Below are 144179 nucleotides of genomic sequence, written 5' to 3' on the forward strand. Positions count from 1 at the left end.
TAGGCTTGTATCATAGGCCATAAAATAAATCGCTGTGTACTCAAATTGAGATATATTTGGAAGGTTCTTTTACATATGCCACTGTTCCTGTCATTGTAGGTACCCTTAAATTCCAGATTTATTCCTATTTTTCCTCAACAGGCAGGAAATGATGGGGTCATAGAACGCCGGTCAGCAGAGGTTGAAGACCGAGTAGATGATGGATATTACTACCATCCCCATGAGACCTCCCTTTTGTAGCCCAACAACTATTCTTTCAGAGAAAATTACTCATCGGCAGCAATTTTGAATCAGGTCCGGTGGGGTAAACAAGGCCGCCTTCTGTCCCCGGGTCCATCATGGCTTGGACCCAAAAGCCGCTATGTGCCACCTTCTTTGTCATCGAGCGAGGACGTAGGGTATCAGTCCTCTTGTCTTTGCAGCTGAGGGAGACTATATGGGATGCAGCTCTATTCGTTCTCCAACATCAGAATGGTACTTGTTCTGCCAGCAGCCAGCATGAAAGGCTCTAGGCCAGATCCCGGCACTCACTGAGCCAGCTGGCCAGCATGCAAAGGTTGCTCTTTCTTTTATGCCTTTGCTAAGGGAACCAATAAGGACAGGTACAGAGTGAGCTTTACGGGCTCATGCTCATCCCAGAGAGCGGAGGGAATCTGTTGCGGTAGCAAGGAGAGGCCAGTGGGATACAAACAGCTTCTCTCTTGGCACAAATGGGAAGCCTAGAGTCTCCGTGGCTCTTGCCCCATCAAAGGTCCTTCTGGAATTAGGCCAGCAATTCAGGTTCATTCTACGATAGTTGCTGAGCAAGAGGTTGAAATTTAATGATAATATGCCCCCACTATCCCTCTGCCCCACTTCGGTGGAAAGTACTGTAAGAGTTCGCTGTTCAGGGTATGAGGATGGTTAGACCCACACACATAGCTTTCTAGAATGCCACAGTGGGAGAGCACCCTGCTTACCCTCTCCTGATAGACAGCTGACATAGAACGTTCTACACTTGCTCACCTACTGTAAATATCAATAACAAATACCATTTCGAGATTGTTAACTATATTCAGGCATTGTTCCAAGCTGCTTGTATATAATATCCCGTTAATCCTTTCTACAACCTTATAAGATCAATTCATGAAAACCTCAGACCCAGAATGTTTAAGTAACCATCCAATAGCTAGTAAGTTCCAGGCCTCTGGTTCAACATCTTATGTTCGTATAACATTTTCATGTTGCCCTGTGAAATTCAATCTCTGGCTTTACCTGTAAATCTATACCCTGCTTTTGACCACATAATTTGGAGGCAGGTGGTCTACAGCAATTCCTTGGAAATCTTTCGGGTGCTGGGAGCAGCAGAAGCTTGGGGACAAAATCAGGCAGCGGGCCATTTGTGAACGCAGTGTCAGTTGCTTCGGCCCTGCAGCTGCGTGGTGAGCTCCCTCGTTGGTAGTGTTACCTGTATACTGAGATTCAGGTTTTGGACCGGGCTGGTTGTATAAAGTACTAGGAAGAGGACATTTACCAGCCATGATACTAAGGCTAGGGAGAATTCTTTTTTTTGTTTCTTAAGAGAGGAGTGAGTTGTTTTTTTTTTAAGATTTAATTTATTTATTTTTAGAGAGAGGGGAAGGGAGGGAGAAAGAGAGAGAGGGAGAGAAACATCCATGTGTGGTTGCCTCTCGTGCGCCCCATCCTTGGGACCTGGCCCACAACCCAGGCATGGGCCCTGACTGGGAATCGAACCAGTGGCCCTTTGGTTTGCAGGCTGGTGCTCAGTCCACTGAGCCACACCAGCCAGGGTGAGAATTCTAAACAGAGTGAATGTAGATGAATAAAGTGGGGAAAGAATGATATTGTTGGGTAGTAGAGAAAAGAGAACCTATGAAAAATATGACTAGAACATACAAGTTTACTTTGTTTAATAAATTTGTGTGCCATCAAGTAGATTAAGTTTTTTTTCTTACTTACTCAGAAGAAATGATCTAACAAAATACTTAGGAAACAGAAGATCAAGAGCTTTTTTTTCCTCACTGTTTTGGTTGAACGTTTCCAAAGAACTGTCTTAATAAACTCTCAATGCCAAACTCAAGTGTTTGAATAGCAATGGAGAAATAAGTAGATCAATTTTGAGGACAGATTTAAAAAGGAGAAACTATCTAAATGGCACATCATGTGTAGCATTAATAACATGCTGTTATTTTATTTTTAAACTTGTCTTATCCTCAATTCATGTCTAGCAGTTCTTTTTAAGTTTTTAAAAAGATTTTATTTAATTATTTTTAGAGAGGGCGGAGGGGAAGGAGAAAGAGAGAGAGAGAAACATCCATGTGTGGTTGGCTTTCGAGTGCCCCCTTCTGGGGACCTGGCCTGGAACCCAGGCCTGTGCTCTGACTGGGAATCGAACCGGTGACCCTTTGGTTCGCAGGCTGGCACTCAATCCACTGAGCCACACCAGCCAGGGCTCATATCTAACAGTTCTTATGGTGAGCCTCGACAAAAGGTGATGTCTTTTCTAAAGACCGTCATGATCAAAGAATCTTTGGTCATAAAGTGTCTGGGTATGAGAGACATTTTGTGTCTTCGTTTTTCGGGCTTGGGTTATTTATACTCTTCAACAGGCAAGAAAACACAGACTTCCTTATTGCAGACTGAACACAAGAGTTGTAAGGGCAAGATTTTCTGAACATGAAAACATTTGTTCAAAACCACAATGCCAGCTGTCAGAAGGGAGGGGGGCTGTGGAGCTGAGTGAAGGAGGTTAGGGGATTAACTGAGAGAGAGAGAGAGAGAGAGAGAGAGAGAGAGAGAGAGAGAGGACTCAGAGAGAGTGCAGTATGCCAATTGCAAGAAGCAAAGGGGGTGAGGGATGTAGAAGAGGGTAAAGGGGAGATAAATGAGACCTATATAATTCTATTAACCAATGCCGCTGCAATAAATTCAATAAAAGTGAAAAAACACAATAAGGTACCACCTCACACCTATTACAATGGCCATTATCCACATGACAAGTAACAAGTAGAGAAAAGGGAACCCTCATGCACTGCTGGTGGGGATGCAGACTGGTTCTAAATAAAACAACATAGTGGTTCCTCAAAAAGTTAAGGATACAGTTACCATATGACCCAGCAGTCCCTCTTCTGGGTGTCTCCCCCCTCCCAAATTGAAAACATTTATTCATAAAACACTATGTACCTCTGTGTTTATTGTAGCGTTATTCAAGGTAGCCGAGACATGGAAATAACCTAAATGTCCTTCAACAGATGGTTGGATAAAGAAGTGGTACATCCCATAGACAATGAAATACTTCTCAGCCACAAAAATGATGAAATATTGCCATTTGTGCTCACATGTATGGATATTAAGAGAATGATGTTAAGTGAAATCATTCAGGTGGGAAAACAGAAAGGAGCAAATGAACGAACAAAAAAACTCATGCACGCGGACAACAGAATGGTAGCGACCAGAGGGGAGGAGAGAGAAGGAGTACGAAAGGGTAAAGGGGTTCAAATAAAGGATGATGGAGGGAGACTAGACTTCAGGTGGTGAGCATGCAGTGCAATATACAGACGCTATATTATCGAATTGCACACTTGAGAGTTACACAATATCACTAACCATGCCACCCCAATACATCTAATTTAACAAATTAAAAAAGGCAGACATCAGTGAGGCAGGAAAAAGAAGAAAACATTTGAATGATGCTGCAGATGACAGGTATATATTCATTAACGGTATTTCAATAACATCCTTTAAAAAGATACCAAGGAAATACAGGAGTTTACGGACGTGCTGATGCTTTTATATAAATAAATATTCATCGTTAAGCTTTGATGTTATCTATGGGTTTGATTTTTCTCAGATTAAACAGCAAACAACAAACAGTAGAAGAAATCTTTAGTTCTAATTAGATTACCTATTTACCTTTCAATAGTGCCCTGTCTTTTGTCTTGTGATCACAACACTAGACGGGGAATAGGCTCACCCTGATTATGCTGACTCTCCTATTTGGTCCGCTTGTAACCCGTGGCTGGCATTCACCGTTCATAACCACGGGGAACTATTTATTATTCTATCAGTATTGTGTAGTTTCAAATCACCATGCTAGATACTCTTGCCTTCAGAGGTCTCTTTTTAGGGAGCGGATCATCCACGTAAGACACACATGAGATAATATGATAGTTTATACGTGGGGGAGTCATCAGTCTCTCAGTCCTGCTTTCGTTCACGTACTCAAACACTCAGCTTGCTTGCATAGGCAATGTTGACAATAGAATGAAAAGGAACAGATTCACAAATGATCCTCTGCCTACATCTCTAAGAGAGATAACTTCTTTCCTTTATGTAATGTTGCTTGATTAAAGACTGCTTCTACTTTAACTGCATTTGCACTCACAAATAAAAACTTTGAAACGGAAGGGAAAACAGAAGGATAGGTAATTCATGGCTTTGCTAATTGGCCTTTGCTACATGCTTTTCATCACTGCAAAGGATTGCTGTGAATCATCTTTGAAACCAATTAAACTAATATTTAGTACAAATGAAGTATTCCCACCATTGATTTGGAAAAAAATAAAGATAAAATACTGCATAATAATACTTAGTTTTTAATTACTTAGATTGCTTCACCGTTTCTAGCCAACTCAATATGTTTTTGTCCTAAGCAAAGCATGGGACTTCCAAAAAAAAAAATTAATCGCAATAGAAGATGTTATTTCTACTTTGGTGATTTCCAGTTCACTTTACATAACTGGTTGTCTTAAAGAAATTAATTTCATAAATTGGAGAAAACTATGGCTAATAATGTCCTGATAAGATAGAGTTAATAATGTACATATTGAGCGAGAACGCATACTGAAAATGCAGCCACGGTCTGGACATCATTGCAGTTTGCTTGATAACGTGTGGCTATTCAAAGATGATATAAACAACTTCCAAAGACGTATTCTTTCAATTATGACAATGTTCTCCGGTATGTGATGAGTGGATATTATTTTCATGTGTTAACTAGGAAGAATAATTTCTTGGATTTAGTAAATGGAAATTTTAAACTTCATCATCTTCCACTTTCACTTTATTCTATTTGAAAATGCAAGAAATCCAGCAATTTGCTTTGTAAATTTAGAAAATCTTACTGTTAGTCAAAGGACTCTTCGTTCTCAGCGAGCATTTCTCAGTAATTGTTGCCCCTACTTGTCTGGTTTATTATATGCTTTTAAAGCCGTATCAGTATTTACTTCTAGGCCAATTTCTGGGCCTCTATGTAACAAATGTAGCCTCCCCTTGCCCCCGGACATTGTTGGTATATATTTTCACCAGGTGAAAGTAATTCAAACATGATCTAGCCTGTGGAAATGGTTGAACCATGGCATCTAAGCTTGGTTTAAAAGCAGATAAACTTCAAAAACATGTTTAGGATCAGAACAACAGCCAAAACTAACAAAGGCAATGGTGAATTCTTCTCACAGGACTAAACTGCAGTACACCTTCCTGCAAGAGAGTCACAGAGTAATAACTCTGAAAGTCACAAGCTACATTGTGCTAAATGTGAAAGTGGGGGATGGGGTGGGGAAAGAAAAGGTAGCAAATATGTAGTCTTATCTCCACCCACTCAAATATAATTGCTAAGTCAATTAGAAAAGATTAGTGGTGACAATTCAAGAATGAATTCAGGCTGTGCCTATTAATTTGTGGTTCTGTGTGTGTGGGCTAGCGGAGTAAAGAAAATGGTGACAAATTAGCATGAAAAAGCATTAATCAATTCTATGGAAACCTGAACTGGGCCTTAGCTTCTGGGAAGTCATCACATGCCAAAGTCAATATTTTAAATGTACATTTAGAGCACAGTGCATCCGGACACCTTTCTAAACAGTTTAACTTAATTGGAAGGTTTCCTAGCTCTCTATTAAATTGTTAGCCCTAATCCCCCAGACTTGGCGAAACAATCAGGAAGAGAAGAATAGGGTAGATTGAGAAAAGGCCTGGTAGTTCACTTGTGGTATCCTCAGTTAAGGGAAGTTTAGGAAACGGTCACAGCACTGAAGAAAACAAGGAACAGATTGACAGGGGCCAGAGGGGAGAGGATTAAGGGAGGAAAGAAGGGGAAGGGCCCAGTTAAAGAACAAATATAAATGACCTGTGGGCACAGACAACAGGGTGGGGGCTGACTGTGGGAGAGGGGCTGGGTGGTGGGTGGGAGGCAGGGAGGGATGGCGGTGGGGGGAGGGGAATTGGGACAATTGTAAGAAGACAACAATAAAAAATATCTACAGTGGAAGTATTCAGATAGATGTAACAGAAGTAAAGCAGTCTTTCCTTCTGAATTTTATCCACAATGAAAACTTGTGTAGCATTTTTTTTCAAGGTTTTATTTGTTTATTTTTTAGAGAAAGGGAGGGAGAAAGCGAGAGAACCATCCGTGTGTGGTTGCCTTTCGCGCACCCCCTACTGGGGACCTGGCCTGCAACCCAGGCGGGTGCCCTGACCGGAAATGGAGCTGGCGACCATTTGGTTCACGCACCGGCGTTCAGTTCACTGAGCCACACCAGCCGGGGCAAGCTTGCATAGCATTAAGTAAAAAAAGGATGATGAGAGAACATTGAGGAGGTCAACTAGGTTTGAAATTTTGGTTGGGTGGTAGAAGTGGCTAAGGAGGCTAAGAGTAAGTGAATTCTTAGCAAAGGAGGAGCACCTCCTACCTGCAACATTCTCTAAATCTTGGGAGCCACCTACAAACCAGTTGGTCAGTTCAAGAGCAAATTTTGACAACTAAGGCCACTTGACAACCTTAGAGTAAGCCTTTTGTAGACATCGAGATTATTTACCGTGGTATATTCACCCAGAGGCTCTTAATCTATTTACAAAATGTTATGTATAGCGCTCACTCACACATTCTCCTGCCATAGTGTGATAGAGATCCCAATGTGTAACTGTTCTGACCATGAGTCAAAAATGTCTGACCACCGGCCTTCATTCATCGTCCCTTTGTCAGCTTTTTACCTTAACGTTGTCACGAGTTTCAGTTTTAACTGGCCTTGATATTATTGGGCGGGTTACCATATCAGGAACATACGTAGAATTATACTGAGGGCTTACTATAGCATAATAAACAATGGTTTTGTGGTACCTTACTAGTGTTTGATTTAAAACAATCAAAGCACATCCCTGCTGCTTCTGATACTTGTGGTCCACTATGGCATCCAGACCTTTTTCTGGCCTTAGAGCTGTTCCAAAAGCACAGTGAATTCAAAAGATCCCGACAAACCTTACATTTTACAGGATCCGCGCTACCGAGATCATATTAAATTTTTTTTTTTTAAAAAAAGAAGTTTTCAGCTAGTATAGAAAGAAGTCACAAGGCTTGAATTCTGTCCTCTTATCCATATCTCTCTGGCCTGCCGCCCTGTTTTATTTACTTCCCTTCCCCTTGGTTATATGTTTTCAGTTTTCTTAAGATTGCTTTCCATAGGCGTTTTTAACTTCTGTTTACCCGGGAACACAGGCTGGAGAGGCGAAGTAGGAGTAATCTGTAATTTGATCCAGGCCTGGTCTCCACTCTCCTGATAACCTGTCAGCGGCCCTTCCTCATTTGGGCAATTCTATCTTCATTTTGTTGCGTGTGAGTACTTCTTTAATCTCCCAAGTTTATTTTTGTTTTCTGCAAAGCATTTCTGTCTCTGCTGTCTTTTGTACACTTAGTCTAGTTGGCAAAGGAGTCTGGGTGTTTACCTGGCCTTGATGAGGTTGAGAATATCGCACAGTATCCTCAAAATCATACGCAGAATTATGCTGAGTTTGGAGGCCTGGTGAACTCCTCTGTGTTCTGGCAAGTTGAATGAATAAAACACATGGTTAGGATAGGGCATTTGCTCAAGTAGTTAGGAATCCCTTTTTCTGATAAGCTCATTTTTGACCATACAGAATGTACCTGAGACAAGGCAATAATAATAAAGGCTACCATTTGTTCAATGATTTCCATGTTCCAAGTGTCCTCAACAATTTATTATGACAATTTTCAAACATATAGCAAAATTAAATTTTTACATGTATCTGCAACCTCAGTTTTATTGCTCACATTTCACTATACTTGCTTCAACATCTATGTGTCCTTCCATCTGTCCCTCTATCCCTCCATTAATCCATCTTAGGGTTTTCATACAATTGAAAGTAAACTTCAAATATCAGTTTATTGCACAAAAGTTAAATTACCTTATGTGAATATTTAGAAAAAAACCCCTGCAAGATAGGTATTGTTAACTCCATTTTTGCTGATGAAAACACCTGATGCTGAAAAATTTTAAAGAAATTCTCCAAAGCCACAGTCAGTGATTTGTAGAGCAGGGATTTGAGCACTAGTCTGTCTGGCTCCACTCCTTTTCTTTTCCTACTATACTGAGGAAATCTCCCAGAGTATATACAGAATCACTTTATCAATTCAAAACTGAGAGAGGAGAGCCTTGGCTGGCGTGGCTCAGTGGATTGAGCACCAGCCTGTGAATCAAAGGGTTGCCGGTTTGATTCCCAGTCAGGGCACACACAGGACTGGGTTGTGGGCCAGGTCCCCAGCAGGGGGCACACAAGAGGCTACCACACATGGATGTTTCTCTCCCTCTCTCTCCCTCCCTTCCCATCTCTCTAAAAATAAAGAAAGAAAATCTTTTTAAAAAATTGACAGAGGGGAAAAAGGGAGTTTAAATTACATTTTCACTGCAGTAAGACAGGGCAGTTTAATTCTTTACTCAAGAAGCCTATAAATCAGCCCCTGTGACTGTGAACACTACTACTATCCTGATTTCTAACCAAGCCCTTTGTTTGCTTTGGCTTTTCAATGCAATTTTCCATTAATTATTTTATTTGATTCTCACAACTGTGGAGAAGTCAGATATGTTGCCCAAGTCCCCATTTGTAAAGGAAGAAACCGGGGCTAAGCAACTCATTCCAAGTCGTAGCCATTTAGTAGAACACAGGTGATCAGAAAACAAATCCAGTGTCCTCGAAAGCTTAGGAATAGAAAAGCTATGGAGAATGCTTAAAAAGTGACTTGTTTCCAGGTATGATTTCTAATTACAGTCATTCTTTAAAATCTCAGGATATGTCTAACCTAAGTCAAGGGGGAATATGAAATTCTTCACATTAAGTTATTTGAAAATGTTTTTTGTTAATTTTTTATTCAATTTATTGAGGGGAATATTGGATAATGAAGTCATATCGGTTTCAGGTGTGTAGTCCTAGCACACATCATCTGTAGATTGTTTCGTGTGTCCATCACCCCGAGTCAGGCCTCCTTCTCTCCCTGTGCTGATTAACATTGACTTTATGCGCACATACGTAGTTACGTTGCCGCGATACCGCTGGTGTGTGTGCATCTCTTTGGGTGGCATTGTAAAATATTTCAGTTGAAACTTACCTCCTGGCTAATAGTTTAAAAGTACGGATCATAATGGAGTCTCTTAGAAGCATCGTATTTTATGTACGCTGTTGCTTTGGGTCTCATTTTAATTGGACATTAAGGGAATGCAGTATTTTAATTGTAACTTTGCTGATATCTCTATCCAGCAGTCTGTTGCTGTTCTTATCCTTTATGAAATTTTTGTTGTCACGAAAGGCAGGATTACTTTTTTTTTATTCCAGATTGAGTTGATGTAGTGTATTCTTGGTTATCAGAATACTCATATAGTTTTGAGGTTTCAAAATGGTAAATATCCGCGCTGTGTGAAAAAGCATGATTTATAACTTTACGGTCTTAATTACACAAAAATAGAAGCTTACTTGTGTAGACACACAGGGGACTTAGGACTTGTCAAACTGTAAACTGCATGTGGTTATGGATGACTTTGTTCTTTGCTCCTTGGTTTTCAGTTTCCTATTATATGCACTTGGTAACTTCAAAAAAATAAATGTTATTTTTTTTTAAACAGCATTGATTGGGTGCATATATACATGCGTACCACATGGTATTTTAAGGAGTATGGAATAAGGGTGCAAACAAAGATTCTGAATTTGAAACATCAGAATGGTTGGAGAGGTTACCGCCCCTCTCCCGGAAGCAAATACCTAAGACTGTTCAAACTGTTGATTTTATTGCAGTTTGCAAGCCTATTCTTAGAAGTGTGAGGCTCACATTACCAGCTACTTCCAATTTTAAAGTAATATTTCAAACTCTCCTCATAAGGTGACACCATTGAATGATGCCTCAAAGTCGATGCTAATTTGAGTTCACTGGCATAAATTTGATGCGATTTTAACCTACTGGTATTTACCCATCATATCTCTATGGTTCAGAGGCAGTACAAACTATAAAGGGCATTGTTTGCTTCTAAGCAAAGAAATAAAGAGTATGCAGCAGGGCTTTGCAGCTTTCAAAGCAGCATTTTATCTTATGAGATTCCATTCCTATAGCACGGAGGTTAAGAGTTTAGGCCTGGGAGCCAGATTGTCTGGGTACATACTTAGCCCTGTAACCTCAGCCAAGTTATTTGATCTGTGCCTTGGTAATCTCATCTGTACTTTATAGGGTGCTGGGGAAGATTATATGAATTGATAGATATGAAACACTTACAATTCAGCCTGACATACACAATAAACCCTTAGTAAGTGACTCTCGCTTTCAGTATCGTTCGCGCCATCTTTGTCAGGTGGGCAGGCCTATTTTTGGCATCTATAGAAAATGGAAGCCCAGTGAGGAGAAGAGATTTACCCAAGATAGAGTCATATTACAGTGAAGTCTATTGGATTCCTCTTCTCATTTCTGTGAGATGGTTGCTAGGGGCTGGGGTGAATAGAAGTACAGCGGTCATACCCCCGCCTAGGACAGTGCACGAGATGCACACAAATAGAAGAATGACCCTGAAATAGGACAGTCCTTTAGTGAATTCCACGGGGCTGTGTGGATACTTGCTGTATCTACATTCTGACCAGAATGTATTTGGTTATGGGGATTCTGTTTGGATATAGTTAAATGTGATGAATATGAAAGAGGAGATGCCAGGTGTTATTTTCTTGACTCATTTGCTCATCTTACTAGAGATTGGCCATCATTCTTGGAGATGTTTACAAATGTCTTACCTTTGATTGTTTATATTGTTCTTTGACTTCTTTCTACAGTAGTGGGCGGTCTGCATTGTTACCCCGACTACTAAAGCCAGTCCTATCCCAGGCAGTACTGTCACTAAAACCAGGTCCAGAGTGGTCCAGAGTTGGTCACATTTGGCTCCCATATACCAGTAATTTCCCCACCGACCTCTGAAATTCGGACATCTAGACAGAGATAATAGAAATAGAAAAAGAACTCACAAATCAGGAAACAAATGTCTCCCCCTGAACGAATCAAACCTTTCATTGTTAATAACCCAAGAGGTTTTCCTTTAAGGTCCTTCAGAGATTTACGCTGCCCCATTTCCCACTTGAGCAAACACTCTACAACCTACAGGCTCGAACACATTCGACATTGAGAACGCTGTCAGGATTTCCCAACCATTAGCTACTGAAGATGGGGCACTTAGAAATGAAACAAAAAAGCCTTTCCCAGAATGGCTGTCTCAAGACTGCTGTTAAAACCATCCATACTTTGCCCACCGCTCAGATGTCACTTCACTTCAGCTACTTTAGCTGTGTGAGTGCTATGAAAAACGCTCAAAGAGCCGAGTCTACCAGTTATGTAAGTGCAGGCGGGGGCGCTCCTGCCGCCCACTCGCCGTTGGGCGATGAATGCTGGATGGCACGCTGACTCTGCCCTCTACCGCGAGCGCAAGAAGGAACATGAGAAGGTGAGAGCAGACTGTCTGCCAGCCAGATCTGCCCCCATTGTTCCCATGACTCCAGATTTTCCTGCTCTGTATTATAGAAATGAATGACTCATATAAGAATGTCTAGTGTTTTCATAAGGCTTTTGACATTCTGCCAAATCATCTGAATGTGGTTCTCCGGTGCACAGAGTGAGCTGGCATGGCATACACCCCCGTAGAAGTGTCTATGGGTTTGTGGAGAGGAATGGTATGACTTCTCACCGTCTCCCATGGGAGTGACTAATGGGGAGGTTAGCTCTTGTAGTATCTTCAGAGATTGCTCCGTTGTGTTCTGTAGAATTGATAATGGATTACCCAGTTGAATAGTTAATGTTGGATCCTAAGTATGCTTCCCTTGGTTTGTATGATTCCAATATATTAAGAAGTGCTGCCGCCTTGGCTGGTGTGGCTCAGTGCGTTGAGCACCAGCCTGCAAACCAAAAGGTCGCTGGTTGGATTGCCAGTCAGGGCACATGCTTGGGTTGTGGGCCAGGTCCCCAGTTGGAGACGTACGAGAGGCAGCCAGTTGATGTTTCTTCCCCTCTCTCCCTCCCTTCCCCCCTCTCTAGAAAGTAGTAAATAAAATCTAAAAAAAAGTACTGTCATAGATGACATGAACGGGTTGATGAAATGATTATCATAATCTTTTAGAGTCCTAATAGTCTAGAATTCTATAAGAATTAATTAATCTATCAGCTTCAAATAGGTAATAATCTGCTCAGTAAGACAAGTCTTCTAATATGTGACACAATGACCCTGGTTGGGTTGGTTGGAACATTGTCCTATACACCAGAAGGTGGCAGGTTCACTTCCTGGTTGGGGCACATGCCTAGGTTGCAGGTTCCATCTGATCAATGTTTCTCTCTCTCTCTCTCTCTCTCTCACACACACACACACACACACACACACACACACACACACACACAGTCAGCCCCTCCCTTCTTCTTCTCTCTCAAAATCAATGGATATATCCTCCAGTGAGGATTGAAGGAAAAAATAACAATGTGTAACACAATGTCATTCATTGAAGGAAGTCAAAATATACTTTATGTTGTTATTCTCATACAAGGACATTTTTTCATTGCTTTTAGAGAGTGAGGGAGGGGGCAAAAGAAAGAGAGAGAGATGGGAGAGAGAAACATCGATCAGTTGTAGGGCCCTGATCAGGGATCAGCCCACAACCTGGGTAGGTGCCATGATTGGGAATTGAACTCATGACCTTGTGGTCTATGGGAGGCGTCTTCAACCCAATGAGCCACACTGGGTAAGGTTTGTTGCTGAAAAAAAGGCTTTTCCAAAAATATTTTTGTTTTGCTTAGTTTTAGAATGAATCACAAAGGAATTATCTACTAAACAATACCATTTCATTCATTTGTTAGGCGCCTACTATTTGCCAATTACTGTTCCATGCATTTGAGATAGACTAGCAAATAAAACAAAGATCCATGTCCTCAGGTAGCTTAAAATGTAACAGAGAAAGACAGACAACAGAAATAGGCATAATTACTAAATTATGTGAAACGTTTAACAGTGATAGTGCTGAGGAAAAAGGAAAAAGACCAGAGTTGAGGGGATTGGCGACGAAGGGGGCGGGAGAGCTGGACAGGTTGCAGTGAAGCGATAGGGTAGTAAATGGTAGGTCTCATTGAGCAGTAACATTTGAAGAAAGTCTGAGGTGAGGAGGATGTTAGCCATAGCGTATCTGGGGAGAAGAGAGCATTCCAACCAGGGAGAGCAGCAAGTGCAAGAGGCTGGCAAGCAAGAGGGAGAGCACGTGCGTGTCTGAGGAAGCCCAGAAAGCGTGCCTGGGACACAGAGCAAAGGGAGTTTGGTTGGAGATAAGGCCAAGAAGTATCCCAGATCACAAAATACCTTACAGGTCATTATAAGGACTTTGACTTTTACAATCAGTGAAATGAGGAACAATGATGAGGTACTGGAAACACAGAATACAGGGACAAAGGTAGGAGCAGGGAGAAAGGTCACAAAACTTTCAGTAATAAGCAAGAGGTAACCAGCATAGCTTAGACTGGAATGGTAACAGTGGTGGTAAGGTAAAAAAAAAAAAAAAAAAAAGGGTTGATTTCTACTTTTCTCATTAGAGGCAGAACCAACAGAATTTCCTGATGGACAAGAAGTAGAGAGTACAGGAAAAAGGGGAGTGATGGATAGCTTTTAAGATTTTTGGCCTAAAGAAATGAAAGGATGGAGTTGCCATCGACCACAACGGGAAAGACCATAGAAAAAACATGTTGCGGGGGTGATGATAGGAGCTGTGGGTTCAGTTTTGCACTTTCTGATTTTGAAATAGGTGATGGGCATCCAAGAGGACATGTTGAGTAGGCAGTTATATCTCTGAGTCTGGAGTGATGAATTTCCCCAGTTTGAATGGTATTTAAAGACATGAGACTTCATGAGATCACCCATGGGGGAAGTAAGGATAAGAAAGATGAGGGACTAAGCCCTGGGACATGCCAACATGAAGTCCAAAGTTAAGGAAGTGAGGCACCAGAGACGAGATTAGCAAAGGTCATTGAAAAGTGGAGATAGTGAGGCAGAAGAAAAAAGTAAAAACCAGAGAGAGGGGTATCCTGGAAACCAAGTGAGAATTCAGAGAGAGTGATCAGCTGTGGTGAAGTACGATGAATGACAACTGACCATTGGGCTTACCATCCCAGAGGCTAGAGAGAGAACACGAACTAACTTTTTGCAGCACCTCTCTGAGCCAGTTCCTGTGTGAAGGACTTTAAATATTTTATCTGACTTAATTCTCCTAGCATTCCTGAGAGGTATGTAAACATTTTTCTTCCTATCATCAATAGGAAATAAAACTTTTAAATAAGAAGACATTGTCAATGTAATCTACATTTTTTTCCCCTCAATAACTAGTAAGTATGTGAGGAATGTAAACACTGGTTGGGGGAGACCTTAACTGTTCCAGATAAAAATAGTCAAACTCTCAGAAGCAAAGGATAGAATGGGGGTTGTCAGAGACTGGGGCAGGGGGAGAAATAGGGAATTGTTTTACAATGCTATGAAATTTCTGTTATGCATGATGATTAAGTTCTAGAGTTCAGTGGTATACGTAGTACTTAAAGTTAACAATATGGAATTGTGCACTTTAAAATATGTTTAAAATATAGAGCTCATGTTAACTGTTCTTATTACAAAAAGAAGAAGGGAAGGACGGAGGGAGGGAAGGAAGAAAGAAGAGATACCACAAAGAAACATGGACATTTTTGGAGGGGGTGGATATGTTCAGTACCTTGGTTGTGTGGATGCTGGCCCCGGTGTATGCATATGAGACCACACTCATCAAGATGTATACATTAAATGTGTGCAACTTTTGTATACTAATTATACTTCAATAAAGCAAAACATTTATGAATGCTGTTTAGATCTATTGCAGTACTGTTTCTTACTTTGATGAGTGATGGAGTTAACAGGTCAGAGTTAGTTAAATTTTTTAAAAACTCTAAAATCTGCCCTGGCTGGTGTGGCTCAGCGGATCGAGTGCTGGCCTGCAAACCTAAGGGTTGCGTGTTCGATTCCCGGTCAGGGCACAGGCCGGGGTTGCGGGCCAGGTCCCCAGTAGGGGGCGCGTGAGAGGCAGCCACACATGGATAGGCTTCTCTCCCTCTCTTTCTCCTTCCCTTCCCCTCTCTCCAGAAATAAATAAATAAAATCTTTTAAAAAAATTTCTAAAACTTTTCATCTGTATCCTATTTGTAACGATGTAAAATATAGTTCTTAAAAACTATAGAAATAATAAATTTGAAAATATTTTTACAAAAATATAGAAATAAACATAACTGAAATACCAAAAATTGTATATCAGGCATGAGTTCTTAGTGTCTCCAATTTTATTAAGTTGTCTGGCTTTAAACATTTTAAATTTGGCTTTTCATTTTCTTCATTTTTTTTTTAATATGAATGAAACATTTGGAACACCTGTGTGCGTGTACGTGCGTGTAGGGCTGTGGGTGGTGGTGGCATGAGCCTCCTTAGACAATTTCAGCAATGCCATTAAAATATGTAAAGAATTTAAAATTATTATTATATCATTTAATTCCCTATGTTCCATTCTGACTTGTTAGTGCCTAACTCTGATTCAAAATAACTGACGCAAACTGCGTATGTGGTGCCAAGTATATTTAGTAAGAGAAATGATCTCTTTCCATCTGGTAGACATTCAAAGAAGGGGACAGATATAAATATATGTCCCCAGTCCAGAGCAGTTATGTCCCACATTGGGATCCATCAGTAAAATAAGCTGAAATAACTTATTTGAATCAACTTGGTAGAGAAAAATTTCAAAATAAACATAATGTTAATGTGATGTGGCAATTAACGTTTATAAAGACTTGTAAAACAAATGAGGCAAATAATTGTAGTAAGGATTAGGAAGATAAATCAAGGGTAATTCATTTTTAGCCAAAATGCTGGTTACATGCTTTCAGAATTCCTCAAGCTACGAGTTTACAAATAACATTCAAGTTGTCAAATCCCAATTTCTTCATTGCTGTATTACATGTACTCCCTACTCCTTGAATGTAACTTCACAATCTGGCTTGTATTCTCTCTGAGTCTTGGAATAATATTCTTAAAGGTTATCACCAATGACTCTTAAATGCTAAATCCAATGGGGTTGTTTTTTTTTTTTTCCGCTTTTCATCTTCTTCAATAGTCTTCCAATATTTTGCACTATTGAGCAACCACTCCCATTGAATGACTGATTCACTTCACAGATGGTTTCAGAGCACCTTCTGTATGACCAGCAATGCGCTGGAGAGACATAAGACTAAATTCGGGCTCTTACAGTGTTCTCAGAAAGGAAACATAGACTCTCCGCTCAAAGAAATTGCAGTAGACTGGTTTAAGTGCTAGCTTAGCGGTAAGGTGGAGCTTAGTGTTGAAAGTCAAGCAGGAAGGTCTGGACAGAGAGCTGCGGCGGGAGGAGGAAACGTAAGGAAAGAGTACCAGAGCGGTTACAGTGTCTGTGACCGGCCAAGGGTGAGACAGGAAATAGTGCACCTGGGGAACTGAGTCATTCGGTATGTCAAGGGCATGATGTGAGCGTCTGATGCGAGCCCAGGCCGGGCGACTCGGCGGGTTGGAGCGCCATCCCACACACCGAAAGGCTGCTCTGATCAGGGTGCCTACGGGAGGCAACCGATCACTGTTTCTCTTTCACATCGATGTTTCTCTCTCTTTCTCTGTCTTCCCCTTCCTTCCTCTCTCTAAAATACAAAACAGTAAACCTATCCTCGGGTGAGGATTAAAAAAAAATTAAGAGCATGATGTAAAAACTATCCACATTTCTGCAAACACAAAATTCTCTCAAACCTCATTGCTTTGTGCACATTGATCCCTTTGCCCACGCCTGTTGTGTGTGTGTGTGTGTGTGTGTGTGTGTGTGTGCGCGCGCGCGGTTAAATTTCATTTAATGATATGTTTTGAAGTTGTCTTTTGGTAAATTGTTTTTCTAACTTCGTTTTCTTTCATAAAGTAGTTTTGTTATAGTATTCGTTTGGTAATGGCCACTAAAGGACTATTACATATATATGTATATACTTTTTTGCTTTTGACACTATTACAGATGTCCCCCATTTGTCCCCCTTAGCCCTGGTCCGCCCAGCCCCTGCCCTACCCCCAACCCCTCCTTCCACCCCCGCCCTCACCACATTGCTGTCTGTGTCCATGGGCTCTGCATACATGCACACATGTTCTTTGCTAATCTCTTCGTCTTCCTCTAACATCATGGAACAGACTGACAGATCTCAGACCTATACCTGATTTTCTTTCTATCAGTTTCAAAAATTCAGTTCGAGAGGCACTGATGCTGGAAAATGTTTTTCTCACGCACACACACTTTATTCTTATATCTTTTTGCCTAGATCTCCTTCCAATTTTTGACCTAACTACCCTAATTTTTATGGGTAGAACAAAGTAGAAAATCTGCCTAACTTTTACAAGAAAAATGTATTTTTAATTGAAAAAACACACTTTTATAAAAAGTAAACCTGGAAACAAAGAGGTCGGTGAGTGTATTTTAAATATTCCTTGAATTACAAAGAACTTCATTGTACATACCAGCCAGGATTATTGTCATTGTGTCACATGAAATACACCTTCATTTTTCTTCTTTAGAACAGTGAAACAGTTTGTTGATGAGTGAACATAATTTATCTCTAAAAAGTCTGTCTGAAGAAAGCAGTTTTGAATGGTGCTAATCTCTTAAAGTGAATATATATTCTCTCAGTTAATCTTTTACATTATCTATATTGTTTTTAAAACAGTAGGTTAAAATATTTTAGGGATCAGCAACTGTATTATATATGTAAGAGGCACTTCTCAGTGAAATATTATTTGAAAAAGAGTATCGCATCTGTTGACTATAGCAAACAAATACAAAGTGAGTTACTACTCACAATACATTGTGCTTACTGTGCTTTTGCAGCATGTATAACCACTTACTTGCAAAAAGGCTTTCCATCTTTGCATGCACAAACAATGTTCCTTGGACAGAAATCTGTTGCATTCCCAGGACAATCCTCAAAGTCAGTCACAGAGGTACAATTGGCTGTAAAGAACAACATTGAAACATTCCTCAACAATATAGAACAAATGTTTCCAACTTTCCTAATATACATGTGAAAAATTCTACATGTTAGACAAACTATTTTTGTTAGAGAATCTTAAACTATGAAAATAAATTTGCGGTACTTCGAGAATGTTCAAGTATCATATTTTCAAGTACCTGTCTCCAAAGATCAAAGATGAACAACAAAGATGATTTCATTCTCTTATTTTGAACCTGATACTTTTCACAGGATGGCTTTAAAAACAGTCAATAGACAGCGTTATAGCCCAAAGGATGTCTAACATTTGAAATAAACTTCTTTTGGACAAAATGTGCCTATCATCTTTGGCTAAAGGAAGACAAAATTACCTATCTAAAGACAGGAGGGTCAACATAATCCTCATTTGCTGAGGCAGTTCTACTTTATGCCCAGTTCCTGGACTAATTATTAATACTTCTCTCTTTACTCTCCAAGTGTGCTGGTTGACACAGACAGATTAGTTCCCCCGCCCCCCCGAATCAGCCCCTGGGGTTATTAGGGACCTTAGTCCCAACCCTTAATGACTATTTTTAAGACTACCCTGAAGAGCCATTCTGCCAATTATATGGCTGAAGTACCGGTTCCAGCCTTCTGGGCTAAGATTAATCTAAAGATTTTCTAGATTCTGTAAGTCAGTGAGTAGGAGATTTTATTAGTAGTCACAGGACCTATAAACGTGCGCAGAAACTGCAATTCCCAGAAAGGGAGGGCTGTTTTGACCCTCTGCCAGCTGAAGCACAAAGAAGAGATTCTATGGAGTGAGGTTCCAGATTGTGTAAGTCCAGGCTTCTGAATGTCCAAAGGTAGAGGTCCCTTGAAGGGAAAAGGTCTCTGATAAGACCAGGCCTGTGGAATTCAAAGGCATACTCTTCGTGCTTCAGACAGCATCTTTTTCCCTCACAGAAAACATGACTCACTGATTTTGCCACATACACATATTTGAAAAGATGAAAAGGGGACGTTAGAAAACATAATAAACATTTGTACGTGAAAACACAAGATAGAACTTGAATAAAACAGTCTCAATGATTCTAGTCTTTGAATGTGGAAACAACTTCAGTGGACCAGAGTGGTCCGCTGACTATTTAACTATGCAGCATTGCAAAAATTCCACACCAGAACTGGGGCGCTGCTTGGAGAAATATGTCACATCTGTTTTCAACAGGCTGTGTTTTGAAAAAGAATTGTACTTCCTGGCTTGGCAAATATTTTATAGACAGATGTGATCTGAACATATTACAGAGTGAAATTTTTTCTGAAAAATCAAGTACAACCTTTATAGATTGTAAAAAAAAAAAAGTGCCTTTAAATATAAGTAGTCTAAAACAGTCACTAATATTGACACAAGTGAAAAATTTACTTGGCAGTTCATAGAACTTTCTATATTTATTGCAGAGATCCGAGACAAATATGTTAAATTCAAGAGAAAACAATTATTTATCCCTTCTTTCAAAATACCTTTTTTAAAAAATCAGATACTTTCAGGTTTGTGAAGTGTTAGCAACAGAAGCTTTGCTTGTTTGGAAGACTATCTAGTTCCTTAGGCTACCTCTCCTGGCCTTGACTCTCTCTTTCATTAAAATCAAATGAATTATTCACATACCCAACTTATAGAAATAAAGCAAATGTTCTTACGTTGCACACAGTGCACAGTCAGAAAGCAGCAGCAGATGAACAGAATTCGAGTCCATATAAACATGTAATCCATCATGGTGAGGATAAGGCACAAACACCAGCAGCCCTAACGATTGCAGTTCCAAGAGGTGATCATCTGAGACGGAGTGGTTTATATAGAGGAGAAAGGACCGTGGATTTTGAACTTCTTCCTTCTAGCCTATGCAAATTACTGGTTAACTTTTTCATTGTACACTTGTTGGTTCCCCATATCTACAGTTCCTTCATATAGAACATACGTAATTTGTCTGTGAGTTTTATGCTGCATAAGTTTAGTCACAGCTATATGACACTTACAAGAACTCCCTGTTCATCTTTGTACTGGGCTTTGCAGTGTTTTATTTGCCAAAAATCCACACTTTGTGTTATGACTGCGGTTTTCAATCCTGTTCAAAATCAGAGCTCTGCCCTTCTAGCCATGAAGACTGCTAGATAACGAGAGGGTATCATTGGGTATCACCGGTAAAGAGAAGAGATGAAGAAAGAGAGCAAAAAAGAGTGGAAGAAAACAGGAAGAGAAAGAGAAGTCAGAAAAGTTGCCAGGAGTAAAAAACAAAAGAGTAGATGAGGAAGGAAGTATTAGGCAGAGCAACAGACACAGATGTATCCCAGCTGGGACATCCTCGTTCATTCATACTTTATCCCTCACTCGCTCTCTCCCAAAGTCCGTACTTATAAAGATGTCAATTCTTTATTTTTTTAATTTTATTTTAATTTATTTTTTCACATACATTTGTCTCTGCCTACCCCCCACCACTTTCCCTTGCCCGCTCCCTCCTTCCCTCCCTCAGCTCTTCCCCTTTGGTTTTGTCCATGAGTCCTTGCTATATGTTCCTTGACTTGCCCCTTCCCTTCCTTTTCCCTGCCCCCTCCCCTTCCCTCTTGTCTCTGTTGATTTCTTTTCCTTTCAGTGTTGCTGGTCATATTTGCCTTGCATCTTTGCATTGTTGGTTAGGTTCCACTTATAGGTGAGATGATACGGTATTTGTCTTTCGCCCCCTGGCTTATTTCGCTTAGCATAATGCTCTCCAGTTCCACCCATGCTGTCGCGAAGTTTAGTACTTTTTTTCTTTCTGCTGCGTAGTATTCCATTGTGTATATGTACCATAATTTTTTGATCCAATCATCTACTGATGGGCATTTAGGTTGCTTCCAACACTTGGCTATTGTAAAGGATGTCGATTCTTATACTGCTACTATCACCTACCATATATTTCCATCTAGGTCATTTTTATAAATTATTAACTCTGTACCCTCTATGTAAAACAGAATCCCCAGCCACTGATAACTATATTATATGTACTATTTCCTGCTTGTAATTTATCCATTATTTATTCTCCACTCCATCTTTCTGACAACCAATAAAATGGCAGTCTCTTGAGAATTCCAGGTTGAGGCTTCATGCCATGTCTTCATACAGATAATTTCTAATTTACCTGGCCCACCTTGATCCAGTATAATTTTTTGTTTCCAATAATTCTGTTTCTTTTAAAAACAATATCCTTGTTTTATACTTAATGGCATTAGTACAATAGGATGGGAATATATATGCTCTTTTTAAAAAATGGGAATTTTTTGTTTATTTCTATTACTATGAAAACAAAGTTTTTATTTGATTGGTTAGTAAGAAGTAAGACACAAAAGGTTATTAACCACAAGGAATAGCTAGAGTCTAACTCTCTACATTTGAGGTGAATCTGTTGTCACTCAAGGCATGTAACTGAGACCCCCTGGAAGCAGTCCCCTGTGTTGGAGATACTCTCTTCTATAAAACCAAAATCTACTGTCCTGAAACTTCCAGCCAATATGGAGCAAATTTACTGTGACCCACTGAGAAAGTCTTGCCATATGGTGAGACTTCAGCAGCACAGTAGCAGACAAGTTACAGGAAAGGACCAGGTCGGTTAACATATCCGATTTACTGTGGGTGTAATGAATACCTCCTTTCCTCATCTCTGATTTATTTATTTATTTATTTAAAGATTTAGTGTATTTATCTTTAGAGAGGGGAAGGGAGAAAGACAGGGAGAGACACATCCATGTGTGGCTGCCTCTCACGTGCCTCCTACTGGGGACATGACCCACAACCCAGGCCTGTGCCCTGGCTGAGAATCGAACCAGCGACCCCTTGGTTTGCAGGCCGGTGCTCACTCCATTGAGCCACACCAGCCAGGGCTCATCTCGTCTTTTTAAGTCGTCAAGTTCGTTATAAATTATCTTTGTGAAACACACAGTGGTGGTCGCAAACACAACAACAAATTGCTCCTTCCCCAGCCCAACAAGCATCTTCTATGTAGGCACAAGCCTACATAGGCTGAAAGTGCCAGTTATTGCTGTTGCCGCCTCTGTTGCAGTTAGATGTGGCCATGGGGTCAATTCTAGCCAATGAGACGTAAAGAGGAGTCTGCTGGGGCTTCTCACAAATATATCCTCCCTGATAAAAAGAAAAGGGCTCCCTTCCCTTGCACTCCCCCTTCCTCCTTCTTTGCGTATAGCTGTATTAGACTGTGATGCCTGGAATGGCTTCAATCACCTTGCAACCATGAGTAGAGCCATCCCAACACACTGAAGGCTACAGAATCCAAAGATGGTGGCAGGGGCGGGGCGGGAAGAATCTAGGTTCTTGACGATTCCATTGAACAACTGGATCAGTCCTGCAGTTGACTAATCCCAGACTCCTTGTTATATGAGATTTATTAATAGAAATTCACTGTTTAAACTATGTTTAGTTGGGCGTTCTATTACTTGAAGACAAAAGTACTCTGATATACCATGTTAATGGAAAGGGACAATAATATGAGTCAACAAATGTGTTTTTTTCAGAATTCCAAGGATATAAGGTAAATCGTCTAAATTCTAATTCATTGGGGATAATGGCTGCAAACTGGTTCATATGCTGCTTGAAACAGGGTGAAATTAAATCCAAGAAGGCTAACAGTGGATCCTAAATTTTGAAATAACTATATAGTGGGGAATTCAGTGTGGCCCTCAATTAAAGTGTAAGAAGACATAAATAGAGTATACTTAAATAATTCAGTGCAAGTAAAATTAGCATAACAAGGGCTCATCTATATGAATTGGGATATATCAGCTTGATCTAGACATGGTCAAACATACTATTTAAAAGAACAAGTATTCAACCCATTCCTGCCACTTGGTAAAGTTAACATCTCTGAGCTTCAATACCCTCTTCAGAAAAGAGGGAGTGATAATAGTACTTTCCTCATAGCTGTGTTGTAAGCATTAAAAAAGTAACACAGTGCTTACTTGTCATATAATAAGAGCTCGAGAAGTGAAATCTATTATGGTTATTATTTATAATTTTATGACAAATATTAGTTCACAAAAAACTCAGGAGAATAAAAAGGTGGTCATTTGGGTAGATAGGGCATGATATGATTTTAGCTCTTACCCTTGAATGAGTTGGAAAGAACATCAAATCAGGCAAGAAATACATGGATTTTTAACGGGAGTAAGGAAGAACTTTAAAATTAGTTTGGATTTAAGTTTAAAAAGAGCATAAAACTGACAGTGGTCTCTTTAGAAGAAGATGGACTGAGACACTGATAATGTTTTGGCTCTGGATCTGAGTACTAGTTACGTGGGTGTGCTTACTTTGCGAGAATTTATCTAACTGTGCACTTATGATTTATGTATTTTTATGAATGTAATCTTAAGTAAAAATGTTATTTTAAAAAGAGGAGTTGGGGTTCCTCATAGAGTAGAACAATTTTAACGTAAATTAAAGCCAGATCCTTTACTTTCAGAAAGGCATTTTGACTTTGCTTTACATGTGTGTGCAAAAAGTCAAACCCATAAATAATGATCCATAAGGAAGTGAGATTAATCGGAGCAGCTCTTCTGAGATTTTTGAGGATAGGCCAAGACACTGTAATAAGGAAGTTAGTTTGCTTTCTTTTCTTTGGAGACTAAACTAATCTCAGTATCCCCTGAGATCATCACCAGAGGCTTGAATCAATTCTTGTTCAGACGACAGGGAGAATATTATGGTGGGGTGAAGGGTATGGATTCCAAAGCCCAACAGTTGGTGTTTATAACTTGGCTCCCCCATTTACTCACTGTGTATATCAGTTTTCCCAGTCTGGGAAATGGGAATAACAGTAGTGTCGACCTCATTGGGTTAATGTGATAACGAAATGAGCCGATGTACACAAAATGTTCAGAGCAGTGCTTGGCATATGGTACAAGCTATGAGAGTACTAACTTTTATCATAAATACTAGGCTCCCCTGCTTTTAAAAGCATTGTCCCAGACAGTGAAGGATCCTTATTACTTAGCAGGGTTAAGACTCCCTTCTGTTCTCTAAGCTATGATTTATCAAAGGGAAAAGCTAGTTAAAATAGTGTTAGCAAAGGTCTAGAACATTCCACGTGGAACAATAGAAACAGATTGACATGAATCAGGCAAGCCAAAGGGCATTTGAATATTTGTACTGGAAGGAAGGAAAATAATACTAAGAGTAACAGTAAGTATCTGAATTGTGATAGTAACTTGTATATTGGGTCTTACCTCTCCTTGCCAACTTAAGGGCTTTATTCAGCAATTCTACTCTCTTCTGCATTAGAAATTTTTGTTCTCTGTTGGATCATTTCCATCAGCACACATGCTCTCATTTCATGCATCTCAAAAATAAACAAAAATTCCTTGACCCCACATTTTCCCCCAGCCTTTTCCTTTTCTGCCATTAACAGCAAAATTCCTCAGAGGAGATGTGTAGACATATTACCTCCAATTTTCTTCCACATTCTGGCTTGAATCCACTTCAGTCAAACTTTCTTCTCACCATTCCACTAAAACAGCTCCTGCCACGCTAAATCTGCCAATCCCCAGTCCTCATCTTACATGGCCTATATCAGTGGCTGTATGTCCCAGGTTGCCTAGGACAGCCTTGATTTTACCTGTTCTCGCCACGTAACTATTAACAACATTCTCTTTCATCTCAAAAGGATCCTATTTGACATAGTCGCTCACTCTATGTCTCTTGAAACATTTTCTCTCTTTTTATTGATTGATTGATTGATTGATTTGAGAGAGAGAGGGGCAGAGAGAGGGAAGGCGGGGGAGAGGGAGAGATTTATCATTCCACTTGTTTATGCATTCATTGATTGATTTTCATATGCGCCCTGACGGGCGCATAGAACCCACCAGCTTGGCGTATCAGGGCAACACTCTAACCAACTAAGCTACCTGACCAGGGGCTTTGAAACATCTTCTTCACTTGGGTTCTAGAATATCCTTCACTTTTGCTTTTACGTTACTAGCCACTCCTTCAGAGTCATCTCTGGTGATTTGTTACATTCTAACCAATGCAGTTCCCTAGCCTAAATCTAGATAACTCCAAATAACATGAAATACTGAAACATTTATTGCTAGATAAGTCTGCTTACCTAATTGTGACCTCTTATTACAAAGAAACTAAAAGATAAATTTAAATTCATTAATGAAAATGTTCTGTGCTTTGCTAGTGAAAGAATGTATGTTTCTGAAAGTTGGGAAATAGATGCATAAATTTATCAGTCTGATTACTTATATTTCAGTTGCCACTACACATTCAGGTACTAAGGGTTATGAATTCTAATTAATATGAAGAGAAATGATGTATGTTTTCAGTGAAAGAAGTTGTAAGGTATAGAAATAGTTATAAGGTACAGTTTTGAAGGAATTAAAAGAAAGCGGTTTGTCATCACATAAGATTGGTTATTCCTGAATGAGTAAGAAGAAACAAACTAAGGTGGACTAGGAAAGGTGTAGAAGGTTTGTGACAGAGGAATCCTGAGAAAGGAAATTTTCATCTTTTGTGAGGCTGAATAAAATTAAAATAAATTGAATAGAGTAAGTTAATTTAAGTACCCAAAGTAAAGTAACACAGAATTAGAGTTTGGTTCTCTTTCACACAGTCAAAAGGACAGAGTTTTCCTATATTGTTCTGCTCCAGATAAGATATGGGAAGTTTTCTACCCAGAAAGAAGGGATTGTATATTTTAGTGAAATAGTTTTTTGTGTGTTTTATATTGTCTTAATCAGGTACTTTTTTACTCAAGACACGAATCCTCTCAATTCTAAAAACTAAGGTTTTGAAAATCATAGGTAACCTGTATTTACATTTGACATCTTTTACTTTTACTTTAAGTAATTGGAGAATTCAATATTGTTTCATAATGATATATAATCCTTTTGGGTAAACATGTTTGACAAAATTCCCAGGGTTCAGGAAGTAAAAGGAGATTTTTTCTTAACATGAAAATGACTTCAGGTTATTCCACTGGGCCCTGAGATTTGTTCTCTCTTTCATTTTAAAAGAGAAAATTTAAACTAATTAGGCCCATTTGATATACTAAAACGACATGGGAAGCTTTGTCAAATAAAGAGATAATAATGTTTTATGTGTATGCATATACCCGTATTACTAAAAATAAATTTTCAAGAAATAATAATCTCCAAGATTCTGCAATGTCCTGATATCTTCACTTGCAATTCTAGTTAGTTTCTTAAGATGTTATGTTGCACAGAAAAACAAAATTTTTTCTCAATTTCATTATAATCAGACCTATAGCCATGCTATTTTAAGGTTTTGTTATTTACAGACAGTCATTATTTTACTTCGATCATTTCACCAATAAATATGTTTTCATCTTCAGAAAGTTAGAGAGGACTCTGACTTATTCCAAAATCAGAGCTCTGAGAATAAACTTTTGGATCACACCTTTAAAGTGCATAAAGATTTATAGAACTCTAAAGAATAACTGTATTCATGAAATGCTGGCAAGTGATCAAGATAAACAAGAATTGATTCTACGGCACTGAGTGAACTCAGGAGGATTATAATTTTTTATAAATTTTTGTCTAAAACATTGCTGTTTTTTAATATTTGTTTCCAGATGAGAGGAAACTTGTTTCTCTTAAACTATCTATGGCTTAGCAATTTGGTAAATTATACCTTTGTAAACAGAATTGCAACATTAATTTTTTTTCTCCCTACTTGATCCCTCCAGAATTCAAAAACCCTTAATGAGTATTTTTATTTTCATGGCTATGTGATTATTTGCACAAGTTCACTAAGAGTCTGTTCTCCTTATAACAGGACATAATTGGAAACTGGTTTTTATTATCTAGGCTTTGACTGGAATGTCATGTTTGTGAGAGAAATGTGTAGAATCGGATATGACCAGACAGCTTTAAAGAATTAAGATTAACGTATGGAAGCCAATAAAACCCTTGGAAATCTTGGCTTGGTAGCTTGCTTACATGGTTCCCAGCAGCTTTATCATGTGAGGGAAACAATCCCACTTCTCGATGGGTACAGGAAACTTGCAATATTTTGAGGACCTTAAGAAGAGAGGAACTTAACCAAAACTTATAGGCACGGCAGGCAATGTCTGGTGGCAAGTCCTTGCCTTGCCTTTTCAGTCGAAACTATAGTCTACCTTTGTAGATATTATATTCTAGTGCTCTTACTGTCTTTCAGGTTTTGTTTGTTTGTTTTTTTCCTTGTAAACTGGACTGGATCTTGAATTCTTCTAGTTTCCTCCAATGTTTGCTGATGGCTCTCTAGACATGTCTCTAGTTTTTCTGCCTTCCTTTTGCTGGGAATCAATGAGAACTAAATTGCCTTTTTTTCCAAAGCCATGCAAGCAAAAGATGGGCAACTTGATATAAAATTCAGATTCGCTCCAAGAGCTAATGCTCATCTCAGAGAGTTGACATGAGCACCTGATGACATCGTCACAGACATTTCAAACTACAAAAGATGCTTCCGGCCTTACATCTAGAAACCTCCACTGACAGCCTTACACACTCAGAAGCTGATTTAGATTTTGCTCTGATCATTAACCTTTGTTTTAATTTACGGGGATGCATCACATTGATGATCCTCATCATAGTATGTTTTCTAAGTTTTAGAGGAGATATGTCTTTAACTAAATACCTCATCTTTAGGGCTAAAAGCAAGGTTCCCAGGGGGAAAAGCAAATGCTTTGGAGTACAGTATTCATGGTAAACCAGGAACTAGAGAATATTTTCAATTGAATGTAAGACAGTTTCCTCTCTCTAATCTTCTTTTCAGCAGGAAACAGCCAGAGCAATCTTTGTTCCTTCTCCATCAAGAGTGAGTACTGAACAAAAGAAAGGGAGGAATTTAAACTGAGAGTCCTTGTGATTTTGATCTCTCTCTCTTCTCTCATTCTCTCTCTCTCTCTCCCCCCTTATACCCTTCAGAGACCTAGCCTTTCCTCTGGATAACCAGCAACCCCAGAAGCAGCAGAAGACAGTGGCTGGAACCTGACTAGTGGTCACAGGGTTTGGGGCTCTGGCAGAGGCTACAGATAACATCTTGACCTAAGTTGTGTTTCGGTTCCTGCGCCCCAAGGTGGAACAATCCCCTGGCTACTTTCTCATGAGACCAGACAGAGGGACACCAGAAAAGACCACAGGGCAGTCCTCAAAACTGGATGAAATGACTCACGACCCGTTCCTCACCTTGGCCCAACCAGCTCCCAGCACGAACTCAAACTCTTAATCCACAGGGTCTTGTGATTTTGCCCTATGTAATCTGGAACCTACATGTCATTGGGCAGTTCAGGCTTTTGAGCATTAGCTTCCTGTTCTCCTGGATGGTGCCGTTCATCCATAAAATAGCCAATAGGTCTTCAGTGTAATTATTGGTGTCTAGAGTTTGACTTTGCTAGCATCAGTTGGACAAATTCTTTCTGTTTTGTAACATCAACAAACCACTGATCAGGAATCTCAGGGATCACTAAGCAAGATATATACCAAAATCCCTACCCCTAAGTATATCATATTCAAACTTAAGAAAACAAAAGACAAAGACAACCCCTTAAAAGAAGGTGGGGGGGTGGGGGGAGAAATCTACTACAGTAATTAAACAGTGATGTTGATGACTCCAACTAGAGTAGAGTTAGAGAAATGCATTTGGATTTCATGTAGATTTTGACGATAAAGCTGGCATGATTTCCTGATGCATTGGAAAGGGGATGTAAGAATAGTAGGGGTGAAGAGCAAGACACATTTTTGGCCTCTAGTATCAGACAAAGCAGAAATTCTTCTTAAACTTATCCATCCCCTTCAGCCATTACCTTAGCGTGGTTTCATCTTTGTTTTTGTTTATCTCCCAAAATTGCCTTTGTGGTGTACAGGAAAAATACAGAAACTTTAAAAACATGAACTGATAATTAATAAAAAATAAACACTTTAAATACTTCTATACAGAAAAAAAATAAAGCAACTTCTGGCCAATGTGGAGGCATAAGTAGATATGCTTCACTTCCTCGCACAACCAAAAGAGGGATAACAACCAATTTTAAAAACAACAACAAAAAAAAAACCAACCACAACTGCCAGAAAATTGAACGGTATGGAAGTCTGACAACCAAGGAGTTAAATAAGAAACATTCATCCAGAATGGTAGGAGTGGTGGACACAGGCAGCCAGGGTGGAGAGGACATGTGGCAAGGTAGAGGGTGGCCAATTGGGCGGTCCCACATTTGCATGTGGTTAAAAACTGGAAAAACTGAGGAGCGAGCAATCCCAGCCCAGGAAAGACTGTGCAACCAGGATTCCAGCTCAGGAAAATAAAACCTCAGAACCTCTGGCTGTAAAAGCCTGAGGGGGTTACAGCAGTGGAAGAAACGGCCAGTCTCTCAGGAGAGTCTGAAGCAAGTTGTCCCGCCCTGGTGAATACCCAAGGCTCCGCCCCTTACAATGAGACAAGTGCACTAAGACAAAAGGAATATGGCCCAAATGAAAGGACAGATCAAAACTCCAGAAAAAGAATGAAGTGATGAGGATATAGCCAATCTAGCAGATGCAGAGTTCAAAACACTGGCTATCAGGATGCTCACAGAAATGACTGAGTGCGGCCACAACATAAAGGAAGAAGTGAAGGCTATGCAAAGTGAAATAAAGAAAATATACAGGGAACCAACAGTGAAGGGAAGGAAACTGGGACTCAAATCAATGATTTGGAATAAAAGGAAGATATAAACATTCAAACAGAACAGAATGAAGAAATAAGAATCCAAAAAAATGAGGAGAGGCTTAGGAACCTCTGGGACAACATAAAACATATCGACGTCCAAATCATAGGGGTGCCCGAAGGAGAAGAAGAAGAGCAAGAACTTGAAAACTTATTTGAAAAAATAATGAAAGAAAATTTCCCCATTTTGGCAAAGGAAATAGACATACAAGCCCAGGAAGCACAAAGAACTTACATGTTCAAGCACAAAGAGGCCCACCCCAAGACACATAATAATTAAAATGCCAAAGGTTAAAGATAGAGAGAATCTTAAAAGCAGCAACAGAAAAGAAGAGAGTTACTTACAAAGGAGTTCCCATAAGACTGTCAACTGATTTCTTAAAAGAAACCTTGCAGGCAAGAACTGACAAGAAGTATTGAAAGTGATGAAAAGCAAGGACCTGCAACCAAGATTACTCTTTCCAGCAAAGCTATCATTTAGAACGGAAGGGCAGATAAAGAGCTTCCCAGACAAGGTAAAACTAAAGGAGTTCATCATCACCAAGCCATTATTATTACATGAAATAAAATGGGACTTATTTAAGAAAAAGAAGATCAAAACTATAAGCAATAAAATGACAACAAACTTACAACTATCAACAACTGAACCTGAAAAAACAAAAACAAAAATGAACTAAGGAACTAGTTCAGGAACAGAATCATAGAAATGGAGATCATGTGGAGGGTTATCAGCGGAAAGGCAGAAAGGGGGACATGGGGAAAAAGATACAAGGAATAAGAAGAGTCATTGGTAGGTACAAAATACACAAGGGGAGGTAAGTAGTAGTATAGGAAATGGAGAAGCCCAAGAACTTATATGTATGAGCCATGGACATGAACTAAGGGGGGAATTGCTGGAGGGAATGGGGGTACCAGGGGGAGGCAAACAAAGGGGAGAAACAATGGGACAACTGTAATAGCATCATCAGTAAAATATACGAGGTGGGGGAGAGCAATGCGGTAAAAGGAGGAATAACTGTAACTGGACAACAGTAAAAATGCACAAAATAAATAAACCCATAAAGCTGAACATGTCACTGTTCTGCTTAAATTTCTCCGATGGCTCTCAGTCGCTCGACCAAGGCAAACTCTTTAGCAAAGCTGTACGAAATTCTTTCAAATCCTGGCTCCTGCACACCTCTTCGTCTTCATTGATTGCTACTCCTTCCTTCATACTCTTAAGCATTGAACAAGCTGCAGATCCCTGCACTCCTCCTTGCTTTTTGTTAGCTCCTTGCTTTCATAAAAGCTTCTTCCGCTACCTGGAATGCATCCCACTCTCCTTTAATATGAATGACTCACATTTCTCACTTATAACTCAAGTCAGACTGTCACCATCTCCAAAAAGCTTTACTTGACGCTTCAGTTGAAAACAGATGTTATTTCGGCCTGCTCTTATGGCACCCTCTGCATATCTCTAGCAGAGCACTTACGTGGACTTGCTTATTTATCTACCTGCCATTATCTACCTGTCATTATCTATGTCTATCTCTCCAAAAATACTGAAATCTTTGAAAGTGGAGATTCATCTTATTCATCTTAATCTCCTTGAAAACTGACATACTGTTTGCCTGGCACATAGTGATAGGTGATCAATAAATGTATTATGAATGAATGCTCTTCCTCTTTTTTCAGTCTAGTCTCCAAATTTCTACATTCTCTTCCATTCATGCTTTCCATTTCTTATGAGTCAATCATTTGTCTTTTTTGGTTTAATGTGTCTTGAAGACTTCTGTCTTGAAGTTTTCCATTGATGGAAAACTTAATGGGTGTGCATGTCCACATTCACATATAAACACATATACTCTGTAAGAAGTTCTCTGTCATTATTAATGGAATGGAGTACTCGTTAATTGGAATTCATATAATTTTAGAGATGCAACCTGAGCACAGGAGAAATATTCTACTCGTGGTGCAGTTATTTAATTTTATTTACTTAGAGGGTTTTTAAAAGTATGTTTATTTCCATTTATTTTTGAATAATGTAAAAAGAGTAATTTTTTCTATTTAAGGTAATATAAGTATAGCATTTAATCTATCATCATTTGTAAGTACAGGACACAGGAGTAATTCAAATAATTTATTCATGCCAAAGAGTTATAAAGTACTGAGGGCAGCATAAGGCAATAATATAAAATAACTTACTTCATGGCATGATAATCATTTGGGTAGAAAAAAATTCAGTAACAATTCAGATTGTTTTTAGTATCATATTTTTAGTTATTTTCCAATTAGATACGGAGGAAATTACAATCATTAGATCACAAAATATTAAAAACCTTTTCACAAAAAGAGAGAATGAGGTTCAGAGAAGTAATTGCCTTCACCCAGATCACACATTCAGATGAGGGGCTAATCTAAAATCTAAACTAGTATTTCTGTGTTCTCAGACCCAATTCTATGAATAATACTAAAACTTATATAGTGCTTTAGAGTTTACAAATTACTCTCAGACACAGTAACTTCTTTGATCCTCAAAATCGTCTTTGTGGTAAGAGAAATGCTATCCACGACTTACAGATGAGAAAGCAGAGGTGGGGTGAGGTGAGGGCGGATCAAAGTCATGTAACTTGTAGAGACTGACGGCTGGGACTAGGATTCAAGTCTTTTGACTCTAAATCCCATACAAAATCACAATAAACTATATCAGAATATGAACCAGCAACTTAGTCACAAAAAATCATTAGCTTTTTATTTTACTTCATCCTCCTCTTTTAAAAAAGCACCTCACGAAAGAAATATAAAATCACAGACTTTCAGGAAATTGAGTTGATCAAGTAAAATGTTCCCTGAGTCAGTCTTCCAATGCTTCAAAATAACTTTGAACTTTGATTCATGAATCACTATAACTGTGATGAATAAGTGTCCTATGATCGCGTATACTGGCTTAACCAAACAGGAGACTGAAACTTGTAATGACAGTGATAAAGGCAATCATGGGGTATTTAGACCCTTGGAGGCTTGTTCAAGTCTTGGGCAATTTACTAGGCACCTAGCCTCAGAAAAGACATGGTGGTTGTTCCCTGAGGATTTTACATCCATGTTGGGTTCCCCAAATCACTAAGCATAAAACAATTACATAAAAAGAAAATACAGGGTCTGTCTGAGCAAGATGGCTGCTGCCGCGTGGGGGATGAGTCAGCATCGGGATCCCGCCGGCTGTTCCCTCCGTTCTCTCCCCAAGGCCTTCTTCCCCAGTCTCTCCTCAGGTGTCTCCAGCCCACTCTGCCCTGCCTTTGCCAGAGACCAGGGCCGACTGTGCAGGAAAATGGAGGAGATGTGATCTATAAGGGCTTTGAAGATGGCATTGTACAGCTCAAACTCCAAGGTTCTTGTACCAGCTGCCCTAGTTCAATCATTACTCTGAAAAATGGAATTCAGAACCTGCTGCAGTTTTATATTCCAGAAGCAGAAGGTATAGAACAAGTTATGGAAGATGAACCAAACTATGGAAAAAGAAACAAACCCACCTTAAAATAATTTGAGTTTTTTGGGGGGGCCCAGCAATTGGACTTGTTAATACTATATACCACGCTTTTATTAATTTGCTAAGGAACTTGCAGATTAATAAAATATGCCTTTCTTCAGGAAAGAAAAAGCAAATACAAACATGGTATACTTCATATGTGCTGAAGGAATTCACAGAAAAGAAAATCAGTCAGGCCAGAGTAGCAGGACGGTGACTCATCGTACTAAGAGCAGCTGAAAAGTATAGACTGGAGTTGGCTGTCTACCTTTAAATCCCCGTTGTACCGCTTAACTAACTGTATGACTTGGGCAAGTTATTTAATGTCTTGTGAGCCTCAGGGTCCTCACCTGTAAAACGAGCCGAACAGTATTATCTACATCATAAGATTATGGGGAGTATCAAGTGAATTAATATGTTTGTAATGTTTTGAAAAATGTCAGGCACCTAACGCTGTATATGTGAATAAAGCATAAAGTAATGAATAATCTAGATACACGGGAAGGGTAGACAACATGGCGAGGGCGTGTTGCATTCATCCAGGTTGAGGTGCTGAAAGACAGAGGAGGATGTGACAGGAATAAAATTCAAAGCCATGATCGGCTCCTTTATTGAGGGATTGGAGATAATGAAGGGGAAAGAGAACCTGAAATGTAACGCAGTCATGAGCCAATCCTCAAATAACTCGTGGGAAGCTAAGTCAGTTCCAGAACCTTTGACATCGTGTAGGATTTACTGGGTCTGTACTAAAAAGACACAACATTTTTTCCTTTGTTTTGGCTTTGGAGAGTTCTTCTGGACCAGGAGTATTGCAAGATTATGAGCGAAGCCCCAAGCTATATCTCTGGTCAGGCTGTTCTTCTCCTTTGGGGTTCACTAAATACCTTGAGCAGGCAGTTCACAATTTAAAAAATAATTAGGCATTGAAAATTAAGGGAGTGCTTAGCAATAGATCACATATTGCATGAGGTCGTCGGCGGAATGACTCAAGAATGAATGACTTGATTATGTAAGGACAGTTTTATTATTGCAAGGTTTATGGCACGGATGCATTGTGAAGAAAACAAAGTTTGCTAATAAAAAGATTTTGAAAGTATTTGGACAGTCAAGCAAGTTTTTGTCTACAAAATATATAGAATAACATTCTATGTGTACATATTTATAATATAAATATTTACATTATATATTTTGTCTGAAATCTTGGTAGTGTGCATGATACTATAGATTTTTGATTAAGCAAATTCCTATGGGCTCATTACAGATAATTTTGAGATAAGCCATCGTGTGTGCAGAGTCCAAAAGTGATATCTACCGTTTACATAAGCAAGTAGACAATTCACCTTTCTTTTTTGTCTTCCTATACACACACAACCCCCCAATGTTTTTCTGCCTGTAAGTGGAAGGATGAAAAATAATGCTTCATATTTTAGAAAATACAGGGCTTTTTTTGTTTCTGCCTTCACTTTTGGCATGGCCAAAACCTACTCAATTTAATTCTCAATTCCCAAAGATGATACCCACATTAAAAGCAAAGCCAACAAATTAGGTACCCCTGTGATACTCCCTCACAGCTCCTTGTGCGACACACCTTTTTCTCTAGTCAAATCAAGATGATGTCCGCCTCCCCGACTCTACTCTGGCTCCGTAAGGGCTAGGAGCATGTTGGCTTTGTGCGCTGTTGTATTCCCAGTGTATAAACTCACATCTGGAACATAGGTGCTCAGTACATATTCATTTTATGAACAAAGTAGAGAGGGAAGCTGGCACCCCAATCCCAAATATCTAAATATCACAGAGAAAGTTGTATTACAAATAGCGATCCAAATGCATTTTTGTAGAGTAACATGTTAATAAATCATTGAGTCAATAGCACAGCCCTTGATTTTTAAAAACAATTATTTTACATTGGGTAATTTTCTTAAAAATTCAAAGGTAACCCATACTTCTAATTTTTAAGTATATTTTATTGAGTATGCTATTACGGTTATCCCAGTTCTTTCTCCCCTTTATTCCTCTCCACCCTGCACCTCGCTCCCACCAGCATTTCCCCTCCGTTAGCTCATGTCCATGGGTGGTCCATATAAGTTCCTTGGCTCCTAAATTTTGAAGAAAAAAAAAAAATCAAAATACCAAATTATATAAAGTAAAAACCAAAATCGCTTACCCTCCTTCCCAATCCCACTCTCAGGTAGTAACCAGATTTAACAATTTGCTGTGTTGTGAACATGCCTTTTTGGTTTCTGAAAAATCATCTACAATTTCCATTAAGAGAATGTTATAAAACTCATAGTTGGCAGTTATTATGATACTGAATCCAAGACTTGGTAAATGTTTTGCATTTAGTGTGTGTTATCTCAAAGCACATCTCTTTAATGATTGACAGGCAGGTTTCAAAGGGCCATGCCAAGTTCACATGGTCCGTCCCTCTTATGATACCTGTTCTTTCCCCTTCTTTTCTCTCCTCTCTTCCTCCTTCCCTCCCTTCCTCCCTCCCTTCCCCCTCTCTCCCTCCTTTCCTTCCTTCCTTCCTTCCCTTTTCTCTCTTTTTCTTTCTCTCCCTCTCTCTCTGTCCCCCATCCCCGCCTCCCTCCCTCCTTCCCTCCCTTCCATTATTTCTATTTATTTATTTACCCCAACGTGTATTGAGTGCCTCCTATATGCCAGGCACTGGGAATTCAGTTGGGAACAAGACAGACACAGTCCCTGCTCTCCTTACACGTTAGAGGGAAGAGACAGATTTAACCAGCGGCCCTTCCCCTTTAGTGTGCATCAGGATAATCTTCTACACCAGACCCACTAAATCAGTCCATGTGGAGGGTGGATCCCATGACTGTGTATTTTAATAAGCTCCCAGGTGGTTGACATAGCTCTTTTCTTTCGGCAATATATAGAGGAAGAGTTGGTGCAATGGGGAGCGCATGGGAGGGGGCATGTTTGTTTAAAGGGAGTCAGGGAAGGCCTGCAAAAAGCTGTTTAAGTTGAGGTTTGAACAGTGAGTAAAAATTAACTAGCAAGTTGCAAGCTGGGGGTCGGAAGGAGGGTAAGAACAGGAGAGAGGGTCGTCTGAATATGACGGAGAGAGCCTGCGCGAGGGAGATGAAAGGACTTCCAAATGGTTAGCGAGTAGAGCTATAGGTAGGCACAGGAGTGCCGAGTGCATAGGCCCCCCGTGGAAATGGAAGCGTGAGGTGATAGCCAAGGCTGGTACCACCGGGGTCATTCGCATTTAAGGGAGATGCTGAGAAGAGGGAGGTCAAGAAGATTAACAAAAGCCATTCGTTCAAATATTTTGTCATATCTTTGATCAATTAGCTATATGTGAAGGTTTCCATATGTATATATATGAGGTATATTATTCTCTCTCTAAATATAATAATCTTCCTGACATTTGTACTTCCTCATACATAGTTTTCCATTTGAATAGAATAAGAAGCAAAAGCTGATTCTTGAATTAAGGTGTTTTATGTTTGTTTTGGTTTTGATTTTGGTTTTGTTGATAGCAACCTCAATGTTCTTCTACTCTCTCTCACTATTGGAGGGCATTTTGAAATCTGAGCTCGTTCTCCAAAATTCTAGACACTGTGGCCAAGTAAAAGCAATGATAATGTTGACATAAAACCAGGGGTGTTGGCATAAAGCCCAGGGCCAACTTAAGAAGGACCTATTTTTTTTTTTTTTACCATTTTCTATGATGGATAAAGAAATATTTTTAAACATCTAAGTTGATAGGAAAAGAGGACCGTGTCTTAGGGTATAGGTTGCAAAATCTCTAGTGTCTGGTAAGTACTTATTAACTAAGCACAATATTCGTGGTAATAGCTTTTTCCATAAGAGACAAAGATATTACAGAAGACAGTTTACTGTTTTCGTGCAATAAATTTATTGCATAAATAAGAACATATTTATTTATCAAGTAAATAGATTTTTCCCGTTCCAAAGCTCCAAGCACATCTCCCTCTTCAAACACCACTGATGTAAACTCAGTTTCTGAAAATCTGCTCCCCTTAACTTTGCTTCCTGCTATCTTGAATGTTTCCTGATAACCCCAAAGTAAACTGAATTCTCAATTTCACTAACTTTGTTAACCTTTTTGGTCTGCTTTCATCCAAGAATCATGTTCTTAAGAGCCTCTAACTTTACCTCTCATTTTCTCCAAGAACGTTAATTCTCGTTTGGAGGTAGGGAAGGAGAGAGGCTATCAATTTTCTTTTGGAGGCGGGATTTCCTTTTAAACTGAGACACTTAAGAAAGACAAAACACAGGTGGCTACGGTTTAGTAACATTAGTTTGTACAAATAAAGGAAACAGAATATACAATTTTTCTATAAAATAGTAACCTTCTTCTTACACACCTGTTCATGAATCAGTACAAACTAGTCAGTTCTCCCCGGTCCCTCGGTTCAACTCCTGAAACTGCTATCTTCGTTCAGCACTTCCGCCCAATGTGTAGCATTTATCTGTCTACTTTTATCTCCCCAAACTACAACAAATACAAGGCTAGCGTGTGGTAAATGACTTCCACTGAATTTCTGGGGGGGGGGGAGGGAGCTAGGCATATTTCCACACAGTATCGAACAGGAAACAATATAAAACTGCATACTGACATCTTAAAGAGACTTTACTGCTGTAGGCTTCAGTCTACCACCACTTTGACAGGTTTTGTTCCTCAAGGCAAGGAATGTGTTTGCCATTTGACTACTCTTTTCTTAGTTCTGAGGACACTCAGCCTCTTTCTGCCTTCTGCTTCCTGACAATAATCCAAGTGTATGTGTACACACACACACACACACACACACACAGAGCAGTTTAATTCTCAGCCCACATTCAAGACTAAGTTCTGGACTATCTAGCTTTTCATAAAAGGCTGTTATTGGGGGATTTTTAGAAACAAAAAGCCATCTAGCCCTGATCTGCACTCTCAGCTAAGCAAAGAAACAGAATAAGCAAAGTGAGGATTTTCCCTTAATTGGTAATTTGTGATACTATCTGGGATGGAATAAAATTCAAATTAATCAGCGTGCTCATTTCCAATCAGAGCAAACGCCATAAGTTATCTTGTGTGTCTATTAGAGATATTTGTGAAACATTTTACAATGAGCACGTACTCCTTAATAAAATAAAAGTTATCAAAGATTATAAAATATTAAGCCCTGCTAACTGATAAATTCTTCCAAAGTACTTAAAGTTTTTCTTTTAGAAAATACCCCATATGTTAGCTCTGCTCCACTCTGGCCCCTTGTCCTAAGACCTTCCCCAGTCTCCTGCCTTTCCCTTCTTTTGTTTGCATTTTACGGGGTTCAATCCAAGCCTGTGGACTTAAAAGGGACAGGAAAAGGTATTGGCTGTGAGGTATAAGGAGATTCCAACACATTTAAACTCTGTTTGCTATAGATGAAAATGATACAAACCCCTCTTATAATTGTGAATATTCATTTAGGTGAAACCTGTCTAGAGTCAGAGTTCAGAACACTCAGTTCAGCCCTGGCTGGTGTGGCTCAGTGGATTGAGTGCCGGCCTGTGACTCCAAGGGTCGCGGGTTCGATTCCCAGTCAGGGCACAGGTCTGGGTTGTGGGCCAGGTCCCCAGCAGGGGGCGCGCGAGAGGCAACCACACAGGGATGTTTCTCTGCTCCTCCTTCCCTGTCCCTTCCCCTCTCTAAAAATAAATAAATAAAAATCCTTAAAAAAAGAACAGTCAATTTTACTCAGCATCTTTAGAAAAAGGGATCTATAATCATTAGTTTAAATACATAAACATATTCATATTTTTAGATCTATGTGGGTGGCTTTATATATTGTATTAAATTAGAAACATTTTGGTAGAGCTGACCATGCATGCCCATTTTGAACTGTTAGAATTTGGGAGGCCTTGGCTTACAGAAGTCATTACCTAGACTAGATCTATAATAAGACAGCATGGTAAGACTAAAATAATATTTTTAGAAAATTGCTGGTAGTACCTGGAAACTATGAAAACCTCAAATTTGAATAATACGTACAATTTTATTAAATATAAAAAAGGTTACAATATTTATCATTTAGATTTTTCAGTTCTTAAACTGGACAACACTGCCACCTTGTGGCAGAAACTGATTATTGAAGCTTTGTTTAACTGAAAATACAGCCATAGCTGGTGCAGCTCAGTGGATTGAGCACTGGTCGGCGAACTATAGGGTCGCAGGTTCCATACCCAGTCAGGGTACGTGCCCGCGTTGTGGGCCAGGTCCCCAGTAGGGGGCGCTCGAGAGGCAACCGCACATGGATGTTTCTGTCCGTCTCTTCCTCTATTTAAAAATGAATAAATAAAATCTTTTAAAAAATACATAAGTATGAAAATACAGCCCAGCAGGAAAGGCCTCAAGATGGATGAGGGCGGCGGCGTTCGAAGAGAGGGAAGAACTTTTAGACATTCGTCGAAGAAAAAAGGAAGTTACTGATGATATCGAGAGTGACACATGAAATTGCTGATGACCGAGGCAGACAATGAGACTTCTGCGGAGGGAGATGTCACCTCCCAGAGGAAGAAGCACCTGGCCATGGGGACGAAGAAGTTCAACATGGACCCGAAAACGGGAATTCCGTTCCTCATGGGGAGCGGCCTGCTCCAGAGCTGCCCAGAAGACGTGGCCCACTTCTGGATAAAGGATAAGGCCTGAACAAGACCGTCACTGGGGACTACGGCCGCAGGATGAAGGCGGGCGCTTCCCGCTACTGCCTGTGCCACCCTGGGGCCTGCCCGTCCACAGACACGCGCCACGTGCTGTCCTTCGCCATCGCCCTGCTCAGCGGCAGCCCGCACAACCACAACATGCGGGACAGGCCCGCGGTCGAGCGTTTTGTCAACCGAGGCATCAACGACGGAAGCCCAGCAGAGCGAGCAGCAGTAGGGACCCCTTGTATGACAGGCTGGCCACATGGAAGAGGAGGATTGCCAATAAAAAGGAGCTTTCCTGGCCTGAGCAGGTCAAAGTAAAAACCGAACCGCACAGCAGAAAGTGACTGGGAGGCCTCCCTGAGACACCCCGGATCCCTGACGGCCTTTTCCAAAAGGCGCCCCAGGACGCGGAGCTTCACTGAAGCCAGCGCTCGCTCCCGGTGGCCTCGAGGGACCCCCGGGTTCTCCGAGGCCGTTGGGCGCCATGCTGGTGGCTCCGCAGCTGCCGACACGCCCCCCCCCCCGCCCCCGCGCTGGCTCCGCGGCCCGGGAGCTCAGCCGCGACGCTGCGTCCAGCAGACCTGGGCCGAGGCTGTGTCCCCAGACCCTCAGTCGCGAAACCGCCGCCGCCGCCGCCGCCACCCGTGCTCGTTCATGGCAGTCACTACTCTAAGAGCCGCTGTCTCATATCAGAACAGGAAAAGAACGGCTACCATTTTTATTCAGATTTTCCGCCAGATATATACCTTTTATATACCTTTCTCTATTTTGAAATTATAATGAAAGATAGGTTTTAAAAAATATGTATGTGTTAAACATTTTATTTAGTTTCCGAGAGAGGGGAAGGGAGGGAGAAAGAGAGGGAGAGAAACATCCACATGCGGTTGCCTCTCGCGCGCCCCCTGCTGGGGGCCTGGACCACAACCCAGGCCTGTGCCCTGACTGGGAATCGAACCGGCAACCTTTTCGTTTGCAAGCCGGCCCTCGATCCACTGAGCCACACCAGCCACGGTGAAATTATAATGAAAGATATTTTCTAATAGTAGTAGTTTTACAATGGCAGCAATAAATTGAACTCCTGGCATAAGTATTTACTGTGCACTGAAAAAAAAATTATGTAGGCACTGTATATGCAGCAGCCAGGGGCAGGCGCTGCTGCCGGGGCTCCCCTGTGCGGGGCAAGGGGCCCACCGGGGCGTGGTCTGAATGCCGCTGCTGTGTGGGGTCCCTTGTCCCTCCTGGGACAGGCAGGCGACCTGTTTCCTTTAGGTGTCCGCTTCCCCTGGGACCTCCTCAGCTCAGCCTGAGTGGCTCCACAGATAGTTTATAAAGAGGCCAATCGTTAAAATTTACAGTTTGGGGTGTCTGTCCCATACCTGCTGGACGCCAGCCGAGATGCGCGTGTGCTGAACCGTATGAAACTGCCAATATGGCACTGCTTGCCCTGCGCCCCCCGCCCCCAGCCAGCAGCACTTTCCTACGGTTCAACGGAACACGTGGTTCAGGCCAGCTTGTGACCACTGTCTTCGCTACTCAAAACGTTTAGGCAAAATGGAAGCTTCTGTCACTGATCTGATCATTGACCAGATTTCTGAATATAACGAGTAGGTATATAAGTAGAAATGGGATGACGTGGGACCCTTGGCGTCTCCTGTAACCACTAGTCTAAGCCCCCAGCGCGCACGGGCCGGGGAACTGGCGGAGGCGCCCGGCCAGGCGGTCAGGCTGCCGCCCGCAGCACGTTTGCGGGGGCCCCCGCACCCCCCGCCCCCAGCTGGACTGAGGCTGCAAGTGGACGGGGGCTGGGGGCCGCGGGCTGGGCCAGGATGCCTCTGGGCCTTCAGGACAGGGCTAGTGACACGCGCTTTTTTTGTTGGGGGCGTTATTTCCGCTGCCAGGACCGCCCCCACCCACCTGGGCCGTCCCGGTGGCGGGCCCCTCGCCCCGCAGAAGCGCCCCCAACTCCCCCCACCCCCCGCCGCCCCGACCGCGAATTCACACCCCTGTGCAAAGTCCAAGCGCAAGAAAGAAAACCTCAGGCTGACCTGTGCACTTAGGCGAAGATTCCAGTGGCAGAAGTCGCTGTCCTGTGAGTCGCCTTGCGGAGGCTGGCAGCTGCGGGCCCTTGGCCTGGGTGCTGCTGACCTGGACGTAGCTTTCAGTCCGCAAAGGGTCGCAGCCCGTGACTCTCCGACATGCTTGTCTGCTTGTCAAACTGGCTTTCATGGCTTATTCCCAGGTTCTTAGGCTTTGTTACTGTACCGATACCTCAAATCCAGAACTTCGCTGTTTGAGAAAGACAAGCCACCCTTGAAATGCCTGACTGGTACGTGCGCCACTTGGGCCTCCCGTCTTCTGCGAAAACAGAAAACAGAGACGCCGCCAGCACCCCGCGACGGAACACCGCTGAGGACAGCGCGACCCCCAGGGTGGCCCTCAGCGCCGACAGATCAGTTATTTCTCGCGTGGACATTCTCTGTTCTTTGTCAGACCCAGGTAGGATCCTGCGGCTACAGGGCTTTTCTGTCTTTTGGGTTTGGCCTCAGAGCGAGGTCGGGAGAAGTGCACCCTAAGGAAACACTCGATGTGGAGTGTTTCCCTGGTCGCCTGTGAAGGACACGCACTCGATGGTTGTGGCCCAGGAACGGTGCAGAGCGCCGTGGTGCTTAGAGGCTATGTCCCTTGCCACCAGAGTGTTACTGAGATCATCTAATGCCAGGTTTTGCTGTGACACTACGGTCCTCACAGTCATACACCTGTCGCTCCCACTACACCCTTGGGCAGGCCTGGTGCCTGATCCTCAACACCGTCGGTTCATCCTCTCCCCTGCCCCACCTCGGGGCTCAGTGCTGAACTGTTATCCCAGACAAAGACATGCACCCCCCCCCCACCCCCGCCCCAGAGAGGGCAGGAGGTGCTGAGGGGCGCTGGGTGGCCGCGGCAGCTGCCTTGGTCAGCAGGCCGACCCTGGACCCAGACAAGCAAGTGTCTTCGGGATCACAGAACACGTTTGGGCACTTTAACATGGGACCAAACTAAGTCCAAATGCAAGCTACGTATAGACAAAGAAGCATTCAATGCTTCATTTGAAGCAATGCACATTTTTAAAGTTAACATGCATGTATCTACATAGATGTGCTTTGACTAGAAGTTAGGTCTGTGGTAGACCAGAAGCCACAAGTGATTTCTCATTTTCTTATTTTTTCTTAGAAGACATTTCTATTTACAGTAAATAAAGTTAATATGTAAATGTACATATATATTGATTTCTGGAGTGTTTTTGCAGTGTATAATCTCCCATAACTTGCATGAAAAAAATCCTATATCAATATTTCATTGTAAAGTAAACAGTAAAACTGAAGGGCATGTGGTTGTCAAATTGCAAATACTATGTTCATGAAATAAAAATCAAACGCATTGTTAAAAAAATAAATATTAAAATACAAACAAACAAAACCACTATTTTGTCCCTAATGGGACATGTTGCATTAATAAGGAACTGTGAGCAGGAATATGCATTTTTGGCACATTCCCTTAAAATCACAACGTATAATGTTGTTACACAACATTCTTTTTTTAAAAAAAATATTTTATTTATTTATTTTTTGGAGAGAGGGGAAGGGAGGGAGAAAGAGGAGAGAAACACCAATGTGTGGTTGCCTCTCACGCGCCCCCTGCTGGGGACCTGGCCCAAAACCCAGGCCTGTGCCCTGGCTGGGAATTGATCTGGCAACCCTTTGGTTTGCAGGCTGGAGCTCAATCCACTGAGCCATGCCAGCCAGGGCAACATTCTTTAAAAAGAAAAAAATACTAACACCTAAATGGCCTTCAAGTGATATAAATGTTCATAAGTAAAAATACCAAAGAAACTCATCAATAGTTCTCCATCACCAAAACTGTAATTTCTATTTTAATCCCTTTAGGTCATCAACTGGAAACCTAACACGTGCCTCCTCTAAAAAAGCAAATAAATAAATACCAAAAACCAAAAATAAAGGCATCCATCTCCACAAAAATTATGCAAGTGGTTTGATTTTGCAAGCAAACAGCAAAATGTCTTTATTCTGCTTTTGGTTTTTCAGAAAAAAACAAAACGATAACTGAGATATCCTTATTTTACCTGGACTTTTAGTTGTGTGACCTAAATTACCTAATGTCTCTGAATCTCAGTTTCTTCACCTGAGAACAGGCCTAATAATATCACCTACCTAATTGGATTGTTGTGACGATTAAACGACTTAATACAGCAAAATGTTCCTTAGAACCATGCCTGACACTACCGTTATTATTACAAGTGGATCAAGGCACATCTCCTAAGTGTTACGTTTGGCATCATTCTGTGATGTGACTTGATTTGCCTGTCATGCTAAGAAGGTGGGCTCTGTGGGTTCCACTTATAGCCAGCATAGGATAAATGGTAAGTGTTTATCCATGTATATATCCTTATATAAAAAATTCATACGGTTCTATGAGAACCCTTCTGTTGACAGGAATGACTTTCTGTCTGTCCCCCTCCTGGCGCCAATTACACTTGAGGCAATGAATTTTTCTCAGTTCAGTTTCTTTTTGATAAAATGGGGAACAACAGTACATATTTCACAAGGTTGCTTTGATGATTAAGTGAAATCATGCACATAGAAACCTCTTAGCACTGTTTGTCTTAGAACAGCCTCAACCAAGGTTATCCGGTATATTTCCAAAATAAAATACACTTCATTTACAAAAACATTAGCGCTAGTTACATAATGTTGAGGAAATGAGCCAATGGATGAAATGATCGGAAACAAAACTCAGAAAGAACAATACACCTGCTAAAAGATACAGAGATAGAAAATAAAAACGGTGTAAGAGGCAGCATAGTGTGATGATCACTGAATAGATAGACATGGGTACGAATTCTGGTTCTTTGCCAACTACTGAGGCCTTGATTAATTTACCCAATCTTTTGAGCAGGTTTCCTCAGAACTGGAGATAGTAGGGTTGCTGCAGGATTGAATGAGAAAATGTAAAGGCGCTTCCCAGAGAGCCTGGGATTAAAAAGGACTAAATACATAGTGATTATAGTTATTCTTAATGATTTGTAAAGAAATATTTTTCTGCTTTAAGGACTTGAGTGCCACACGAGCATAACCCTTTTAAGCATTCCCATTTCTCTGTGAAATAGGAAGTGAATTATTTCAGCACTGGGGCATGGGAAAGCAGGAAGGATTAGGCAAGTCTCTTTGAATTGGTTGGTTAAAAGAGCACGCGTTCAGGGTGAGCTCCAAGCATAAACTCTGAGACTCCTTCCAAGTTCTTGCTTTACGCTCTTAAGCTCTTGGGGAGGGGGAAATAGTGGGCCCTGCCTTGTCCTTCTCTCACCACACGGGGGAGCACTTAGGCACTTAGATACAGCCATTGTGACGTCACAATGCGGGCTCTGCCTTGTCCTCCTCTCACCACGCGGGGGAGCACTTAGGCACTTAGATACGGCCATTGTGACGTCACGATTACTGTCGCAGTGGCCTTGGGAGGGGCTGAGGCAGCAATACTGCCCCGGAGTCACTTTCTTCTCCCACTCACTTCAGGCCTGTCGGCAGAGAAAGGTCAGATGACAACCTAAAACCCAGCCAGCCGAGCCCACAGCTGTGATCGCTGGTGAGGTCAACTCCGGCGAGTTGGAGGCATCGATAATCTTTAGGTAGCCCTCGTTTGTTTTTCTCATTCTCATCTTGATAGAGGGGTAGCTCGAGTTACGAGTCAGGTTGAGAAAAGCCAGAAACACCCTATAGCCTCCCACCACAGCGTTATAGTTAATGGTGCCAATTCCATCGAAGCACTTAGTCATCGGCCAACCAGTTGGCTGTCAACTCATCATCCATCAACCAGTCCTCAGCCAATCAGGCGCGAATCAACGGGGTATGAACCAATCAGGCACCAGCCAGAGAGACACTAGTATGAACCCACTGGACATGAACCAACCAAGCACAAGCCTACCTGACATGAACCAACTAGGCATGAGACAACCAGTCGTGAGTCAACCAGGCATGGGCCAACCAGGAGTTAGTGAACTAGAAATGAGCCAGCCAGGCCTGATGCAACCTCGTGTGAAGCAACTCTTCATAAGCAAATTATACAGAAGCCACTGTAGCGCAAGTCAACTAAGCATGGAGCAACTAGACCTGAGTGAACCAGGCGTGAGTCAACTGCAGCCAAACCAGAGCCAGTCCATCATGATTGAATCAGGTATGAAGCAACCACACCTGAGCAAACCAGGTATGAGTCAACTGCAGCTAGGCCGGAGCCAATCCAACCCGAATGAGCCAGGTATGAAGCAGCCACACCCAAGTAAACCAGGCATGAGTCAACTGCAGCCAAACCAGAGCCAGTCCAACATGATTGAACCAGGTATGAAGCAACCACTCCTGAGTAAATCAGGCATGAGTCAACTGCAGCTCGGCCTGGGCCAATCCATCCCAAGTGAACCAGGCATGAAGCAGCCATACCTGAATATAGCAGCCATGAGTCAACTGCAGCTAGGCCAGAGCCGATCCATCCCAAGTGAACTAGGTATGAAGCAACCAGGCCCAAGCCAATCAGGTATGAGGGAACCGGCCATGAGGCAACCAAACATGACAAGCCCAAGCCAACCATGCATGAAGCAACCAAGCACGAACTTTTTCCAAATAAGAGCTGCAGAGTCTCGAGATTGCATAAGAATTCTGTACCTAATTCAAGTAAGTTTTTCCCCCTTGTTCTGTGGAGCTTTGTGGCTTTGGTTTAGGGCTTAAAGAATGGATAGGGTGGGTTCAAATCCTGGTTCTGCTAATTGTGACCTGTGTACACAACCTTTTGGAAGTTACTTTAACCTCTCTAAGCTTCAATTTCCACATCAAAAGTCAATAACATAGTGCTACCAATATCAAGAGATTCTTGTAATGATTGAGTAACATAAAATGATTACACATAAATTGCTTGACTTATAATGGGGGCTTGAAAAATCAGGGGGGAACCAATTCTTATAAATTTTAGGGACCCTCCTAGGGAAATTGTAACTTTAAAAAAGGATGTTAGAGAAAACGAGTGCTTAACTCCAACAAATGACCTGTTAGCAATAGCATTTCAGGTATTGCTGGCTAAGATCTTAGGGTAGAGAGTCTTGTTGCTTTAAAGACCACTCCTACTTGTACAAGCTAATGTTTGACTATCCAGAAACAATATTCATCCACCAACCAATTTTCTGTACAATTTCAAACAGTCCTTTGACTCCTGAAGTCTGTCCATAAATTACAATTTTCTATTAACTTCTTGCTTACCAGATTTTTCATTTATGTATATTCCATTTATTTCCATACTGTATTGTATGATGACTATACTTAACAATATTGTGTTGCATTTTTAAAAGTTGCTAAGAGAGACCTTAAAAGTTCTTGTTACAAGAAAAGAAATGTAACTATATCAGATGATTGATGTTAACTAAATTTATTGTGGTAATCATTTCTTAATATATACATATCTCAAATTGTTATGCTGTACACCTTGGACTAATACAGTGTTACATGTCAATTATATCTCAATAAAACTGGAAAAAAATTAAAAAATTAAAAGAGCAAGAGTGACTATTTTTATAATCTGAAAGTGGGGATGTCTTTCCAAGGGTGAAATCCAAAGTATAAATAATTTGATTGTGTAAAAAATGACCTTGTACAGCCCTGGCTGGTGTGGCTCAGTGAATTGAGTGCCAGCCTGCAAACCAAAGGGTTGAGGGTTCGAGTCCCAGTCCAGGCACAGGCCTCGGTTGTGGGCCAGGTCCCCTGTAGGGGGCACATGAGGGGCAACCCCACATGGATGTTTCTCTCCCTCTCTTTCTGCCTCCCCTCCCCACTCTAAAAATAAATAAATAAAATCTTTAAAAAAATGACCTTGCGAAAAGCAAATAAAGTCTAAAGTTAAATGGAGAAAAACATCTCTCAGGCAACAGGATAGACTTTTCTGTAAAGTGTATGAGCTTTATGATACATAGACTTTGTGATGTCTACCTTGAGTGCTCAGGAAACTTTTGGGTTTTACTTCCTAATTTCTGGTTGCATTTAGGGCTAGTTACCTGGACAATTGACTTTCATATGACATATCAACATAGTTAATCTCTCTGTAGATAATCCTTTGTTGCATGTGCTGCATTAGATTTAAAGTTTCTAGAAGACTGAGGTTAAATCTTACTTTTCATACCACCTGGAACATCATATTTTAATAAACACTGAATAAAAACATCATGACTATCATCTTAAGAATTCATTACTAAACCAGAAACTAAAAGTTTTCTCTACTTTGACAGGAATCGGCTGCCTTTGAGAACATGCCAAATGTAGTGAAGTTAACAGCAAATGGTAAGATGTTTTATGGTATTTTTGGAGCTAGAAAAAGAAATATGACATATTTCGACTTCAGCCATTAGCAGTGTCCCCATGCCCAGGACATAACTTTGATAGCTTTGCCAGTGCGCCACTGTAGTTTCCATTTTTGTTATTATGAAATCACCATTTAACAGTGTAAACAATAAAAATAAAGCAAAAAAGGAATTTTAAATCTTTACAGCTGCAACAGAATTCAACTAATTTTCAAAATGTAGAATGGGAAGTATAATTGGTCAAGGAAAGTGTAATGTAATGCTCAATGTGTTGGTAGTTGCTTGATAAAATTAAATAGATAAGAGCAAAATGACAAACTATTTTCAAGATATTTACTACATTTTGATAGCCAGAAATATTAATAGGATAAGCTAGTGTTTTATGAGGAATTAGAACTTTTTAGGCAGGATATATGAACACTAAGAGATGGTTAAAGCATATAAAATTATATACTTGGAATTTCTAGTGAGTTTGAGGATAGACTTTACCGTTTCTCTGAAAAGAGATGTTGAAATTTTGATATGGTTGCATTGAATATTTAGGTCACTTTGGGTATTATTGACATCTTAATGATGTTAAGTCTTATCTATGAACACATGTCTTTTGATTTACTTAGGTTTTTATTTCTTTCCCCAATGTTTTATAGTTTTCAGTAATGCAACTATTTCACCTCCTTGGCTAGATTTATTCCTAGGCATTTATTATGGCCTATTGTAAATGGAATTGCTTTCTTAATTTACTGTTCGGTTTTTTCTTTGCTGGTGTATAGAAACAAAACTGTTTTTTTTTTTTTAATTGTTGTTGATCTTGTAACCTCCATCTTTGCTGAATTCATTTATTAGCTCCCGTAGCTTTCTTTTGCATTCTTTGGATTTTCTATCTATAGGATTATGTCATCTATGAATACACGTCACTTTGCTTCTTCCATTCTAATTTGGGTGGCTTTTATTTCTTATTAGTGTCTAATAGTTCTGGCTCTAACTTCTAGTACGATGTTGACAAGCAGCGGTGAGTGGACGGACATCCTTATTTTGCTACTAATCTGAGGGGAAATGCTCTCAGTGATTGACCATTGAGTATGTGTTACCGAACAAATGGGCCCGTTGCGGGGGGTGGCGCCCAGATGTTATTACCGAAACAACACCTCCCTTCCTCCGGGTCCCTCGGTTGTGGGTCCTTTGCCTGCCGCCCTTGGAATTATGGCTCTGAATGGCAGAGTTTGGTGAAAAGGAAAAGGAACCATTTATTCAAAAGTTACACAGGTTTGATGAATGGCTAAATGTCGCCCTTAAACCTCAGACTCCCTTCAAAACAACCACCAGCACCCACACCATCCAGCCTTCCCCCCTTTGCCCAGTCAGGCCAGTCAGGGGGACCGTCCTTCGGAAGGAAAAGACCAGAAGCCCGGGGCTCGGCTCGGCAGGCCTCTCGCGGGTCTCAGCACCGTCCGCTGCGTCGCCGCGATCTCCAGTTCTTAACCCATAACCACGTGGCCCCTTCTCAGGGCCCACGAGCAAGAGTCCTTTCTCCCCTTTCTTCCCGCGTGGTCTTCACACTGTTCCTCAGAGTCTGTGTCCCTTTCTCTCTCCTGCAGGCCCCTGTCTCTCCTCCTCCTCCCTAGTTACATTCTGCACTGAGACTTTGAAACCTTCCGGGTTAGCTTTGGTGATAGGCAAAATAACCCTTTTTCCATATGAGGAATGACTATTATTGACATGCAAAATGACGCTCCGTGGCCCTGCTCCAGGCTCCCATCTCCCATGGCGGCCCGCCCTGGGGTGGGGAGAATATATTTTTCTTGGACACCCCAATCTCTGGACCCCGTTACAAATACCCTTTGGGGGGCCCTGGCTGTGCCCCGTTACATATGAAACTGTTTCTTTTTTAAGTACCCTTTTTCATATTGAGGAATTTCCCGCTATTCCTACTTTTCCAAGGGTTTTTGTCATTTTTTCAAATGCCTTTACTTCATCAGTTGTTGTGGTCATATATGCTCTGTTAAAATGATGTATTATATTGATTGACTTCCCTATGTTGAACTATACTTTCATTCCTAGCATAAATCACAGTTGATCATGATGAATGATCCTTTTAATATATTATGCTAGATTTGCTAATATTTTGTTGAGGGCTTTTGCCTCTTTATTAATAAGGGTTATTTTTCTGAAATTTTCTTTCTTGCAATGACTTTATCTGTCTTTGCTATCAGAATAATGCTGACTTCATAGAATGAGTTAGGAAACATTCCCTCTTCCTCAATTGTTTGGCAAATTTTTGAGAAAGATTCTTCTTCTTCTTCTTCTTCTTCTTCTTCTTTAAATGTCTGGTAGAATTCCCCAGTGAATTCTGATGGTCCCTGACTTTTCCATGCTAGGGGATTTTTGACTACTGTTTCAAACACTTTCCTTGTTACAGGTCTGCACAGATTTTATTTCTTCTTAAATATGGTTAGGTAATTTGTTAGTTCCAAGAAATTTGTTCATTTCTTTTAGGTTATCTAATTTGTTGGTGTACATTTTATACTATTTGTACTATTTATTTATAATCCTTTTAATAGTGCTTCATTTTTGAATTACTAGCTCTCTTCTCAGTCTAGCTATCTATTTGTTGATTTCTCTATTTGTTGATCTTTTCAGAACATCTGTTTTTGGTTTGTATTTTTAATCCTCTATTCTGTTTCTCTGTTCTAATCATTTATTATTACCTTTCTTCTTAGTCTGTTTGCTCCTTCTTCTAGTTCTTTAACTTGTAAGATTAGGTTATGGCCTGAGTTCTCCTCCTTCTCCTCCTTTTTCCTCTTCCTTCTTCCTCTTCCTCCTCCTTTTTCCTCTACTTCCTTCTTCCCCTTCCTCCTCCTTCTTCATCCTTTTCCTTCATCATCTTCTTTTTTAATGTAGTCACTTGCAGTGGTAAGTTTCCCCCTGAGCAATGCTTTCACTATATTCAGTAAATTGCATATGTTATTTCATTTTCATTCATCTCTAAATGTTTTCTTTTTTTTAAAGATTTTATTTATTTTTTAGAGAGGGGAAAGGAGAGAGACAGAGAGGGAAAAAAACATACATGTGTGATTGCATCTCACACACCCCCTCCTGGGGACCTGGCCCCCAACCCAGGCAGGTGCCCTACACTGGGAATGGAACCGAGGACTCTTCGGTTTGCAGGCCGGCGCTCAGTCCCCTGAGCCACACCAGCCAGGGCTCTAAATGTTTTCTAATTTCCTTCATGATTTCTTCTTTGACCCATTGGTTAAGTGTGCGCTATATTTGTGAATTTGTTAGTTTCCTTCTTGTGTTGACTTCTAGTTTCATTCCATTGTGACTAGAAAATATACTTTGTATGATTTCAGCCTTTTAAAATTTATTAAGACTTGTTTTGTTGCCTAATATATGGTCTATCTTAGAGAAAGTTCCATGTGCACTATGCTGTTTTGGGGCAGAATGTAATGTATATTTCTGGTGGGTCCAATTGATCCATAATGTTGTTAAATAATATATTAATTTATTTTCCTATTAATATATTAATATTAATAGATTTACTATTATTATCTACCCTGCCCAGTTCAATACAATATTGAAAGTGAGACACTGGTTTCCTTTCACCATTACATAATATCCTACTATTATTGTAGATCTGCCCCTGTCTTTAATTCTGTCAATATTTGGTTCATATATTTTGGAGCAACGACACTCCATGTATAAATGTTTATAAATGTTATTATCTTCTTGATGAATTCACCCTTTTATCATTATATAACATCGTTTGTCTCTTGTAACAGTTTTTTTTTTGAGCATACAAACTGTTTGGATCTTTGTTTTTAATATTTATTTTTCATGCTTACAAATATATCTGGGAGAACTTTCCACATGAGCACATCCAGGTCTCCCTTACCCTTTTCTATGGCTACAGAGAATTACATTATATTGCTATAATACCATAATTCATTTAACTAGCTTTCCACTGATATTTAGGTTACCTCTAGATTTTTGCTATTACAATTGGTGCTGTATTTAACAACTCTGTGCGTATATTTTTGGGGACTCCTGCATTTCTACAATATACATTTCTACAAGCATTTATTTATTTTTGTAAGTGAATGTCCTTTTATTTTTTAAGTATATTTTATTGGTTATGCTCTTACAGTTGTCCCATTTTTTCCTCCCCTTTTTCCCCTCCACCCTGCGCCCCCTCCCTCCAGCATTACCCTCCCCTCACCCCCCGGTCTCAGATTACGTCCATGGGTCGTACGTATAAGTTCTTTGGCTTCTCCATTTCCTATACTATTCTTAACCTCCCCCTGTCTATTTTGTGTCTACCATTTATGCTTCTTATTTCCTGTACCTTTTCCACCTTTCCCCCCGCCCCTCCCCGCTGATAATCTTCCAATGTGACCTCCGTTTCTGTGATTCTGCTCTTGTTCTAGTTGTTTGTTTAGTTTGTTTTTGTTTTTTAGGTTCAGTTGTGGATAGTTGTGAGTGTGTTGTCATTCTACTGTTCATAGTTTTTGATCTCCTTTTTCTTAGATAAGTCCCTTTAACATTTCGTATGATAAGGGCTTGGTGATGATGAACTCCTTTATCTTCTCTGGGAAGCACTTTATCTGCCCTTCCATTCTAAATGATAGCTTTGCTGGACAGAGTAATCTTGGATATAAGTCCTTGCCTTTCCTGACTTTGAATACTTCTTGCCAGCCCATTCTTGCCTGCAAGGTTTCTTTTGAGAAATCAGCTTATAGTCTTATGGGAACTCCTTTGCAGGTAACTGTCTCCTTTTCTCTTGCTGCTTTTAAGATTCTCTCCTTATCTTTAATCTTAGGTAATTTAATTATGATGTGTTTCTCCTTGGGTCCAACTTCTTTGGGACTCTCTGAGCTTCCTGGACTTGCATGTCTAGTTCCTTCACCAGATTGAGGAAGTTTTCCTTCATTATTTTTTCAAATATGTTTTCAATATCTTGTTCTTCCTCTTCTCCTTCTGGCACCCCTATGATTCAGATGCTGGAATGTTTAAAGTTGGCCCAGAGGTTCCTAAGCCTCTCCTTTTATTTTTGGAATTCTTGTTTCTTCATTCTGTTCCAGCTGAATGTTTATTTCTTACTTTTGTTCCAAATTGTTGTTTTGAGTCCCAGTTTCCTTCCCTTCACTGTTGGTTCCGTGTATGTTTTTCTTTATTTCACTTTGTATAGCCTTCCCTTCTTCCTTTATTTTGTCCATACTCAATCATTTCTCTGAGCATTCTGATTAGCAGTGTTTTGAACTCTGCATCTGATAGGTTTGCCATCTACTCATTACATAGTTCTTTTTCTGGAGTTTTGATCTGTTCTTTTATTGGGGCCATATTTCTTTGTCTTGGTGCAACTGTTACATTGTAAGGGGTGGAGGCTTGGGTATTCACCAGGGTGGGGCAACCCACTGTGTTGTGGCGCTGCCCATCGGGGAGGGGTCAGAGAGGGAACAATGCCACTTGTTCGGCTCTTGGCTGGCTTTCAGTCACTTTCCCTGCTTCTTGCAAGCGAATTGAGCCGTTTCAGGTCCTGATTCCCAGGTGGGTGGGTTTGTGTACATTCTAAGACCCCATGGGTCCCTCCAATGGACTCTCCTGTGAGGCTGGGAGTTTCTTCCACTTCCACAACCCCCACAGATTTTTACAGCCAGAGGTTTTGAGGCTTTATTTCTCCCGCACTGGAATCCTGGGTTGCCTGGTCTGTCTCGCTCCCCAGTTGTTCCTCCCAGTTTATCCACAGGCAAACATGGGACTGCCAAGTCGGCCAGCTGCCGCCTTCCTGCACATCCTCTCCACTTTGGCTGCCCTCTCCGCCTCCCACCGCCGGTCTGGATGGATGTTTCTTTAACTCCTTGGTTATCGGGCCTCCATACAGTTCAATTTCCTGGCAGTTCTGGTTGTTTTTGTTTTTAAATTGGTTGTTACCCTTCTTTTGGTTGTGTGAGGAAGCAAAGCGTATCTACCTATACCTCCATCTTGGCAGGATATGCCTTGTAACAGTTTTTGACTTAAGGTCTATTTTGTCTGATATTAGTACAGCTACTCCAGCTCTTTTTTGGTTGCTATTTTGCATGGAATATTTTTTCCATCATTCATTATCAACCTTTTTGTGTATTTTATCTAAACTTAATCTCTTATAGACAGTATATAGTTGGATCATGTGGTTTTTAACACTTTCAGCCAATCTCCATCTTTTGATAAGAGCATTTGATCCATATACAGTTACTGATAAGACAGGACTTCTGTCATTTGCTATTTGTGTTCTATATGCCATATAGATTTTTTGTCCCCCATTTCTTTTATTGCTACCTTCTTTGTATTTAGTTGATTTTTATAGTGAAATATTTTTATTCCCTTCTCATTTCCTTATGTATATAATTTATAGATATTTTATTTGGGGTTATAATGGGGATTACATTTACCATTGTAAAATTATAACAATCTAATTTGAATTGATGCCAGTGTGATATCAATAGCATACAGAAACTTCTACACACCTCTATTCCCCCATTTTAGGTCATTGATGTCAGATTACATAGTTATAGATTGTGTGCCCAATAACATACATTAATGATTAATATTATGCATGTTTCATATCATGAAAATATAAAGCGGAGTTACAAACAATATTAAAATAACACCAGTTCTTATAACTCCCCAATTATTTACCTAGGTACCTTCACCTTTATTTCTTCAAATGGCTTTGAGTAGTAACTCTAGCTTTCTTCCCTTTGAACCCGAAGGACTGCTTTTAGCATTTTATGCAGGGCAGTTCTAATGATAATAAACTCCTTCAGAGTGTTTTGGAGGGGGCTAAGGGGATATCTTAATTTCACTGCCTTTGAAGGACAGTTCTGGGGCATATAGATTTCTCAGTTCACAGGTTCCCCTTGCCCTCAGCACTTTGAATGTATCAACACACTGCTCTGGCGTCCAAAGTTTCGGATGAGAAACTGAATGATAATCCTACTGAGGGTCCATCATATGGGACAAATTACTTCCTCTTTATTGCTTTCAAGATTTATCTGTCTTTCAACAGCATGATTATAATATGTCTTGATGTTGATCTTTTTTTGGGTTTATACTACTTGAGTTTGTTGAACTTACTGAATTGGTAGATTCATGTATTGCATCAAATTGAGGAAGTTTTGAGACATTATTTCTTCAAATATTCTATTTTCCTCCTTTTCTCTCTTTCCATATGAGAAGAATAATGTATATGTTCATCTGCTTGATGGTGTTCCACAGGTCCCTGAGGGTGTGTTTACTTTTCACCTTTTTTTGTTTCTCAGACTTGATAATTTCAATTCTCCTATGTACAAGTTCACTGATTCTTTTCTTTCCTTGCTCAGATGCGATTTTGAAGCACTATAGTGCATTTTTTAATGCCAGTTACATTTTCAGCTTTAAAATATTTAATGTCAGTTACTATACATTTTCAGTTTTAAAATATTTAAAAATTAAATATTTAAATAAAATATTTAAAATACATTAATTCAATATAAAATTAAAATACTTATTTTTTATAGTTCTATTTCTGTACCCATTCTTATTTTGTTCATATATTTTTCCTGTTTTATGCACATTTTCCTTTAGCTTTTTGAGCTGCTTTAGTTGGTAGAGGTTAGAAAAATGGTGGCCAACCTCCAAGCCTTAACCTCAGTGTTCAGGACAGCAATCCACGGTCAGAGCACAGAAATCCAGTATTTGGCTCCAGCAATTCAAGTTTCCACAACTGCCTGCCTTGAGGTGGGAAGTGGGAGTTTGGAAGCCACCAGTGGGCTGTTGGTTGAATTTCACTGAAATAAATTGCAATTTACCAGCCAAGCTCTCCTCTGGAAGACACAAGTGTTCGCATAAACCCTAGAGCTCCAAAATACTCACTTCACACAGTTTCTTCCAGAACGACTGTTGTATAGATGAAGAGCTGAATTCCTGGCTGCCTACTCTACCACCTTCTCTTTACTGCAAAATTTCTAACAGATTGTATGTAAATTAATATTTCAGATTTGTTCAGAGATGGCTTTGGGGACAATCCCCTTTTCTACTGCCTGATTGCGGAAGTATTCAATCCAAAAATACCATCAGGTAAAATAAACCTCCCTCCTCCAATTTAATCTGGAGTACATTTTTTTCTACCCTGGAAACCAAATGCAGTTTAATAGGATATAATTACTATTAAGCAGAAGAGAAGAGCGTAGATACATAAACTTACTTTTTTTAAAAAAAAGAAAATGTGTGGTATGTGTTTATGTTTGTGTATTCACAGAAAAATTTTGGAGGAATATATTCCACACTGTTACAAGATGGCTTCTCTCTTCAAGTTTGTATTATAAGGGACTTAAACCTTTTACATTATGCATTTCTGTATTATTTGAAATTTTGCCCAGTAAACTTTTATTACTTTAATAGTTTAAAAACACACACTAAGACAGTCTCTTTTGGAGAAAGAACATACTAAGTCCAAAGCATTAACGTCTTTGTACCCGCTCTTCCTAGGCAAAGCGACCGCTGGGTTTGCCATGTACTACTTTACATACAACGCCTGGATTGGCAAGTTACTTTACGTAGAGGACTTCTTTGTCACCGCGTCCTACCGAGGTCAAGCTACACTTAATACTTTTATGAATTAAAATGGTGTACTGTAATTTAAGGAGTAAAGATAGGGCTTTAGTATAAATAAGTTAATTGATGGAACTTGTTTCTATTTCATGAGCCTGATCACTGTCTTAAGGTGAAGACTCAATCAGATTAGAAAAATATTTCATTAATTCCCATCAAGATTTTAATAAGCTGAGTTTTTATAGCTATACTTTTACCTTTACAAAATGCTGTCACATTTTGAGTTGGCTTGTCTAGAAAAGAATAAAAAAAATACTCTGTGATCAGATGTTAGTGACAGGACTCATTTCCTCCTCATTGATCATTAAGATAAATTCAAAATCTTTTCCATTACCTTTGGAACTACATTTCAGTTAGGAAACAGATATGGAAAACATTCATGAATTGAGTTTCAACATAAGTTATTAAGAATATATAACTAGATATGGGGTTTCACATTTTATTTCTTTCAAACTGAAGCAAATAACATGTTAAATGGAATTTTTTCATTTTACATTATATCTTTAAAAGGTCTAGGTATTGGAGCTGCAATACTGAAGAGGCTTAGTCAGGTATGTATTAAAATTAATATTCATATTTTATATGTTATCTTTGTTTGACCAAATGGTATTATTTAACAGGGACTAAAGTAGATAATTTATCTCATCATTTGAATGTAACCTGAAAGTACACTTAAATTTTATATTCCATTAAACTGAATTTTCAAATCAGATACTCATATAGGTTATACTTGAGCTATATTTCATTAAACATTGATTTCTGTATAAACCACAACCACACTATACAGGTGGTTTTTTTTTTTTTTTTTGCCATAAAGCAGAAGTAAGCAAAAGGGGGATTAGAAGATAATTTTATCCATAAAATAGGTCCACCATATGAATATGAGAATATTATAAAACTACATCCTTTTACTTTGAAAATATAATTTTAGGTATACTTTTCCTGTAAAGAAAACAAACAGTGCAATCGTATTTCTAGAAAAACCAGTGAGAGGACTTTGCAAATCCAGTTTGGACTTTAAAAGGGTGTTTTAAAACTGAACAGTAGGACCTAGTACAGAACTTCAACAAAATAAACGTGTTCATGAAGACTACGCTTTCAAGTAAAAGTAATCTCTGTTTTTAAACAGATAGCCCTCAGAAGCGAATGTAACTGCATGCACTTCCATGCCATCGTTTCGAACGAGGCTTCTCCTGACCGCTCCAGTTGTCAAGGAACCGCAGACCTTTTCTCCCGGGAGGGCCGCTATCTGTTCAGGATTAACAAGGATAAACTCCTGTACCTGGCAGGGGAACAGTGAAAGAGCCCTCATCACAACTTGTCCCAACATTTAATGTCTCCTGCCTCCAAGAGCAGTTTGACTTTGAGTGTTGTACAATAAAGCAAGCAATTAAACTCTGGTTTGTAGGAGCCTTTGACTTTGAAACAGATTTTGCAGCTATAGTCACTTCTCCATTGTCCAAACTTATGCACTAATTGGCTAGTGGCACAGCTGATGATCCGGAAGAGCATATAATTCAAGTCACATAATGTTACTAAATTTTAGAGGCTTATATTTCACACCTTAACATATCTGAAATCGGGGTATTTCTAATAACTGGCAGCACCTTTTTCTTAGGGGTAAATAGTGTGTCTTAGATTTGATGAAATATGGATGTGCTTGATCATACATAAATGTGAGGGATAAAATCATCTAAAATAATTAAGCTACATTTTGAAGAGCTCGCTTATAAAAAACTAAGTGAACTGCTTCCCCACCTTGAGCCACTCAAGTGCCACTGCCTCTGTGACATAATCCCAGAACTACATTTCATCGTTGAGCTCCACTGCTCTTTGCTTATGCTTAGGGCAGATACTACATATGTCACTGTATCGGTATATGTTTCCATCCCTTACAGTAGAATCTAAGCTCTTTGATAGAATTGCTTTCGCATCCTGTGTCGTAAGCAGCATGCTAGAACATGCAAGCTCCTACTATGGACCAGGGTATGTTATGGGCATAAAAGCTATGCAAAGGTGATTCAGTTATACCCACAAGCAGGTACCAAGTGGAGACTTGTTTGTAAAAAAATAAATATTAGTTTTAGTTTTGTAAAAAATTGTATGGACTATCACAGCTCCAAGTCCCAAGTGTCTGAGAAGGCAGAAGAGAGAGCATCTGAATCCTACCTTCCAGAACAGTGACACCAGAATTGGGGTGGAAGGAAAAGGAAGTTGGAATATGGGACAGGATGAGACAGAAAAATATTCTAAGAGGGGATTCCAGCCCAGGAAGAGAGAGGGGGGAATAGAAGAGCAAAGCATGTTACAGAAGCAAGTGGTGTGTTATAAAATAGAACACGCACCGGCAGCAGGGTGCTGGGGAGAAGACAGGGTTAAAGTCGAGCTGGTATCATACATGAAAGACCTTGTCTGCATGCTAAGGAGTCTTTGGTTCTGTAGGTGATGGTGAGTGAGTGACGATCTCAGAAAGATAATTTATAATGCTTAGAGACAACTATGTCATGATAATATGGCACATGGGTGGGAAGAATAGGGTAGCAGACACTCCGATTCCACAGCCATTCCAAATCCCTGACCACTGGCCTTCCTGATCATAGAAAACACGATTTGCCAGTCTTCCTCGACCTACCTGTGGCTACAGGACAAGCTCTAGTCAAGACATAGAAGACTTCTGAGAGGGGTTCTAAGAAAGCACTTTGTTGTCTCATAAACGGGGGGTCCGAAGCTTCTGGCACAGTTTGTGCTAACTCTTCCTCTTACTTTGAGTGTGTGCGCGCGTTCTCCAGAGGTGTAGCAGCCATTCTGTGAATACGGGGTGACAAATCAACATGCTAAAGACCAGGGTGGAGAAAAGAAATGTCTAGGGGCTTGATGGCATCGATGAGATGCTGTACCAACCCTGCACTGCCTAATTCCAGACTTGCAATAGGCTCTTCTTTACTCAACCTGCTATTTACTGGCTTACTGTTACTTCAAAGTGACAGAGAGCAAGACCGACGGCAGGCGGCTTAAGCAGGAGGTTGCTGTAGTAATAATTCAGGAAGGGGATGAGGACATACATGAGAGCAAGAAGAGACGGCGGGACAGATTTGAGGCACGTAGAGGAGGAGAGAGAGGTAGAGACAATTTAGTTTGAGGCATATTGACACACAGGCTACCTATGGGATGTAAGATGGATACGGCTAAGAAATAACCAGAAAGGTTGGTCCAGAAAGCAGAAATGTGGGAGCCGGAACACAGTAATGCCATGCCCATGGCGCCTGCAGCCAGTGAGCTATGTTGAAGGAAAACGAGAGGGCGTGCCGACTGAGCAAGAAGACCAGGAAGAGGGCCTGCGGAGCCTGGGTGTCTGAGGGATCCGGAGCCAGAGACGCAGGAATGAGAGAGCCAAGGGACGCGTGTGTTTCAAGGAGCAGCGGCCAAGAGTGAGTCGTTACAGGAAATTCAAGTGTGTATGGAGGCCACGGTGTTGCACGTTAGGAATTGAAAGTGAGGGAGAAAGTGCCTTGAATTTTTTTACGAAAGGTGACGATAGGACAAGGGAGAGGCGGAGGGAGAGGAAGAGGCGGGGTCAGGGGAAGGTTTTTTGTTATTGTTGTTTTTAGATAAAGGCGATTGGAAGCTATTTTAGATGCCGAGGAAAGGAAATGAGTGAAAAGAGAACCAAAGACCGCGGGTAGACCACGGTAGTGGGCATGATGGGAAGGGAGAAGAGCAGGAAGCCGAACAGAAGCATTGGCCTTTGAACGGGGGCTGGCGTGGCTGAAAAGAGGCAAGTCTGCAAGGTGAATGGGCACAAGTTGTGAATGGTCATAATTAATAGCTTATTTTTTTTCTCTAAGTAATAAAAGACACAATTACCTCTGGAGGGCAGAGGAGCCTGAGAACAAGAGGTTCATAAGAGCCTCTCCTGGGGAACAGAAGAGGAAAGCGCCCAGGAACCGCACAGGGCCTGCTAAGCGGCGCTGGAGGTCCCATGGAGCATAGTCTCCTGAAATGGTTACAGGTGTTTTTGGACATTGAGGAGGTGTCAAAATTAACAACAGAAAGACACAGCATCAACCCCAAGTGTCATAAAATAGGTATATTTTATTCCAACTCTGGGAAATGAAAAAAGAGAAGGATAGGGAATGTATCCTTCCACAAACCATTCGAATTTAGCTGGCATTCATTAGAAAAAGCTAAAGCAAATATATATGTGTTTATGTATTTATATATGCACATACATATTTTTTCAGGTTTCAGACTCCTAAGTGTTCACATATGTACTCTATTTTTTATAAAATACAATTCACCAAATGCATCCTAATACTACTGCTTCCGCCTCTTCACCAATCATTTCATACTGTGTGGACTGCATTTCCTGTTTGTGTTTAATCACTTATGGGATCGGTCAAACTACACATTCGAAGGTGTAAAGGATAAATCTGCTTTACGTTATGCTTTATGTGCCACAATTACCCATCACATGATTTCTTCCTCATTATTGGAACTTCACACATCTGTAATTCCCTATGTAGACTACTTCAGCTTCTAGTGCTGTACATATCTACATCTTCTGGATGGGACTGCCCGTGGTCCATGAGCTTGGGGTCCGGCACAAACTGTGTGGCACCTGATAAAGAATTAAAACGAAAAAAAAAAATTAGTCATTCATTTACCAAATGTATTGCGGGTACTAGGATTAGAGCAGCGCCAAAAAATTAAAAATCTCTGCCAACGTGGACATAACATTCCAGCTGGGCGAGACAGAAAATACGTTAAGTAAAAGAAACAATCTCTCGGATCATGGTGAGTGCCGGGCAGGAAAAGAACACAGGGAGAGGCATATGCAGTGCTGGCACGATTTGCAATATTAAGGAGGCCAGCCAGGGGAAGCCTTCTAGAAAAGCGACAGCTGAAGGAGGTGAAGGTGTAAGCCCTGTAGATATCTCAGAGAAATGCCTTCAAGGAGGAGAACAGAGCAGCTATAATAGAGCCGAGGCACGCTGGGGGAATCGCGAAATGGCCACTAGGGCTGGAACAGACCCAGCGAGATGTGGTGATGTGGTGCCGTGAGGGCAATAGGAAGATGGGATCAGAAAACAATGCAATGCTAGGCCCCACGGGCCGTAATGATGCTTTTCTTTTTGATTTTCAGTGAGAAGAGGAGGCTGCTAGGCAGTTTTGCGCAGAGGAGTGACGTGTGTTTTAGAAGAGACTAGAAAGGAAGAAGGCTTTCATGAGGGTAGCGGTGCAGGTCGTGAAAAGGGACTGGATTACTGGACTCCGAAGGTGGAGCGGATAGGATTTCCTGAGTGCGCTGGCTGTGCCGTGTGAGAGACTCTTTCACTTGGGAAACTACAGGAATGGAGTTGAGATTTACTGAGATAGGGAAAAATGTGAGAGAAGCAAATTTGGGGGGAAGACAAAGGGGATGTTAGGTTTTGGGCATGTTACATTAGAACTGCTAAATAGATATCTCAGTACAAATATTGAGTAAGCAGCTAGCAACGTGAATCTGGAGACCTCAGGAGAGACCTGGGCTGGTTTATAAATTTCAGTCTTAACCTGTATGTGCAATTTAAAACTATGGGGACTGCGCGAGATTGTCTAGGACCTCAGAGGAGAGGTCTAAGGACTCAACCCTTTGGGTACTCAAAGTTTTTGAAGTTAAGAGGATTAGGAGGCTGTAGCAGAGGAGGCTGACAATGAAGAGGAGGGTGACAATGAAGAGCCAGCCCGTGACGTAAATGTGCCCCTCACCCCAACCAAGAGCCAGTGGTATCCCAAAGGCCAAGCGCAGAGACTGCTGCAAGGAGGACGGACTAATCAATCGCCTGTGTTAAAAGCTCCGGGTGCACTGCGTGAGGTGGACATTGAGAACGGATTCCTGGGGTTACAAATGTGAGCGTCACTGCTCATCTTGATAAGCTGACTGCGTGCCTGGCAAGATGCCGTAATTTTCACGCACTATCTCAGGATACCACCCTGAGAAAGATAATGCTTTTAGATTATCCTTTTTTACACACAGGGACATTTTAATTTAGGGAGGATTAGGAACGACCAGTATCACTCGGCTGATGAGTGGTGGAGCCAGGAATGAATCTAAGTTTATCTGGCTGCAAACGTAACAACCCTCACTCTTCAGTAAAAGGGGGTTAGAGTAGTAATGTTGCCATATACTTATTTTTAGTATTCAGTATAATAATATGCACAAAGCTCTGCATGTAATACCCTGCGCGTGGTAAGTAGGCAAAAACAACTATTTTTATATTTATTTTGTGATATCAGGAAAAAATATTTTTCAGAAATTTGTTTTCATTTTAAATGTTTTTCAAAACCTGATTCATTTTTAAATGATTTTCTTACATTTGGGAAACACACCTTTTTTCCATAGGAAAATTTAATTTTCAGTTTTATGATGGAAACAAAGAGGAAAAATAGATTAAGATACAATGATTTATTTTACACCTATTGTTTCAGAAACATTTTCTATTTTATAAAATGTGATAAGCGTTTATGTAACATCACCAGCAACTATATTACAAACAACCAGGTCATTAGTAATCACTACCCATGGAACTAATACAGTTTAAGGCTTAATACTTCATCTTAGCGGGGTCTGCAGATAGAATTCATGTGACTTATGAAATTGGATGGGAGAAATTTGTCTTTATTTTCATTAACCTCTGACTAAAAATAGACATTTCCTTGAATAGTGGCTGTAGGAAACAAGTCACAATAGTATTAACAGTACCTTAGATTTTGTCACTAATAGAGATCACAGGTATTTTTGTATTACACTGCAGTTGCAGTTATCTTAAAATATTTAAACTTACCAGCGCTTCAAAATCCTGGCCTATTAGATCTTTTGTTAGATATTGTTGTTTAATACATTCAAAGGAGGTCATATATTACCATGTATTTTATTTTATGCATTTAAAAACATCCTTCTGAGAAGGGGCCCAGAGCATAAACAAAAAAGGTTAAGTGAGTGATTCTGCTTGCTCCTTTCTCAAATGTATCTTTCCTGCCACCTTGTGGCAGCCTTTGCTCAGTGCAAGTGAAAACTGTACTACAAAATAAGCATAATTTTCTTCTTTATCAGACATAGTATGAAAACTTTAATATACAGATCACCGGGGGTCAGCTGTTATTATTTTTAATGTTTTGACTGTCAGACATATCTTCCTGCCTCTTTACATGGCTAGCATTTGTCTGTTTGCAGGGTGGACACTGCATAGAAGAGCTGCAGAAGCTCCACAGGATAACTTCTGCCTGCCATGGAACCCTTTTCCTGTGACAGGTGAAGAGCTTATCACCTCCATCCAGTCAGGCACTGAACTGAGCTGCAGTTTCAGTAGCTCAGTCAGCTGATTCCCCCCCACTGCGCCCCTGGGCCCCTGGGCGCCCCGCCCCCCCCCCCCCCCCCCCCGCCCCCGTGCCTCAGGGATGGCACTTCCCAAGCCGTGTTGAGAGCCTGGGAACTTTGAGTCTCCCTCCCACTGAAAATATGTAGGAAATTCGGGTTTTGCTCTTCAGATGTTTTGAGATTTATTTAGTCTCTTGATCCATAAAAAAAAACCCCCTTGGCAAATATCACAAGGAGGGAGATGAGCCATGTATGGATGGCACGCTTCATTCCTCTAAATCAGGAGTCGGCAAATGTTTTCTGCAAAGGACTGACCAGAGAGTAAACATTTTTGACTTTGTAAACCAGAGGGTTTCCATTGCAACCGCTCAGCTCTGCCATCACCCTGTGAAAGCAGCCAGATTAACACATGAAAGACCGAGTGTGGCTGTGTTCCAGTAACATTTTATTGTTGTTACACCGAGGTCTGAGTGTCACAGAATTCTCACTTGTCAAGAAATAGTTTTCTTTTGATTTTTTTCGACCATTTAAATCATGGAAAACCAGTTTGGGCTTGTAGAATGTACAAAAATCGGCAGTGAGCCGTTTCTGGCACAAGTGCCAGAGTCCGCCAACCTGTGCTTCAGAGGGACGTTAATCCTGGGAGACTAGGACAGATTTTGACAAGAGGTCCATGTCACCACATTTCCACATTTTTGATTTCCAAAATAACATAATTTTTACCATAAATGTATATGGATGATAGGAAAAAACAAACTCATCCATATCCAGAGCCAAGAGATATATATATAAAACTATAAATATCTATAAATATCTATATATATCTATAAAACTATATATAGAGGGAGAGCTCACCCAATCTGTCCTGTAATGTGATACGTGGTGGCCAATGAAAAGAAATTGGTTTACTGGCAAATGGCTGTTACTGTAGTTAAATGATAATGATACCTTTTAACACTGATGGAGAAATTAAAATACTTGATGTTGTAGTTTGTGCTGTACATGTAATATTGCATTTAATCCTCACGACAACCATGTGTGGAGAATGCTATTATGGACCCTAGTTTATGGATGAAGAGACGGAGGCTTGAGGATTTTCGATCCATGTCTTCTTCTAAAGTGTGTGCTCATAATCACAACTGTTTCTGAGGTCGTGGACCTTTGGTGCTACGTGTGAAAGGTCGAATGGTAGAGACGGTGAATCCCAATGGCCTGCTGTATAATCAACCCTGCATGGTATATGATAAGGGTGGATGGTACTGGCATATTTTTTTCCTCCACATGTCTCCACAGAATGTTTTTCAGATACTGTATTATCCATGACAGACGGACAAAGGGTTCCAGAATCTAGATATGTAAGAAGAAACAGTCACTGGCTAGAGATGGTTTGGTCCCACTGCTAAACTATAGCACATTTTATCTCCACAAAGTTATTCTGGAAGTGACAAGCATTTAGAAAAGTGACTGGATATATCATATACTTGTCAGAATACAGTCAACTGTGCATGACTCAGAGAGAGTGTAAAAACTGTAATTTATGCCCTGGCTGGTGTGGCTCAGTGAATTGAGCTCTGGTCTGCAAACCAAAGGGTTGCTGGTTCGATTCCTAGTCAGGGCACATACCTGGGTTGTGGGCCAGGTCCCCAGGAGGGGGCGCACGAGAGGCAACCACACGTGGATGTTTCTCTCCCTCTTTCTCCCTCCCTTCCCCTCTCTCTCAAAATAAATAACATCTTTTAAAAAAAGATTACAACATATAGATGATGTATTCTATAATCGTCCACCTGAAACCCATATAGTTTTGTTAACCAATGTCACCGCAATGAATTCAATAAAAAAATAAATTAAAAAAAGAATGAGAGAGGAAGAGGCTAAATTGAGAGACTAAACTCTGTACATGACAGAAAGAACTTGTACTTTGGTGTCAGGAAGATCTAGATAAACACAACTAAACACAACTAAACATGACTCTGCTGCTCATATGCTGTATGGTTTGGGGCAAGTTATTTAAGTTCCCTGAGTCTCAGTCTCTTCATCATAAAGTGATTATAATTACATATACACCAGAGGTTTTCTTTTTCTTTTTGAGGAGGTGCTGAATAAAGGGCATCTGAATACTGAAATATTATCCTGATTTCCTAATTTTTTACCTCTGAGTTGGTCCTATTTCCTTTGCAGTAAGGCAGCTTAATGGGTAGTACCATTAACACTATACAGAGAGACAAACCTATGTAAGCCAGCGACTGGGGATTTGATGTGAATACATACTGAAATGGTATTAAATGCTGTCTTACCTTCTTACCGATCACAGTAAAACCATTGTAGTATTTCCCTAGGAGGTATGATGATCACTAATTGCTCCCAAAAAGTACTAATTGCCATTATCTAATACGAGCAAAGTTCTTAATATTATGATTGTTGGTATTTTTACTATTTGATATTGAAAGTTCTCCTAGTATCTAAACTACATAAAACTGATGGTAGAAGCCAAAACAGATAGTGGTAAATAGCGTAAGAAATGGAAGCTGATATTTAGTCCACGTAGTTGTGATTTGCATTTATAGCCTGTAAATTGACAGAATGAAGAAAGGCACATTTTTCTCCCACCTGATTAAAAAACTCACCTTTATAGTGATATTAAGTGCTAGTCTATACTCCCATGTGCGAAGATCTCTATTAAGAACTACATCACAATTAGAAAAGTCCCAGGTAACTGAATACCTCATAACCTAAAAATATATACAAACTACAGATATGAGAAAGGAAAAAATCACAAAAAAACACACAAGTGCCAAGTAATAATTATAACATTAGGAAACTTTCAGAGGCAGAATGAAAACAGAATTGTCCAAACAAACCTGAGGTGGATTCTGATTTGGTGTTCGTTTTCGATCTCAGTTCTGTTGGCGAGGCTGATGAGTGTTTCAGGTCTTGAGCTGGCTTTGCAGGCATTTCTATTTCAGCGGACCTTCCAGGCTGTTTACGAAAAATATTTTTTCCTTCATCAATAAATCATTTCATCAAAAGAATAAAATATCTTATAAAATTATAGCATGCAAAGGTATTATGTCCCTTCATCATTTTTTTCATTCTGTTCTTATAACTTCCATTATAAGCCAACACCCACCCAAACAAAATGTCTACTTTTTGGTCCACTTAAACTCGACCTTAGTTTTTTCTTTAGGTTCAGGAAGTGACTCCTTTTTTGTCCACAATGATTTAACTGCTTCATAAATCTGCTGGCTTGCTGCATATGCCTTTTTTCCGGTTACCTAATTAAAACAAAAAGTGAGATAAATAGCCTATTTTTAAGAGTTAAAAATACCAAATATTAAAAATTTAGGTCAGGTGTTTTATATTAACAAGTCAGAATCAATAGTGAAGATACAAATTTCTAGATGATGTAACACAAAGCCCCATTTTCTAAATCTTCTATGAAATATTACTTGCCTCATGAAAAAGGCTAAAAAAAAGTATACTTAGTTCAACACCAAGAGTACATCCTAGTGTCAACTGTGAACTTCCAGTGATAATGATGTGTCAGCGTAGGATCATCTGTTGTCACAAATGTTGTGAACCTAAAACTACTCTAAGAAAACACAGTCTTAAAACTGTATAGTTATCAGTCACATTGCAAATTTAAAACTATGTCATTTAAGAGGAGTTTGAGAAAGATAGTAGACAGAGAAGACAAGATTTGAAGATGCTACAAAGTTAATGCTTCTGGTTAAATTTTTATGTTGCTTTCTCCAGTCATAAAGAAAAAAAAACCATCAATGTATTTCTACAGAAAATAATCCTCTCTTTTTGGTAGAGACAGGAAATAAAAGTGAAGTACAAACGCTACAGCAGAGGCTAGGTTGCTGAATCCCTGAAGCCACTGCTAAACTTGCATTCACATCTCTTCCTATTTGAAAGTTTTCTGATTCCTTCTTTCCATTCTTTTCTCATCCTTTTGTGCGGCTCTAGAATGGGGCCCGTTCCCCCTGGCACACCCAGCCCGTGCAGAGCCCTCCCTTCGCACTGCCAAATCTCGGTCTGTTTGGGTCTGAAAAACTCTGCTGGCCTCACTGACGATTCCCTGAGACCCTGCCCCACCAAAAAGCTCCACGGGCACCAGGTGGGTGGCACCCAGAGTTGGTGAACCCTGGGACTTCTCCTGAGTGGCCTCAGGCCCTGAGTGGCACAGATTTTGAACCAGTATCAATCTGGTGAACAATCCTTGCTCCTACGTAGTGACTGAGCTTGGTCCTTCCAATGAACATCCAGGCCCAGCAGAGGCAACTAAAAACAGCAGACTGCTTAGTACCTCCGAACAGGCTGCTCAGGGCCAGACACAGACAGCATCTGACAAAGGCATACACAAGACTCCCTCCCAAGAGGCCCAGAACCAACACACTCAGTGGCAAACTTCAGACAACATCAGGGCATGATCCAATGAGCTTCATTAAGTAGCATATTAAAAGTGAAATCTTAGTAGGCACCAGACCCTACTGAAGTTAATTTTGCTTCGTGCGGTCAGCACCTGCAGAGCAGCTCATACAGGGTGGTTGAGGTCAACCCTAACAGTCACCCAGCCTGAGAGTCAGTCCCACGCATGAATGGACCAATAGCAACTGAGACTCAGTTATAAAAGGAGAGCTGACATAACCCTCACAAAGGACGTTCTTCAGTCATTCAGCTCCAGCTCAGGTGGTCAGGAGAATGTGCCACTAGGTCCTACAGGATACCTACTACATAAGGCCACCAACTACATAAGGCCACCGTACCAAGACTGGGAGTTGTAGCAGATATACCTAACACATAGAAACAAACACAAAGGCAGCCAAAACGGGGAGACAAAAAAACATGCTCAAAATAAATGAACAGGAGAAATCTCCAGGAAAAAAAGAGCTAAATGAAATGGAGGTAAGCAATTTACCAGATAGAGGAGAAAAAAATAACTGTTTGTAAGGATGTTAAAAAACTTAGTGAGAACTTCAACAGCTTGAAAAAAAACATAGAAACCATAAAAAAAAATACCTAGTCAGAAATGAAGAATGCAATATCTGAAATGAAGAATACACTAGAAGGCATAAAAGTAGGTCGGATGAGGCAGAGGATCAAATCAGTGATCTGGAAGACAAGGTAGTATAAAACACCCAATCAGAGCGGCAAAAAGAAACAAGATTTTAGGAAGTGGGAATAGTTTAAGGCATCTCTGGGACAACATAAAGCGTACACTATCTGCATCATAGGGACATCAGAAGAAGAAAAAAGGGAGCGAGGGATTAAGAACACACTGGAAGAAAATAATGACTGAAAAGTTCCCTAATGTGGTGAAGGAAAAAGCACACAAGTTCAGGAAGCACAGAGAGTCAGCGACAATGCAATGAGCGGAGCGCAAATAAAAGTGTGGCACAAACGCCTCAAAGATGGACGAGAATCTGTTGAAAGTGACCCACGTTCTGGAAGGCCTGCGACAAGCAGAGCACCTGAGATCACTGACTGTGTACGACAAAGATCGGCCACTGACAGTGTGAGAACTAGAAGCTGATCTGGGGGTTCCAAACACTACTGTGTCCAAGATTTTGACACAGGATCTCAGCATGAAACATGTCATAGCAAAATCCATTCTATGGCCTGTGCTCCCAGAGCAGAAGGAACATTGTGTTGCCGTTGCTAATGACTTGACTCTAAAACTTCTACCAATGAACCAGATTTCCTCAAGGTCATAACCGGAGATGGATCATGGGTCTACGGCTACGATCTGGAAACGAAGGCCCAGTCATTCCAATGGAAGTTGCCTGGTTCTCCACGCCTGAAGAAGGTGCGGCAATGTTGCAGCAAGATCAAGACCATGTTAACTTTGTCTTTTGAGTGGGAAGGTGTGGTCCATCACGAGTACGCCCCTCCAGGCCAAACAATTAGTAAGGAGCACTAACTACTTCAATGTTCTTCGTTGCTTGAGAGATGCAATATGACGGAAATGGCCACAGCTGTGGGCACCTGGTGATTGGCAGCTTCATCAGGACAACGCATCTGCTCATGCGTGATGTCTGGTGCAGTTTTTTTGGCGAAACATCAAATCCCCCAGGAGACAGACCCCACCCACAGCCCGGATTTGGCGTCCTGCAACTTCTGGCTTTTCCCAAAACTAAAATCACCTTTGAAAGGGAAGGGATTTCAGGCTGTTGATGAGATTCAGGAAAATATGATGGGACAGCGGATGGCGACTGGGAGACTGTGTGAGGTCCCAAGGTGCCAACTTGGAAGGGGACTGAGGCATCATTTTCCTACGCACAATGTTTCTTGTGTCTTGTATCTTCTTCAATAAATGCCTCTATTTTTCAATAGTACATGGCTGGACACTTTCTGGACAGACCTCATATGGTAAAGGTTTAACTATTTCCCCCCAAAACTAATTATTTTAACACATTTCTTGAATAATCCATTCCCTTCTGACACGCTCATCTGAAATTCCACCTTTAGCATACCTTCCTCCTGCCCTACAATACATACAGAGACATATTTAATATATTTGGTTTTGAACATTCTCTTTTGTTCTTGGTCTGTTTCATTGTCTATCCTGTAGCTTAGTATAGTTGCCAAAACATAGCAAATGGACAACAAATACTGGTTGAATGATTTTCATATTTACTCCAAATCCAGAGATGTTGTAAGAACTGCATTAAATTTCAAAACTTGGGAACATGTGTCATATTCTAACATTGAGTCATTTCATCCAGAAACAAAACATACCTCTAAATGTATCCAAGATAAAAATACACCCTTCAGTAAAGTTTAATAGTGTTTAAAAATAGGTTTTAAAACATGATTTGTTAAGTTTATTCCTAAGTGTTTCACAGTTTTCAGAAACACTATTATTCATTATGGAAGTTAAAAATTAAAATATTGTGAGGAAAAATATAAAAAGCAAAGAGTAATGCCATCTTGAAGTGTATTTCCAAAATGGTGAATATGTGGAGTGTTACTTTTATTTCTCAAAGGACCTTCTAGATATTATTTCGTACCTTTTTTAACATCATAGCCCCCTTGGAGAATCTCTTGAAAGTTATGATACCTTTCCCTCAGAAAAATGCACATATGGGAGAAGGGCTCTCATCTGTCTTTTGAGAGACTTGTCTCATTAAAGATGTCTTAAAATTTATAATAAATGATGTTCATAGAATGCTGAATATTCATTGCTAGTGGATATTCTCCAATATGCCCAAGTACTATCTTTCACAAGTGATTGGCATGCTTACCAAGAATAAGTTTTGTTTCCAAGTCTCCACATCAGTTTTACTATAATTAAACACTTCAAATGTAATAAAATAGGATGAAATATGACTGTGAAAGAACTGTCATTGTGTGTAGGAAAATTAAGCTAAGTACTTTGTAAAGAGTGAAAAGTGTATACTTTCAGTTGTATAACCCATACAGGAGTGAAATCATATGGTTCTTGACTTCTTCCATCTGACATTTCGTTTAGCGTGATATTCTCAAGGTCCATCTTTGTTGTCACAAATAGCAGCATTTCATCTTTTCTTATGGCTGGTTAGTATTCCACTGTGTATATTTACAACTTCTTCTTTATCCAATTGTCTATTGAAGGACACTTTGGTTGTTCCCATGTCTTGGCCACAGTAATTAATACTGCAATAAACATCGGGGTGCATATATATTCACAAATAAATGTTTTCAAATTTTTCAGGTAGACACCCAGAAGAGAGGTTACTGGGTGATATGGTAACTCCATTCTTAATTTTTAGAGTAACTTGCACACTGTTTTCCATACTCGCTGTACCAGTTTACATTCCCACCAGCAGTGAAGAAGGGTTCCTTTCTCCCCACAACCTTTTCAACACTTGTTAATATTATTACTTGTCTTGTTGATAATGGCCATTCTAACAGATGTGAGGTGGTATCTCATTGTAGTTTTGATTTGCATTCCCTAATACATATTGAAGTTGAGCATATTTTCATCTTTCTGTTGGCCATTTGGAGGTCTTCTTGGGAGAGGTGTCTGTTCAGGTCCTTTGCCCATTTTTTAACTGGATCATTTGTTTTATTTGTTATTGAACTTTATGAATTCTTTATGTATTTTGGAAATTTTTGAAGACCTTGATTACAAATATCTTCTCCCATTTGGCTGGCTGCTTTTTGTTTTCTTGACAGTTTCTTTTGCTGTGCAGAAGCTTTGTAGTTTGATATAGTCCCAATCATTTATTTTTGCTTTTGCTTCCCTTGTCTTAGAGGTCAAATACATGGGATATAAAACTGAGAGCCAAAAATGAAAAAAGTCAAACAAACAAAAACTCATAGAGAACAGTATGGTGTTTATCAGAGGAAAAGAGAGGTAAAGGTTATTACAGGATAACCATATGGTTACAGAAGGGGATCTGATTTTGGGTAGTAAACATACAATGTAATATACAATTATATACTTGAAACCTATATAATTTTACTAACCCGTGTCACCTAATAAATCTAATTAAAAAATTTTTTAAAGTAAAATAGCTGCTATCAAATTAGAGGTGATGAAGACAACTGTAAAAGGCTAGGGGAAATAATAAAACTCTGGGAGGATTCTGCTCTCACATTATTTACAAAATGTTCTTAAGTGCTCATTCTATTTTTAAAAAAATCTAAACTGAACGCAGGAGAAGACATATTGCAGATATGGCTAACTATAAGAAAGATGCTATGGCTCTTCAGCTAGGAGACCCATACTCATAAAAAAGTCCTACTTTAAAAGACAGAAAAATGAACACACACTTATGTTTTAAATTGATATACATATTTAGGATTTAAACAAACCTCTTGTAACATTTTTGATTAAATGCTAACTACTGACTTACTGATTCTGATAATATTAAATTAGAAGGCAGGTATTTTATAGATAAAATTTTTCATTTGGTTTCAGGTAGGTGAGTCACATTGTCATATGTAACACTTGGTGGATTCTACTATTGTATATATTCATGTCTAATACATATATAATATAGCATATATATACAATAGTAGAATTCACCGAATGTTACATATGACTATGTGACAATGTTATATGACAGTTAAAGGAAAAGCAAGGGTCCCAACTCTAGAAACTTAAGCAACAATTATTACTGAACCATACAAGAACTTTTAGGAACTCATATTAATAACAATTTTACCGTAGAAATGTTAATTTAAATATCAGCAATTCTTTTTTTCTCTTTCTGTCAAAGTAAAATAGAATTTAATGCTTCATTTTTTTTAATTAAAAATAAGACACCTAATATGCATGCTATGATCCTGGTCTTAGGAAACTGTGTCTGCCTATTCAACCATTCATTTTTCTGTCTCTATGTAGGCATGAGGAAATGACTAGAATAACATCCTAACAAATGTCAACACTAATATTTTTCTTAATGGAAGGATTTCAGTGGGGTGGGTTTTTTTTTCCTACACATTTTCTTCAATGCTTAAATTATTTAAGGATGAGTAGGTGTCGTTATAAAAAACAACATGAGATCATTACTGTAGACTAACAAAAAGAGCCAGGGGCCGTTAGCATGTCCTGGGGAGAGACATGGACAGGGAAGTATGACACCTGCAGTTGCAAAGAGCCCCACACGAATCAGTCACTGTGAAAGGTCTCCCGGACCACAGTTTCCTTGCCAGCAAATGAGAAAATGAAGAAGCTGAATGTAACGAGCAAAGGTTTCTCGCAGCGCTGATATTAAATGAATTTAAGTCGCCAATTCCTGCATAAATTGTAGAAAATGTTTAAAAAAATAAATGTATCATTTCATCCGTCAATTATATCAAGTATAACCAGACGTAATGAATAATGCTCTTTTCGTCTGCTGTAAGCTTTTATAATTTGATTACATTACAAACTACACAGGGCACCATATCCTTGACATGCTCAAAATACTGAACAGGCAGTTTTATCTACACCCACAATGGAAGGGATGCGGTAATGACACTAAAGGACAGAAGGTCCTTCCGGTAACACTAAACACGGCCTCAAGTGTGAGGCGAAAATGTTCAATGTTGGTAAATTAAGGAAAGAAGTAAAGGAAGAAAAAACTGCATATCCCAAAGCTCTCCTCCTCGCTCCAAATACACGTTAAAAGTAAAACAAAATAAAATACTGACACGAGCTGTTCAAATTACCAGGGACATATCTGGATTTGTAGGTGAGCTCACAAGAAAATAACAGAACAACTCTAACATGGAATTTCACAGAAAACGTTACTGAGTTCCGGATGGTTTCGCAACTGTCTGTTATCTTGTCTGGGCAGCTACCAAGTGGCTGTTCCTTGCATTATGTTAATTTGCTCAGCTGACAGCTACCAACAGCTGTAATTCTCTGTTAATTAAAAATCGAATTTCACATAGCTCTACAACACAGCGGCATTTATCCCCATAAATTGTAATTCAGTGTCTCTGAACTTAATCCTCAAATCAGCATTTATAGTGCTGAATTACACTGAGACAAATTCACCCTAGGTATCTGGGATGGTCATATGTTAGACGCTAATGTGATTTTGCCAATATAAGAGTTGCTAACTATATTTTTCTGAAAATTAAATGTTGCACATACTGTATGACATTGAAACGCTGCCACACCCCAAGAGTTTAAACAAATACTAAAACGCAGTTTTCATTCAGAGAGAACTTACCTTTGCAATGATTACGGACTGGACTGGGTAACAAACACTTGCTCCTAATGTGGCCAGTCCCAATGGATAAGCAATTTTCTTAAATCTAGAACCTAAGAAATTCAAACAAACTATTAAATTCCTAACACATGCTACTAGGAACTTGATATTTCTATAATTTTTATATTCTCTTTGTTCCCATTAACGCTATCATCCTGTTAAATTGCTCTTTAGGTAATAATTCCCATCAAGATCATAGCTACGTGTCCTTAAGGGTCACAATTCAATTAATACCCCTTAGTTGTCATATCCAATTTAAGAAAAATATTCTCAGTCTAACATGATAATTACTTACACAGAGGGGACTGATGATTTTTCTCTTTTTTAAAACTAGGTATTTTTTTCATGTCTTAAACCATGTTAAAACTTAAATGGACCTTTTTTGATTAAGTGTTTAGGAAGGTGAAAGATCTAACTAACTAATCAGCTCAGTACTTTAAAAAGTACAAAACTCCTTCATGTCTCCAAGTTAGAATACCGAAGTAATAATTTAATAATTGCAAGTAACCGAGACCTAACCAATCAATTCATTTCTAAAAGTGTCTCATCTAAGCATCTAGGGGTCATTTTCAAACTTTTCTGGACAGCACAATTCTTTTCCAAATAAATCTGAGAGCTAGGACATCAACAGGAACTTCCTATACACAACTATTAGCTTAAAACCACTCCGGTTCGCTTGCGGGGCGGAAGCCCTGTATGGCGCCCTCCTCACAGAACCTTTCCCTTTTCCTCACGCCACTTGCACGGAGCCGCGGGTTCTGTGGAAGCTGCTAACCCAGCACTGTAAGCCAGAGCTTAGCCCCAAATATGTGTCTTTCAATGCTTGCACTCTGGTTACCTTGGACTCTGTAAATATGATCTAAGCAATTAGAAGACGGAATTTCTAATTGGAGGTCCTATCTTTATTTTCTGGCTCAACTCGTACAACCCTTAATTTAAAAATGAAACGACCTATCTGATATATCAGTAAAGATTAAGGTGAAAAATACCTGGCAATGTCTGCGGGCTAGTGTACCTACAGGCGAGGGAAAGCAAAAAGAAAAAAAAAAAACAAGCGGTATTCCTGTGTCTGGTTTTAATGTTCGTAGGGAGCCTTCTACAGTCTTGTCTGCAATAGACTGAGCTCGGACGAAGTGTGTAGGTTTGCTGCTTCGCCCTCCGGTATAGCTTTTCTTTACATGGAGACTGGGTTCTGTGGTATTGAAAAAGGGGTCTAGGTGTATTAAAATATGTCCGAAGTCGCTCCTTTACTCTAATCTTGCTCACTATTATTCCAGTATCCATAGTCTGCTTCTTGACTGTACCGACCTAACATCTCTTGATGCACGTTTCGCTGACTCAGCCAGACTCCCCTCATGTCCTGCTCCTCAACTGGGACGGCAACAGTTCTATCCGATGTGTCGCCTTAAGTATTAGAAAGACTGCCATTCATCCTCTCTTTACTTGAAGTGAAAGGCCAGTCTACAGTAAAATAAACTTCATTTTGGGTTCAACAGCCCTGGAGTGATAAGCAGGAAAGAGCTCTAGATACAGTCGGTAACCAGCTAGTTACTATTTCCTATGAAACCACGGTGTGATTTCTTTCCTCTGGACCTGTGTGTGTGATCTGGAGGAAGGTTAGACTAAACCAACAGCTTTCAAACTTTTTAAACCATGACTGATATTAAAGAACACAATGTACCCTGACCTATGGCCTCTCTTCCCCTCCCCCTTGCACACACATTCATTCTCATTTTCTCGTCCCTCTCAGTTCTTACCCACACTAAGGACGAAACAGTCTGATGTTTGCGATTCTCTTCTATTTTATTTTTAACACATGCTTCCTGAGAGCAGCGTATTTATTTCACGACCCACTAAGATTTGCAGTTTGAAAGACACTGGGTTATATTATTCTGGCTTTGACAGTGGGAGATATTGTGACTGACCTAAGGAACATGTACCTTACAAGTGGATTATCAGTTTCTCTTTGAGAACTGAGTAGTATGTTTTGGCAAATTTCCTTCAAAATTTAATGTTTTGAGCCTTTTTGTTACATATGGTGATCTTGGGCTTCGATTTTTTTTTTCCTAACAAACACATTATAATATGTATTCAATTAGAAGGTGTTCACAGAGTTAGAATAAAAATGGGGTATAAGGAGCCATTAATATTAGTTATAAGGAGAGTGTAAGGTCTGTTGGGATACGATGTATATGCTACAGTTAGAATGCTGTGATATTCTCATAATTCACATAGGTTTTGTATCTGAGTAGGTATAATTGAACTGAACTTAAGGAATAAGGGTGGGCAAACCAACCGCCGCATTATCCCATATCCGATTCCAGACTGGTTCAGAGCTGTGACTGCCCACGCCATGTAATTTAGTTTGGGGACAGCAACTGGTAACTGAGTGGGGGACAGAGGATGAACGCAACATGACCAAAATGGCGACTCATCACAGAGCTGCATCAGCTCGATAATGGCTTGGCTGAGGAGAGGAAGCAGTAATGCTTGCTGAGAGTGGTTCTGTAACTAGAGGGGGAAGACAGGCAAATACAAACGAGATTCTTTAACTCAGATTCATCGAAATTGCTGCACGTACCCAGGGTTCATTCTTTTTGTTGCCTGAGCAGTATACCTGTGCATGGATGTGCCACAGTTTAGTTTACTGTTGGCAGACATTTAGGTTGTCTCCAACTTTGGGAGACTATGAATTGAGTTGCTAGTAACATTTGTGAACAGGTTTTGCATTTATCCAGGGCCAGTCCCCAGCACTGGCATGACTGGGTCTCACGGTAAATGCATGTTTAACTTTATGACAAACTTGTCAAACTCTTGTGAGAATGACTGTACCACTCTGTTTTCCCACCAGAGAAGTTTTTAGCTGCTCTACATTCTCAAGTATACTTGGCATGGTTAGGCTTTTTAAGTTTAGACATTCGAATAGGTGTGTAGTGGTTTTCGTTTGCATTCCTAATAACTAATGATGTTGAACGCCTTTTGAAATAACTATATTCTTGAAAAGAAAAAATTGTAATAAAAGTAATCATGCTATACTATAGAATCTAAATATTTTAAGGTAGCCTATCCTAATAATATTCAGTAAAAGATAGGAGGTTTTCCTGTGACAGTAAAATTCAGAAGTTAAAATAATGTATTTGAAAAAGGGGATATATATCTATTTTTCACCCCTACCTTTTCTTGCTGACAGCACGCCGGCCAATCCCGAAACGGTAATCACGCCAAGTTTCGGAAGAAAATCTCGAGGTGGATTCTTCAGGTAAACATATGCATCTCAAGAAATCAGTTAAAAATTAATATAAATGACTTGTTGCAACTGGATGTTCTACATAGTTAGGATGCACAAAAGCTAGAGATAACAGCAGGTGGTTTAACTAATCTTCAAAAGAGCAATACAAAATAATGATTTCGAGGCCCATCTTAAAGAGCTAGTTACAATGGTTACTTGCTACACATTTAAATCTTCCTTCCATAGCTGATTTCATGGTATTTGTTTTCTGTATAATACAGGTTATTATTATTACCCTTTAATGGAAGAGGATGCTAGATTCCTACCTTGATATGGATTACTATGAAGCAAATTCCTGATTGTCTAAGTATTATATGCCTACGATAGAAATGCTTCTGGCCTTATTTGCTCAAACTCTGGTAGGATCCAGTAACCTTAGGGCCATTGTCGATCTTGGTTAAGACCAAGCTGATCAGGATGAGAAGGAAGCCTAAACAAAAAGCACATGGACAGTGGGCAGGAGTCCGGATTTCTTGGCTTTTTATACATTTAAATTATATGGGTTCTACGTTGTCCAAATCCACACTCTCCCATCGTACGTAATTACGGGGTTGGCCAAAAAGACCGTTTAGTTTTTCCATAAAAGACACATTTTTTCCATAAAAGACACTTTTTTTCCATTTTCACCAATAACTTCATTGATTTGGATGTTTTGAGTATTTGACATTTTGGGTGCTGCTAACCATCTTCCAGTACATAAGGGAGCTCCACAGCAAGGAACTATTTGGCCAAAATGTCAATAGTACCAAGAAACTTGGCAAACCGCTTTTGGCAAGTTTCATCAGTCACAGCACCTTCTCCACACACTGCACAAATCTTTTTTTGTGTTTCAGTTGCCTTTTTACCTTTCTGGAAATAATAAAGCCAAATAACAGGCCAAAAATGTTGCATATGTTCTTCCATCTTCGATATTAAAATGGCTGCACAAAACTTCGCCAATTTTGGTAAGTTTTTAATAAATGCAAGCTGATATTGACAGATGTCATGATACAACCTAACAAAACTGTTTTGAATAAAGTTAAAGACAGCTAAGCGCTACTGGGGCCATTGTATGGAAAGAGCTAAATGAACTTTTTGGCCAACCCAATATTTAATGGCAATCACTAATTTAATTATATTCCTCAAGACTGATGAGTAATTTGGAATTAATTCCCACATACATTAAGCAATGATAATACATATACTGGTCATCAGTATCTGGAGACTTTTAAAATTTTAGCTGATCTTTGTGTCCTCTACACATTTATTTTGACAACTGGCTTAGGCCAAAAATATTAGGAAGCTCTATCTGCTGCCAAACACCATTATCAAACTAAAGACTCAAATACAATTGCTTTCCAACATTGGCTCAAATATTCCATGGCGACTGATTGGTATAGCATTTCCTAACAATCAATTCAAGATACTATGTATTTTAATAGCAAAAAAAAGCATTTATTTAAATTAATTGATGACAATGGAGATATGTTTCTAATTTATGCTTTATGCGTATGTAATAGAAAACAGACGTCAGTTTGAGTGCAGGTGCAGCCACTTACTAGCTATGTGGTCTTGGTAATCTACTTAATCTTTCTAAACCCCAGTTTCCTCATCTGTAAAAGGGGAATAATTATAATACCAACAGTCACAAAATTGCGGCCAAAATTAGATAAATTATGTAAAATACTTATCATAGTGACTTAGTATATAATAATAGCCAAGTAAATTATAGTTACAATTGCTTTATTTGTATCGTAAACTGCTACGCAGAGTATCTTTACAGTTGCTAAAACATGATAATAGATAATGTACCATTTTTATTTTTCTCACATTTCAACCTTGCAAGTTAAAAAGACAACAAAACATTCCTAATTATACATGGTTCACTCACGTACCTTTTCCGAATTGTACTGTATCCATTATCCCATTTTTCATAAAGATATAAACACCCTAGGCAAAACGGGAAAAAAAGACACTTGCATTTTTGAAAATGTTGATATTAGATTAAGTAGTTGACATCTCTGAGATTGTTTTAAAATGTTGACTTAGCATTGCATCCAAATCTAAATCTGACTTTCTTATTTATTCACCATGAGGATATTTGTGGAACTTAGCTTCTCTTTATTTCTTGCTTTTCATTCTATTTAACATGGATAATATCTGTTTACTATTTTCCTCATATTGAACAAGTACTGCCTATGAAATAATCAGAGCAGCACATATAAAACTTACTGAAGCAATATGAAGATTTATCATCTTATTTTATAATGGCCTAGAAAATTGAATGGAATTTAAATAAGCCATAAAGAGAAGCATATTTCAGCTTAGAAGCAACATCTGATTAACAAAGACGCAGTGGCAACAGCATAATGATTTGTGGAGAAAACAACAACAAAAAGCCTAAAGAAAAGTTCACCTCCTCCCTTTTTTAAGTGCGCATTAGAATGAGGAAAAACTCTAACTAAGACATTCATCTTAGGATAGATGTTGTGCTACACAAGCTAGGGTTCATCCTGTTTTTAAACAGCAACATAAATTCTTTACAAATCAAGATTAATTAACCCACGGAGGGAGTAAAGCTTTAAATCAAAGCTTTCCTTTTACCTGTTTCCAACTAATTCATTTTAATGCAAGAACTATTGTTGCACATATTTATTGAGTGATAGATTTTATCTCAATTATCTCAGAAGAAAAATGAAGGCATGAAATGATTTATCCCTGTTAATTGCCCACAGTTGTGCTGTATTCCACTTGGAAGGAACCAGAAAACACAATCTAACTATATGATCTCCTTGTCTAAAATAGCTGCTGTTAAGCAATGAGATAAAAACAACAAGAGATTTTCAAAGCAAAGAAAATAGAAATGAGTATATCAGATGGGAAAGGAATAAGTTACTGCTATTGAGAAATCTTGATATTAGTAACTTTGTCTCACATATTTTCAGGTGCTCAGAGATGCACAGGTTCATTCTGCGCATCATGTTTTCAGACTGTACCAATGAGCACTGGACAAGGTCGCCACCGAACTACTTCTCTTTAGGGACTATCTCTTGAGAAAATTTCATCGTCATATACCTATTGACTAGCTGATTGAGAAATCACGTAACTGTCGAAGAAGCAAACCAGTCACTTCTCTTGGAAAATTTTCCTTCGCCGCATTTAGGAATTCACTTCTACCACTGGGGGTCACTGCTACCTCAATTTCAAAGCCATGCAGGAGTAGGAGTAGAAATTACATTGTCCCTAAAGGACTCTAAGTGTAATGTAGAATACAATTTGAGTCGCAAGTAATTTTTAGAGAAAAATTAGAGAGGAAACATTGTTTACACTGAAGATGAAATGCATTCAAAAGTGCCCTTCTTTAACCTAATTGTTTCAGGATATTAAAGAATATAAAGGTCTTTCAGTCTTAAATTGGGTGATAGTTATAGTAGCAATTTAAGTATCTCTCAGGAACAATTTGCCTCACAGAAAATAACTTTGACAACACTATGGAAAATTAGGTCTCAGGAGACTAAAGTGTGAATCATCCAGCTGCTGAAATGATTCAGACCTTAATTAGTTAAGATATTTCCCTCTGAGATTAAACTATTAAGAACATGTAGTACAACTAGTACTGTTAGAATTTTGGACAGGCCAAAAGTTTTAGAAATAACACCGTATATTCATCAGACATTTTACATATACTTTAGAATGACAGGCGTTCACAGATTTGGTATTTCAATCAGATCATTTGAATTTTCTTTCTAAAAAGAATGGATTAGAAACAAAAAAGCACAGAGGGTCGCAGGTGGATAGGTGAGATTTGAAGGAAATCTGTATAGTTGTTAGGTCAGAATGATGAAAACAACGGTACCAACACTACCATTATGACGCTAACACTGGACCCATGTTGACGTCATGATACTGAAACATCGATATTGTGTCTGCTGCTGGGTAATGCGGACTGAAGGCTAAGTATTAAAATAAGGGGAATTCTATTTTGGTCAATAACTGACTGGAGTCAAATTGGTCTTATGAGCTAACAAAATATGTGAAAATTTTGCTCAGTCACATAAGAAACAATTCGGAACTAATCTCAGAACTTCGTGTAACAAGCCAAGCGATGTTTTATAGATGCTAGGTGACATAAATTCTTGTTGAACTACTTTAATCTATGAAGTAGTGGTATAATAGATTAAATAGGGCCACAAATTATTTGCTGCTGCTTGTACTGAGGGGTAGCACTTCTCCCCCTTTCTTTAAAACGGGACTGGCCTTAGTGACTTCACAAAACAAAGCTTTAGAAGTGACTTTCTTGGACATGTGAGGACAAGTAAGAAACCTGGCAAATTCTGCCTAGGGCCTCTCGGAACGTTTTCTATAGCAGCCCTGAAATGCCTATGTAAGGCATCTGGCCACCTTGCCTGACAGGCCATGTCCCGGTGCTTTGGTCAACATTCCCAGCTGAGCCCAGCCTTCCAGCATCTGTGACAAGTTGCTCGAGATGACAATGAAGCTGTCTTGGACCCTCGAGATCAGCCTGTTCACCTCGTGAATGCCACTGAATGACCTTTGTGAACACCACATGCAACAGAAGAATCACCTGTCTGAACTCCAATCAAGTTTCTGGTTTGCCAAATCATAAAATATCATAGAATGGTAGTTGTTTTAAACCACTCATCTGGAGGTAGTCTGTTACACATCGCTGGCTAACCGGAACAACTCGTGTGTAATACAAATCAGAAACCTCCAATATTGACCAACTTAGAATAGACTTACCTTGCACCAGCCAATGTAACGACCCGTTGTAGTGCGGATGGAGGCAAAGCCCATTTGTAATTTACCAGGCTGTTCTTCAATGTATTTAGACTGGAGAGGTGGTGAAGTATATATGGGGAGCTATAGGCAAAAAAAAAAAAAAAAAAAAAAAAATCACTTCATTTCAAAAATGTAAAGTAGCTGAAATTACTTTTCCAGTAATATGGCAGAACAGGAAACCTCATCAATATTCCTCCTAAAAACAACTAAAAATACTGATTATACAAGGTCTGTCCTGAAGGTATCCAGCCATGTACTATGAAAAAGAGAGACATTTATTGAAGGAGATATAAGATACAAGAAACATTGTACATAGGACAAGGGTGCTTCAGTCTCCTTCAAAGTAGGCACCTGGGGACCTCACACCATTCTCCCAGTCGCCATCAGCTGCCCTAACGTATTTTCCTGAAAGTCATTGATGGTCTGAAAGCTCTTCCCTATCAAAGGTGAGTTTAGTTTTGGGAAAAGGCAGAAGTCACAGGGTGCCCAATCTGGGCTGTAGGGGGGCTGAGTCCCCTGGGGGATTTGATGTTTTGCTAAAAAACTCTGCACAAGATGTGATGCATGAGCGGGCGTGTCATTGTGATGAAGCTGCCCATCACCAGGTGCCCGTAGCTGCGGCCTTCTGAGTCATCTAAATAGTTTCCATGGAGGAGTGTTCAAGCTTCACACAAAATTGGATGCAGATTTGTTGCTCTCCTCGCTCAGTCATTTTGAATGTGACGGCCACACAGCACACATGCGCACTCAATCGTGTCTACCGCTCCCACTGACTAGGACAGTGACGTCGTCCTTGTTCACACACGCGCCTTCCAGTCCGCTCTCCTTGGCTGCCAGCTTACGTCGATGTCGGGCAAATCGTTCTCATATTAAAAATGGCTGGATTTTTTCTGGACAGACCTTGTATACGTATTTTTGCTTTATTCAATTTTTTGAGGTGACATCGGTTAATAAAATCATATAGGTTTCAGGTGTACAATTCTATAAAACACCATCTGTATGCTGTATGGTGTGTTTATCATCCAAAGTCAAGTCTCCTTCCATCACCATTTATCCCCCTTTTACGCTCTTCTCCCTCCTCCCCCGATTTTCCTCTGGTCGTCACCACACTGTTTGCTGTGTCTATGAGTTTTTTGAGGTTTTCTTGCAATCCCTCCACTTTTCCATGAATTCCCGCAACCCCTCTCGCTCTGACAGCTGTCAGTCTGCTCTCTCAGTCCGTTTCTATTTTGTTCGTTAGAAATTATGATTAGATTCAGTAAGCTATAAAATGACATTTAAATTAAATCGAATGAAAGTAACTATAACTCCCAGATCAGTATTTTCCTTTGTTATTTATTTGGTGCAAATAAGCAAATAACAAGAAAATGAGTCAAACTCCTATCATAGAAATATTGTAAGAAGAAACATTCAGTGATGGCTGACCACATACACACACAGCTGACTGGCAGCCATTTTACAGATCAGAATACTTCAAATGTCACTGTTTTAAAAAAGAATCACCCCAGGGCTCTCCAGAGTTTCCTAATAAAGAGATACTCAATTATATTCACTAGATGGTACTTAATAACGCAGGAGCATATTAATATTTTTAAATGTTTAAGAAGAATTGAAATTAAAAAAAAGACATTCTGGTTAGCCCCAAGTTTACCAGGAGATTCAATTAAGCAGAACACCTCATTCATCCAGTGTTTTGGTAAGTAGAGGCTTTGTTGTAAAGAGATGTAAATAGACTGATAATTCACTTTACACAATAAAACTAGCTTCAGAAATTCTAATTTTATAATTTAGAAATATGCAAATTCAGTTACTAGGGACAAATGCAAGTTACTTATCTTCCTACCTAGATTTTGAGCTTTCCAAAGATGGAGTGTCAAGGTGGGCTTAAAAACATCATCCCTCTAAGACTAAAAAAGGAGAAAGAATACTGAGAGCAAGTTCGTAGGGAAGTGAATCTATCCTAGACTGCTAATAAAAATTACTAAAACTTGACATTATCATTATTATTATTAAGTGCTTAGAACAGTGCCTCGCACGCATGCAAAAGGAGCTCTGGAAATAATTTTTGTTAACTTTTATGCATGTCACCCTGGCAATGTATTGATATTTTTCACATATTTCGACCTACAATTTCTAGAAATTTATTTTAAGGAAATAGTTAAAGTATGACATACAGAGTTATGTACAAAGTATTTTAATAAAGCACTATTACAGAAAACAAATTACTGGAAATATGCCAAACTTTCTAAAGTTATGCAAATTGTACATTTGATAATGGTAAATTCATACAAAAGTATATTAGAGCCACCAACAAGAATTCTTTCCAATGTCATCCGAATAGTCGGTGGTGGCCTCAAGATTCAGAATCAGACCTGTCTGACCCAAGTGTACATTTCTAAGTATGTAGATAAATCTTAGTGTGACTTCTGGCTGGAAAAGGAAAAAGTACAATGGAGAACCAAATCAGTAATCATAATTAGATTAACAACAGGCTTGCATGATAAACTAGAAACAGGCATCTATGTACCTGTAACTGAATCCCAAAAGCCCATATGTGTAAGTACAGAGTGAAAAAAGACATAGCTTACCAGTGGCCCATAGTAAAATGTTTAATAAATTTTGAGAACTGCAAATTCACTACATCACAGTCAAAGGTCATAAGCAAGATTGATTGTGAGGATACAAAACAAACAAAAACACATGTAAAAGTGAGAGTGATCTTAGGCAGTTTCAATAGAAATATATTACGTAGAACAGGAGAAGTCAGAGTCTAACTCTATTGAGCAGTGGTCAAAATATTTACGCTTGAAGAAAATACTAACCATCCTGAATATTTTGGCAGAGAATGATCATGATAGTGATGGAACTGAAAGCCTGGACATGTGAAGAATGGCTAAGGCTACGAATATACTTACCTGGGAAGCAAAAGTACTTAAAGTGTAACTGACATCTGAAGAGTTGTTTGGTGGGAGAGAGAGTTTTCCTGTATGGTACCGATGCAGGAGATACAAGGTGAATGGTCGAACTCATTAACACACAGATTTGTCTGACCTAAGGAAGGACCTTAAGTTGAGTGAGAGTTGCCAGCAAATTAAATGGGCTGCCTTAGGTTCCTTTATCCCAAGTTTTATTCATGTAGAAAGTTAAGTGGCCACTCAGCATGCCTATTGTAGAGGGGATTACAGGAACATTCAGAAGGCTCAACTAGAAAGCATCTAGAGTGACTTTCAAAAATGAGATCTTAATGAACTTTTTAAACTAAAGCTTCCAAATATCAGGTGTTCCTGTATAAATTTTCAAGAAACAAAAACCAGACTGCTTAAAAGTACTAAGTACTAAAAGTACTGTATCACTGATTATTCATTGAGAAACTCACTAATTGTTTTTCCTTGGAATTAGGACTTTAGGAGGTCTGGGTTAAATATAATACAGTAATTATTTTAAGACTCCCTGAAACTATTGCTCTCAACTTATAAAATTTGCCTAACAAATACTTCGAAGACATTCTTGATGAACAGAGGCAACAACAACGTAATAAAAATGGAGACAACTATACATGAACAACAATAAAAATATTAAAAAATAAAAGTACTTTACATTAAAAAACTCATTTTACCATATTTACATTATTAAAAAATTCACAAATACTTGGAGGTAAATTACCTGCTCTGGCTTCACGAGCTGCTTTTTGGAGTTCTCTCCTTTGGCCGCCTGCACACTTACAGATGCAAACATCAGACCTGTGGGCGTGGCTGCCAGCTTTGCCATCTGAGAAAGACGTAGCAAAACCGTTTGTTAAATAAAGAGTTCCCCATCCTCCACTCCTTAATAAATTTTGGGGGCCTCTGAGGAACACTACGGGTTTCACTTACACTTATTAAAAACTCAAGCCTTACAAATCACTTCGTCAGGGCTGGGGGCAGGAGGGCAGAGAGGGGGATGGAGGACAATAAGAAAATGTTCACACGAAATCTAAAAAAACCCCCACATTTTTAGAATATAATTCCTAAAATTCTCTTCTCATACTAGATGTTAGAGTATTATTTTTACCAATTAGTTAACTACCTACTTCATATGGAATATAATATAATAATCACCAGGAAGAAGTGAGTATAAAACTTCAGGGAGGAAGCAGGATAAATCACGGTGTTCACTCAGTCTACAAATACTGACTGAGCAATTAGTGTATTCCAGACCCTGGTCTCAGTGCTTAGGATACCGCACGGAATGAAACAATGACTCTTGCTGTCATGGAGCTGACATTCTAGTGGAGCAGAGAGAGACAATAAACACAGTAAATAAATTACTTGATATATTACAAATTGATAAATACTAGGAAGAGAGTAAAGGAAAGGGTGACTTTGAAGTCCTGGGAGAATCAGGTTAAATCTTGAAATACAAATGTATACTATTTGTAAAAATAATTTCCTTCCACTACAAATCCTTTGCCGTTAACTTTCCCAGTGCTTTCCCTGTTCCCCTGTCTCATGCTTGGTGTAAAGCCAAAGTGATCTTTGTTTCAGATATAACTTGATTTGAATTAAAAAGCAGGAAAATTACTGGCTCTAAGAACAAAGTATTTCAGTGTTTATCCAAGTACCAAAGTAATCCCCAAAGATTATCTAGTCAATAGGCCAAACGAAATGCTTTCCAGGGAATAAATATTTTAAGAGCTTGATTTTTTAGAAGAGAAAGGAGGTTGCTGAAATCAAAGGACATCCAGAGGGAAGAGGTCTCCTTTGCTTACATACAAGTATGATTGTGCAGAACTGGAAGAAACCCCGGCCAGAGAATTCTAAATGTTCTCTCAGAGTGCCTTTATTTCATTTCTGACACATTTTTCTGTATTTTCTGAGCAGTGCAAGGAAAGCTACAGGAACAGTTTAAGCAATTTCCTGTTCAAATTACGCAGGGTAACATGAAGACAATATTAATCAGAGAAACTGTTTCCTGTATTGCCCACTTCAAGCCCCTCTCTAGTACATATTAGCATCCCAGGATGATTTATCTAGGCATAACTTCCCCAAATACACCACTTTTGATTTCTTATACCCAGTAGGTATTCACTACAGAAATAACAAGATTTCCACTCCATATCTGTGTCAGATGTTGATAAAAAGCACATTAAAAGGATGCCAGCCAAGAATGCTCTCCTATGTACCTGAGATATTTTGATACTAAAGCTCTGAAGTGATTATATGAAGGATGCCCATTCTTACAACATTTAAGAGCTATTTATAAAACACCTGATTCGGCCCTGGCAGCTGTGGCTCAGTGGATGGAGCGCTGGCCTGCTAACCAAACGGTCGCTCCTCCGGTTCCGGGTCCGGGCACAGGCCTGGGTTGCGGGCCAGGTCCCCGGTAGGGGGCGCGCGAGAGGCAACTACGCTGATGTTTCTCTCCCTCTCTTTCTCCCACCCTTCCCCTCTGTCTAAAAATGAATAAATAAAATCTTTAAAACACCAGATTCAACTTGACTCCCTAGATACAAGAAAAACACTTTTCAAGTGTACTGACACCTGAAAAATTTTCAACACCCCAGTGTTCTCAGAGTTATAATCGTCTCACTTTGCATTATACAATAAATAATAAATGTAGACTATAAAATAATTTCATAGATACTGTTTGATAATTATGATCTACTGCTCCAGAGTCTGGACCGACTAAGTGCACTGGATCCTAAAAAGATAACATAGCTTAAAAAACTGTAGGACAGGTGCCATTCACTTTGACTTTTTTTCCTGATATATTTTTTTAAATTAAATTTATTGGGGTGACATTGCTCACTAAAATTATAGAGGTTTCAAGTGTACAATTCTATGATACATCATCTGTGCACTGCATTGTGTGCCCACCATCCAAAGTCACATCCTCTGTCACCATATATCTGACCCCTTTATTGCCTGCTTCCCTCTGTTAACAGCATATTGTTGTCTGAGCCTATGAGTTTTTGTTTCTTTATTCGTTGCTTTCAATGATCTCACATGAGTGAAATAATATGATTATTGACTTTTTCTGACTCGAATTATTTTGCTTAGCATGATATTCTCAAGACTCATCCATATTTTTGCAAATGGCAGTATTTTGTCTTTTCCTATGGCTAATATTTCATTGTATATACATATGACATCTACTTTATCTGATCATTTTTCGAAGGACACTTCAGTTGCTTATATATCCTTTCTAGACTGAATCACAAAGAAGTGGAAAATCTACATAGATCAACAGTGTGTTGCAGCCTCCCGAGGCTGGGCAGGTCCACTCAGGGCTCAGGTAGACGGAAGAAGATGCATGGAGCCGTGGGGATGTTTGACATGCTTTTATTCAGGAGAGTCACACAGACCACAAGCCCGTGTCCAAGTTGGCACCCCGATTCCCCGCCTCGTCCATAGCTCCTACCTCTTAAGTGCTAGCCCCAAACAAAGCCGGCTGCAGGCCAGAAGGTGGAGTGACCCAGCATGAGCTGCGCATGCGGGCCTACTAAGGCTATGGGGCAATTTATCGCTCCCGGGCTCAAGGCCTGAGACCCAGGCTCAAGGCTGTGGGAACACTGCTTTCTCAGGCTCCTCCGAGGCCGTAAGAAGCTGCTCCATCCGGTTCCCCACGCATCTGGGTGAGGAGTCAGGCCGCCTCCACCTACAGTGAGAAAATTCAAACCACCACCAAAAACCTCCCCAAAAGTAAAAGTGCAGGACCAGATGGCTTTGCTAGTGAATTCTACCAAACATTCGAAGATGATTTGATATCTATCCTTCTCATATTCTTCCAATTAACTGAAGAAGCAATACTTCCTAACACACTTTTGTGAGACCAACATAATAACTGATACCAAAACCTAGCAAGAATAACACACAAAAAAGAAAACTACACACCAATGTCTCTGATAAATACACATCCAAAAATCCTAAACTAAACACTAGCAAACTGAATACAACAATACACTAAAAAAAAATAACATATAACAATCAAGTGTGGGGTTCATTTCAGGCGCACAAGGATGGCACAACATATGCAAATTGAACAATGTAATAGACCACACTAACAAAAAAAGAATAAAAATCATATGACCTTATCAATATGCAGAAAAGGTATTTTATAACATACAACATCCATTCATGATTAAAAGTAAATAAAATGGGTACAGAAGTACCTCAACATAGTAAGTCCATATATGACAAACCCTCAGCCAATACCATACACAATGGTGAAAAACTGAAACCTTTTCCTCTAAGAGCAAGAACAAGACAAAAATGCCCATTCTCTCTGCTCTATTCAACAGCCTGGAAGTCCTAGCCAGAGCAATCAGGCAAGAGAAAGAAATAAAAGGCATCTAAATTAGGTATGAAGAAGTAAAATTTTCACTTTTTTAAAGCACATGACATGATTCTTTTATTTTTTTAATCATCACCCAAGGATATGCTTATTGAGTTTAGAAAGGCAGGCGGCAGGGGGGCGGGGCGCGGAGGCTAGGGGGGCGGGAGAGAGAAAGAGAAACATTAATGTGAAAAAGAAACATTGATTCGTTGCCTCCTGTATGCACTTGACAGGGGATTAAAGCTGCAACCTAGGTAGGCGCCCTAATGGGGTATTGAATCTGCAACCTTTTGGTATATGGGAAGATGCTCTAATCTACTGAGCCACCTGACCAGGAGGACATGACTCTTTAAATAGAAAACTCTGTAAAGACCCCACCCAAAAAATATGGGAACAAACAAATACAGTAAAGAAGTAGGATACAAAATCAAGGTACAAAAATGCACTGCATTCCTATATACTAACAATGAAATTTCAGAAAAAGAAATGGAAAAAAACAATTCCTTTGCAATTGCAACAACAACAACAACAACAAAAAACCCTAGGAATAAACTTAACAAAGGTTGTGAAGAACCTATGTACTAAGAACTACATAGCATTATCAAAAGAGACTGAAAAAGACTCAGTGAAATGAAAGGTATTCTGTGTTCACTGACTAGAAGAATCAAACGTAGTTAAAATGGCCATATTTATTACCCAAAGCAATATACAGATTTAATGCAATCCTCACCAAAATCTCAATGAAATTTTTTAAAGAAATAGAACAAAAAGTCCTCAGCTTTACTTTTTTTATTCTCTCTTCCGCTTCCCCAACCCCTCCCTTCTGGCACTCACCACACTGTTGCCATGTCCATAACATCGTCGTCTTTTTTTGCTTTTTATTCAATCCCTCCACCCGTATCCACCCAACAACACCCCCTCTACCCTGTCCCGGACAGATACCTGTCATCTGCTCAATATCTATGAGTCTGTCCCCATTTTCCTTGTTAGATCAGTGTGTTCATTAGATTCCACATAGGAGTGAGATCATATGGCATTTGTCTTTCTCTGCCTGGCTTATTTCACTGAGCATAGTGTTCTCCAGGTCCATCCATGCTCTTGCAAAGGGTAACACCTCCTTCTTTTTGGCGGCTGAGTAGCATTGCATTGTGTACATGTCCCATAGTTGTTTCATCCTCTACTGATGGATACTCGGGCTGCTTCCATATGTTGGTGATTGTGAATAACACTGCAATGAACATGGGGATGTTTATGTTCTTTCGAATTAGTGTTTTGGGTTCCTTCAGATATATTCCCAGAAGTGGGATCACTGGGTCAAAAGGCAGATCCATTTCTAATTTTTGGAGGAAACTCCACACTGCTTTCCACAGTGGCTGCACCAGTCTGCATTCCCACCAACAGTGCAGAAGGGTTCCCCTTTCTCCACATCCTCGCCAGCACTTGTTGCTTGTTGATTTATTGATGATGGCCATTCTGGCAGGCATGAGGTGATATCTTATTGTGGTTTTAATTTGCATCTCTTTGATGATTAGTGATGTTGAGAATCTTTTCATATGTCTGTGGGCCATCTGTATGTCCTCTCTGGAGAAGTGTCTATTCAGGTTCTTTGCCCACTTTTGTACTGGATTTTTTTTTTTTTTGGTGTTGAGTTGTATAAGTTCTTTATAAATTTTTGATATTAATTCCTTATGAGATACATCATTGGCAAATATGTTCTCCCATTCAGTGAGTTATCTTTTCATTTTGTTGATTTTTTTCCTTTGCTGAGCAAAAACTTTTCAGTTTGGTGCAGTCCTATTCGTTTATTTTTTCTTTTGTTTCCCTTGCCTGAGGAGATAGATCAGAAAAAATACTGCTATGAAAAATGTCTGAGATTTTACTGTCCATGTTTTCTTCTATGACTTTTATGGGTTTAAGTTCAACATTTAAGTACTTAATCCATTCTGAGTTTATCCCCGTGTATGGTGTAAGAAAGTGATCTAGTTTCATTTCTTTGCATGTATCTGTCCAATATTCCCAACATGAATTTTAAATAGACTATGTTTACCCCATTGTATGTTTTTGCCTCCTTTGTCAAATATTAATTGACTATAAAGGTGTGGGGTTGTTTCTGAGCTCTCTATTCTGATCCATCTGTCTGTTTTAATGCCAATGTCATGCTGTTCAGGTTACTATAGCCTTGTACTATAGTTTGATATCAGGTAGCATGATTCCTCCAACATTTTTCTTCTTTCTCAAGATTTCTGTGGTTATTCAGTGTCACCCGTGCTTTCATATCAATCTTTGGAATAGTTGTTCTAGTTCTGGGAAATACGCCATTGGTATCTTGATAGGAATTGTGTTGAATCTATCAATTACTTTGGGTATTATGGACATTTTAATGATGTTAATTCTTCTTATCCATGAACACAGTATATGTTTCCACTTATTTGTACCTTCTTCAGTTTCATAGAATTTTCCAAGTACAGGTTTTACATCCTTTGTTAAATATATTCCTCAGTATTTCAATCTTTTTGAAGCATATGTTAATGGGATTATTTTCTTAGTTTCACTTTTTGATAGTTTATTATTGGTGTATAAAAATACAGCTGGTTTCTGGACATTTATTTTGTGTCCTGCTAGTTTAATGAATTCATTTTTCAGTTCTTGTAGCTTTTTGTGGAATATTTAGGGTTATCTATAGAGAGTATGTCACTGTAAATAATGACAGTTTTACTTTTTCCTTTCCAATTTGGATGCCTTTTATTTCTTCTTCTTGTCTGATTGCTGTGGCTAGGACACCAGCACTATATTGAATAAGAGTGGTGAAACTGGACATCCTTGTCTTATTCTGGATCTTAAGGGAAACACTCGTATTTTTTGCCCATTGAGTAGGTTGTTCGTTATGGAGTTGTCATATATGACCTTTATTATGTTGATATATGTTCCCTCTATTCCCATGTTGCTCAGAGTTTTTATCAAAAATGGGTGCTGGATTTTATCAAATACTTTTTCTGCATCTATTGATATGATCATGTGGTTTTTATCCTTCATTTTGTTTATGTGGTGTATCACATTTATTGATTTGTGGATATTGTGACAACCTAGCATCCCTGGAATAAATCTCATTTGATCACGGTGCATGGTCTTTTTAATGTATTGCTGTATCTGGTTTTCTAATGTTTTGTTGAGGATTTTAGCATCTAATTTCATCACAGATATTGGCCTACGATTTTCTTTGTAGTACCTTTATTGGTTTTATAATTTGGATAATAGTGGCCTCGTAAAAAGAGTGCAGGAGCCTTCCCTGCTCTTGAATTTCTTGGAATAGTTTGAGAAGGATAGGTGTTAGTTCTTGTTTGAATGTTTGGTAAAATTCACCTGTGGACCCACTCAGTCCAGACTTTTGTTTGTTGGGAGTTTTTTGATTACTGCCTCAATTTCACTAGTTGTAATCTGTCTATTCAGATTCTCTGATTGTTCCTGATTTAGTTTTGGAAGATAGTATGTTTCTAAGAATTTAACCACTGCATCCAGACTGTCCAGCAAAGATCATCAGATTTGTATGAAACCACAAAGACCCTGAATAGCAAAAACAATCCTGAGGAAAAAAATGTAGCTGGAGGCATCACACTATCTTGACTTCAAATTCTACTACAAAGCGATGACAATCACAGCAGCATGGTATTGGCAGAAAAAAAGACAAACAGACCAATGGAACCGAATTGAGAGCCCAGAAGTAAACCCATGTTTATGGGCAAATAATTTTAGACAAAGGAGCCAATACATACAATGGAGAAAATGAAGGCTCTTTAATAAACCGTGCTAAGAAAACTGGAAAGCCACATGCAAAAGAATGAAACTAGATTATAGGTTGTCCCCATGTCCAAAAATTAAATAAAAATGGATCAAAGACTGAAATATAAGATGTGAAACATTATATTACACAGAGGCAAACATAGGGACTAAACTTGTGGACCTTGCCCTTAATGAGGATTTTATTAATAACCTCAAATGTGAGGGAAGTGAAGACAAAAGTAAATGAGTGGGACTATATCAAACTAAAAAGCTTCTGCACAGTAAAAGAAATCGCCAACAAAACAAAAAGGCAACCAACCAAATGGGAGATATTATTTGCAAACAACAGCTCTAGGAAGGGGTTAATCCCCAAAATATACAAAGAATTCATACAACTCAGTGCCAAACAAATGAACAATACTATTAAAAAATGGGCAGAGGACCTGAACAGACACATCTCCCAAGAAGACATGCAAACGACCACCAGACAGATGAAAAGATAAGCAAACTAAGGTTCTGTGCTAAATCTAGCCCGGACTCTGGGCTAAATTTTTTTTTTTAATACTTAAATATTTGTAAAAACAAAAATAAATAAGTAAAAAAGAACGTGTGACCTTCTGTGCCCTGCAAAGTCCAAAATATTTACTATCTGGTCCTTTAGGAAAAAAAAAAAAAAAAAGAAAAGCCAACCCTTGATTTAGAAAACCAAATCGGATATTTAACAAGTATCAGATTGGGGGTATGAAAAAAGCTCAAAAGACTCCTAAGTCTGATAGTTAAATAGCATTAAAATTCACCGGAGATAATTGTAGTTTTCACAAGGTAAAACCTCAAGTTAAAAGTACCAGTATTTGTAACTTCAAAATAATGACTTGTCAATTCAAAATTATAAATGCCTTATTTAAAATCAATGAGATACAAACACTGGCTTCAAACTCATAGAGAACAGACTGATGGTTGCCAGAGGGGTGAGGAGTTAGGGAACTGGGTTAAAAAGGTGAAGGGGCCCTGGCTGGTGTGGCTCAGTGGATTGAGCGCTGGCCTGAGAACCAAAGGGTCGCTGGTTTGATTCCCAGTCAGGGCACAGGCCTGGGTTGAGGGACAGGTCCCCAGCAGGGGGTGCGTGAGAGGCAACCCACACATGGATGTTTCTCTCCCTGTCTTTCTCTGTCCCTTCCCCTCTGTCTAAAAATAAATAAATGAAGTCTTACAAAAAAGGTGAAGTGATTAAGAAGTACTAATTAGTAGTTACAAAACAGTCTTGGGGGATATAAAATACAGCAATGGAAATACAGTCTATAATATTGTAATAACTATCTATGGTGCCAGGTGGGTACTGGAAATATCTGGGGAATCACTTTGTAAAATATGATGCTGCATACCTAAAACTAATACAAAGCAAAATTGAATGTAAGCTGTAAAAAACAACGGGCTTCCTCCAAAATATAACAGGTTCTAGAACAGAATTCTATCATACAGAGATTTACAAATAACAAGATTGAAGCTCAGCCAACCAACCTAGACCAGACCCTTACTATCTGTTTGGTAAAGTAGTGGAATTACAAATTCTAGCTCTATTACTTACTAGCGGGGTGGCTTTGGGCAAACGATTCGATTCGGTATCAATCTCCACATAGTAATATTACGTATCTATCTCCCAGGGACAAGCACAGAAAAAGGGCTCACGCATATTAATTATCATCATCATCATCTCCATCATCATCGTCAACCTCCTAGTCAATGGCTACCGCTCTATTCTCATCTAATTCCAACCAACTCTAATTACCACTGTCAAACCAAAATAAAACTTCTTTTGTCAGTCAGGTTACTGCCCTGCAAGTGAATAAATTGCCCCCCTCTTTCCTAGCACACTATTTAATACCCCCTCCCCTCTGGTAACCACCATACCGCTGTTTGTCCTTGAGTTTCAGCTTTATATCCCTCATGAGTGAAATCATATGGTTCTTAGCTTTTTTTGACTGACTCATTTCGTTTAGCATATTGTCAAGGTCCATCCATGTTGTCACAAATGGCAGTATTTCATCTTTTCTTATGACTGAGTAATACTCATTCCATAGTATATATGTACCACATCTTCTCTCTCCAAATATCTATCGAGGGTCATTTCCATTGTTTCCATGTCTTGGTAACTGTGAACACTTGGTAAGTGTTGCAATGAACATAGGGATGCATATGTCTTTGCAAATAAATGTTTTCAAATTTTGGGGGTAGATACCCAGGAGTTGCTGGGTCATATGGTAACTCTACTGTTAATTTTTGGAGGAGCCTCCACACTGTTTTCCACAGTGGCTGTGCCAGTTTACAGTCCCACCAGCAGTTTATGAGGGTTCCCTTTTCTTCACAACCTCTCCACTCTTGTTATTTTTTTTTGTCTTATTGAGAAAAGCTATTCTAACAGGTGTTAGGTGTGAACTAGCAATCCCTCAATCCCTATTCTGGGAATCTACACAAACCCCCACCCCACTGCCAATTTTTTTCCTAACATATTTTTTATTTTTAAACAATTAAAAAAAGGTTTTATTTATTTTTTAGAGAGGGGGAGGGACAGAAACACTAATGTATGGTTGCCTCTTGTGCACCCCCTACTGGGGACTGGGGACCTGGCCCACAACCCAGGCATGTGCCCTGACTGGGAATCAAACCGGCAACCCTTTGGTTCGCAGGCCAGCACTCCATCCACTGAGCCACACCAGCCAGAGCTTGACCTTTTTAAATGAAAAATTTGCTACCCCTTCCTAAGATTTCTTTCTTTCCTTCTACCACAATACCTCTCTAAAGAGAAATAGACACCATCCTTTCAGAAGGAGGCAATATTAGTGGAAAGATCACAGATTTTGGAGACAAACATACGTGTGTTTGAACCTGGCTGTTCCACTTATCAGCTGTAATGACCAAAAGCAAGCATTTTTTTGTAAGCCCAAGTTTTTCCCTATGTAAAATGGGGATATTACCAGTTTCTTATGGTCATCAAGAGAATTAAATGGAAATAACACATGTAAAGCAGCTGGCCAAAGGCGGTGATAAATGAATGCCCGCCTCCCATTGCTTATTGTTTCCTTAACCCCTTACAGTCTAGGCTCTCTGTGTACCACTGCATATACCTCTCCCTGTACCTCCTTGTTTCACTACAGCTCCCATTAGCATTATAAGTTTGGGCTCTTTCCTTAGCTTTTCTGAACCTTAGTTTTTCATTTGTAAACTGATCATAATATCTACAGTATAAAGTTGTCTTGAAAATTAAGTGAAATAACATATGTAAAGAACTTTAACATAGTGCCTGGCTTTGTGGTAAGCACCAGAGAAATGGTTGCTGCCAGTGACTTATTAATGGCCAAATCGAAAGACTATTCAACTGTCTCCTTCTCTAGTCTTCAGTGACAAGACTGTATAATCTGGTTTGGTCCTGTGGCAAGCCTCTAACGTTTCTCTAAATGCAAGCTGTCTGTATTACATGTTGCATGTTCACTGTTTAATATCTTTTATCTGATTGTCTGGCACTTACTTTTTCATGTAGAATTTATTGAGTTCCTAATATAAGTCACACCTGTGCTATGTACTAAGGATAGAAACATTAATGTTACCATTACTGTCCTCAAGTAGTTTATAATTTAGAAGTATTGCATAGACAAGTAAATAGTCCATTACTTGCAATGTGGTAAGTCATATGGTAAGAGCATGTCCAGGGACTTAGTTTTGGAGCACAAAGAGGAGTTATTTAAATTAGATTGAAGGGGTTCAGGACACTATGTTTTTTAAAATTTTATTTATTGATTTCAGAGTGGGAGGGGGAGAAGGAGGGGGGGAGAGAGAGAGAGAGAGAGAAACACTGATTTGCTGTTGCACTTATTTGTGCATTGACTGGTTGCTTTTTGCATGTGCCCTGACCAGGGATCGAACCCACAACCTTGGAGGACAATGCTATAACCAAGTGAGCTACTCAGCCAGGGCCCAGGGCACTATGTTGTAAAAGGCATTTTGTGGTTAGTATATGTGGAGTCAATGCAACTTTATCTGTTAAATGAGCGAATCAACTACGAAGAGGAACTGCTTAGATAAGGATGGGAAGAGCACCTCGGGGCCAGAGAAAGAGACAGCTTTCCCTAAAGCGCCTGGAGTACCACTGTTGGGACAGTTTCTGAGAGACAGAAGATGGAATTGTAAAGCCGGGGCTGGCTGTTCTAGACACAGGAGTCCGACCGGACAGCAGATGGCAGACAATGGAGTGCCAGTAAGAGTTTTTATGTAGGGGAGGGGCATAATCTGATGTGTATATTATTTTAAGTACTAGCATAGCACTGCAGGGGAAATAGATTCCACAAGAGTCAGGCTGGAGACAGTGACTCCCGTTAAAATGGTGTCGTGATAAATCAGGTAAATTATCACAGCAGGGATTCCAGAAATGGAGTTAAAATGGCGAATTAAGAGGGATACGGAGCCAATTTAAACACTGAGTGAACGGCATGATTCATATCTGTTTGTCCTGAAAGCAGTGCGTTTAACAACGAAAAGCGCGCTTCCAATATAGATATATGTCTACTACTGTTACTCAAATCGACTTGGGCAAGTCACCTAGCAGCCAGCGTAGTCACTTCCTGGATACAGGTGCCTAAAGAGGCACGTTTCCCCCTACAGAACCCAAAACAGAAAGGCTTGTGATTCCAACCCGCAGATTAACGACAGTATGCAAAACCCGTCAACTGCAGAGAGACCATTAGACCTGTCTATCCCGGTGTATTTTCAACCCAAATAATGTTTGAAGAAAGTCCTTCAAAGGGTCATGAGGCCCGATCCTGTGCACCCAGACAGATGCCCAGGACTCTTTCCTCTTTCAGTTCAACACCCAAACGTCGCTCGTCGCCCAGCCCGGTATTTTCACCCAGCGGCTGCCCAGTTTGCATTGTGTCAACTCTATAAACAGTTAACCGCAGGCAATTCAAGAGAGAGTACAGTCCCAGGCTGAGAAAACTCTTTAACGGGAGGCAGGTGCCTTCAGGTTTCAAACAGTAAAGATTCCCTGACAATTCTCTCACAAGCTCACATCCACCCCGCCTACCGTCATGCGCTAAATTCTTGAAGTTAGGAAGCTCCCGTCCACAGTTACTATAATGCTATCCGCCCTCCAGAACAAGTAAGCAAGTTTTTTTTTTCTCAACTTACCCTTACAGCCGCCATGTCTGTGACCCTCTCCACCCAAGTTTTCGTACGGAGAGCGAAGACGGACAAAAGAGTCCAACCCAGCTCAGTTCGCCACAGCTCCGCCTGGCCACGCCCTCTGTGCTCCGAGTCACGCCCCTGTGTTCTGAGTCACGCCCCCTGTCCGCTGGCTCCTGCCCTTTCTCCGCGGTCCTACAGCTTCTAGCTACACAGTATACCTGCTGTCTCCCGGAGAATTCATCCTTATGGTTGACTGTCTCAGTTCCCTATAAAGCCTTTCACAATATTCTCCATAGTCTAGTTGAACGTTACTTTGCTCGGTGCAGAATATTTTATTATTTTCATACTGTCAGGCGTATGCGATTTGTCTAGATAAGGATTTAAAACTCGAGTCCGGCTGCCTTAACAAATAACTATATCCTCACAAAGCAAACGTTACTTCTGAGATAGATGGACAAGTTCACATATCCTAAGACTATGTCACTAACCACCTACTATATGCTAAGCGCCTGTTCAAGGTACAGAACAAGGCATACTGCTTACCCAATGGACCTTATGTTTCCGGGAAGAAAACAGACACAAATAAATGTTACAAAGTACCAGATACCATGAAAGAAAATAAAACAACATGGGCTTACATTGGTTAGAAAAAGTCTTTCTAGTAAGCTGACAATACAGAAAAGTCCAGAAGGAACTTAGGGAAGAGGGTTCCATGCATAAGGAAGAGCAATGACATTGCATTTGGTTCTGAAGAAGATGGGAAGTCAAAGAATGGTTTTAAGCAAAAATGTGGCATGACCTATGCTAGATTTTAAAAGGATCATATTGGTGCTGTATGGAAAATATATTGTGGATAGATGCAATATTCTCAACACGAGCAACATCCACCCTACGCTTCCAGTGAACGATTCTAAGGAAAGAAGATGCTCATAATCTGTCTACCAACATATCCAATATAAATTCATTTATTCATTCAACAAATATTTAACTAAAGACTATATATGTATACATATATCAGACATCACTGACATACCCAGCATATTTGACATCTGAAGCAGATCATTTTTATATGTTATTGTTTATGCTATTATAGTTGTCTCCAGGTTTTCCCCCATGAATGGTCCCCATGCAATCCCCATACCGTTCATTTTTTAACAGCCTTCTCCTCTATATGATGTAATTATTTTAAGAAATAATGGTGAAATTAAACAATTAATGGAGGCCACAAAAGAAACAGGGCGCTCTTTTGTGGATCTCTCTCTCTCTCTCCCCCCCTTCTCCGTCCCTCCCTCTCTCCCTCCCTCCCTCTCTCTCTGTTGTGCTAGCCTAAAAATAAAATAGAAAATAAATAGTACAGTAAAAAAGTAATGGGCGATGTACTAACAACAAACACCAAATTTTGATGTTTTCTAATTTCATTAATGTATTTTTAAAGGAGAAAGAACTCACACCTTCATATTGTTCTACTGTGGTGATGAATAATACTATTACAGTTTTTGATGTGACTTTTAACATCCTCATATTTGTCAATGACTTCTTAAAAATCTAATATTTTTACACATTTAATAGATGGTATAGATAAACTTGTGAATCTTTGTTCATAGTTGATAGATGAACACTTTTCATTAAGTTTAACATTACTAAATGTTATTTCATATTAAAAAACATACAAATATGAAAGGTCTTAACATTGTGAATAAGTTTGGATGAGAATCCAAAAAATCTGATTTCATTAAGTTTCATAAATTACCATCCATGTCTGCTTGTTCAGGATTAAATCTAGAGGCATTCACATGTTTCACACTTGAAAATTTCAAAAAGAATATATTTTTAAAAAAGATTTTATTTACTTATTTTCAGAAAGGGGAAGGGAGGGAGAAAGAGAGGGAGAGAAACATCCGTGTGCGGCTGCCTCTCGCGCGTCCCCTACTGGGGACCTGGCCCACAACCTAGGCCTGTGCCCTGACTGGGAATCGAACTGGCGACCCTTTGGTTCTCAGGTCAGCGCTCAATCCACTGAGCCACACCAGCCAGGGCTCAACTGAAATATCTTCACTAGAAAACTAATCATAGATTCCTATAATAGTTAAAAAACTTCACAAGTTCTTTTTCTGTGAAAATGTCTGAATGAAAAGAAACATTGGCATCATTTCATCTATTTCTTTAGAACAAGCACCCAGTGTTTAGTGCAAATTATCAAGCTATTAAGTAACTGCCCTTTTGGTTTCTTCTGATAAGGTCAGACCAGCATCTTCTGTTATTTCTCCTGCCACAGTTTTTTTTCCCCCCAGCATTTGAATATTCTGTCTATATAGGTATTCATTTCCTTAGACTGTATTGTTTTTGCATAGTAAACGTCTTTTTCCACAATTTTGTGACCCGACCTTCAATGAAATAAGTTTTTTACAATTTTAAAAAAGATTTTATTTATTTTTAGAGAGAGGGGAAGGGAGGGAGAGAAACATCTATGTGTCAGGACCTGGCCCACAACCCAGGCATGTGCGTTGACTGGGAATTGAACGGCCACCCTTTGGTTCGCAGGCTGGCACTCCATCCACTGAGCAGCACCAGCCAGGGCTTCAATGAACAATTTAAAACTTCGTTTTTTACTTTGCATCACTCACGACTAATTTTGGCTGTTAGCCCATATTTTTAAGTCTGATTAATAGCCTCATCCAAAGTTTCACACCAGACACATTTTAACTTAGTGAAACATTTCATATATGAATTAAAAGTCATATTTTCATAACAGAAATTACACCTGGAATTTTGCACTGTTTTACTGTTCTTTTTTTAAGATTAAAAAACATTTAGTTTTAGAGAGAAGGGATGGGACAGAGAAAGAGGGAAAGAGAAACATGGATGTGTGTTTGCCTCTCACAAGTCCTCAACTGGGGACCTGGCCCGCAACCCAGGCCTGTGCCCTGACCAGGGATCGAATGAGCAACTGGGCCATACCAGCCAGGGCTCTTTCACTGTTTTAAATTTATTTTTAAATATTTTATTTATTTATTTTTAGAGTGGGGAAGTGAGGGAGAGATACATCTGTGTGTAGTTGCCTCTTGCGCTCCCCCTACTGGGGACCTGGCCCACAACCCAGGCCTGTGCCCTGACTGGGAATCAAACCGGTGACCCTTTGGTTCACAGGTCAGTGCTCAGCCCACTGAGCCACAGCAGCTAGGGTTACTGTTTTAAATTTTAAACACAAAGTAGTCACACAGATGGAAGAATTTGGAGTAACACCGGTTCTGTTTCTGTCTTTGAGAATCATTGTGCTGTCATTCATTTGTAACGTAGCACCACAGGGAATGGAGGCAAACTGCACTGAAACTGAGATGCAACAATTGGTAAACTCGGTGAACTTATTCTCTAAAGAAATATGTATAGTTCAGTCAACATGTTTTTGGAGACCGACTGTATAAGCAAGAATTTTTCAAATTAACTTTCAGGAAGCAAACAGTATTTGTGAAAGGATAAGTTAAAAAAGTACCAGTTTGAAAGATTAAATGTGTGTTGCTAAAACTCAAGAGTACCACAAAATTTGTTTAGAATTTAGATCAATAAAAAGATTCTTGCACCCCTATGTTAATTGCAGCATTATTTAGAATAAACCAAGCTATGAAAGCAACCTAGGTGTCCATCAATAAGTGAATGGATGAATAAGAGGACACACACACACACACACACACACGCACGCACGCACACTGGAATATTACTCAGCAAAAAAAAAAAAAAAGAGAGAGAGAGAGAGAAGAAAATCTTGTCATTTGAGACATTATGCCAAGTAAAATAAGCAGTGAAAGACAAATACCAACTAGTGTCTCTTATATGTAAAATCTAAAAACAAAACAAACAAACAAGCAAAACAAAAACAAAAACAGACTCATAGAAACAGATTAAAATGATAGTTGACAGAGGGGAGAAGGAGGAAAGATCGGTGAAAAATGTAAAGGGATATATACTCAATGATATTGTCATAAGTTTGCATGGTGATGGATGATTGCTACACTTCATGTGATCTCATTTTAAGATGCATAAACATCGGGGAGAATCAAGATGGCAGAGGAGTGAGTGGAAGTCACACTGACCTCCTCGCAGGACCAACCTGGAATTCCAAGTAAATTGTGGAGAAATCACCTGGAACAAACAACTGAACAATAGCGAGAGAGGAGCCTTTTATAACCTCAGAGAGACAGAAGAATCAGCTTTAGCACAACCTGACTGGTAAGGAGTGTGGTAGACACTCGAGAAAGCAGGCGGGGCGCCCACAGGGAGCAGCACCAGAGGGATATTGAAACGGCCAGTGGGATCCCCCTGAGATGAGTGGGGTCTAAACCATAAATGGGGGTCCCCAGCCTCCAGCACCAGAGCCCAAAAGTACACAGATAGCAGCCAGCCGCAAAAAGCGGCAGGGTCGCTCTCGGGCAGAGATGGGCAGCTAGAGGTGCAAAGAGCTGTTTAAGGGGTCAACAAATAAAGTTTTATTTGCAGCCATTTGCCCTGGTCTCCAGCAAAGGTGGGGGTAGAGTAGGCTAGAGATGTGTGAGGAGAGACTGGGAAAGGAGGCTCTGGGGAGAGAACTGAGAGAGTAGCTGGCGGGATCCCAGTGCTGACTCCTCCCCCATATGGCAGCAGGCATCTGGCTCAGGCAGACTACGCCCCTGAGCGGCAACAGTGTGGGAGGACACAATAGCCCCACCCCCAGGAGGGACTCTGACTCAACCTCTGGTGTCTCTCAGCTGGCCTGCTGAGCGCAGAATGTCAGACTCAGAGAGTAGATCCCTGGTTAAATGGGGTGCAGAGTGGTTTACAGAGAGTTGGGGAGAGACAGGAGACAGAGGCTTTCGGGAGAGAATGGAGAGAGTAGCGGGCAGGATCCTAGTGTTGACTCCTCCCCGATATGGCAGCAGCCATCTGGCTCAGGTAGACCACTCCCCTGAGTGGCAGCAGCGTGAGAAGACCAATAACCCCACCCCCAGCAGGGACTCTGCCCTGCCCTGTGGTGTCTCTAAGCCAGCCTGCTGAGTGCGGAGTGACTAGATTAACAGCTGAAGGGGACAGCCACAGACAGTAGATTCCTGGAAGTCTCGAACAGACTGCCTAAGGTCAGACAGGGTCAACATCTGAAATCATCAGAGGCAGATCCAGAAAGTAAAAACAGCGGTCCCCAACCATAGAAGTTCACACCACAAAGTCAAGAAATCAAGACAGATCAATTTAAGAAGCAGAAGCAAAAGAGAAGAGTCTCACAAATAATGGGAAGACAAAGAAATACCCCCCAGTCGAAGGGAAAGGAGGAATCCCTGGAAAGAGAACTAAATGAAATAGAGGCAAGTAAACTATCAGATATTGAGTTCCAAACAACGGTTCTAAGGAAGCTAAAGGAGCTCAGTGAGCTCAGAAAGAATTACAAAACACTACAGAAAAACTATGAGGAACTTACTGCAAACTATATCAGCATGAAAAAGGACATAGAAGCTATCAATAAGAGGCAAGAGGAAATGAAGAATACGACTTCTGAATTGAAGAACACAGTAGAAGGAATCAAAAGCAGGCGAGATGAAGCACAGGATCAAATCAGTGAGCTGGAGGATAAGGTAGAAGAAAGCTCCCAGAAAGAGCAAGAAAATGAAAAAAGACTCAAAAAGAATGAAGAGGCATTCAGAGAAAGGCAGGACAACCTGACATGTAATAATATCTGTATAATAGAAATACCAAAAGGAGAAGAGGAGGAACAAGGGATAGAAAACCTGTTTGAAAAAGTAATAATGGAAAACTTCCCTAATTGGAGGAGAGAAAAAGTCACACAAGTCCAGGAAGCACAGAGGGTCCCATTCAAGAGGAGCCCAATGACGCCCACTTTGATACACATCATAATTAAAATGGCAAAGATCAAAGACAAACAGAGAGTCCTAAAGGAAGCAAGGGAGAAAGAGGTAGTAACATATAAGGGAGCCCCAATATGGCTAGTAGCTGACTTCTCAACAGAAACACTGCAAGCCAGAAGGAAATGGTGAGAAATATTCCAAGTCATGAAAAGCAAAGGCCTGCAACCAAGACTGCTCTACCCAGCAAGGCTCTCCATTAAAATGGAAGGTGGAATAAGGAGTTTCCCAGACAAAAGAAAGCTAAAAGAATACACCTCCACCAAACCAGCACTGCAAAATATGCTAAAGGGACTGCTTTAAGAAGATGAAGAAATGAGTCTCTGAATACCCAGTTCCTTTCACAGTCACCAATACTTGATATTACAAATATTTTAAATACTTATTTATCTGATTGTGACAATGATGTGTTATTTTATTACTTTATTATTTATTGAAACTAGACCTGCTTTTGTATATTTTTTTGCTATTTCTATTATTTTTAAAAAGCTTTAAATGACTTCTTTGTATTCTTTATCCATCCATTTTTTAATTAAATGTTTGTAGAATCTTTTCACTAAAAAAAAGAAAAAAACTATTAATTTTTTTTAGATGTGTCGCAAATACTTTCCTACTTTATTACCTGTCCTTCACCTTTTTTTATATGTATATTACTATATAGTCTTAAATGTTCAATATATACTATAATATTGAACAATATTGTCAATATTTTACTTTATAGCTTCTGGGTTTGAATATGTTACTTCAGGGTAAGAAAAATATTATTTTTATTTTCTCCAAAAACTCCTTGGATTTTACACACTGATTTTTAACTCACCTGAATATTTTTGGTATAATGTGTGAAATAGGGCTCTATATTTGTTTATTTGAAGTAATAGTGGTCCATGCACCTTATTTGTTGAATAAGCCTTATTTTACCCATTGACTTGAAATATCAACTTAATCAAATATTGTTAGACAGATAAATACGTTTGTCTCTAGAATGTTCATTATAATACATTGATTTACTTGATTATTTCTGTGCTGGTGTCATGTTGTTTTGATTGCTGAGACTTTATAATGGATTTATATTTTTTAATATTTTATAATGGATCTTGACATTTAAAAAATAAATAAATATAATCAATCTGGATTTAAAAAAAAGAAGGAACTCCTACCTTTCACAACAACATGGATAGAACTGGAGAATATTATGCTAAGTGAAATAAGCCAATCGGTGAAAGACAAATACCATATGATGTCACCTATAAGTGGTATATATTCAACAAATAAACTGACGAACAAGATAAACCACAGGCAAGGAAACATGGAGCAGACTGAAAGTGACCAGAGGGGATGAGGAAGGAGGACAGTGATGGAAAGGAGGGGAAGGGACTAGACAAAGAACATGTATGAATGACCCATGGCCATGGACAGCAGAGTGGGAATGGACTGTGGTGGGGGGCGGGGTGCGATGGGTGGAGGAGGGCAAAGGGGGAAAAAATTGAGACAATTGTAACAGAATAAACATGCCTTAAAAATGAAATTTAAAAAAAATCATGAAAGAAGCAAATCTAAAAAAAAGATGCATAAACATCAAGTTACTATATTGTACATCTGGAACTAATATAATGTACACCAAATATACTCAAATTTTAAAAAATGTTATAGCTGGCCACCCATGCATGACAGAATCCTGGCATGTAACAGAAGTTTGTATTTCTCAGAAACCCCAAGGTTGTTGAATAAGCTTTTTTTTTTTTTTTTAACATACAGCTAGGTTGAACAATCAAGAGCACAATATTTAAAGTAGTACCATCAAATTTGCATGACAATTTTTTAAAGGACAGAACTATTTTGTATGGGGTATGATTTACGTTTTCAAGCAATCAAATAATCTTTTAATCTGCCTGACATTGAAGGTATCTGAATTAGGGATGCGTGTACCACTAAGTAAACCGTTTCTAAAAGACACAAAAAGGAAAACTCAGTATTTGAATGCAGATGACACCATTTATTGGAGTCTAAGTTTAAATCTAAGTTTACAAATAAAGCTCATAAAGCAATAGACAAATTTCAATTTAGGAAGAAATATATTCTTTTCACTATTGTGCCAAATATATATATATTAAGCAAGTTAACGTGTTAAACAATTTTTGCAGTGCACCTTACACATCATTGCAATGTATTCAAAAATATATGCCTAATGAGGACAACACAGTTCACCATCAATTAATTTTAGCAGACACAAAATATTAACAAGGCAATATGGCAGAAATGGCATCAATTGGAGGGAGTATTACAATTTACTTGAAGACATAGAAGAGAAAAAAACACAAATCAGCTCACATAACCTAGTGTATAAGTCTCAATGTGGTATAAATACAAAGCTGAAAATATTTAGGAGAACCAATATTATCCAGGAGTTGAAATTTGGTTTTAAAGATATAAGAGGGGAAGGTAATTAATCTCTATTTCTGTAGCACCAAACCTTTCTAGCATTTTAGTTTGTGAGGTTTCTAATCAAGTTTGCATTTGTGTAAAGAGTTCACTTTCTGAAAAAAGAAAAACTGAACTTTTGATGAGATTTTGCATATAAATTAAGCACACGAAATACATCGAACCAACCAAGATTTTCAATGTCTATGTCTGGAGATTAGCTGTACTTTTTCTTTTTATTCATAGTTGATTAGGATACAAAAGTCAGCATTCAAAATATCTCTTCCTGTGCTTGCCAATTTAGCAGCCCAAAGTTAAGAACCACAAGTTACCAACCATGACTAATGCAGATTGGATAATTTGGGGGCAGTTATTCTCTTGTAAAATATAAAGTGATACTCTTGGGGTGTTAAGAAAAATGCATCGTTGAAAGAAAAAAGAAACCAACAGAAACAAGAGAGAAGAGGGGGTAACGGGGAAAGGAAAGGGTCAACTCAAGGAACATGTATGAAGGACCCATGGACAAAGCCAAAGTGGGGAAGGATTTAAGGGAGGGAGGTGGGGGGGTGTGGGGCAGGGGAAAGTGGTGGCGGGAAAATGGAGACAAATGTATTTGAACAATAAACATAATAAAATAAAAACATAAGAAATACATTGTGATGGCAATACATCAATGATTTTAAAAAGTGCTAATAATCGTGTATATATTTCTCTCCAACTCTTGTTTCTCTGTGAGTCACACATGTGCATGCATCTGCACTCACATATGTACACCCGTACTCACAGGGGAAAATCCAAAAACTGAAAATGTCCACATCATGGTACTACTCTTGGACACATGAGCATAGAATAGAAGCAGCGGGTGTACCACTTAGCAGGTGCAGAAGTAATTTTGCTTTTGTCTGTTTTTGAAAACAACCGTAATGAATGTTTGGTGAGTTTTGCTACAGAAATAAGATTAATTTAGTAACTACGCGTTTCAATTGTCATAACCCCTCTGTAATATTCTTAATTAGAATTTTAGCTTAGTAAAAATGTTGTAAGCTTTGCAAGTTTAGGATAACGTCATAGACTGAGCACTAGCAATTCTACGTACTAGTGTCGTGATAATTCAACTCCTGAATAAATAATAAATGCATCACATCAATCTACACCACACTTTATTTAAAGAGACAATATAGACCAAGTCACACATGTCACAAATACATTAAAATTTCACTTTGGTACAATGTTTATACCTAACACAATAGATAGTCAATAAATGAGACAGAATTCAACAATGGCCAGCAATTAATGCCAATACACATTTTTAACTGTAATGAAGAGTAAGTGTAAAATGGAAAGTGTTTCACAATACCAATGTACTTGACTGCCTTCCTTTTCTTTGAAAACAAAACCAAGTCAGGTGCTTCATTTTCAAAAGGTGGACATTTTTAATCCACAATACACACTTAACCCATCAGCTTTGCAGCAGCTCTCACTGATGTTCTTGGAGCAGTTGAGGGCTAGTGTTTGTTTTCCCCAAGTACAGGCAGATTTGTTCTCTAATCACTGGTGATAAATGTAGCAAAGGAGAACTATGGAGTTACTTGAACAAACTGGCCATAGTCACAACAAACTGAAACACTTCATTTAAGAGCTTCATGAATTGAAAGGTTTGAGAAGGCGCGATGTGTAGAGGTGTCATTACCAAATTTTTACAATAATGCTTATTTCCAAATCAATAACACGTTTAATTCATTTTTCTGCTTCATAAACTTTTAAATCCTTCCAAGTACTGCACGTGTATTAGCAATAACGCCTACTACACAGTACTGAAATGTTAGGTTTAAAGAATAAGCTTTGGCCATTATAATTCTGCAACTTGAAAATTATCCAATTTATGTGTATTTTATTTTTGAATGACTAGGTAAATTTCTGAAGAAGGTATGAAAGTTTGTTACTATCTTCAAGATTGTCAGCTTTTGGAATAAATCAGTAGTATTAATAGCTGATATTTCTAACACTGTTTAGTATTATATTAACTATAATTTTAAATGTCACTGCATTTTTAAAGTTAATTTTATTTTGAAGATAATTTTTTATTTTATTCTAATATGTGTATAAGAATAGGAAACTTGGTTTCTAGATGGATATTGGTTGCAAAAGGTAATAACATTTACTAGAGGTGAGTCAGCTTAAAAAATAAACTTTTAAAATATTTCTTTTTAATAGCAAAAATATGCTCTAGGTAAATCCACAAAGTGTATATTTTATCTTTTTTAATTAATGTATTTTACAATATAAATTAAGAAATTGGTGTTAGATATCTGTTCACTTACTCAAAGAGCCTAAAATGAGTACTTCCTTAAGTGAGAGGTATTTTATAATAGTATACAAAAGATGGGGGAAAATCTGCAAATGTTTTAAAAGTCATTTAATTTCTTTTTTTAAATAAAGCGGAACAGGTCTTGAAATCACATTTATATGGTTTTTGATAATCTTTGAAAGGCTGGCGTAACCCAGTTTATTTTCCTTATTAAGGATTTCTTTTGGGGCTAAATGGTAATCAGTCTCCCATATTTTGACACAATAATTTTGACTTATCTGAATTGATATTATGAATGTTATAATTCAGGATTTTTGATATATTCTGGAAAAAATACAACTTTGGAATTTTATTTTAATAAATCAATAAACAGGAAATAAATATCGTTATTCACGGTCTTCATCTTAGTATTTATTCTCTCCTTTTCTGTCAAGGTCAACATTGAAAGAGAGTTTAAGATTAGTGATGGGGAGTGAAGTCGAAAGGTCAAAGATGGGGTAATACTTGGAATGGGTGAGGTCAAAATTAGGGTGAGCGTTGGAATGAATGTCAGGAATAGGCTGAAGTAAAGGGTGATAATAAGGAATGCATAAGTGGGTGGAGATCAGGAAGAGGGTGTGAGCTAAAAAGAGATGGAAAGAGAAGAAAGTGGGGAATAGGGTGAGGGTAAGAGAAGGAGAAGATACCCAGAATAAAGTATGAAGTAAGGATGCGTTATGAAGCGAATGGAGAAGAGGTCAGGATGGGGTAGAGGTAGGGGGTTGAAGATAAGGTGAAGGATGGATTGGAGTGAGGGTTGTGATGGAGAACATGCATAAGGGGTGAAAATTGATTAGGAGATCAGGAGTAGTATAAAATTTAGAGATGTAAATGGGAATCTTGAAAAATTTTAAGGCTTATTTATTCCTATTAATAAAGAAGAAAGTGAAAAATTTCCAAAGAGCAGACAATTTCCTTCAAAATAATATTTTAAAGGAAACATCCTTTACTTTAAATGCCACAGTTTGATTCTGGTGTTTGTGTTTCTCTTGTTTTCCTCTCACTTTCCAGCAGGTCGTCATTCGCATCTGCTCTTGAAATATGAACAAGGCACATGTACTTTATACCCTATAACCTATTATAAGCACTTTGCCATATTTTGAATTTTCATTTCTAAAACATACTTAAAATATAATCATTGGATAGAAAAATAACATGCAATTAATGAAGCTTTCTTATCAATTGATGGAGTTGAGAATAAATATTGCATATTGTATAAATTTGCTTCATTCTTAGAAATACCGTTATACATTCATCGCCTATCAGACTAATCATCAAAAAGGACTCCCTTGCCTGGCTTTCCTTTGGGTTAAGTATTTTTCTATAGTTGTATGTTTTAATTTCATAGTGACTCTTGATACTTGGTTTTCTGATATAAAAATTTCACTGCATGTATTTCTACATTTATTCTCTAATTCTCCATTTTACTTTTTCATTTTGGACACAATTTGGTCATGATTTAGAGGTTAAGGTAGTTTTTCACTGTTAGTCAAAATTCTGTTTTCTTAGATTGTTCTTAATATAAATGTTATTTTATTTATCGGTCAGCTCATTTTTGTGCATAGGGTGGTCACATTGCTTTGTGAGTTGGACAGCAGTAATTTTCCTACATACTATGTCTCACTTTTAGTAAACTTCAACTTTAAATAACAGAAGGTCAATCAATATAAAAATGAACAATCTGGCTAACTGGGGTTGTTAAATTAACTATATGTTGTTATTGTTTTCTGATTAACTGGTTTTTATTGTATAGTACAATATGCAGGGAAACTTTAAATTTATTTCTCCCTTTATGCCATCATTGATTTTAGCTAGTAATTTTCTTATTTTATAGGGGATATATATATGTAGGTCAATTTAATGTTTTATTTGCTAAGAACAAGAGTTAGAAGTGACTCAGCAATTTCTTCAACACTATGCATTTAGATTTGCAATTTTAACTTTTTTCATAAAAACCTTAGGTCCAATTTGTGAAATGTGTGATGAAGTTTTCTTATTCAATATATTAAATGCTACGCTCTTCTCTTTTCTGAAGAATTATGATGATTACTGAGGGGCTTTAGATCATGTGCTTGACAAAGATAAGCCTAAGACAAGCACAGTCTGCAGATAGATAAGTATGTGTCACTGAACTAACAGCATTTAGCAGAATAAAACCAATGCTATAAGGAACTTTCTTTACAAGATTGGTAATTATTTTCTGAGGCCATCTTCACAGCTGATTTTTTTTTTTTTACCAAACTTTGTTTCATTCAATTTTGCAAAATTTTACAATGAAGTGGCTGGCCATTTTACATATAATTTTTACATTTAAATTTTAAGTCACTATACACAATATCAAGAATTATATGGATCATAAACACAATATCAAGAATTATATGGATTGTAAGCAATAACACTCACAAAGCAGGGTTTTTTTTTTGTTATTCTTAATGATGGCATTTTGTTTTAGTGACCATCTTTAATCATATATCAGTGTTATGTATAGTTGAGTATATTTTTGTTTGCTGTCTTTCTTTTCCTTGCTGTTTAGTAAATAGTAGTTCTTAGTAAGTCATCTCTCAGTTTTCACCATAATTTACTTTTTCTCATTCACAAGGCTTTTGCATTCACAAGACTTTGAAGGTTGGAAATGTTAATAGTTCTGTTTCGCGAAGTCGTTGTTTCAATAGAGTATGTAGTGTAGACTATCTGTTAGACAAGGTAAGCTGTCAGTTCGGTTTTTCTCACTCAGGGGTTGGCAGTAACTGAAGTATGGCAGCCTATGTTCTCCCATTACTTCTGTGGTTTTGCCAACCCATACAAGATTCAGGTTAATGTAGCCTGAAGTGGTACCCCACCTTCTGCACTGGTAAGAAGGAGGAGAAAGGAACTTCTCTGAATTTCTTTTCTTCTGAGGCCAAGTTCTTGGTTCAGTAACAACTCTGAACCAGAGGGGAGTGAAGGAGGGAGGCTACCTAGCCTCTTTACCTCCTTTCTCATAGCCGAGTGAAACCTGTGAATGGGCAAGTGTTTTCACTCAGCCCACAGATGACTACCCCTTGCAGTATGTGGTAAGGCACACAATAAGGGGTTAGGTGGTACCCATAATTTAAGTTGCCCTTGATTTTGTAAAAATGACAGCTACCATATTCAGGAAAGTTGAAAATTTAAATGTACAAATTGATTAGTGGCCCAGATGCCCTAAAACTTTGGACAAAATTTGTATTATATATGAATATAAAATCATGAGATTATTCACCCATGTAGTTTATGGAGTTCATCTCATTACCTTATAGTCATACCTCATCAATCTTAATAAATTTGTGAAATAATTGTTTTTAAAAGCTGCATGTCATAGATACCTATGTTCCTGGGGTTTGAATACTTTACTGGTCATTTAGGACAATGAAAAGTGGTTCTCTTTTTTCTAATAAAGGCATCCTACTCAGTGATTTAGTAAAAATATTTCAATATTTTAAGTTGGGGATAATAAAATTAATTTTTTAAATAAAAATATCATTTACGCATGCAGTATTTTAAGTATCCTGTGGTGCTGTTTGTTTTTTCCTATCCACATTTTTTACATCACACCATGTGTACTATTTATAGTTCTACAGTTTTTGTCTCCTTGTATTTTTAAGGTGTTCAATAAATATTTACAATTTTGTCAGATATGTGTCACAATAAATAAATATGTAACTTTGAATACTCTTGTTAGTGAGCTATCTTCAGAGGCCCTATCTGGACATTTCATAGAAGTATTATATTTAGCAATCTTCTGCCAGATCTCTTGGATTCATAACTTTCAGTCCATAAACTTCTCGGATGCTAAGTTGGTCTCTTCCAGTTAACTTAACAACTATAACATTACTTTCATTTGTCCATAAATATATCCAAGGAAACTTGAAGTTTTTGAAACAATGAGATGTATGATATTAGTTGGAGGTTAGTTCTTATTTTGTCTAATGATAAAGATACTGTATCTCTACTAAATACAAATCCAGACTTGATGAATTAAGCATCTTACTCCTCCACAACTCACCACCCTCCCAAAAAAGCATCCTGCAGGTTAATAGATGGTTGCCATTCACAGTAAAGGAGGAAGTATGCTAAAATCTAGTTTCAAAAATTCTGATAAGACATTCACGATAAATGTATTTATATATTCATTTATGATTTTTGAATTTAGGTTTTCCACCGACTATTTTGGATTGTAAGATTTTGTACAGTTCTGTTTTTATGTTGAGTGTCTTGGTATATTCTTTTAACCATCAAGACTGCTATGTACGTTGTCAGTTTTTATAACTGGTGTTCACCTATCTTTGAAAGCTCAGTAAGTGGAGAGAATACAACACGTGTGGAAGTTCCGACATTGTTCCTGAGGGTTTCGACATGACCCATAGGAATTCCAATGTCATGGTGTCTGGGAACTCCACTATAGCCTCCAGGAACTTCAAGGTTACCTGTGGGAGCTCTACCACTGGGAACTCCAAGATAATGCATGGGAATTGCATCATTATCTGCAGAACCCCCAACATTACCTGCGGGAATGGTAAGATTAGTCATGAGAACTCTAACATTGCCCCTGGGATGTCTACCACTATCCCCAGGAATTCCAAGTTTACCCCTCATTGCAGAAGAATTTTCAAAGCTTGGATTGATAGGAGGGTGTTCTCCAGAAGCTGACCAGAAGGTTCTTTGCGAAGCCTCTTCAATTCTGCTCCTTTCCTTTGCATTTTCTAAAACACAAACATAATAGGTAAAAATAAATGAATATAAGTTGTTTTTCAATTATTGAAGATTGACTTCTCTTCTGTGAAGAAATTCTATAAATTAGAATAACATACAAATATGTCTCCATCTGACCCCAGTCCAATAACCTTAACAATTTAAAATCACATGATCATAGCATCACAATATATAACCTTTTGTTTAGCAAAATATCTTGATAAACTGTTTTGGGTGTGAAAGATAGAGAAAAAACCCCAAAATCTGGCTAAACAGCCCCATACAATACCCAAAATTTGGAGTTAATGGAAAATATAGAAGGAGGAGGAAGGAGAGGAAGAGAAAGGATGAGAAGTATTTAGTGGGAGGTGAACTGCAAGAGGGTGTTAGTCAATGAGAGATTATAGTGCTGATGGCTGAAGATTATTCAATGTTATTTCTTTAGAAGTATGAGAAATTAATAAGATTAAGAATTCAGTGATAACATGAAATCAGAGAGGCAGTAACCATGAGACTGGATGTGCCCCCAAACTTCCAGAAATCTTAAGGAAGGGATTGGATGAGCCAATTTTATAAATGTTTCAAGGGATGAAGTGATCTCAGCTGGCTTTGGGTTATGCTTGAATTTCAGTCGCTGATAAACAACTTCTCAATCCACTAAATAAGTGCAGGAAAAGAAACAAACGACAGAATGGCCAGATTATGATTTTCAGACCAAGTGTCAGCTAGATTCCAGATACTTATCTCAAATTAACTTCAGTGGTTTGGGGGGGTTACCTCTAAAAAGGATTTCTAATTAATGACATCATTCTCAGGCAGTTATAGGGGCAGGTTATAAACATGAGTGATAATTAAAAATTCCTAATAGTATTTGGTATCCACAATAGCATTTTTATATATGTTTAAATAGTTGTAATGATGAAAACATAAGTGTTGCCTTATAGTTAATACCAAATATCAATCTAGGATTGTAAAATATAGTATAAGCAAATTATAAAATACATTATAAATGCTTCTATTAATATTACTTTTAAGTAGGCATAGGCTATAATAGTAATCATTCATTTGTCAATTCATTTTTTTTAGCCACTAGAAGAGAATATGCATTTACAGCCTTTGATGTTATAACAAATCCGTATATTTTAAGGGTTTATTTTCACATGATTATCACTGTGTCTGATTGGATTTATGCAACTTAAAATCAGACAATAATCACCAAATAAAAGGCTTAAAATTGTAGGACAGCAACCAATTCTCTTAGAACAAGCTCATTGTTTATGCAAGAGAAAGAAATAGATTTCCGGGTGGTCAGCCTGAAAATAGATTTACCGACAAAAGCCTATTTGTCTGGAAAATTATACATAATTTACAAAAGGAGTTATAGCAAATTCAGAATCTTACCTTGTGTGTTTAGTTTTTGGGCTCTGACAGCACTGTGTTGTGGCGAGCTGCGGCTGCGCTGCATCTGCAGTTTAGGGTGCTGAGGCAACAATGGGAAAGGGCCCGGCAGAGCATGGAGGTGGTGACTCCCGAGGGAGGCCGTTGCTTGATTCTCCTCTTCTGGTGGCAGCTGAAGGTAGCCAATCTCTCCCTCTTCTGCGGTAACAGTTTGGAGAACGTGGAGTCCTTCACTGTTCAGTGGTGCATCTAAGAGCGCTTCCCAGGAACGCCGGATGATGGGTTTCTCTCTAAGACGATGCATGCTTCTTGCTAATTCAAGGTCATCACTTCCTGGGACTGTTGGATTTTCTAAACATTCCAGCCACAGGTTTCGGGGGGCTTGTGGGCGGCTGTGTTCTGAGGATGGCAAATATTTATTTATTAAAGCCCCAAGTGTATAAGCCCCATGACTTTGAGAGCTGGAATTTCTGTACCATCTAAACCCTCATTTCAAGCACAACAGCAGTAAGTACTGTGGTGCCTTTCCCCTTTTCCTCTGGACAGGCAATTCCTGTAACTTCTGAGTTGAGATTCTGGGACCCCTGCAAATTGAACTGGCATTTTCTCTAGGCAAGAAAGCCCTCAAGTTTTTGGGCTTATAAGGAGGATTTATAATTCCGAAGGACCTAGAGAACATTATGCTAAATGAAATAAGCCGGTCAAAGACAAATACCATATGATCTCAGTCATATGTGGGATCTAACGAACAAACTGGGCTAGAAAGGAAAACAGAGACAGACTCATAGAGAGCAGATGACGCCTGGTGGTGGGGAGCTTTGGTGAGGGGAGCGATTGAGCAAAAAAGTAAAAAAAGAGAAAGAATTTATGAACATGAACTACAGTGTGGTAATTTCAGGTAGGAGGCATGTGGACGAAGGTGGAAGTGGGTTTGGGGGGAATAAATGATGATGGAAAAAATTAAATAAAGTAATAAAAATAACTGCCAATAATTCCTGTGATCAATACCATCTCGGATGTGTTGATAGGAGAGTATGGTTGGTATCTGTTGATATTGTCTTCTGGCCTCTTCCTGAAGTTCCGAATCAAAAGGACAAAAGTAGATGAAAGTATCAGTAGCATTTTCAACACGTCTGTATTGGAATTTTGGATTCACAGAAATGATCTGAAAGAAAATTGAAGTTCAAAACATTACATAATATAGTAAAAGGCACATTATTAAATTGTGAAATATTGTTGAGAAACAGACTATAAACTTTTTTACTATTCAAAAATAGGTAAAGTTCCTCTCATTATATCAACACATTGAATACTCTTGTCTTGTTTTTTACCCATTCTATCCTAGATTTATGAGTCTAGTATAAGACAAAAAAAGACATTATAAACACATTCAGATTCATCAAATCCAAACCTCCAAAGAATTAGTTTTTCTTCAAAGGCTAGATTTTTCTAATTTAGTATTTCTCAAAATGTACTTCTTAAAACCTTAGTCTTACAGAAGGCTCCAACACACACACACGCACATACAGACACAAGACTTCTTGGCCAATAATTTGGAAAATAATATATATTCTGTCTTCATAATGAACAGGAGTCTATTAAAGCTCTGAGAAGTCTTGTTTATTGACATGTAATTTACCATATAAACCATGTCTCCTAGTTCATGTATTCTGGTGCTTTGACATCGGGTGGCAGCTGACACTGGAAGGACTGCCCCTCCCATGGGTTAGCTGACTCCTAGAGATACTCACCCTGGAGCAAGCTTTTCACATGCAAACCGATCATTCAGAGCCCATACTGCAACCACGTCCTTTGTCAGCCTCTTATCAGGTTCTCACACTTTGGGCCACTGTCTACCTCCCTTGATCACCGCAAGGCCAGGTACCAGACCGCTAAGGACAGCTCCTATGCTCCAGAGCCCAGTAACATTATAGGAGGTAGCCGATTTTAAAACTGCTTCCCCTGCTTCCCCTCTTCCTTCCTACAGATAACCACAGTGATGTCTCTTTCCCTGTTTTCCTCTCCTCCTCCGCCCTAGTGAGTTCTTGTGTGGATTCTCAGAGGGTAGGTGCCCCTGTTCTTAGAATATGTGAGTATAACAAACTGTCTTCTCAATGGCAACCATCTCTTGATCTGTTTGTTTTACCATTCTTAAGTAATAAAACTTCTATTAAAGCAATTTGCACAGTGATCAAACAGGGAGGCCCACTGTGCTGCCACAGGGCGATGCTGAGATAGCTCTCTGGCTTCCAACCCAAGTCCTTGGCAAGTGGACTGAGAAAACTTGAAACAAGAAACAACTGCCTAGAGGCAGGCCCCTGAACTCCTTCTCTCTCCCCTCTTTTTCTGTAACCACCAAGAAGGTCCATATTCTGAGTTATAAGCCAGCAACGGAAAATAAAAGTTAACAGTTTTAGGCAACTAGAAGCCTAATCTTAAAAAAGGAAAACTAACAGTGACAAAAAAACACCTACATGCAAGCGTAAAAAATAAAGAGTAAATAAATAAATAACGTATAAATATATAATAAATTATATGGATCACCTAGCTAGCTATCTGACACAAAGTTCCATAATTTGATCCAATTGGAAGTCTAAAATTCAGTAAAAGAGTTTACATAAAAATAAAAAGGGCACAGATTGACTTTTGTGTCTCTAGAAGATAGATTCTAAATTAAATTTGGCATTTGTTAAAATACACCAATTGATAAAATTTAGTGGACTTTATCATTACTTGATCTTAATTAAGAGTGGTAGCAAGATCCCACTAAATCTAAACATTACATTTCCTAGGATCTTGGAAAAGTTACTATATATAAAATAGGTGAAAAATAAGCATGCCTAAGTTTAAGTGTAGTCTTGTCTAAATTTTCCATAGTCATACTACCCATTACCTTAAAATATCCCATAGTGGACATAAACACTCTAATGCTCTGAATAATGGATTAAAATTAAATTAAGTCTCTGGCGTTTACAAGTTGTCTTGATAAAATGGTACCTAATAAATGTCATTTGAAATAGTTAATGTGGCCTTATGTAAGTTAAAACAGGGCTTTTAAAAATCAAAGGCCAAAACTTATTATATAAAACCTGTTGGCCATCTGTATGTCTTCTTTGGACAACTGTCTATTCAGGCCCTTTGCCCATTTTTTAATTGGGTTTTTTTTTATTTTTTTGGTGTTGAGTTTTCTAAGTTCTTTATACATTTTGTATATTAACCCCTTATCAGATGTATTGGTGAGTATGTTCTCCCTTTCTAATGGGTTGGTTTTTTATTTTGTTGATGATTTCCTTTGTCGTGCAAAAACTTTTTAGTTTGATGAAGTCCCATTTGTTTATTTTTTCTTTTGTTTCCCTTGCCTGGGGAGATATATCCGATTAAAAATTTCTACAAGCAATGTCTGAGATTTTGCTGTGGGAATGCAGATTGGTGCAGCCACTGTGGGAAGTAATATGGCGATATCTCAAAAAATTAAAAATGGATCTGCCTTTTGAACCAGCGATCCCACTTCTAGGAATATCTCTGAAGGAACCCAAAGCACTAATTCAAAAGAACATAAGCACCCTTCTGTGCATTGCAGCGTTATTTACAATCGCCAAGATATGGAAGTAGCCCAAGTGTCCATCAATAGGTGAGTGGATAAAACAACTATTGAACATTTACGCAATAGAATTCTACTCAGCCATAAAAAAGAAGGAAATTTTACCCTTTGCAAGAGTATGGATCAACCTGGAGAACATTATGGTAAGTGAAATAAGACAGAGAAATACAAATACCATATGAGTTCACTCATATGTGGAATCTAACGAAAAAACTGATCTAACAAGCAACAGAGAGACAGACTCATAGAAGGAGGACAGATGACAGCTAGTTGTGGGGATGTTAAGGGGTGGAGGGATTGAGGGAAAAAGAAAAAGGACTCATGGATACGGACAACAGGGTGGTGAGTGCTGGGGGAGGGGCAATAAAGAGACTAAATGGTAACAGGAAAATACAATAAAGATTATATAAAAAAATAAAATAAAATACTGTAACAAAAAAACAAAAAGAGGATTATTTGTACTGCTTCTTCACTTGACAGCTTGATTTTTCAGGTTCTTACACCTTAAAACAATGATTCCTTACGGTGGGTTAGTATAATTTTAATGCCATGGTACCATCATCCACTAAGTCCTCTATGCAAAACAGCAATTATCATTTTAATTACTAATACCAGAATTCCAGTTTCTGGTTCTGCATGTAAGAAGCTTAGAAGTCACCATTCTGTCCTAATGATAAGTAAATAGCTGAACAGACTAAAAAAAATAAACAAAACCTTTTGGATCCATAATACAGAGGAGGATACAGGGCAACTGTTGCCCCCAAGATGGGAGAGATAGACAGGCAAATACAGGGAGTCTGAACAGAGACTCACAGGCAGAAACCAGCAAGGTAACAAGGGACGGAGTAGAAAAGTCTGAACTGTAGTTCTTAAATTGCTAGAGGCTCAGTGTGGGCAACTCTGAAAGTTATACAACTCCAGAAACACCAGTTATGGGGCGATTATATTGTGATGTTGACCTCCAAGAGCTCAACCAGGTTCTCATAGTAAATTTCAGAGGAAATTCACCTCCTACTTATGTCAAGGGGAAGGGAAAATGAGCCATTTTTAAATACATCAAGGGACATGTATAAAGGACCCATGGACAAAGCCAAAGGGGGGGGGTAGGATTGAGGGTGGGAGGTGGGGATGGGTGGGGTGGGGCGGAGTGGTAGAGGGAAAAAAACTGAGAAACACTTTTGAAGTTTACAGTCCAGATGCACATGCTCACTAAAACATTGAGACCTAATTATAAAGCTATAGAATTTTCCCCTCCCTGCTACACTTCAGCACCGCATTAGTAAAGGCCTATTTGCAGCAGTTACTTATACCTGTCACATAATGTCTGGCTATCAATGAAAAAATTTGAAAGCACACTAAAAGGCAAACTCCTTCCCCTGTCTCCATCCCCACACACCCACAATTTGAAGAAACACAGGAAACATCAGAATCAGACATGGCAAGGATGTTGAAGTTATCAGACTGGGAATTTAAAACAAATATAATTAACATGCTAAGGACTCTCTAATGGATAAAGCAGACAGCATGCAAGAAGAGATGGACAATGGAAGCAGAAAGATGAAAATCCTAAGGAAGGATCAAAAAGTAATGCCAAAGATCAAAAACGCTGTAATAGAAATGAAGAATGCCTTTGATGGGCTTATTAGTACACTGGACAAGGCTGAGGAAAGAATCTCTGAGCTAGAAGATATATTGTCATAAACCTCCAAACCTGAAAAATCAAAGAGAACACAGACTGAGAAAAAAGATGAACAGAATATCCAAGGACTATTGGGCAACAATATAAAGTGTGACAAACATGTAATGGGAAAGCCAGTTAGGAAAGAAAGAGAGAGAAACAGATGTACTTGAAGCAATAATGACTAAAAATTTCCCCAAATTGATGTCAGACACCAAACCATAGATCCAGGAAGGTCAGAGACTACCAAGCAGGATAAATTAAAAACAAAAACAAAAACACTCTACATTGGCATATTGTTTTCGAACTACACAAAATTAAAGGTAAAGGAAAAGTCCTGAAAGAAGCCAGAGGGTAAAAAACACCTATAGAGAAACAAAAATAAGAATTATCTCTCTGAGTCATCCTCACAAACCTTATGATCAAGAAGAGAGGAGGGTGAAATATTTAAAGTGTTGAGAGAAAAAGGCCACCAACCTAGAATTCTGTACTCTGCAAAACAAAGATGCAAAGAAAATAAGACCAGCAACACTGAAAGAAAAAGAAACCAACCAAGACAAGAGGGAAGGAAGGAGGCGTGGGCGGGAGGGGAAAAGAAGGGAAGGGGCAAGTCAAGGGACATATAGCAAGGACCCATGGACAAAGCTAAAGTGGAGAAGGACTGAGGGAGGGAGAGCGGGGAGCGGGGTAGGGGAAAGTGGTGGGGGGAAGGTGAAGACAAATGTATTTGGAAAAATAAATAAAAAAATGAAGGTGAAATAAAGCTTTTCTCACAAACAAGCATTAAGTGAATTTGTTACAAGTAGACCTGCCTTACAAGAATGTTAAAATAAATTCTTCATCCCTGGCTGGTATGACTGAGTGAATTGGGTGCCGGCCTGTGAACTGAAAGGTTGCTGGTTCGATTCCCAGTCAGGGCACAGGCCTGGATTGCAGGCCAGGTGTCTACTTGGGGGCGTGCAAGAGGCAACTGATCAACATATCTCTTGTACATTGAGATTTTTCTTCCTCTTTCTCCCTCCCTTTCCCTCTCTCTAAAACTAAATAAATAAATTCTTAAAAAAAAGAAATTCTTCAGCATGAAGGAGATATGATACAAGTCAGAAACTCAGTTCTGTGCAAAGAACGGAAGACCATCAAGGAAGGAATTAGTGGAAAACTTTTATTTTTATTATTCTCAATTTATCTAACAGTTAACCATTTGTTCAAAATGATTGAAGAATGTATTCAATTATGGATGCTTAATATGTATCATATACATATAGGTATGTATGCCTATGTATGCTTAAATAGAAGTAGAATAAATGTCAGCAATAAATCAAGAGATAGGAGGCAGGAGTTAGGGTACTCACAACTACCTATGAAATAGTATACTGTTATTTGAAAATGGAAGTGGATTACTTGTAAATGTATAGGCTCAGGTACTATTTAACAATGGGGATATGGTCTAAGAAATGTATTGTTAGTCAGTTTCACTATTAGAATATCATAGAATGTCCTCACACAAACTTAGATGGTATAGCTTAGTACACCCTTAGGTTATATGATATAGTCTTATTGCTTACAGGTTACAAATCTGTACATCATGTTACTATACTGAATAATGTAGGCAGTTATAATACAATGTATGTGTTTGTGTATCCAAACATACCAAAACATAAAAGACAGAAAAAAAGGAAAGGTACAGAAAAAGTATGGTATGAAAGATAAAAAAATGGTATACCTGTATAAAGTATTTACCACAAATGGAGCCTGCAGGACCGGAAGTAGCTCTGGGTGAGTCAGTGAGCGAGTGGTGAGTGCATGTGAAGGCCTCGGACATACTATGGTAGACTTCATAGACACTGTACGTTTGGGTTACACTAAATTTATAAAGCAACACAAAATTAAATCAAGCAGAAGAGAAAGTGATACAATAATAGACATGATAAACATGAAATGTATGAGGTTATTCCCAGCATAAGATGGAACACCATTTTACAGCAAAGGTTTCTTAAGAATAGAAAAAGTAAGTCTAATATACTGATAGAAAGTAGAATATAGTAAATTCGTAAACTATTAATATAGTAATTTATTATCATTATCAAGTATTATGTACTATATATAGGTGTAAGTGTTATACTTTTATATCACTGACAGTGCAGTAGGTTTGTTTACATATTAACATCATGACAAACACATGAGTAATATATTGCACTATGATATTATGATGACTATGATGTTACTAGGCAATAGGAATTTTTCAGCTCTATTATAATCTTATTGGGCCACTGTTATATATGTGGTCTGTCATTGACTGAAACATCATTATGTGGTGCATGACTGTATTGCAAACTCTAGGGCAAGAATTAAAAAAGGTTTTGAAAGTAAGTATAACTGACATGATAATAAAAGGGAGAAAATAAAATCATAAAATGCTCCATTAAAAACACACACACACAAATAAAAAAATACTAACAGAGAACAAAAACAACAGATAACAGTGACAAATATGGAACATATTAATCCAGCTAATATCAGTAATCGCTTTGAACGTTAATGGCCTAAATGCACCAATTAAAAGACAGATTATTAGAGCAAATCAAAAAACAAGATGCAAATATACCTTGTTCACAAATAAGTCATTTTAATATAAAGACATACAGGGTCTGGCAGGAGTAAGGCCTGCTTGAGCATGGTTGGTAGGGTAATAATATGGGTGTAATTCATAGTTTTAATTTGAACATTTCACCTAAAATGTCATATGGTATATTTGAGTGTGATAATGTTTTGTTACGGAATTACATGCTTATGACTTTGTAATAAAAAAGAGGCATTATTTGTGCCAGACCCTGTATATGTATTAAATTTAAATGGATAGAAAAAAAATACCATGCTGACACTTCTGAGTAGCTATATTAATTTCAGACAGAGCAGACTTCTAATGTAGGAAAGTTATTAGAGAAAAAGAAAGGCATCTATAATGATAAAGGGTCAATTTTTCAAGAAGACATAACAATCCTTAACATATAGGCACCTACCAACAGAACGTCAAACTACATAAGGTGAAAACTAATAGAAGTGCAAGGAAAAATAAATGAATCTAATATTAGATTAGAGACTTCTACACCCTTCAGTCAAAAATGGACAGATCCAGCCCTGACAGGTGTGATCCAGTTGGTTGGGCATCATTCTAGAAAGTGAAAGTTTGCAGCTATGATTCCTTTTCAGGGTATGTGCTTAGGTTGTGGGTACTGTCTCCAGTCGCGGTGTGTGCGAGAGGCAACCAATCAATGTTTCCCTCTCATATCGATGTTTCTCTCCCTCTCCTTGTCCCTCCATTTCCCTCTCTCTAAGAGTAAATAAATAAAATAAAATAAGTAGACAGATACAGCAGGTAGGTAATTTGTAGGAACGTAGCTGAACTCAACAACACCATCAATCAATTTGATATAATGGACATCTATAGACTATTTCCTCCAAAAACAGCAGACTACATAATCTTTTCAAACTCATATGGAATGGTCACCAAGACGTACTACATCAGGGGCCATAAAACACACCTTAACAAATTTAAAATAACAGAAATCATACAATGTCTGCTCTCAGATCCCAATGAAATTAAAGTAGAAATCAATAACAGAAAGATAATTTAAAAAATCCTAAAATACTTGGACATTAAACAACACATAGGTCAAAGAAGAGATCTCAAGATAAAATTTAAAATATTTTGAACTAAATTCAAATGAAAACATAACTCACCAAAATTTGTGGACTACAGTGAAAACTGATTAAAGAAACATTTATATCATTGAATGCATATATTAAAAATAAGAAAGATGTAAATTAAATCATCTAAGTTTCTACTTTAGGAAACTAGACAATGAAAAGCAATCCTAATGCAAAAGAAAAGAAACAATAAAAAGTAGAGCAGAAATCAATGAAGAAAACAGGAAATCAATAGATAAAATAAACAAAACCAAAAGTTGGTCCTTTGAAAAGATCAGTAAAATCAATGAGCCTTAAGCTAGAATAACAAAGAAAAAAAAAGAAAAAGAACACACATTACTAATATCAGAAATAAGAGGGGGCATCACTACAGATCTTATGGACATTAATAGGATAATAAAATAATATTATGAAGAATTCTATGCCCACAAATTTGATAACTTACATAAAACTGACCACTTAATTGAAAGATACAATTTGCTAACACACTCACAAGAATAGACAATCTGAATAAGCTTGTATTTATTAAAATAATTAAATCTATAATGAATAACTTTCCAAAACCTAAAAGCACCAGACTCAGGTGGATTTACTGGTGAATTATACCAAACATTTAAGAAAATAATTATACTAATTCTCTACAATTTCCTTCAGAGAATAGAAGCAGAAGGAATACTCTATAAGTTATTTTAGAAGGCCAGCATTACCTTAATAAATACCAAATTGAGGCAAAGACATTACAAGAGAAGAAATTTACAGACCAATATCTTTCATGAACATAGGTGCAAAAATCTTCAAGAAAATATTAGCAAGTCAAATCCAACAGTGTATATAATAATGACAGACAACAACCAAGTATGATTTATTCTATGTATGAAAGGCTGATTCAACATCCAAAAATCAATAAGTGTAATCCATAACATTAACAGGCTAAAAAAGAAAAATCACATGATTACGTCAATAGATGCAGATAAAACATTTGACAAAATGCAATACCCACTTATGATTGAGTGTGGGAGGTAAGGGGGAGGGTGCCCACAGCTGTAATTGAACAACAATAAAAAAAGAAAAAAACCTCTCAACAAACTAGAAATAGAGGGGAACTTCTTCAACTTGATAAAGAATATCTACAAAAAACCTACAGCTAACATCATACTTAATAGTGATAAGCTTGAAACTTTTTAAGATTGGATACAATATCAGGTACCAAGTCAAGTACAAGGCTTTAAATTGGTGAGAAACTCAAAATTCAAAGCTTTTAAAGATAAAAGGCAAGGCTATCCCCTCTCACCACTTATTTTCAACATCATATTGGAAGTTCTGACTAAGCAATAAGACATATATGAAGATTGGGAAGAAAGAAGTAAAACTGTCTTTGTTCACAGTGACGTGATTGCCTATGTAGAAAATCTGAAAGAATTGACCAAAAAAAAAAACAAAAAACAAAAAACCCCTTCTGGAACTAATAAGCAATTATAGTAAGGTTTCAGGACACAAGTTTAATACAGAAAAGTCAATCCCACTCTTATTTGCCAACAATGAACAAATTATTGTTTATAGTCCTGCTTCCCCAAAAAGAAATATTTAGGTATAAACTTTGCAAAAAAATATGTACAGCGTCTGTAAGAGGAAAACTACAAAACTCTGGTGAATGATATCAAATAAATAAAGAGATATTCAATGTTTATGGATAAGAAGACTTAGTATTGTCAAGACTTCATTTATGCCCAACTTTGATATATAGGATCCAAAGCAAGCCTGCCTTCCCTCCCCAAATCCCAGAAAGTTATTTTTTCTTTATCAACAAACTGATTGTGAAGTTCATATAGAGACAAAAGGCCCAGAACAGCCAACACAATATAAAAAGAGAAAAACAAAATCGGAGGACAGATACTACCTCACTTTGAAACTTAGTCTATAAGGGTACAATAATCAAGAGAGTGCGGCACTGGCAAAAGAAAAGACAAATAGATCATTGTAACAGAATAGAGAGCTTAGAAATGCATCTGCATACAGATAGTCAACTGATCTTTGACAAAATAGCAGAGGCATACAATGGGGAAGGAGTATTCTTTTTTAAGAAATGGTGTGGGGCAAGTGAACATATGTCTACATACAAAAAATAAATGAATCTAGAAACAGACCTTACATCCTTCACCAAAATTAACTCAAAATGGATCACATACCTAAATGTGAAATGCAAAACTATTAAGCTCCTAATAGATGACATAGGAGAAGATCTAAATGACCTTGGGTATGGTGATGACTTTTTGGATATACCACCAAAAGCATGAACCATGAAAGAAATAACCGATAAGCTGGACTTCATTAAAATGAAAAACGTCTGCTCTGCAAAAGAAAATGTCAAGAGAATGAGAAGGCAAGCTACAGACTGGGAGAAAATATTTCCTTTATCAGACACATCTAATAAAGGACCACTATCCAAAATATATAAAGAACTTTTAAAACCTAACAATAAGAAAATGAACAACCTGATTTACTTTGACAGTCCACCCCAAAGAAGCATGCGAATAGTAAATGAACATGAAGATATGCTCCATATCATATGTCATCACAGAAATTCAAATTAAAACAACAAGATACCACTGCACACTTATTAGAATGGCCAAAATCCAAAACATTGACAACGTCAAATGCTGGTGTGGAAAATCAAAAACTGTCATTTATTGCTGGCAGGAATGCAAAATAATAAAGTCGCTTTGGAAGAGGGTTTGGCTGTTTCTTGTAAAAATGAACATAATATTAGCATACAGTCCAATAATTTGTGCTCCCTGGTATTTACTCAAAGGATTTGAAAAAACAAAAACAAAAAACTTCTGTCTACACAAAAACCTGCACACTAAAGTTTACGGCAGCTCTATTCATAATTGCTGAAACTTGGAAACAACTAAGATGTCCTCCAGGAAGCGAATGTATAAATAAGCTGCCATACATCCCGACAATGAAATATTATTTAGCACTTAAAAGCAATAAGTGATATCAGAAGAATGGCAGCAGGAGAGATCCCCTTGGTCTCACCCCTTGAAGTTTCAACAATTTGAACAGTTATAATTCAACAAAGGATTCTCTGCTCAATGCAGAAACACACCTGAGAGATCCGCGCATTGAAACATCTAAAGTTGAGCAGGTGGGAGTGAACTGGGGAGGCGAGAAGGGAGAAAAGCTGAGAAGAGCCAGAGATGCGGCCCTACAGCCAAGAGCTCATGGAGGGGCTCAGTCCGAACCCTTATACTCAGGCTGTGGCTGGCACTCCCTTCAGTGAGGAAGAGCAAAGGGATTTCCTGCCGGAGTGGGGAGTATGAACTGGAGCTGATATTACCCAAAGCAATATACAGAGTTGTGCAACCACCTCCATTAACTAATTCCAGAAGATTTTCATCACCCCGAAAGAAACCCCAGGACACTGGCAACAAATGGTAGAGTAAAAACCTATGAATATTTTCTTCCTCATAAAAGCAATGAGAAAAATGGTGAAAAATGTCAAAATAAATTTTTTCAGAACTTTAGAAATTAACTAGTTTTACAGCAATTTGGGGGTTTTTTATTCAAGAAAAACAGCTGAATCTCAGAAAGAGCTGCTAGTTTTATTGCATTTTAATGAGTCCTATTCCCACATCCCTCCTCTCCAGATCCACAGTAGCCTGGAACGCTAACAGCCTGAAGTCACCGTGAAATGCAGGGCCTGACAGTTACTGCGAGGGGCAGAGCAGGGATCGAGCTCCTCCAAAGAGCTCGTTCCTGGAGAGCTGATTGACAAGTCAGTGATTGACGGGTTGGCCACTATTAGTCTCCTTTTTGTCTGGATTTGCCTGTTCTGTTGATTTCTTATCTATACAATCACACAATATATGGCTTTTTGTGTCTGGCTACTTAGCACAATGTTTACAAGGTTAGTTCATATTGTAGAACGCATCAATGCTTCATTCTTTTTTATGGTCAAGTAATATTCCAGGATATGCACATGTCATAATTTTAAAATTCACTCATTAGTTGATGGGCATTTGTATTGCTTTTACTCTTTGGTTCCTAAGAATAATATTGCTGTGAACTTTCATGAGCAAGCCCTTGTATAAACATGTTTTCGTTTTTCTTGGGTATATGCATCAGAGTAGAGTCACTGGGTCATATTGTAACTATATGTTTAAACATTTGAGGAACTGCCAGTCTGTTTCCTCAGGTGGCTGAACCATTTTACATTCCTAAGAAGTCTTTTAACATTGTGCTTAACTTTATTTTTCATAAACATAGATAATATGTAACATTTAAATATGACCATTTATTAACATTTGATGGGAACATTCTGTAAGAAAGCCTGTTCTAGTCACTTAGGCAAGGACCTCCTCATATTGTCTCCCTGAATAGAATAAAAATAGAAAACTGCTGAATTGACAGACTTTTCCCCCCTAAAATATATAATAATTAAAAAGTTGCATAGGGATTTTGTGAGGATCTAATCTTATCTCCCAATTGAAAATGCAGCATGGAATGGATAGCTATTGGCCTGGAGTTTTCATTGTGATAATGTTGCTTTAGTCACTCTTTCTTTAGTTCTGGTTATATAAGGATTATAGCATGATCCTGGCTGGAGTGGCTCAGTGGATTGAGCGCCAGCCTGTGAACCAAAGGATCACCGGTTCAATTTTCAGTCAGGGCACAGGCCTGGGTGGCAAGCCAGGTCCCCAGTAGGGGGCATGCAAGATGCAGCCACACATGGATGTTTCTCTCCCTCTCTTTCTCCTTCCCCTCTCCTCTCTAAAACAAAACAAAACAAAACAAAAACAAAAAAAAAGTCTTTGAAAAAGGATATCGTGAAAGCTAGAGAACAAGTATGAAAAATAGTAGTGTTTAGAATCAAAAAGTGACAATATTTAGTGCATATTTTGAATTTTTCTACGGCTTTTTCTAAACTGTATATTTTATGACCTTTATAAATCTGAAGGGGATAAGCAAAAACCTACCTGAAGCTTCAAATAAGATTCTGAGATGATTTTACAAAGTAACTTAACACATATAAGTAAGACTTTTATTTCTTAAAGTTACATTTGTTCAGTCCAATTTATGCTAATACCATTCCCTCAATGCTCAAGGAAAGAAAAAATCTGCATGTGTTAAATGTCCACCTAACATGTCAGTCTTGGTTTTGCCAGCTAGTTTAACAAAATAAAGGGAGAGCTAAATTATTGTCTCCTTTCTTTTGTTTTTTTTCCCCCTTTCTGTTGAATGAGTTCTTTCATTCTACTTATGAAAATGATACTCATTTTCCACACTGTGGGGTTTTGGACAGACACTGCTATGTTACATGAATATGTTTTTATACCATTGAAAATTTCAGTTTTCTACATTTGGCTATAACTGACCAACATTGAAACAATGACAGTTTGTACTTACAGTGGTCACGTGGTGGCAGATGTGACACTGAACTACAGGAAAGTCTCTCCTTGGGGCCACCATGCAGTTTGCATAAATGGTAGTGCACATAAGTCTGTATTCTGTAAGAAAAGATAGAGCTTTGGGTTTGAAGAGTCTATCAAAGGATAATGGGCAGGTTGGCAAACGTGTGATAATTTAAAATATACACTATAGCTTGAACACAGTTAAGATGCCAAATAAAGAGAAAACCTCTTAGCCCTTCCTTCCCTTCTAGCACATGATAGCCTACTCAGTGATGACAGTGGCCACCATCCTCAGCTAGTCCAGAAATGTACGTTACATGGTAGTGCTGTTGTTGCATCCAGGATTTTGCTAAACAATCATATAGAGGCATTATGCATTCTGAGACACCCAATTAATTCACAATCATTTTTTATGATTTTTTATTGTTCAAGTACAAATGTCTCCATTTCCCCGCCCCACTCTCCCCTACCCCACCCCCACCCTCAATCCTGCCCCCATTGGCTTTGTCCATGGGTCCTTTATACATGGTCCTTGATGATCCTTCCCCTTCTTTCCTCTGTTATCCCGCTCCCTCTCCCCTCTGGCCGCTGTCAGTTTGTTCCTTATTTCCATGCCTCTGGTTCTCTTTTGCTTGCTTGTTTGTTTTGTTCTTAAGAAAACTGAAACTGAGCAGACTGCATTTTACCACTCTTCATTATTGTGAATGTGTGCTCTATGTTGATGGAATATTTCAGTAAATAAGTAGCTATCAGGAATAGCTCCTTTTAAGTAATTTTCTCAGTTATTTTGTCTATTCATACCCAGATTCATGCTCCAACTCTGCAATAAAGTTGCAATTCATCTCTTTTTCAGTAAAGATTGTAATTTCAATATCCCATTTATACTTGCTTTTTGATGAATATACTAGTAAAATTGTATATATAATATTTCTCTGTAAGGCTTTTTTATTGCTTTATTGTCTTTTTCTTTAATATTTCCATATTAGCTTACATGCAAGATTTTTAAATTATTGGTGATAATAATGAATATTTGATAATGTTTTATGTAATAATGACTTGTGTTTCCTTGGCATCAAAATCTCTTGATAAATTATACTTTTATCAATGGAAGTGATCAACTGCTTTATTGCCTTTTTTAGGAGGAACTGAGTAACCTCAGTAACCTCAGGATTATATAAATTAGGTTAATCTAATCCTTTTTTTGCTTCAGAAATTTTTCATCTAGGAGAATAAAAGTAATATATGCAGAATTACAAAATAGTGTATAGATATATGATCCACTATATTTAGGATTCTGTAGTCTATGACCACTAGGGCAGAAATTTGTCTGTGCTTTGAATTATGAAGTGATTCAAGAAGAAAGTGATTAGCATATAAAAGCATACTGCACCCATAAAATACTTGTTTCCTAACTTAACAAATTAATTATATCTCCAAAAAATTACATAATATATAGCTTATATCTTAGTTTCATCTCACATTTATAAATTAAACTATTTAGGCATAGTTCAGTAATTTTTGAATATATATTCAAAAAGCAATCCTTTTGCATTTATTAAAATCATTATAGTAAAACTTCTGATAATCTGTACAGGATACCCTATATGAAAAGATGTGTTAATGTTGAACCTATATTAAAATCATGTTTCTGCATTTTTTAAAACTGCACAAAACCTTTACACCAGACAGACTTTAAAGGCATTACCTTCATTCACAGCTGCATCTCCAAAGGAGGAGCCATGTGCTAACTGTATCATTTGTCCAACCCAACTGAAAAAAATACCAAGGAGAAAAAAGGCAATAGTTAGTAACAACCAATCATCATTGACTGACTTTGTTATTTCAAACGGACAGCAAACATAAGAGGTAGAACCTATTGTTATTCCCATTTAACAGATGAGAAAAGTAACGTTCAGAAAGGTTAAATAACATGTCTAAGTTCACTCAGCTAGTAAGTGGTGGTACTTAATCCACTCCGTCTCCAGAACCCACAGTCCTCACCATTACATCGTATGGCTTCAAGCTGTCATTAGAAATATCTTAAAATTCAAAGGAATATAGCCTGACACCATAAGACAAAGAATTGTGATGAAGTGGCAGAATGATGAAAGGAAGAATTTCTGCCATTCTTTAGGGAGAAATATTGATCCATTAATGATAGAGTAATAGGACCAGCTAAAATTAAAACAAATGAAGATAGTGATTTGAGACCCATATATATTGTATAAGAGCTTTCTCTAATAATGCAATCAAAGAAAGTTGCATCGTTAATAGTTGGATATTTTCTAGGCAAAATAATAAAGTATAATTAGTAACAATGAATTGGTATATTACAAGGAAAATCATAATAACATGAGATTGTTTTAATCTAAAGCTTCTGGCTATCATTATTGATGACCTACATATATAAAATCTTTCCAATACAAATTTCTGTTAGCTTATTGGGAACAGATTATAATACTGAACTTCATTAAAATTCATTAAGTGACAATGTTTCAACCTTCTACAAATATTAAACAGAATCTTAGCATGGTTCTTTTTTAAATCAATGATCTTTAATAACATGAACATAAATTCTATTCATTTTTAGTCACATATCACAATGTAAGTATTTTGTAAGAACTTTCTTGGTAGCATAAAAAAACAAAGACAAAAAAGGTGTTTTGTTTGGCAAACCATTCAATAAAGAAAGCTTTTAGTGAAAACTAGGAAAAACGGGACTCTCTCTCTCTCAGTTCTAAATGGTCCATAGCCATGTGTGGCAAGTAGCTACTGTATTGCACGGTGTAGTTATAGATTATTTCCATTATTGCACAAAGTTCTGTTAGACAGCCTTAATATAAGAGGAAAGTGCATTTTTCTGTTATAGGGCTTAGTATCTGTGACACACAGATCAAAGATTTTCATATATTGATAATTTATTTCTCTTTTAAAATTGAGTATATTGTGGTGCCATTGGTTAATAAAACTATATACATTTCAAGTGTACATTTCTATAATACATCATCCACATATTGCATTGTGTGCCGACCAACCAAAGTCAAATCTCCTATCACCATGTATTTGACCGTTGTTACCCATTACTACCAACCTACTTCCTTTCCTTCCGGTAACCACCGCACGGTTGTCTGTGTCTATCGGTTTTTGTTAGTTTTTCCTTTTTTTTCATTTGTTGCTTTCAATTTTATATCTCATATATGAGTGAAACTGTATGGTTCTTGATCTTTTCTATATGACTTATTTCACTTAGCATGATGTCCTGATGATGCATCATCCATAACTATTTTAATCACGACATAAAAATCCTAAGCCAGTAATATTTTCGTATCTTTAAAAATACAATCTCTCCATCTTCCCTTTAAAGAGTATATTATAGGTAAAAAAAATAAATAAAATTAACTCTTACTTTTCCAGAAGAAAGTTAAAAAAGAACAAGTTTAATCTAGACACTTAAGAATTTTCTCAAGTCAAATGAGAAATTAATGTGATTTATAAGTTACTGCATGTAAGTAGAAATAAGTTTTTCTATGTTTTTCTTTCAGTGTTCCAGGGATGTGAAAATCTGACATTTATGAAAATGTAATGTCAACAGCATTGTCAGCATTTAAGAAATTATTTTAAATGTGCACAACTAAGTATACATTTTCCCTGCTGAGCAGTGATTGGTGTTCTCTTCCTGAAATGTTAAGAAATGCACTTTCTTTTTTAAAAAAGTTACCATTCTTGGCCTTACTGATGTTAGATAATGTAATAGATTAAGTTATAAAGTTCATTTTATTTAAATATAGTTGGTATACAATACTATATTAATTTTAGTTGTGTAATATACTGATTTGAGAATTACATGCCTTGCAATGTGGTCACCAACTAAGTCTAGTAGGCATCTGCCACTGTAAACCTATCTAAAATATAGATTAGAAACATGGGATACAAGATATACACAATAAAAACAAAATCTATATAATGAGATTACATTGTGGTATTTTTCATTTGACACACCCTCAGTGACAATTCAAAGCCACTTTAACTGTTACTTGAAATAATGCAATGCTTCTCGTAGAATTTAGTTGTAAGGGCATATTGCTTTATTCAGATACACTTACTATTACACTTTCATTATAGATAATGAACTGCCAAAATTTTAGGACTAAAAATGATACAAGCATATTTTCAATGGGTTATCCTAATGAAACACATATATAATTCTGCAAAGAGACAGTCTTATTTCATTGCCTGAGGCATATGTTGTCAAGGCAAAACTGGCTCCACACAATCTCCCTCACTATTAATGTTAATGAAAGGTAATTCAGAACCTTAACATTCAGCTTAAAAATGTGTGGTATGACATAGTTAATATCTGTCATCTGTTCTTCATCTTCCATCACTCTGTCTAGCATTCTATTTAGTTATCTAAGAAAAAAAAATCACAGTTCAGCAAGTAATTCTTTAATTTCCTGAGGCTGATTTCTCTCTTTCTCCTTGTATGCAGTTGACAAATTTACTGCGTTTTCTTTGGCTTCCACCATAAGAATCATAAAAACCAGTTCAATGAGGTTGTTGCGTCTGAAGCAGAGTTTTTCAAACTTGAGCTCCCATCAGGATCATTGGGAGGGACTGTGAAAACAAAGATTGCTGGGCCCCTTCTCCAGAGTTTTTGATTCAGTGTGTCTAGGGTCGGGATCCAGAATTTATATTTCTAACAAGTTACCAGTGGTGCTGATGCTGCTGGCCAAGGGAGCACTCTTTGAGAAAAATTGGTCTAAGAAAAATTAGCAGCATGTGCCAGAATTCTTGCTTTCAGGCAGAGAATATGTCCTATATGTCCCGTATGCACTCTTAAGTTCTATTCATTTTTTCTTTTTACATCTCCAACATAATGATTCCAAAATACTTGTCTTCACGTTCTCTGATTCTTTCTAATATCTCATCAAGTCTGATGCTGACCCCTCTCATAAATTTTTTCAGGTCAATTATTGTATGTTTCAATTCCAGATTTTCTTTTTTATAGTTTCTATCCTTTGTTGATATTCTAGTTTTGTTCATACACCATTTTCTTTATTTCATTTAATCGTCATCTGTATTTTATTTTCATTGAAAATCTCAATGAAAGATATTATAAGTTCTTTGTTAGGCATTTCACAGATCTACATTTCTTTAAGGTTGGTTTCTTAAGTATTATTTGGTCCTTTGATTGTGACATATTTTCCCTTTTCTTTGTATGCCTTGTGATTATTTGTTGAGTCTTGGGCATTTACTGAAACCACCACCTCCTCCAGTCTTTAGCGGCTGGCTGCATGCAATGGAACACCTCTGCCAATCAGGCCAGCTAGAGCTTCTAGGACCTCTGAAACTTTTTCCAAGGATGTGTTTTCTTTAGGCTACTGTGTGTGCTTTTAGTCATCTCAAGTTTCCTGTGGCACTTGTCCTTGCTTCTTCTTAGTAGCCCATATTGTCTTGATCCCCTGGGAGACTGTCTGTTGAACTGAAGCTCTAATGTGATATAATTATCATGTTTCCAGCAGTTTCAAAACAAGTTTGTTAGTCCTGTCAGTGCTTTGAGTCAAATGGGACAGACACCAGTCCCTCAGGGATCCCTCAGTCTAGTCAGAACTTTGGATGCATTGTCCACCTTTTCTGTCCTTAGCGTGAATCCCCTGCCTGGGAAGTTTCCTTTAATCTTTTCTGGTGGTTCTTTCTCCACCCTTGGGGTGTTTTCTCACAGGCATGAGCTGAACGGTACTCTGCTGAATACTTGGGGGGAAACCTATGCAGATCTACAGAGCTCTCTCTTTTTGCAGATCTTTCTCATCTCTAGTATTCTTCTCTACATATTCTACCTCTCTTGGTCTCCCCAGACTCTCAACTCTGTCTGCTCAACTCAGGGAGCCAGGTTTTGCTTGGGCTTCCCTTCCTTGTTCTTTAGCCTGAAAACACTCTCAAGGAAGAAACTATGGTTTCTTTGTTTCCACTGTCTCTGGGATTACTGTTATTCATTGTCTAATTTGCAATGTACTAAATACCTTTTTCTACATATTTTGTACAGTTGTTTAGTTATTACAGATAGGAGGGTATTTATGGTACTTATTATTCTATCTTATTGGAAGTGAAACTTAACCCTATCCTTTTTTTTTATATAACAGTCCATCAAATATGCCTTTGAATTGGTTGATCGTATGGCTTAGTTACGGATAATCATATTTTGTGGATACAGAGGAAATAACAATGAGACTGAAACAAGTTAAAGTTAAACATTTTATATATAGGTTTAGAAAGTTGAATTTGAAACTCAGGAGAAAGGTAAGTTTTTGATGTTCCTAAAGGAGGCCATTGAATAAAGTTTATTTAAGAAATATAAAGAGATAAATGTAAAGTTGTTTAGCATAGGTGCATGATCTTTGGTTTTTATCAATACTAACGTTAAGAATATTTTTGGACTTGTCGTCATGACTAAGACAACATGTGGTGTGAAGCAGAGTATTTCCTGAAATAATTAATAGAAACTTCTTACAGAGAGGTACACAAGGAATTCAATAAACTAAATACGTCAATATAAAAAAAACTGTTAGATAAAGACAAACCACCAATGCTGTCTACAGGTGCCAATAATTCTTCCATTTTGATTGAATTGATTATTCAGGTAAGTTAACACCTAGTATATCTAAGTGATTGTTCATTTAATTCACCAATTGCTAGAGTACTTTGGGTCAATCTATTATCTATTTTGATATTTATATAAAATGGACAACATATTGGAAAATCAACATTAATATTTTGCTTTTATAAGTGACATACTTAGTGTATAACAGGTTTCATTTATTTTGAAATAGTAATTCTAGTGACTGTACCTTCATAATCTTTTAGATTATTACTTGTAACATTTTTCTGTGATTTTGTATTTTTATACACTCTTTCTACTTGCCTTTGGCATTCTGGTTTATAGTTTAGTTAATAAGTTAAACAGCATTTTAATAATTTTATATCTTGCCTCATTATATCCCTTTTCTGATTATTTATCTGTAAATAATCAAAAATAAAATTTATCTTACACTTAACTTTTATAAGTATATAAGAATTTTCTGACTTGTCTTAGTCTATGCCACTAATATAATAAGCTTTACTCACAGGTGAAAGTAGCTTATAGGTGTAACTTCAGATTTTTCTACTTTCTGTTTTATTGAAAAGAAAATGATGATTGATTTTCTAAACAGAAACAAAGTGGTATGCAGATTTTCTCTAATGAGCCTGTCTATCCCAATTAATCAAATCTTAAGAGAAATTGTACTTACTAAGGTTGCTGAGTCTTTAAATGTAATGCCACTGACAGTATCAAGCACTTGCTCTGATTTGATTATTCAGCATGATTCTGTTCATCACTTTTCATGCAATATCTACTTAAATTTGTGAATAACAGATGAATTTGCTCAGACATTCTAACCATTAACAAGTGAACATTACAATCCATCTTTTTTATATTGTTGTTCAAGTGCAGTTGTCTCCATTTTCCCGCCATCACTTTCCCCTGCCCCACCCCACCCCACACCTATCTCCCTCAATCCTACCCCCCATTGGCTTTGTCCATGGGTCCTTTATACATTCCCTTGACCTGCCCCTTCCCCTTCTTTCCTCATTATCCCCCTCCCCCTCCCCTCCGGTCACTGTCAGTTTGTTCTTTATTTCTATGTCTCTGGTTCTATTTTGCTTGCTTGTGTTGTTGATTGAGTGAGATCATATGGTATTAATCCATGTATTTTTTAATGTGTATGAGTGTTCTCTGTCTATGTGGATAGTAATGGGATTAACAAACAAACCTATAATCCTATCTCTTCTATGCAGAGCGTTGCTTATTTAGTTTTAAGATTAAATGGCCCTGCATAAATATATTGATAATATTGATAATTTTGTATGATATAATACTTAAAGTAAACACACAATATTTTACATAAAATATAAATATTCTGTTACTTTATAAAAGAAAACCTTACATACATAAAGTGGCATATTAGGGATATACAAAGTCTTAAGTATTCTAACAAGGATAACCAGATCTGGAGCACAAAGCTTAATTCGATCAGTGCCTCAGATTTCACCCCTATCAAAATTAAGAGAAGCATAACCTGAAATTTATTTTGATACATTTTAAATTTGCTTTAAGTGAAAATCATATTAGAAATAGATGACATTTTAGTCATGAACTTTTAAATACAGTTCATTCATTCATTTATTTATTTATTGTTGTTCAATTGCAGTTGTCCCGCCTTTTTCTCCATTGCTCTTCCCTGCCCCGCCCCCCCCACTCCCACAGTCAATCCCCCCATTGTCCGTGCCCATGAGGCCTCTATTCATTAACCATCTTCCTTGAGAGTGTTCCCTGTCTTGCCCCTTCCCCTAAACTCAGTGCAGTTTTTTAAAAAGTGTTCCTTATTTATTTTTAACTTTGTTTTTATTGTTGACACTATTACAGACGTCTCCATTCCCCCTCCCTTTGCTCACCTCCACTCAGCTTCTGGGCCCCCTCCCCTCTGGCCATCCCCACACTGTGTCCGTGTCCATGGTCCATGCGTGTATGTTCTCTGGCTGATCCCTTCCCCTTCTTCCATCCAGTCCCCCTCCCCCCACCCCTCTGACAGCTGTCTGTCTGTTCCAAACTTGGTGTAGTTTTTATTAATCAATTATTACTAAATTTTCAAATTATGCAGTCTCCTTCAATTGTGAAAGAAAACATATAACAAATCAATCTATTGTCAATGATTTAATTTTCACTTTTCAGTTGTATATTTAAAATCAATTATATTTTTATGTAATGATAGAAAATCTAATTAAAACTATTCTATATTTCTCTTCTTTCACTTTTGTAATGAAATCATTTGCCACAAATGCAGCTTTATTTTTCAGAAAAAAAATTATAGAATGTAACTATTATTTTAAACTAAACACCTGATAAATTTTTAAATTACATAAAATTTCTGGAAAAGCATTACGAAATCTATCTAAATTCTTGTTTTACAATCAATACGTTAAGTTCAATCAACAAAGATTTATTGTAGAATTTTTCGAACATTTCTCTAAGCAGAAGAGAAAATACTTTTGATGTAGAGAACAAAGGAGACGTTAAGATTCTTTGTCTATCACAGTTTTACTATTGGTTTACTGATTATTGAATACAATCACTTAGGTTGTGCTTGTGCTTTGAAAGTTAAGGAGAATTAGGCACTCTATTAACAGCCCAGGCTAAGAATTGCTTTTACCTGGAAACATTTTACTGCTTTGAAGTTGTTTGGTATGACTATTCAAATGTTTCAGGCTGAGTGTGTTATTCACTTTCCATGTAATGACACATTTAAACTGTTCTATGTATCATTTCGAAATATCCTTAATGGATTTAACTCTTTCAAAGCACAGCAGGGAACCAAGAGGCATGAAAAGCTTTTAATCTTACTCTGCGCAAACTTGCCTGCATCCCTATCAGCCCTCAGCTTTCACTCTTTTTTAAATGTAATTCCTCACGTATGTCCTTGATGCAATTCTCTTTTGCCTCTTTACCTCACCAGCCATTTCCTTTAACATTATATTTTTCACCTTCCTTTTTATTGGTTCATTCCTTTAAACCTCTAAACATATTCGTATCTTTTCCCTTTTATAAAACAACAACACTTTCTTTAATCACGTGTCTCAGGAGCCAAACAATCTTCTACTTCGCTTCTTGCCAAGACTGAACAAACACATTACCACTTTCACATTTGCATATTTTTCAGTGTCTTTCCAGGGGGCTTATACCTTCACTCATCACTCTGCTCTTCTCTGGGAATATTCACATAGTCTTCCTGATACTGTAACATTTTTATTTTGGCTTTTTAACAATTTACTACTTAAGTACTGTCAGTAAGAATGTTCCTTTTTTCTTTTCTCAAGACAATAAGGATTTTGTTGTGCTTTGGTCTCAGAGACATAAATAATAGACCAGCAGCGTGACAGGATTAAATTCAACATAATTAAAATTGATAGCAGGCTATATACACTAAGAGAAGAACAACCCTTATTTCTGGCATGATGGGTATAAATGTAAGCAATTTTCCTTTAAATTATAGGTAACTTAATTCTCTTTTAATCTAAATATAACATGAACATAAAAACCTTTTATAATCTGAGATTCATTGATGATGTTAGTCAACACACTTTGAATCAGCAGGATGTAATTTAAAATACCAATAATCTGCTGCTCTCCCTAATTGGAATTAATATCTTATAGTGCATATTTTATTTATATGGAAATTTTTTCTTACAAAAGTAAAACTATATCAATCAACTTTCATAGGGACCACGCTTGAGACAGAGACAGATGAAATATGATTTCTTTGAAAAACTGATAAGCTTTCAACTAATGTGCTATAGAGCTGTAATCAGCTCATAAATAGCAAAATAGTCAAGACAATCATCCTCATAAAATAACTTTTCAATTTTATTGCTCATTCTTTTAAAATTCAAGTAAATGTGTGTAAATCTAATCAAGCAAGACATATTAATTTTTTTTTTATCAAAGCATTGCCAGCCTGCAAAGAGCTGTTCAACATCCACTTTGATTAAGCCAATTAATTTCAGCTTAATACAGGACTCTGGTGTTAGAATGCCTTCTTGTTCACACTATAGTATTAAAGGTCAATCAGAGCATAGTGGTTATTGATGAATGCTAATGAGAAACAGTGTGCCAGCTGTCCAAATTTATCCTGGTTTTTAGTTTTATGTTGATAAGCACAATAAAGTGCATATTCAACAGCCATAATTGAAAGTGGTACTTAAAGCACATTTTAAAAAAAGGAAATTTCAAGTTATGGGATATGGGCACATGTTTATATCTACAGCTATTTAGATATGTTTTGACCTCTGGGCAAAACGCCTTATATGCAAAATAAGTTGTAGATGTAAAAAAAAAAAACCCAAATACTTGATTCAGGGGAAAATCGTGAATTTTCCTTCCTTAGGGAGAAATTATTACATGTTGGCTATGGAGCATATAAAATAATTGTGTTATGCTGTCATTGAAATTCTCCCTACCTTCCTGGACTCTATTTCTGTAAGCTCTATTCATCTATTCAACTTTGGAGGTCTGTAAGTTTCTTTTATCACTCTTTTCACTCTTATCCCCTGCTCTAGGTCAGGGGTCCCGAAGCCGGGAACTGCGGGCATTAGTGTCACCCAGAATGTTTGTTACATAGGTGAATCCTCAGCTAAACCATACTAAACCTATTGACTCAGAAACTCTGGGGTAGCCCCAGAACTGAGTTTTAACAAGTCCCCCAGTTGATTCTGATATACACATGAATTTGCAAACCATCATTGCAGCTCCCCTCACCTACATCAATGGATTAGAATACTATTTCAGTACAGATGGCTCACAAGTTATAAGTCTAGTCCAGTCCTACTCTCTGAGCACCAGATTCAGAGGCACTGCCCCTTTGAAACTCCATAGGATGTCTTAAAGATACTCCAAACTCTACATGTCCAAAGATGAAACTGACAATCTTGTCTCTGAAATATGGCTTTCTTCCAGTGTTCCCTATTTTATTAATGACTACAATGATATCCACCTTGTCACACAAGCCTGAAACCTAGTAGTCATCTTTGACATTTCCCTTTCTCTCAATTTGTATGCCAAATTTGTTGACTGTGCTTCCTAAAGGTATCTTCTGATTTTTTGTTTTTTAAAATTTTATTCACTTTTAAATTACAGTTGATGTTCAATATTATATTAGTTTCAGGTGTAAAGTATAGAGGTTAGACATTATATAATTTATGAAGTGATCTCCCCGATAAGTCTAGTACTCATCTGGCATCATACATAGTTATGACAACATCATGGATTATATCCCCTATGTGTATTTAAATCCTTGTGACTATTCTGTAATTGCCAATTTGTACCTCTTAATCCTTTCATCTTTTTTATCCACCTCTCCAATCCCCCCAAAGATATTTTGAGTGCACCCACTTGTTTTCATTTTCACTCTTACCATTCTAGTCCAAGCAAGCCTTTTTACCTGTCTCTTCACATACACTTTGGTACCTCTTGCTATCTCTTCTCCCTCTGATCTGGTTACTTATTTCTAAAAAGCTTAGTTGCATACCTTGGCCCTTGAAATAGACTAACCCCTTACGTCAGGGTCTGACTGATGCTTGCCTCTGTAGCTTCATGCTACTCCTTCCTCTCAACAGTAGAGCAGACTGGCCATATTTCAATTAATATAGGTAATTAATTTAGTTAATTACTTATAGGTATTTAATTACTCAACTACACTAAGCTCTATGAAAATGGAAAGAATCATTTTATTCTTTCAGTCTTTTTTTGTTGAACTACCTCATGTGTATAATTTTTTATTGCTATTCTATTGTACTTGTCTCCATTTTCCCCCTTTGCCCTCCTCCTCCCACCCCACCCCCTCTCCCACAGTCCATTCCCACTCTGTTGTCCATGTCCGCAGGTCCTTTATACATGTTCTTGAGCCAGTCCCTTCACCCTCTTTCCACCATTTTTTTATTGACCTGTTCCATTTTCCACCATTTTTAAGCTTATTGTTTCTTTCTAAAAAAGCATGCCATTGTATTTACTGGACCTAGTATGATACCTGACATAATTAAAGCTCAACAAATATATGTTGAATCAATGAATAAATGGAAATTACTTACAAATTCATCTCATCTGAACACTCAGCAGCAAAGTAGAAACTCTTGAGTCTTGCATGGGAGGCTTGGAAAGCACTAGAGGAAAAAAGGCAGAAAGCAGATAATTCAGTTTTCTTTCCAACAACCATTGAAACAGTATTTTAACCAGAAAAGGGTCACAGCAACCATGTAATACAATCTTCATTTTGTATATAAGTAAATAAAAGTCCAGAGATTAAATGACTGGCTAAAGCTAATATGGCAGTGACAGAGACATGATTAGAACACTGATTTTTAGTACAGTGCTCTGAGAACGTCCTGTGTTTCTTAGACAATTAACAGCTCTCTTGTGACTATCACAGTCATCATTTGTTCACTCCATTCACCCTTTTCCAATAAGCATCCAAATAACATTAATCAGTGTCCGCCTAGAAGGGTGGACAGTAGATAGAAAAAGGGGCCAACACTTTTTATCTACTTTTGTTATTTAATTCTTGCTGGCACTTTCAGAATCTTTTTTAACATTCTATCATTTCTGGTACAGTGACATTCTGCCTGTATCTCTAACCTCATAACTCTAGTTTTATTTCGATATGACTGGAATATCTATTCAGTGTCTTTTAAGGACTGAGATCAATCCCATCTATCTTAACTTTCTTAGTAATAAGCACAATGGTTTACACACAGAAGGTAATTCATAATTTTTTTGTATGAAAAATAATAATATTTTCTCTGGT

At 38.4% G+C, this 144179-nt stretch overlaps 2 protein-coding genes across 2 annotated transcripts; one reads left to right on the forward strand and one right to left on the reverse strand.

Annotated features, from left to right (window-relative positions):
- The first annotated feature begins 46139 nt into the window (after positions 1 to 46139).
- On the forward strand, positions 46140 to 58621 carry SATL1 (spermidine/spermine N1-acetyl transferase like 1). Its single transcript, XM_054566624.1, has 6 exons — positions 46140 to 46955; positions 48554 to 48605; positions 56636 to 56716; positions 57128 to 57229; positions 57761 to 57801; positions 58380 to 58621. The coding sequence occupies exons 1-6, from the start codon at positions 46140 to 46142 to the stop codon at positions 58548 to 58550; spliced, it is 1263 nt and encodes a 420-aa protein (XP_054422599.1). The 3' UTR covers positions 58551 to 58621.
- A 2711-nt stretch (positions 58622 to 61332) lies between these two features.
- Positions 61333 to 99693, reverse strand: APOOL (apolipoprotein O like). The gene is made up of 9 exons (XM_054566648.1): positions 99636 to 99693; positions 87030 to 87134; positions 83328 to 83447; positions 80462 to 80516; positions 78473 to 78571; positions 75260 to 75351; positions 67775 to 67879; positions 67466 to 67583; positions 61333 to 61868 (listed from the first exon to the last, which is right to left on the reverse strand). The coding sequence occupies exons 1-9, from the start codon at positions 99648 to 99650 to the stop codon at positions 61780 to 61782; spliced, it is 798 nt and encodes a 265-aa protein (XP_054422623.1). The 5' UTR covers positions 99651 to 99693; the 3' UTR covers positions 61333 to 61779.
- Positions 99694 to 144179: the final 44486 nt, after the last annotated feature.

The sequence above is a fragment of the Pteronotus mesoamericanus genome, unplaced genomic scaffold (assembly GCF_021234165.1).
Source record: "Pteronotus mesoamericanus isolate MK-2021 breed Mesoamerican mustached bat unplaced genomic scaffold, CSHL_Meso_final contig_177, whole genome shotgun sequence".
NCBI classification, from domain to species: Eukaryota; Metazoa; Chordata; class Mammalia; order Chiroptera; family Mormoopidae; genus Pteronotus; species Pteronotus mesoamericanus.

Coding starts and splice junctions, on each gene's coding strand:
- SATL1 (XM_054566624.1), top strand. CDS start 46,140: ATGAACCAATCAGGCACCAGCCAGAGAGACACTAGTATGAACCCACTG. Junction 48,606..56,635: donor AGTGAAGTTAACAGCAAATG/GTAAGATGTTTT, acceptor TTAATATTTCAG/ATTTGTTCAGAGATGGCTTT. Junction 57,230..57,760: donor TGTCACCGCGTCCTACCGAG/GTCAAGCTACAC, acceptor TATCTTTAAAAG/GTCTAGGTATTGGAGCTGCA.
- APOOL (XM_054566648.1), bottom strand. Junction 80,517..83,327: donor GTTACATTGGCTGGTGCAAG/GTAAGTCTATTC, acceptor CGTTTTGCCTAG/GGTGTTTATATCTTTATGAA. Junction 67,584..67,774: donor AACCTAAAGAAAAAACTAAG/GTCGAGTTTAAG, acceptor TTTCGTAAACAG/CCTGGAAGGTCCGCTGAAAT.